Genomic DNA, 144179 nt, shown 5'->3' with positions numbered 1-144179 from the left:
AGCCAGTCCAGTCCTTCCCTCAGCCAAGTTTCTGTAATGGCTGTGACATTCCAGTCCCATATATGCCCAGAGTTCAGCAGCTTTATCTGCAAGTATCTTGCACTGAAATAATTGCAGTTTAATACTTCAAAGTTTTGTTGTTCTCTGACTTGCTCTGGTCTGCATTTTCTAATAGGTGTTCTCTCTCAAAAAGTATAAAATGGTTGGATGGTAGCACCTCAGTTCAGGATTCCAACCTTGGTTACACTTTTCCAAAACACCTTTAATGTTCTAAGATCTGAATGCCACTTTTTTTTCCCTTCAGGTTATCCCCTTCAACAGTACCCAAGACAGAATATCTGTTTGAGACAAATAGCCACAGGAGACTTCTGGACTACCTTCTTACTTTTCTTGACAGTAACCCATATGACTGATCCTGCTGTGTAACCACCTCTAAATCTACAAATCATTACATTGTTTCCTGTATGCCCTCAGTGACACTAAGCCTAAAAAGCAGCTCTGAACAGAATCTTAGATGTCAAGGAACATCTCTGGGACACACGCACCCATCAGTTCCACTGCCCTGTGGCCAACCACTTCAACTCATCCTCCCACTGCCTGAAGGACATGCAAGCCCTGGGCCGCCTCCATTGCCAAATCAAAGCCATCCATCAACTGGAGGAAGAACACCTCATCTTCCACCTTGGGACCCTACAACCACACAGCAGCAACATTGACTTCACCAGTTTCCAAATCTCCCCTCCCTCCAACTCATCCCAGATCTAACCCTCCAACTTAGCAACACCATCTTGACCTGACCCACCTGTCCATCTTCCCACCTATCCACTCCATCCCCCTACCAAATACCTCACAACTGCATCCACTTATCACCTTCCCACCAGCTCCACCCACCATTTATCTTTCAGCTCCCTTCCCCATCCACATTCTTGATGAAGGGTTTATGCCTGAAACGTCTACTCTCCTGCTCCTCAGATGCTGACTGACCCGCTGTGCCTTCTCCATCACCACACTTTTCGACAAATAAAAATATATAACCATAACGTGGTGATTGTTCACTGACATCGGAGGACAGACAGACATGAAATGTGCTGATCAAATGAAAGTTGGGAACTCTTACTCCTCTTCTTCTGGTCCATCATCCACCTGGAGAAAATATCGAAGATCACCTTGCAAGGACTTCGAGGAGCAGGTAGTTTGGTGAGTCAATTGTCTGAATTGTTGTGGCCAATGACCATGGAACAGCTACTCATGACATCAGAGAACCACTGTGCCCCTCACTTAGTTTACATTTCTTCCAAGAACACATTTTCAAACATTTACGGTGGTGTGGTGCCTGAAAGTTATTTTTTTTATTGCTGGTAAAATGATTGTTATTACTGCAACAGTTAGAAGGCCACATGTTACATAGGAAATACTAAATTTGGAATACTAAAAATCTTAGCTTGTTAGAAATTTTGTCCCCTCAAAGTTGCTTCAGGAAGTCTCATTCTTCATGGAAGTCACAATGTTTTGTGCTTTATTTTGCTGTGCATTTTTAAATGTGATACACGTTTTGTAAAATTTAGAAATTTCTATAAATTTAAGAGCATCGTACATGGTTTTCTGTCTGGACCTTGAAAGCTGGACGAGTCTATTGGCTGTTGACAAACTCGCAGGAGAAATAGATAAGCTTTTTTTGTTACGATTCTCCCAACATTCTTTGTCATCCCTACAGGCAACTGGCAAAAGCAATTTTACATCATATGGTTCTGAAGCTCATTCACAGCTAGGCGATTAGATTGAAAAGACAAAGATTTGAATATGCTAAATTGATGCACTCTCTAAAGAGATCAAAATGGTTAGATGCTAGCACCTCAGTTCAGGATTCCAATCTTGGTTATATTTCTCTGAAACACCTTTAATTTTCGAAGTTAAAAGCTACTGTAAAAGTGATTACAAGTGAACCAGTGGGATCAACAAACAGTTGAATTTATGAGTTTTAACTTGTCAAACCTATTTAGGAAAATACCCAAGTTGAGGACTGTTATCCTTACTGAAAGACAAAAATGTTCGTACAACAATGGCAAAGAGATTACATACTCAAAAACTGTTTTACCTGATTTTATACATATAAATTTGAAGGCATAATTATGCTTAACAGCAGTACATTTTGAAATATAAATATTCAAAAGTGTGCTGGGAAGTAAGAAAAGTGTAAAGTAGAAAATTTAAGAATTTTAAAACTTCATTTATAGGATAAATCATACATGTTAGCCAAAAATTTTCTTCACGTAATTTTGAACATTTTTGTGCAGCTGTTTGCCTGTGGCTGCAAAAACCTCCTGTGCCAGTTTACGTGTCTTCTCATTTTGAGACCACATCACTCGATAGACCGGAACAGTGTACTTTTGTTTTCCCTGTGAAGGCACAATGACAATTTTCAGTAGGATGGAAAGCACCAGTATTTCAAACATTTTGTAGCATAGGATTAACATTAGGTTTATAGACACCCTACTCGTGAAGGTTGATCACTTTATGACTTTTATGATCATTTAAAAAATAATTCTAGTAATTTAACAATTTTGTTTCTGATGAGCATGTTTGCACTAAACTCAATCAAAAATGACATGGAAAGCAGAAGAAACATTGCCCTATCATGATCAAATGTTTTTTTACATGCCACAATCTTGTTTGTGGCTTGTACCTCAGTTCCAGTTGTATGGTTATTTTTGGCAATGCAATGTCTTAGTTGCATTATTTTCCTCAACCACTTGAACCTTATTTTCTTCAGACAAACCATCTTTCTCGGTGATCCCAGTCTTTCTCCTCTCAAGAAAGGTGCTCTGCCCCCTCAATGTTTCCCCATGTTTCCCAAAACATACTCTCAATCCACCTCTTTGCCTGATCCCATTCTTCCACTTGCTCTTATTTATCTGATAAAATTTTCAATGCACTTTAAAATTACTAAATTTTTAAAATGAATGTATCCAACAGCATGTGTTTTTATAATTAATTAGATCTTTCACAAACGTAGTCAAGTATTTTTGTTGAACAGTATGTAAAGGGATTATGACCTATTCATTCAATGAACGTATTCATTCACATACCTGACTATGGAGGAAATTCTGGAGTTCATCAAATGCATCCTCATAGTTATTTTTTATAACAATCTGCACCCAGCGAAAACGCAGTTCAGCATTCTTGGCCTTGGATATTTTTGGATACATTTCAGCCAGCTTTGCAGTATTACCTACAAAAAAATCAGCTTTCAAATTTTGTTCCAGACATTATTATGACAAAATTAACGTTATCTACCATACTGTTTTTGCTGAACATGATTTTCTATTTGGTCATGACCACATTGGTTACATAATATGCATATCCATCTGATATTACTGAAGTGTACCTCCAAGAGAAGGAGCAAAACAAGTGAATGAAGTGTTAATAGGGGAATACTTAAGGACGAGAGATCATAATATTTTAAAATAGTTATGGAAAAGAATAGGCCTTTTATAAGGTTCTTCGTTGGAGTAAAGCAAATTTTGATGGTTATGAGACAGAAATTTTCAAAAGTTGACTAAAGTAGACTGTTCACAGGTAAAAAGATGACAGACAAGTGGGAGGCTTTCAAAAGTGTGATAACCAGAGTTCAGAGGCATTATGTTCCTATTAGAGTGAAGGATAAAGCTGTTATGAGTAGGGAACAGTAGATGAACAAAGATAGATCAAGATTAATACAGATATTATGGTCACGAATAAGGAATCATAGTAAATATAAACAACTGGGATCAAATGAGTCTCTTGAAGAGCATAAGGGTGTAAGAGCATTCTCAAAAGAAATCAGAAAAGCAAAAAGGGGATATGTGATAGCCTTGGCAGATAAGGATAATCCAAAGAGATTCTTCAAGTATATCAAGAGCAACTAGCCAATGAATAGGGCCCCTTCAATATCAAGGTTCTCCATGTGTTGAACCTCAGGAGGTGGGAGAGATATTAAATGTTATTTCACATCAGTTTTTTACTATGGAAAAAGAAATGCAGGCTAGAGTACGTGGGGAAATAAATATTAACATTTTGAAAACGGTTCACATTAGAAGAGGAAGTGCTGGAGGTCTGAGAAAACAAAGGTGGATAAATCTCCAGGACCTAATCTTATGGCATTCATCTACAAACTCCATCAACAAACACAACGACCTGGACCCAATATACCAACCACTACAGCGGACAGCTGAAACTGACAACCGGAAGCGGCAGGGACAGACCACTATAAACACCGGAGGAAACATCAAAGAAGCGCTTCGCAGGAGGCTCCCAAGCACTGATGATGTTGCCTAGCCAGGGGACGAAACGTTTGCAACAAAAACTTCCAGCTCGGCGAACAGAACCACAACAACGAGCACCCGAGCTACAAATCTTCGCACAAACTTTGAACCTAATCTTATGTATTCCAGAACATTGCACAAAGTTATGGAGGAAATTGCAAGGCCCTTGCAGAAATATTTGTATCATCGACAACCAGAGTTGAGATGCCAGAGGACTGGAGGCTGGCAAATTTAAGAAAGACTGTAAGGAGAAGCTTGGGAGCTACAAATGTTGAATCTGACATTGGTGATGGATAGGTTTTGCAGGCAATTCTGAAAGATAGGACTGACATGCATTTGAAGAGGCAAGGACTGATTGAGTATTGTCAGCATGGTTTTGCGCATAGGAAATTGTCTCTCTCAAACTTGATTGAATTTTCTGAGGAAGTAACCAAAAATATTGATGAGGGCAGAGCAGTAGACGTTTACACTGACTTAGTCTTTGACAAGGTTCTGCATGATTGACTATTAATAAAGTCAGATTGCATGGTGCTCAGGGAGAGAATGCCAATTGGATACAAAATTGGCTTGACAGTAGGAAACAGAGGGTGGTGGTAGGTTGCTTTTCACACTGGAGGTCTGTGATCAGCAGTGATCCACAGGGACCAGTATTGGGTCCACTTTTGTTTGTCATTTATATAAACAATTTGAATGAGAATTTAGGAGGCCTGGTTAATAAGTTTGCAAATAACACCTAAATTGTTGGTATAATGGACAGCGAAGGTTACCGAAGCTTACAAATAAATCTTATCAATTTGGTGAATGGGCTGAGTAGTGGCAGACGGAGTTTAATTTGGATAAATAAGAGGTATTGAATTTTGGTTAAACAAACAAGGGTCGGATTTATATACTTAATGGTAGGGTCGTGGATAGTGTTGTGGAACAGAGACCCCTAAGGGTTCAGGTACATAATTATTTGAAATTTGCATCACAGGTAGACACGGTGGTTAAGAAGTCATTTCGCATGTTTGTCCTCATTGCTCAGTCCTTTTGAGTGTAGAGGTTGGGGCTTCACATTAAGGTTGTACAGGACACTGGTGAGACCTCTCCTGGAGTACTGTTTGCAGTTCTGGTTGCCCTGTTATAGGAAAGATATTACTAAAGTGGAGAGGGTAAAGAGAAAATTTACCAGATTGAAGGGTTTGAGTTATAAAGAACAGGCTGGGACTTTGTTCACTGGAGTGTAAGAGGTTGAGAAATGACCTTATAAAGGTTGACAAAATCATAAGGGGTATGGATAAGGTGAATGACAATAGGCATTTTCCTAGGGTGGGGGGAGTTCAAAGCTAGGGGGAATATTTTTAAGGTGAGAGCAAAAAGATTTGGCAAGGACGAGGGACAACGGTTTTTACGCAGAGTGGTTTTGGGTGGAATGAACTGCCCGAGGAAGTGGTGAATGCAGGTACAGTCACAACATTTCAAAGACATTTAGATAAGTACATGAATAGGAAAGGTTGGAGGGATATGGGCCAAACACAGGCAGGTGGGACTAGTTGAGTTCGGGAACATGATCAGCATGGGCTGGTTGGAACAAAGGGTCTGTTTTCATGCTGCATGATCTCCGTGACTCTGGAGAACAGGCAGCATGGTAGCTCAGTAGTTAGCACTATTGCCTCTTAGCACCAGGAATCCAAGTTTGATTCCAGCCTCAAGTCTTTGGCTGTATGGAGTTTGCACATTCTCCCCATGTCTGTGTAGGTTTCCTGTGTTATCTGGTTTCCTCTCATTGTCCAAAGATATGCAGGTCAGGTGAATTAGCCATGCTAACTTTGCCATAGTGACCGGGGATGGATTAGCTATGGTAAAATATGGGGTTAGGGGGACTTGGATGTGGGAGTGGGGCTGGGTGGGATGTTCTTCGGAAGGTTGTGGTAGACTCAATGGGTCTTTTTCCACAGTAGGGAATCGAATAGCCAATGATGGCCTATTGTTGAAGGCAGGGGAAAGGGATAATCCAGGAAATTACATATCTGTAGCCTCACATCAGTGATAGGAAAATTATTGGAAAAGATTCTCAGGGACAAGATTGATACACATTTAAAAGTAAATGGACTCATTAGCAATAGACAGCATGATTTTGTGCTGCATAGGTTGTGTCTCACCAATTAGATCAAGTTTTTCTTTGAGGTAATGAGGATGATTGATGAGGGAAAAGCAGATGATGTTGTTTACATGGATTTCAGTAAAGCCTTTGACAAGGTCCTTCATGGCAGACTGGTACAAAAGGTGACTTCACATAGCATTAGGGGTGAGCTAGCAAGATGGATACAGAACTGGCTTAGTCATAGACAGAGGGTAGGAGTGGAAGAATGCTTTTCTGAATGGAGGGTTGTGACGAATGGTGTTCCACAGGGATCAGTGCTGGGACCTCTACTGTTCATAGTCTACATAAACAATTTGGAGGAAAAATGATTTGGTCTAATTAGTATGTTTGCAGACGATACAAAGATTGGTGGAATTGTGGATAGTGAGGATTGTCAGAGGATACAACACGATATAGATCATTTGGAGGCATGGGCAGAAAAAAGGTAGATGGTTTAATCTGGAAAAATGTGAGGAGATGCATTTAGGAAGGTTAAGTACGGTGGAAATTATGCAGTGAATGGCAGAACCCTTAGGAGTATTGATATGGAGAAGGATCTGGGTGTGCAGGTCCACAGATCACTGAAGGTGACAGAGCAAGTAGGTGAGGTAGTTAAGGAAAAGGCTTATGGCATGCATCATTGGTAGGGGAATTCAGGATAAGGATAGGCAAGTTATGCTGCAGCTTTAGGCTACACTTGGAATTTTGCGTACTGTTCCGGTCACCACACAACCAGAAGGATATGGATGCTTTGGACAGGGTACAGAAAAGGTTTACCAGAATATTGCTGAGCATGAGGGATTTTAGCTATAAAGAAAAGTTGGATAGATTGGGTTTGTTTTTTTTCTGGAATACTGGAGGTTGAGGGTTGACCTGATAGAAATTTAAAAGATTGTGAATGGCATGGATCGAGTGGAAAATATGAGGCATTTTCCTAAGGTACAGAGGTCGGGGGTGGGGGGGTGGTGTTTGAGAGATGTGCAAGGCAATGTTTTCATACAAAGGACGGGGAGTGCCTGGAACATACTGTCAGAGGTGGCAATGGAAGCAGATACAAGAGCAGCTTTCAAGAAGGACCTAGATGGATATATAAATAGGAAGGGAATAGAGGGATATGTATCCTATAAGTAAAGACAGTTTCAGTGTGGAAGGGAAAAATGTATCAGCGCAGATTTGGCGGGCTGAAGGGCCTGTTCCTGTGCTGTATTGTACTTTGTTCAAGCATATTAAGAGCATTGTCAAATGTTTATTCAGTCAACGCATGAACCATCCAGACCACAGGCTTAAACATCTGAAGTGGACTTGAATGCACAACCTGAGGTAACAGTCTACCATTGTGCTGAAGAGGGCATAACCACAGATCAATTTTGCCTTTAACCTTCACTATGAATTTATCCTTAGGTTTAGAACTTATGCAATGCTCAAGATCATACTTGCCTTTGCATTAAGAATGGTGTGGTTCGCTTACAGAAATTAGTATTTGCTAACTCAAGTAATAATTCTAAAAATTTGATCAGTCATGAACAGCAGAACAAGCTCGAGAGGTTGAATGATGTATCATTTTCAACTCAGAGATCAAATGTTTAATGGGCAGCTCAGTGGTTAACACTGGTTCGATTTCACCCTCAGGCGACTATGCGGAGTTTGCACATCATAGAATAGAATCCCTACAGAGTGGAAATAGGTCATTTGGCGCTGCAAGTCCACACTCACCCTCCGAAGAGTATCCAACCCAGACCCATTTGCTTATCTTATTACTCTAACTAAATGTACCTAGCCTACACATCCCTAAACACGAAGGGCAATTTAGCATAGCCAATTACCTAACCTGCACAATTTTGGACCATGGAAGAAAACTGGAGCATCCAGACAAAACTCATGCAGACACGGGGAGAATGTCCAAACTCCACACAGACAGTTGCCTGAAGCTGCAATCGAATCTGGGTCCCTGGTGCTGTGAGGCAGCAGTGCTAACCACTAAGCTGCCATGCTGCCCATTCTCCCCGTGGCTTTCTGCCAAGTGCTCCGGTTTTCTCCCACAGTCCAATCATATGCAAATTAGGTGGATTGGCCATGCTAAATTGACCAGTGTAGGTTAAGTGAATTAGCAAAGGGAAGGTTACAGATATAGGGTCAAGGTGGCAGCTCTGGGTAGGAATAATATTGCAAATCTCTCGTAGTTTGAATGTTTTAGTAATATAACTTCCAGATTGCAAGTTAAAATGGTCAGGAGAGAGAGGTATGAAATAGCAGTGGACTTTTTTGCTTTTTAAAGAACTGAGTATAAAACATCTGCTGTGTTTGCATGAAGTGCAGTTCAAAGATTGTGTTTAGGAGGTAAAGCTAAATTACTTTAAAAGCACTTAAGTGAACTCTGAGAAGTTGTAAAACTCACTTGCTTCATCAGATCAAAAGAAAATTGTAAATCCAAACAGCCCAGATCAGGATATGCCACATGGAGCCAGGTGAAAGGTAAGGAGATACTCTGATTTCAATCTATCTTGGTGCTTGCTGAGTGTACTTTGGTTGCAGTATGGACTGCAACTCGGAGTAATTAGTTAAAACATATGACAGACACACACACAACAGAGTAAAACATAAATTCATCACTGGAAAGCAAATGATTCTTAATCTTAGTTTGAATGTGGAGGGGAACAAAAGTTGGAAAAACTTAAAACATATCTTGCAGCACCTCGGTGCAGACAAAGCAACCAGATTAGCTTGGATTTGTAGGAAAAGTAACCAAGCAGAAAGGGACTTGACTATCCACAATCAGGAGAGAAGACGTGAAGATTTTATCTGAGAATAGCTGTCTTAGACATTCTCCATAAGACAGTGACATACTTAAGGGTGGTCCCTATAAAATTAAATATTTTTAATATTTACTTATTCAATAAGAGATTTCTGGGGAGGGCAGAATGTAAATTGACGTCCAATGAAATGTTGTGGTGTAATCGACTGAAGTCAGGATACTTGATTCCTTTTGAAAGATCACCAGCTGGATCGTAACACTTTAGGTGAGCACTGTGTTTAATTCATTGCTTAAACAAAATTATTCATACACAAATTTAAAGACTCAAAATATGTTCTTTCAGGAGTTTAATGGTAAAATGGCCCCAGTCTAAACGTCTGTTTATGGCTCATGTGTTGCTCTAAGTAACTAGGAAATTAAGCTTTGTTATGTGACAGATATAATCATGAAATATTACCTTGGGGTAAAGGTGATTTTTCCAAGAGTTTATCAAGGAAGTACACAATCTGGTAGGTTTTCCATGATGACATATCAATGGCTTTGATCGCATACATATTCAGATCTGCAGCTAGCCACAGAGTTGCTAAGTTTTCTGCAGGTTTCATCAGAGTATCACCAGATGAAAGGTCTGGTAGGTAAGGTGGCCACCCAGGAGTGTTCAACCAGCAGTCAAATTCAAACCCTAAAATCAAAAGAAAATAAGTCTGTTCAGCAGCCGATACAGAGAATATTCAATTCAAAGCAAACATTCCTAGCCCTTGTCTTAACCTTAAGTGCTTTGTGATTCTGTGGCCTTTTTGCGACTCAAATGCTAATTTTTGATATTCACAGAGACCTGGATGAGAAGGTACTTATTTTGATCCCTCAATTAAAATATTTTTAAGTAGAAATATATGGTGATATAATATCCTGGAACTTACACTCATTTGTGTTTTTTTTGATGAAATTGCTCAGCATTATCAGTGTAAAAAAAACATGAAATGTTTAAACTTGAACTCTCTTCAGTGCAACCCTGGTTTCTGCAAACATTATGGGCGGCACGGTGGCACAGTGGTTAGCACTGCTGCCTCACAGCGCCAGAGACCCGGGTTCGATTCCCGACTCAGGCGACTGACTGTGTGGAGTTTGCACGTTCTCCCCGTGTCTGCGTGGGTTTCCTCCGGGTGCTCCGGTTTCCTCCCACAATCCAAAAAAAAATGTGCGGGTCAGGTGAATTGGCCATGCTAAATTGCCCGTAGTGTTAGGTTAAAGGGGTAAATGTAGGGGTATGGGTGGGTTACGCTTCGGCAGGTTGGTGTGGACTTGTTGGGCCGAAGGGCTTGTTTCCACACTAAGTAATCTAATTTGCATTAGATGTAGGACACATTCTTAGGATGCGTTAATCAGTATTAGGCAATTTTCAGAAAAACACTTAAGACCAGTGAGTGTAAGATAATTTGGCTCTGACAATCAGTGATCACAGTAAAGTCCTAACAGGCTCCCTGTCCACAATCTTAATGCATTTACTGTAGTGCTGGTCTCATCAGCTAACACACAAAACAAATACATGAGCTCAGACAAATTGGGGGACTTTGTGCACAAACTGGGAAAGATGCTAATGCTTCAAACAGACTGATCTTTTCTCATATTTATAATGATATAACGAAACTTTCAAAGTACTGAACCATAAGCAAGATCTACATCAAAAACAAATTCCTGTAGTCACTCAGTTTGGTATAAAATTGCAAGCCAACTTATAGAGGAAAGAAAAATCACTGCTCACTGTATTTTGATTTTACATAAACCATTAAGGTAGTGAACTAGGTCATAGTTCCCCTGCCAATAGTAAGGCATTATAAAAAAAATGGTCTTTCACATAAGATGCCAAATTTACTCACCAAAGTAACAGTGAAATGGGCTGAACTATCTTTCATTTCCTCAAAAAGCCCTGAATTTGACAGATAAGATTCCCATCGGGGAAATGACCTTACTGTAGCTTAGATCAAATGTAAGCAAGAAATGGAGGTTACAGTATGTCCAAAGCCAGACTGAGAGTGACAGTTGTATAAACAGGTAAGGAGATTCCAAGTACATTGCATATGCCATGCAATAAACACCAATACAGACCAGTCATGGAAAACAGAAATGGTTGTTGATTTAAATGCATTTTCCAAGGTTCTCCAGATTATGAAAGGACTCAATCAGATGGAGTTACATTTGTAATTTTCCCAAAAAGAAGGGAGACACAAAGATGGAAGTTACAAGTCATTTAGTTTAACACCTGTTAATGGGAAAAGATGGGATCAATTAATCAGGAGGTTGTAGCAGGGTTATGGAAGAGCATAAAAGTAGGAAAGTTTTGCTATAGTTGTTCAGGGCAGTCCTGAGACCAAATTTAATGTGTTGTGTATAGTTATAGTTTCCTTCCTTGAGGAACAAGGAACTGCTTCAAATGCAATTATGGAGAATGTTTATTAGATTGAATCCTATGTTGAAGTGGTTATAAGGAAAGAATGTACAGGTTTAGCCAGTTTCCACTGGAGTTTAGAAGAATGAGAGGTGATCTTATTGAAACATGCCAGATCCTGTTGGGACTTGGCAGGCTGGAGGCTAAGAGGACTTTTCCCCTTGTGGGAGAGAATAGAACTTCTGAAGAGTTATTGTCTGTGGAATTCTCTTTTCCAGAAAGCAGTGGATACAGGGTCATTGAATATTCTTAATGTACAGTAAGACAGATTGTTGTTAGTAAGTGAGTCAAAAGGTATAATGGGTAAACAAACAAGTAGAGTTGAGGCTTCAATCATATCAGGCAAATCTCATTAAATAGTAGATGAGGCTTAAATGCTGAAGGCCTGCTCCTGCTCCTAATTTGTTTGTTTCTATCAACGTAAAGTGGGTGAGAGAAGACTGATAAGCAGCCTGTGTTGTCTTTTGCCCAACTCGGTGGTCTGTGGGCTACAAAGTTTCAGAACTGATTGATTGATTATTACTGATGCAGAACATTGCACCTGATACATTTGTAGATGATGCTGAGAATAAATATTGATGCTGGTTGCCATGGACAAAACCGGAGACTGGAGTCTTTGATGCAAAATGGCCTACCTAGTATTTTAATACTTATTAAATATAGAGGTCCCAAAGATGAATAAAATGCAACATGACTGCAATAAGTAGAAGACTTTATTGACGTTTGTTCTATCTTCAATTTCTATGTTTTTAACAAGCGGTGATGTGGAGTAGATTGCTTATGTACCTTGGAATTACCAATTATGATGAAATTAGGCAGCATCAGGAAAGCTTAAAATGAACCAACCTCAGATCTGAAGATATTAATACCTTAAATGCACTAAAATCTTATCAAGGATCCACTATTATAATAAGAAGTATCATACAGACATGTTGGAAAACCATAATAAACAGCTACCCCAAGCCATTAGTGACATGAAAAAGATAAATTCTGAATAACAGCACGACAATGCCAAAAGCATTCCTCCCTCAAATTAGGTGTAAATGTAATAAAAGAGCATTACCTGGTATTTTTTCGATATTCTTCTCCTTGAGCTCTGGGAAATAGCTTAAATAGAAATCCAAAGTATCCTCAGCTACAATACTTTGAAACTTAAATTTGTTCACATAAGCCTGCAACCAAACAAGAGAGTATTAAGGACATAAGAGTTTATTCAAGTGAAAACAAATGCCAAAAACCAAATAGCAAGCAGGGAGAACATAACTAATTTTAAGTTCCTCTCCAAGCCACATCTTTAGATCTATATTGTTCTTCCTTCACAACAAAATCCTGGAGCTCTCCATCCTAACAGCTGTGCACCTGCACCAGACAGACGTCAGCTTATCAAGGATGCATTCACCACAACCTACTTGATGGCAATTAGGGTTGGGCACCAAAACAGTCTTGGAAAGAATAAAAACTTTTATTTTTAAAAAAATTGCAGTCAGATACTGGACAAATATGAATCCCATGGTGAAGTGCTTGTGTCCAAGTTACTGGTTACATCATGTGTTTCTGATTCAAAAAACCTCAGCCAACTACATTTTGGCACATCTTTCTCATAGTAACTAATAGCTACAGAACTTAATCCACATTACTCTGCACATCTGACACCATAAATGAATACTTTGTCATATTTCCATTTGGCCTTGGAAGCAACTTACAAAGTATACTCAATAAAGGTACTTCCAGGTTTGGATAAATGGGAAACGTAGCAAAAGGGGGGGAAAAAGTTTTGTAAGGAGAGGTGAGTGAATTTACAGACCAGTAAGTCTCACGTCTGGATTCTGCAAGGTGTTAGAAAGGATTCTGAGAGATAGGATTTATGACCATCTGGAAGAGCATGGCTTGATTAAATGCAGTCAATACGGCTTTATGAGGGGCAGGTCATGCCTCACAAACCTTATCGAGTTCTTTGAGGATGTGACTAGAAATGTTGATGAGGGTCGAGCTGTGAATGTGGTGTATATAGACTTCAGTAAGGCATTTGAAAAGGTTCCCCATGGTCAGAAGGACTGGGATACAGGGGAACTTAGCTCTCTGGATACAGAATTGGCTGGCCAACAGAAGACAGCGAGTGGTAGTAGAAGGAAAATATTCTGCCTGGAAGTCAGTGGTGAGTGGTGTTCCACAGGGCTCTGTCCTTGGGCCTCTACTGTTTGTAATTTTTATTAATGACTTGGATGAGGGGATTGAAGGATGGGTCAGCAAGTTTGCAGACAACACAAAGGTTGGAGGTGTCATCGACGGTATAGAGGGCTGTTGTAGGCTGCAGCAGGACATTGACAGGATGCAGAGATGGGCTGAGAGGTGGCAGATGGAGTTCAACTTGGATAAATGCGAGATGATTCATTTTGGAAGGTCGAATTTGAAAGCTGAGTACAGGATTAAGGTTAGGATTCTTGGCAGTGTGGAGGAACAGAGGGATCTTGGTGTGCAAGTACATAGATCCTTTAAAATGGCCACCCAAGTGGACAGGGTTGTTAAGAAAGCATATGGTGTTTTGGCTTTCATTAACAGGGGGACTGAGTTTAAGAGTCATGAGATCTTGTTGAAGCTCTATAAAACTTTGGTTAGACCGCACTTGGAATACTGCGTCCAGTTCTGGTCGCCCTATTATAGGAAAGATGTGGATGCTTTGGAGAGGGTTCAGAGGAGGTTTACCAGGATGCTGCCTGGATTGGAGGGCTTATCTTATGAAGAGAGGTTGACTGAGCTCGGGCTTTTTTCATTGGAGAAAAGGAGGAGGAAAGGAGACCTAATTGAGGTATACAAGATAATGAGGGGCATAGATAGAGTCGATAGTCAGAGACTATTTCCCAGGGCAGAAATGGCTAACACGAGGGGTCATAGTTTTAAGCTGGTTGGAGGAAAGTATAGAGGGGATGTCAGAGGCGGGTTCTTTACACAGAGAGTTGAGAAAGCATGGAATGCGTTGCCAGCAGCAGTTGTGGAAGCAAGGTCATTGGGGACATTTAAGAGACTGCTGGACATGCATATGGTCACAGAAATTTGAGGGTGCATACATGAGGATCAATGGTCGGCACAACATCGTGGGCTGAAGGGCCTGTTCTGTGCTCTGCTGTTCTATGTTCTATGAATGACTAGTTAAAAAGGCAAAATACTGCAGTGTTTGGAAAAGAAAAATGCTGAAGAAACGCAGGTCTGGCCGCACCTATAGAGATGCAACATTGTCATTTAGAATTCCATGACTCTCAATGAATGACTTAATTTTGTGTTTGGTAGATGTTTGAGGGACAAATCCCTCCAAATAATGCCGCATTTTGTGCTCTTCTTTGAACAGTACAATGGGATTTAATGTCCACTTGAGTCACTAAACCAGACAGAATAAGACTTGATTGATTACTTCATCAAAAGGGTATCACCTGTAACAATTTACTAGTATATGTATCAGGAATGACTAACATTACCCTTAAATGTGTGATGTAACAGCATTCTACATACTATTCAATTATACGTTTTCACTGCAAGAGAAGATAGTTTTCCCTGTTGTACAATACTTTTCACATTTAAAACATATGAGATGAAGTTTCAGATAACTGGACTTTGTTACTACAAATCTGTCTATCCCTGACAGTAACATACACAAATTATTTGATATGTCAACTAAAGGCATTATTTTTTATCCCACAGATACATTTGTTACAAAGTTTGTGGAAGTCATAACGACTGGACTGGAGAAGCATTATGTTAATATGATAAACAATTCAGCAACAGAAGGAACTTTTTGTTTCCTATGTTCCAAGTATCAATTTGAAAGGACACAGTAAGTGATGCCAGGGGGCATTCTCCCAGTTTGCCAATCGGTACTGTAATTTGGATGGAGACATCCCAGGGACTTCCAGGGGCTGTTACAGGTAGCCATTTATATAAAAATACCAAAGCCTCCATCCCAGGTTTACTAACAACAAATGAATTAATGAAACTTCAAGTGAAAGCTGGTGTTACTGCTTATGACAAATTTTAATTAAACGGTTATATAATTTATGCTTTCAATTATAAAGAAGTGTTTACTATTTCTCAATCATGAGGTCAGGACATAATTCAATGGCTTTTCTCAAATCAAGTAAGTTATTTACATTACCTAAGAGTTTCTGTAAAATTACCCCTGCAGGTATAAGGTCAGATCCTGCTTTGTTGGAGTATAGAAGCAGTCTTTAGCACAGAGCACAAGCCAAACATCTACTTGAAAACCCAAAACAAAACTGATCAATGGAGGTTACCTTTTGCAATAAAAGTAGATAAAAAGAGTGTGTAAGCCAACATTTTAAGACTCTATGGCTTCAGCTAAGCTTGAGAAGAGTGAACGTAAAATAAATGAAGTTTTGGAGTACAGCCGGAACTTCATGCCCAAGTCCCATAAGGTTTATCTAAAATCGGCCAGTTTATCATAAAACTAAATAAATATCATTATTAGTGAAAGACTTAGTAAAGGGTTCTTACCCGAAGGAATGCATCAAATTTGTTCTGATCACCCACAAGATGAGCCAAATATGACACGAAACAATAGCCCTTCTCATACGGAGTTTCATTATATGTGTCATCAGGATCAATGCCTAAAATAAGTTACAATGAAATGAATTCAGCAGTTATGAATTAAACAACAAATTAATTTAATTACAATTAAAGAAAAATAAATTTCCTATACATCTGAGTGTGAAGAAATCTGCAAAATTTGGAAGCAAAGGTTAGGTGGACCATCTAAACTTACAAAGCACTGAATATCACTTCTTTCTCTAACATTACCAGAGTAATTGCAATTCAACAAGTTTGCCATTGTTTTTAAATACTTTGGCAGGCTCAAAAGTTTGCAAGGCCCTATATAAATCTATGTCTGCCTATTTTTCATTACCCACTAATGTCCCATTCTTCTTTACAGTATCAATTACTCAATAGTCTTGGCGCTTTAGTTTCAGATGAAAAAAAATGGGAAAATGGGATATAGCAGAATGCAACAAAATTGAGATGTGGGAGTTGCCACAATTGTAATGAACGTTAACAGTCTATCCCTGGAAATGGAGATAGAGAAGTCAAGGAAGGGAAGGCAAGACTCTCACGTGAGAGAAATAAAGAATGAAATTCAAAGCAAAATTGATAAAATGTTTCTAGATCTATACAAGAGCAGGAAGGGCGAATATACAGTCACTGATCTCTTGGAGTATATGGATTGACACCCAAGAGGAACTGGAAGCAGAGTTGTTCCACAAACCCCTTTGCACAAAGAAAGATAGGAGTGCCAAAAGGTCCATATGTGTACTAAGTCACACCTTTATTTGGAGAAAACGAGACAAATTAAAGAAGAAATTGTTCAAAGAAGAACAAGCTCAGCAATGCAGAGAAGGTTGAAGATGGATTGGGACTGTTCAGACTTCAATTTAAGAAACTGAAAGACAGCCTGCAGATTGTCCTGGTGAGGAATGGAGGGGTAGAGGGGTTGCACATCCATGGTGAAGAGGTGGTGCCTGGGGTCAGGAAACTGGAAACTGTGGAACTGATGTAAAGTATCAGAAGAATTAAATGGAAGTTAGAAGAGACTGAACAAAATGACATAAAAAACCTAGAATAGGAAGAGGTAAGTTCAGTGTTGCGGGAACAAGTTGAAACAGTGGGCACGCTAGGGCATTCTGTTGGTAGAAGTGGGCCAGAAGAGGCTGAGGGAACTGCAAGGTGGGAAGCTGTGCAGCAACGATCACTGAGGAGAAAAGTTCAGTGACAATCCTAGAAACAATGGCATAATGTTCAGTGGTGGGCTCATGGCCCAGGTGAGAGAAAGTGTTGGAGAGTTGATGCGTAACCTCTGCAAGTTACAGGTCAGTGCACCAAATGAGGGGTAGATCAGAAAGAATAGAATACAGCAAAGCTTGGGAGAAAGCTAGCTTAGAATAGATGAGGGAAGCAGAGAAATTGAGGTGAGCAAATCAATGTCTTCTATGTAAGAACTATACAAAATGTGAATCTAAACAAAGCAACAATTGCAAAATGTTTTCAACCATTCATTTCTATTCACTTCGTTGAAATATTCACTTGATTCTGGTGCACTAATAACCATAAAAATTATAGAGCAGGCTCTATTAATGAGAAAGATTTTTGAAATCAAGCCTCTATCAGGATTCACTCTAAGTGAATCTAAACAAAGCTTTTTTTTATTCATTAAATTCATGAAGGTTGATTCAGTTCTGCAGAGCAGTCTTTTGGGTCAAAAAGTTAATTCTATTTTACTTTCCATAAATGTTGCCAGACCAATGGAGTTGCTTTAGCACTTTGTTTTTGTGTAGATATAAAGGCTAAACTCTCACCTGGTTCAATTTTGACCTTCAGTTTGTTGAGTGGATGGTCCTCCCCTGTGTTATCCATATGTTGCCGAAGCAGGGCTCTCCCTGTAGCAGCCTCGAGACAAGTATATGCCGCACCTGAGAAATAAAATGTACAGATAGATTAACCTACTAACAATATCTGTAACATCATGCAACAGAGCTACGTGCAAATAAAATTGGATAGAATTGACAACAAACAATTCAGCAGTTTGTCAGGGGCTGGATTTAGGTTTAAAGAGCAAAACTAGGAAAAGACAACAATCTTTCAGAGATAACCAAACTTTCCCTCATACTCTCCTGGAGTGCCACAGGCAGTGACAATGAGAATGCTCATAACTAGTTAGACCCCACCTTTAACAGGATTAAAAACTAAAACCAATGACTCTGTTTTTAAAAAATCTCCCTTTTCTTTAGGCCCTTCCGCTTCATAAAAATACGAACAAAGATGCATGTATAATTTGTACACATGCTGTTTGATTAGACACCTTATGATCTGCTATACTTCATACAACTTCCCAAAATGAGATGTGATTAACTTCTAGTCAGTTCCTTACCATGAGTCTGTTCAACTTGACAACTCATCACATTGGAAAATCTCCATCATAAATGTTAGGAGAAGAAACAATTCCCTTCATTGGCTCCGTTAGAAAAAGTGTTTTAACCCCAAAATCATGAATAACACTAATAAAATTAGATGACACTTAAGCATTTACATTTTAAATCATATGAAATAAATAAATTTATTTTAAAAACTCTGAAAAAATGTACTAAGGTTCAATACCTCAATTGAGCAGTATACCCAAATGGCACGAAGATGAATAATAAGCATTATCACATTTTTAGAAATCACATTTGGAAGACTGAAATTCTAAATCACTAATGTACACTCTTAAAAGACATACCATAAAGTTCTGTTGAAATTCTCCGCTGAGCATACATTGTAAAGCCTTCATTAAGCCAGAAATCTCCCCAGTTGGCATTTGTTACAAGATTGCCAAACCAGCTGTGAGAAATCTCATGGATGATGACATCAGCCAATGAACGATCTCCAGCCAACAGACATGGAGTAACAAACGTAAGACAGGGATTCTCCATCCCACCAAATGGGAAAGACGGAGGCATGAAGAGAAGATCATACCTTAGAATATTACAAGAAACTTGGGGTTATTTATTTTAAACAGTTAAAACATCCCCCAAATGTATCCACACATGATTTTCTCACTATATCATGTCTCAATACTCATCTTCTCCTCACCAACAATGGCATACAACATGAATCGTAAATTAGTTCTGCAAATGAAAACTTGAGATGGTCACTATGGCTGGATGAAGAAATGGTTCTGTATCAGAATATGTAACCTATGGAAGAATTGATGAAATTAGGCAGGGACAGAGCTGTATTCTGAAGCTTACAATCAGTCTCAATGGGCACATCCTGTGATTTTCTCCATTAAGTTTCTTACCCTATACAATAGCTCAAATATGTTACAAAAATAAAATGTACAGGGATCTGCAAAAATCCAGTCTATTGCCAGTTGATAAATCAATTCAGTTACTCGAGTTTATTTTCCACAGTAGAATAAAAATAGAAGCTTGAAAAATATCAAATTCAGGCAGCATTGATGGAAAGAAAAAATAGATTCAACATTTCAGATTATTGACTTTTTATCAGAACTCATTAACACAGCTGAGTATTTTCATCATTTTATTTTTATTTCAGACTTTCAGCAACTCCAGAATTTATCTTTCACTTTCTGTACTGCAATCTGCAGTTTCATCTTGGCTTTCTGGAATCTATTCACGAATCTTGCTACTCCCTTGATTTCAAAAGAACAAAAAGAGATTTTTGAAAACCACACCTCAGTGGAGAGCAATTCCCAGAAGCTAGCTCCGTACAGCTGCAAAAACAAAAGAACTTGCGTAACAAACAGACAGTTCACTTTGTAACCTATCACTCTGAATCTGAGAAATGACGTGGCAATCTTTTGGACGTCCCTTTAAAAGACACTGCAGACACTCTGGTTCAAAGTTTTATCTTCTAGTAAATGTGTATGTATTTTAAATTTGGCTGCTAGGTTTTGTGCAGCTAAACAACATACAGGCTGAGAGCCATGAGCAATCAAATGGAATTTAGTTTGGGGCACAGAAACAAGTCATAAAACCACAGAATTTTATGGTGCAGAAGGTGGTGATTCAGCCCCTTGTATCTACACTGGCACTAAGTCCAAATGTTCAGAGAGCCAATCTATCTTTTTTCTGTAACTCTGCCCATTGTTTGTACTTAAATAATCATATAATGTCTTCTTGAACGTTGCAATCAATCCTGCCTCCTCCACACTTGTAGGTACTGCATTTTAAACCTTGGCTTATAACTATTGACTGTGAGAAAAAGCTTTTCCTCACCTTGCATATGCTTCTTTTGCAAAACACTTTAAAAGCATGTGATCTGATTCTCAATTTTACATGTCAGAAGTTTCTCCCTTTTTACTATGCCCTGACCTCTAATGATTTGGAAAAACTTCTATCAAATCTCCCCTCAGCCTTCTCCTTAGTCTCAACTTCTCGAATCTAACTTCATAATATATTATAGAAAGAAAACAATAATTTTTTTTGATCAGGAAAAGCATCTGCAGCTTAGCATGTTCTCAGGACTTCAGAAGCAAACAATAATAATGAATTACTTTTGAAACGGAAATATTGTAGCCAGGATACTAGGAAATTGCTTTTAATGTTTTCCAATTCATGCCATGGCATCTTTTACACCCACTTGCGTGAACAGATGGAACCTCTGCCTAATCGATGCAGAAAGATTGCAACTCTGTCATTGCAGCTATCCCAAAAGTACTCCAATGAAGGGACTGCCTAGATTGCAAGTTTGAATTCATAATGTGGATTTAAATTCAGAGAAGATTGCCACCAGCCGCAAAACAATAACTCGAAAACAATTTTAAGAACTTTGAAAATGAACTTTTTTTGAAAAATAAACCCAGGATCTAGTCAAAGAATATACTTATTATTGTAGATATTTCTCATTCCTTTAAAGTTTTCTTTCCAACACTGTTGTCCAATTCAATTGATCAATGTCAGTGATTGAAACCCTAACTATTAATTACATCATAAAAATGTCAAACTAGAATTTTATTTATAAATTACTAAATAGTTTGTAAATGACCAGATTATAATCGATATCAAGGGTGTAATGGAGACTGTCAACTACAATGAACATGTACATAGTGAACAGATAAGGACAGTAAATTAATGAAATGACCTTAGAAATAGCATGTGCATTGCCCCTATATTTCAGCTAATCAAACAAGTTGTTCTTCAGAATAGCAAAAGGTTAAATCATTGCTTAATGAACAATGTCACTGAAAACAGCAGACAATGGAGTTAAAACCTACAATCTAATCTGCAGGGGTTTATGATGGTCATAGTCCTCCTCAATGAAGCAAAGTCAGAAATTGCTGGCTGTTTCAGATCTCCAGAATTTGTAGTTCCGTTTTATTGGTTCTTCAATTAAATCTTTCTTTAGTACCCACTATTCTCGACTGTGCCATTAGGCACAGAGTTGAAGATTTTAAACACCGGGGCATCATGTCAAACACCGACAGCAATAGACACACTGATTTACTGATGTACATTGCAAAACTAATGTTATACAGATGAGAAAAAAAACTGTCCTACTGTTTTATGATTTATGCTTATTCAACCAAAGTTGAAGATTCAGTAAGAACCTTATGAAAAGATATTTAAAAACACAACAAATTCAGTCAGGTCGAGTTTAATAACATAATTGCGAAATAGGCATTTAAAAAATGCCAGTTAGGAGTGGTTCATATTAAAGCTGTACTATGAATGTTACAAAGCACATTAAGAAAAACTAATAAAGAAAATGAAAACAGTGGGAGAAGGCAGAGGTTCACATGTGAAAAACTTGAAAGGCAAGAGGAAGATGACAAGAGAGGGCATGCGAGAGTGTATGCAAAAGGCAAAAGAAGTATGAGAAAAATGATGCAATTAAACTTGCATGTCAAAGGTTTGATTCTCCAGTGTTGTAGACAGGAGTTAACATATATGCAATTGGAATTAGCAAATAGACATTAATTTAGAGAAAGCGAGTTTGCTTCTGCAAAGAGGAAATAATTCAGTTTGCTTCTTTCAGGCATTAGAAATTTCAATTAGAAAAGACATTTGTTATCAGCGTTTCAGTTAATTTATTGAGAATCTGTGACAAGCAATTTGCTTTTATGGAAAACACCATAATAAAATGTTTATGTTGGCAGATCCAACATTAAATATGTAATTTTAAGTTAAATGTAAAAGAATTAACAAAAGCAATGACAATGTGAAGCGGGGTTTGTGTGCAGGAACTGTGTGCTTACAAGAGTTTTTGAATAAAAGACAGCAGAAAGATTTACCTTTCCCATACATATGGCCCAAATAGCTTTTCACCAACTTTCAAGAAATCTTCAATCACACCATCATATTCTTCTTTAGCAGCTTCTAACAGACTGGGTTCAGTCCAGACACGACTCCTGTCCCAGAAATATGATTACTATCAATATTTTTAAACAGTAAGAATGAAACAATGAAATCTATGCACTTTAATCAACATAATTTCTCTACTGAGGTGACAGACATTCTCAGGAGGTAGAATTGTTTAGTTCACTGGAGGAAGCATAATGTCCAGAAAACAAATCTAGATCCTGTTACCACCTCTTATTATATATTGTGACTACAAGTTGACAGCATTCATTGAATGCTCAAATTTGTAGGTAAACACAAAAAAAGGGATCTCTTCTTCAGATGTAAACTGAAGACGACCATGAAAACGATTCAAATACGAAATAGATAAAGGACCATTCAGACCAATTTATAATTGTACCACGAATGCGATAAAATTTTATAAACAAAAGAGTAAAAGAGGTGAGAAAGATTGAACCAAAACACATATGGCAGTGTTTACAAGACTAGGTGCAAGGAGGTACAAGACCAGAAAGAAAGCAAACAAAAGAATTCAATAAAGACCACCTCCTTTGAGTTACAGTACGAATTCAATATGTGCACAATGTAGAACTGGGCAGACGAGTGTGGATTTGGAGGAGGAAAGGATGCTCATACATGGGGAAGAAAGGCAAGCAATCAGATCAAGCCCAGAGCTTTGCTTTTAGACACAAAAACACATCATGACCACATTAGGAAAACCGGTCTTCAGGCTATCTACAATGAAAAATACGGTCTGACTATTTTTTTGTTCAGAGAATGTGTACATTACTAGCTAGACCAACATTTGTTGTCCATTCCTAATTTCACTTGAGAAAGTGATGGGGAGTCAACTTCTTGAACTGCCAAAATCTTTATAGTGCCACAGTACTGTTTGGGACAGAGTTGCAGGGTTTTGAGTGGGTAAGCAACAATTTAGTTCTGAGTTAGGATGGTATATGGCTTGGAGGGATGATAATAATGTTTGAAGTTGATTCCATAAGTAAGAGGGCTGTAAATAACACCAAATCATATCTTAGTAAGAAACACAGCTTTGCATCAGGAAGCGAAGCAAACAAAATACATGAACATTGAAACATCACACTGATCCTGTGCTGAGAGCATTACAAAGTTATTTTAATACAAAACTAAATCTTGACTGCGCAAGTGAGTCAGCACTGAAACTGGAGATGGCAACATGTTGTTGCCAATGTTAATAACGTACGCTTAAAGAGGTGGAGTCATACAGCACCAATCCGACTCTTCAGTCCAACTTATCCATGCTGAGCAGGTTCCCAAACTAAACTAGTCCCATTTGTCTGCATTTGGCCCATATCCTTCTAAACCTTTCCTATTTATGTAACTGCCCAAACGTCTTTTAAATGTTATAACTGTACCTGTATCTAGCAACTTTGGAAAAATGATATGGTCCAATTCATAAAATCGTTTCTTTCATAGTGATTACAGGAAGTGTTGTCCATAAACAAATCAATTTGTTTTACTTACATTTGGTGGTGCTTTAGTAAAGGACCCTGGGATGAAGGGGCTGTCCTATGATGAGAAGCTGTGTAAATTAGATCAATATTCTCTAGAGTTGAGAAGAGTGAGAAGTGATCTCACTGAAAATGTACAATATACCGAAGGAGCTTGATGGGGTAGGTGCTGAAGGGGCAGTCTTAAAATAAGGGATTGATCATTTGGGACTAAGAAGAGAAATTACTTCACTCAAAAGGTTTGTGTATCTGTTGAATTCTGTATCTCAGAGGCTGGTGGATGCAGTATCACTGAATACATTTAAGACTGAGATAGACTGAGAGACAGTCTCAGGGAATCAAAAAGGTGAGGGGATCAGGTGGGGTTGAAACCTAAGATTAGCCATAATCATGTTAAATGCTGGAGCAGGTTGATCAGGCTGTGGACTATTCCTGTTTCAGTTTCTAGTGTTATGTTGTTATTCCACAAAATTCATTCATCCCCTGATATGCTCACAAGATCTGGCACATGGACAGGCCTTAAAATTGCTAAATGATCACCCATAAGTATTGAAATTTCACTCTATTGGATCCTTTCAGCTTACCACTGGAACATCTGGCACATCACTGGATCAAGTTAGTGAAAGATTCCCCATATCTACAAATACATATTTCCTATCTTCCTCATGAAAACTAGGAGAGGATGCCAAACATTGGACAAGTGTATGGCTCCTGCAAAGTGCAGAATCTCAGTAATGGCAAATACTTGACCACTGGCATAATAAAATCCTGCAACACGTAAAATTACAAGATTCACTAGACCAATGCAGATGTTGCACAATTACCAAGGTACATACAACATAGAATAATAAAGCGCAAAACAGGCCCTTTGGCCCTCGATGTTGCGCCGACCTGTGAACTAATCTAATCCCAACCCCCACACTATCTCATCATCATCCATATCTCATCCAAGGACTGTTTAAATGCCCCTAATGTGGATAAGTTAACTACATTGGCAGGCAGGGCATTCAAGCCCTTACCACTCAGAGTAAAGAACCTGGCTCTAACATCTGTCTTAAATCTACTAACCCGCAATTTGCAACTACGCCTCCTTGTACAATCTGACGTCATCATCCTAGGAAAAAAAGACTCTCAATGTCCACCCTATCTAATCCTCTGATCATCTTGTAGGTCTCTATTAAATCCCCTCTTAGCTTTCTTCTCTCCAATGAAACAGACCCAAGTGGCTCAGCCTTTCCTTATAAGGCCTTCGTTCCTGACCAGACAACATCCTGGTAAATCTCCTCTGCACCTTTTCCAATGCTTCCACATCCTTCCTGTAATAGGGCAACCAGAACTGTACACAATATTCCAAGTGAGCCCTGACTAGCGTTTTGTACAGTTGCAGCATGACATCATGATTCCGGAACTCAATTCCTCTACCAATAAAATCTAACACACCGAATGCCTTCTTAACAGCACCATCAACCTGGGTGGCAACTTTCAGGAATTTATGTACATGGACACCAAGATCCCTCTGCACATCCACACGACTAAGAATCTTTCCAACGACCCAGTATTCTGCCTTTCTGTTATTCTTTCCAAAGTGAATCACCTCACATTTATCTGCATTCAACTCCATTTGCCACCTTTCAGCCCAATTCTGCAGTTTACTAAGTCCCCTTGCAACATTCTTCCACACTGTCCACTACTCCACTGACTTTAGTGTCACCTGCAAACTTACTAACCCATCCACCTATGCCTGTGTCTAAGTCATTTATACAAATGACAAACATCAGAGGTCCCAAAACAGATCCTTGTGGCACACAACTAGTAAGTGGATTCCAGGCTGAATATTTTCCATCAACCACCACTTGCTGCCTTCTTTCAGAAAGCCAGTTTCTAATCCAAACTGCTAAATCACCCTCAATCCCATGCCTCAGTATTTTCTCCAATAGCCTACCATGTGGAATCTTACCAAAGGCTTTACTGAAGCCCCATGTATACCATGTTAACTGCCCTACCCTCATCCACATGCTTGGTCATCTTCTCAAAAAACTCAAATGAGGTTTGTGAGACACTACCTGCCCTTGATGAAACCAAGTTGACCATCTCCAATCAAATTGTTGCTCACTAGATTATAATAAATCCCATCTCTTATAATGCTTTCCTAAACTTTCCCTACAGACATAAGGTAGAATATTATGTATAAACTATAGTTCTTTATATTGACAACCCTCTTCTTACCACGCTGCTCCCTTAAATCCTCAGTCTTGTCACTTCAATCTATATTAATTCTTTCAGATTCCTGCCACTTGTAGATAACATTAATGCATCCCTTTTGACAATAGAAGCAATTATAATAAACCAAATGATATAACCATAAGTTCCACAGAAATTGACAGCAGTTTATCAATCTATTCAACATCCTTTTCTCATTGTACCCTTTTCTATTGCTGGCCTCTAATCAGAATGTAAAGATTGTTAAAAGTCTGATCTCATGCTCTAAAAGCCTGTTTTGTATGATATACAAATTCAACACTTCAGTGTTGAAATGGTGGCATCTCACTGTATTATGGGCATGGTGCTTGATTAAAACGGAACACACACTCCCATTTAAACAACCTTAATAGTCTTCCTTAGTCTAGAAGAGCACACCCAATGACCTGACATGAGACACTACATTCACTCAAATAACCAATTCTAAAAGGTGGAGGTTTCTCCTAAGCCCAAAGCAAAATAAAAATGCTGCATCCCTTTAAGAACTGCATTCCTCATTTCCCACATACCTGTTGCCATAGCAGTCAGTGCACATGCAAAATGTAGAAACAGAATATTTTAATTAAATGGTATTGCCAAATAACACCTGCAGTCCTATAATAAGCCTCATGTTTCATTACATTTGAATCCTTTTATAGAATCAGTGGGCCTCATCACATGACATAACAGGAAACAAATACAATCAGAATTCACTTTATTGGTCATAGGTACAAAAAAAGACGACTGGACTAAAGGAATACTGCAAGGAATTTTTTTTTGGACATAATTTTGAAAAACAAAAACTGCTTAGTCTTTTCGCATTCCTCATTGACAGTGAAAAGCTATGAATTTACCCCTTCATCATTATTAATTACTTCTTGTAATAAATGTGATATCCTGTTCAGCAAAAGGAAAAGAACTTTCATTTTGACACTGACAGAAATTAAGTTGTATGTTAACTGTTACATACTGGCAAAAAGAAAACAAAGTGATTTCTCTGCACTTTTAAACTCCATTGCGAGTGCTACAGAATCATACAATCCTGACAGTGCAGAAAGAGGCTATTCAGTCCATCGAGTCTGTACTAACCTTCCAAACAGCACCCCACGCAGATCCAACCGTCTCCATAACCCCGCATGGGATTTTTAAACCATGGCTAACCTACCTAACCAGCACACCCCTGAATATTTTAGGGCAATTTATTTTTAACATGGTCAATCCACCTATCCTGCACATCTTTGGCCTATGGAGCACCCAGAGGTCTCCATGCCAACATTTATCCAATGCTACAATTGAACCTGGTTGCCTGGCACTGTGAGGCAGCAGTACTAAACACTGTGCTACCGTGCCAAAGAGAAGTTTGAAAAGTTTTGGTGACAAGGAATCACTTTTGATGATCTGTCATGAAATGCACATTTCTGGGTCATTTCAAATGGGTGGAAATTTTTGACTTGAAGTTATTTGAAACTTTAGTTTCTGTTTACTTCCTATCTACTTTTGCAGACCATTCCATTTGGTCAAAATCAAAGTGATCCAGTATTTCAACATTCAACGAAGTCTATGCATGTAATACACAGGACAAAGTCATATTTACAATATAACATGGCTTGGCTAGATTATGTTCATGCATCAGTTAACATGACCCCACATGCCAGCAAACAAATGGCAATAAAGCAGAATAGTAACATTTGTTATGTCAGTAAAATGTTCAACTATTACAGATAAACATAGGAAACAGGTTTTTAAAGTTTTTTGTAGAAATGTTATGTTCTGTACTCATGTAGCTTTGAGCCAAGCTCCAGAAGTCTTCACTCCCATACAGTGAAACCAGCTTTCTCTCCTCGCTCCCGCACCCCCTTCTATCTCTGTTTCGTCTCCCTTGCCCCAACCCGCTTCCCCCAACTCACTTACTCATGCCCTCTGTACTCCCATCCACCTCACTCAACCACTCCTCCATCTTCCCCACTATCTGTATTTCTCTAGGTTGCTCAGATGTGGGAGAGCTGGACTAGGCAGAAGTGGCTGTCACTTGCTAAGAGCAAGTAGCATTGTGATTGGCTGCTTTTAAAACATCTTGTCAAATTTAACTGACTTGTTTGGAGTAAGCTGCTTATGACAAATCGGGCATCTTCTTGGATTTTCAACCAGGCTGGGCAAAAAAAAGTCCAACATTAACAATTCCAATTTCTTTTACCCAGATTGTGCAGAAACTCACAAGGTTGTCTGATGTCAGGAGCAACTTACTTGAAGTGACCATTAGTGAATCTAACAAGTCACTTCTTGCTTTAAACATTAAATTCAGAAACAAGAGTTCAAAAAGCAGATTTCTAATTTCTCAATGTTGGAATTCACCACTTGGTAAAAATGTCTCATCCTTGAAACTCTAGCCACTACAAAATAGCTAGACAGAGGATGAGCTCACCTTGGTCCAACATCAGCAGAGACAATGTCACCAACTGCTAAAGCAACAAGATATGAAGGAATTGGGTGTTGCATTTTGAAGTGGAATATGTTTTCCTCTTCATCGTGATCCCAGTTAGTTGCACTCATAACTGCTCTAAAGCCTTTAGGAACCTAAAAGATAAGTGACAGTGATATTAAACATTCACACATTGTCCAAGAGAAATATTTCTATTTCTTATCCAGAAATTACAAGACTAATAGATCATCAATTAGTCAGGCTAGATTCATCTCACTTTTGTTGTGAATAGAAGGTATACTTCAGTAACTGGGCACACTGCCAGGCCGTTGGCAATGTTAGAATGTTACACTTCAGCAAGGAAACAACCAACATGTGGAAAGACTAGAGCATGGGATCTGGCATTTGTTAATAGTGTCTGGCCTCAATGCTGGTGTTGTAGTTTTTTTTACTGCCTTATACAGAAAGCGAAATTATGATTTTTTTGGATATATAAATATTGAATTAATCAATCCAATAAATAATCAAGCTGAATTAGTGTGTGTGCGCATGTGTCTTCCGAGCTTTTGAAATGGCGTGAGCTGAATATTCAGTCTGTGAAGACAACTGCAATTCTATTTGGTTTTTAAATTCCTGGATTCCAAACTGCAGTGCAGGCACAATCATATAAATTTGTTCGGCCCTGACAACATCATTCATGCGCTCTTTATCTGGTTGAATGTACAAAAGTCTTTTTCATTCCAACGTCACTGTGTCACTCCATCAAATTTATATATTGTGTAGCAATTGATGTATCTGAATATTTAACTACTATAACTATGGTTGGTTTATCATTTCCCATGGTCATCAGCTTAAAATCTGCTATACACAGGAAATCTTAAAGCAGACATTTTGAGTAGATTCTACCCTTCGCTGTCACGAAGCTTGTTTCAATAAATGGTATGGAATGGACAGCAATCAGTAAATATTCCAAATCATGGCATCATTGAAAGAAAAAAGATTACACCAATAACATGTTCAATGTATCCCTCATATCAGCAGTTTCTCAGTGTTAAAACAGTGAATTAAAAAAGAAAAAAAAAATCAAAATTCCCAGTTGGAAACATGTAGTGGTTAGCACTGCTGCCTCACACTACCAGGGTCCCAGGTTCGATTCCAGCCTTGGGCAACTGTCCGTGTGGAGTTTGCACATTCTCCCAGTGTCTGCGTGGGTTTCCTCCGGGTGCTCCAGTTTCCTCCCACAGTCCAAAGATGTGCAGGTCAGATGAATTGGCCAGGCAAAACTGCCCGTAGTAGTAGGTGCATTAGTCAGAGGGAAATGAGACTGGATGGGTTACTCTTCAGAAGGTCGGTGTGGACTGGTTGGGCCGAAGGGCCTGTTTCCACACTGTAGGGTAATCTAATCTAAAAAAAAACTCCTTGAATCATTAATCACTTGTTTTAAGAGGTCAAATTGTATCACTCTAGAGTAAGATTACTCAATGTTTTCATTTTGAAATTCACACACAGGCCTTCAGAGTAATATCAAATTATTTGAGAATTCTGTCTGGGTATCTTTCTGCAGTTTTCAACCCTCTTTATCTGAGCTTAGTTAAATTTAGAGGAAAAGTTAATATGTAGGTCTTACCTTAATGGAGGCGGAATAAGAACTCTTAACTGCAGGGGTATCAAAACAAGGGAAGAAGGACCTGTTCAAGACAGCCTGGCCTTGAGTGAAGAGGTATGGCTTGACTTTTCCTGCTGTCTGTTCTGGGTCCAGCCAAACAACCTAACAAAAATAATGCAATAACAAGCTGTATTCATACAGAAACAGAGCATTTTACCTGCACAGCAGCAGAGTATGTGCTCTTCCTGGCTGGGGTATGGAAGAAGGGGAAAAAAGACCTATTCAGCACAGGAAAGCCAGACGTATATAGAAAAGCTTTCTCTTTGTTGGCAGTCTGTACTGGATGAAGCCAGGAAATCTGGAGTGGCAAAATGCAAAGAAATAAGTTAACTTGTAAATTAGAAAAATACTGCCAAAATACTGTGGAATATAGACTTCAGCTTTTAGCAATATTGTTCATGGCAATTTGAGTATAGCTATAGTTAAAACGACTGTATACTGGCTACATTTCAACAAGTATGTAAAGTACTTTGGGACAATCCAATTTGTGAAAGGTGTTGTCGAAATACAATTAGTCCTCTTCCTTTTTAAAATTTCCACTGCTTTTTTTACTAATTGGTTACATTTGGACCTACTGTAATGTAGGAATTTCCTACTCCAATCAACATCTGCCAAGTTTCAATAATCAACGATCAATCAATTGGTCACCAATAACACCCAGAGTGATCAATGTTAACTTCAAGGCTTGAACTATTAGAATACAACTATTCAAACTGGTCTTTTAAAAAAATGTCTTCAGTTCATCCCACTCACCTTCACTAATAAATAATGAGGGGTTGGTAAGCTCAGATGGCTAGATGGCAGAATAAAGCCAGTAGTGCGTGTTCAATCCCTGTACTGTCAGTTGTAGTTAACAGAGGGCTACTTCCTCACCTCAGCCAACATGTAGAGCAGTTACTCTCCAAGCTGTGCATAAGTTATATGTCTCTAATGAAGAGAGATGCCTATAGTCCTTTCAATAAGGCAATGTCATACCTTAAAAAAGTTCAGTTCCTCTTTAATTTCAGAAACAGCTGACAAAACAAAAATTCTTAACTATGATCATAATTGCCTTAGAAAAGCTGTCAGATCAGCAATGAGAAACTCTCCCCCCCCCCCCCCGCCCCCCCATTTAATAGTGTGATCAGTAACTGCATAAAAGTTTAACATCAAACCAGGAAAACCTGTTCTCTTGTGCCCTCTGCTAGCTTCTAAGCAGCTGCCAGTACAGAATAATGCAAAGATGCATATCTTATTGGCAGAAGTCAGAAATAGGAAGGGTGCGGAAACAATGTTGGTGCTGTACTACAGGCCTTCCAACAGTGAATGTGAGATAAAGGTGCAAGTATGTAAACAGATCATGGAAAGATGTAGGAGCAACAGGGTAGTAGTGATGGGAGATTTTAATTTTCCTAACATTGACTGGGATTCACTTAGTGTTAGAAGTCTAGATGGAGCAGAACTTATAACGAGCATCCAGGAAGGTTTTCTAGAGTAGTATGTAAATAGTTGAACTCAGGAAGAAGCCATACTGGACCTGGTGTTGGATAATGAGCCCAGTCAGGTGGTTGAAGTTTCAGTAGGGAATTACTTTGGGAATAGTGACATAATTCCATAAGTTTTAGAATACTCATGGACAAAGATGAGAGTGGTCCTAAAGGAAGAGTGCTAAATTGGGGAAGGCTAACTGTACCAAAATTTGACACGAGCTGGAGAATGTAGATTGGGAGCAGCTGTTTGAAGGTAAATCCACATTCGACATATGGGAGGCTTTTAAAGAGAGGTTGATTAGAGTCCAGAAGAGGTATGCTCCTGTGAAAATGAGGGATTGAAATGGCAAGGTTAGGGAACTGTGGATGGCAGGTGAAATTGAGGGACTGGCTAAGAGGAAAAAGGATGAGTGTATGAGGTCTAGGCTGAAGACAGACAAAGCTTTGGAAGAATATCGGGAATGTAGGACCAATCTGAAACGAGGAAGAAAGATGGCTAAAAGGGGTCACGAGATATCTTTAGCAAATAGGATTAAGGAAATTCCCAAAGCCTTTTTCTCACATATAAGGAGCAAGAAGGTAACGAGAGAAAGGGTTGCCCACTCAAGGACAGAGGAGGAAAGTTATGCGTGGAGTCAGAGAAAACGGGTGAGATTCTTAACAAGTACTTTGCATCAGTATTCACAGAGAGGGACAGAACGGATGTTGAGGTTAGGGATAGCAGTTTGATTACTCTAGGTCAAGTCGGCATAAGGACGGAGGAAGTGTTGTGTATTCTAAAAGGCATTAAGATAGGCAAGTCCCCAGGTCCGGATGGGATCTACCCAGGTTACTGAAGGAAGCGAGAGGAGAAATTAGCTGGGGCTTTAACATATAGCTTTGCAGCATCCTTGTACATGGGTGAGGTCCCGGAGGACTGGAGAATTGCTGATGTTGTCCCCTTGTTAAAGGAGGGTAGCAGGGATACTCCAAGTAATTATAGACCAGTGAGCCCAACAACAGTGATAGGGAAGCTGCTGGATAAGATACTGAGGGATTAGATCTACTCCCATTTGGAAGAAAACAGGCTTATCAGTAATGGGCAGCATGGTTTTGTACATGGAAGGTCATGTCTTACAAACCTAATAGCATTATTTGAGGAGGGGACAAAGTTGATTGATTGGGGAATGGCTGTAGATATCATATACATGGACTTTAGTAAGGCGTTTGATAAGTTTCCCCATGCTAGGCTGATGGAGAAGGTGAAGTTACATGGGGTCCAGGGTATTCTAGCTAGATGGATAGATGGGCAACAGGAGAGAGAGAGTAGTAGTGGAAGGGAGTTTCTCAAAATGGAGAGCTGTGACCAGTGGTGTTACTGCTATTTGTGATATATTATATATGATTTGGAGGAAGGTATCGGTTGATGATAATCAAGTTTGCAGATGACACCAAGATTGGCGGAGTAGCAAATAGTGAAGAGGACTGTCAGAGAATACAGTAGAGTATAAATAGATTGGAGAGATGGGCAGAGAAAAGGCAGATGGAGCTCAATCCGGGCAAATGCGAGGTGATGCATTTTGGAAAATCAAATTCAAGTGGGAAATATACAGTAAACAAAAAAATCCTGGGGAAAATGGATGTACAGAGAGATCTGGGCATTCAGGTCCATTGTTCCCTGAAGGTGGCAACGCAGGTCAGTAAAGTGGTCAAGAAGGCATACGCATGCTTTCCTTCACTGGATGGGGTATTGAGTACAAGAGTTGGCAGGTCATGTTACAGTTGGTTCAGCCGCATTTGGAATACTGTATACAGTTCTGGTCACCAAACTATCAAAAGGGTGTGGATGCTATGGAGAGGGTGCAGAGGAGGTTCACCAGGATGTTGTCTGGTATGGAGGACGTTAGCTATGAAGACAGATTGAATACATTAGAATTATTTTCATTAGAAAAATGGAGGTTGGGGGGGGGGACCTGATTGAGGTCTAGAAAATCATGAGGGGTATAGACAGGATGGATAGCAAGAAGCTTTTTCCCCCAGAGTGGGAGGGTTCAATTACGAGAGGTCACGAGTTCAAAGTGAGTGGGAAAAGTTTAGGGGAGATATTCGTGGAAAGTTCTTTATGCAGAAGGGGAGGAGGCCTGGAATGCATTGCCAGCAGAGGTGGGAGAAGCAGGAATGATAGCATCATTTAAGATGTATCTAGACAGATACATGAATGGGCAGGGAGCAGAGGGATACAGATCTTTAGAAAATAGGTGGCAGGCTGAGATAGAGGATCTGCATCGGCACAGACTTCGAGGGCCGAAGGGCATTTTCCTGTGCTGTAAGTTTCTTTGTTCTTTATATGCTAAATTAATTTGGCTGATTCTTACAAAACATCAGATTTCCATACTTACCTATATTCAGACATGAAAAGCTTAATAAAAAGTCCCAAAGTTTTTGCCATTATGCTCCTAACATACAAATATTTAATAATTTCTGAAATTTCTCTCCCTGATATTATATTTAAAATAATTTGATTAATGCCCATAATAAAGTCACAACATAGAAATTCAGACAAACAATTTAACTTAGTAATCAATAGTGCAATTTCAGTACCAAAGTTTACTAAACTGGTTTCGAAGTTTACAGGGATAAGCAGCAAAAGAAGTGGGTGGCGCACATGTTCATGAAGTGCAGAAGTAAATATTGGAGAAGTGTAGTTGAACAGAAATTTGATATTTTCATTCACTACTTTTTAGGACTCTATGCAATCCTTCCTCCAGATCAACCTCTGTAGTGAAGCAGAGATCATGATAGAATAAAATTGCATTTGATCTGCGGAAGAGCAGATTTGTTGAATTGAGTGTTTCTTTTCTCATGCCATGTTTAAAGCTTTCATTTGTATCTGTATTTTCAACGCAAAACAATGTTTTTGGAACCATTTAGACTTCATACAACTATACGAAAATATGTTCATTTCAAACTTTTAACACAGTCACGGGGAAATTATCTTACTACATTTTTGACAACTATACAAGAAATTTAAAGGGAAAAATTACTCATTAGATAAATTTAACATAACAGGCATATTTCCTTTAAAATTAAAAAAACTACAATAATCAGAAAACATGCTGAGCTTTGTATCTGTGTTAGATGTTATAACAAATCTGATCTTAGATCCTGAGCTAGGCTTGGAAATATGAATTCTGAAAGTGGAATAAAAATTTTAATCTTTGAGAAGGATTGCAAAGATCCATTAAGTGATGTGGTTTCCGGACTCCAACCAAAGAATTTTTAAAATGAAACACATCAGTATCACATGCCGGGCACATGACAATAACAATTTTTAAAAACTGAAATTATCCAAACTACGATTACTCCAAATCAAAATAGTATTTGTTCAATTAATGCCACACAAAATAATTTTTAAAAACAGGCTTGATTTTCCAGGAATTACCATTATAGTCAGATTGCCACTCTACCCCTGTTATTTTAAGGCAAGAAAAGGTCTCTGCATTTCTAGTGACAGATTTTAATTGAATCCTATTGTGTCTCCATGGTGCAGGATAGTTGGCTTAGTAGTCACATCATTCTGATGCCACTCAGGGGACCCAAAAAGAATGATGTGTTCTGACAGCAATGCTTAAATTGAAAGTCTTACCAATCCAGTATGTAAAACAGCCAGTTCAAATTTGCAGTCATTGTCCTTTTTGCGTAAACTAGGCCAGTGGTTTGATAAGAATTGGTGAAAGAATCACTTGCTAACCATAATCTTAAATGTAATGTTGCAAACTCCTTGTTATGTACATTTCTAATTGCAAAATTAATCAGTGTTTTGCCAGGGCCATAATTCAGTCAACATTAAATATGGAAACATTCACCTGAAAGTTGTGGGGTTCAGTAGCTTACCCGCTGAATAAAACATTGCCACACCCTTAAGTATTTTTAATCAAACTACTCAGACATGCCAAGCGACATTTGCCCTTTCAGAATAAAGTTGACTCAGTGGCTCTTGTTAGAAACACATGTGTAGTCCAACAATACCCACGAGTCACCAAATAGCTGAGCTTTTCAGAATTTCCAGGCCCATCCATCTGTCCTGTTCAGTTTATTATCCTGCTTGAACTGGAATATCACCAAACTAGTGTACACTATTGCTGCCATCAGGACACTGCCCAACTCTAGGATGGCCAAAAGTTCAGACCTGACCAACAGTACTAGGCTTTTTCTCGTATTATTTCTTGGACCCTACAAAGAGCATTTTCAGAACCAAGTATCAGAGGCATTAATGTGTGTGTTTTGTTGCTCATTTGTGAGCAAATCAATTACATTTGATGAGTTACAGAATGACATCCGTTCGCACCCTTTTCTTTTCAGCAGCCTAGGTTACAAGGAAGAGAGAGGGGATAGAGGGAGAGAAAATAAAGCAAAGAAATTACTGATAAGCCAAGAAACAGTTAAATGCTAAATGGGTGCTAACAGGAAGTGAAATTAGTTGAAAGACAGTATCTGCTGACATTGGACCTGCGGTGCACCTGCCCATGGCTACAGTGACTTTCAACATCATTGAGTCATGCGCAATGTCTGCAGGTCACATGTGCAGAATGGAAGTGGAAGTGAAATGGGAATCAAATGGGGCTTAGCAGGGGTGGGAACAGAGAGAGAAAGAATAGGGGAAGGCAGAAAATGTAAAGTTTGTTCTCGTCATCCCCCCAATCCTAATGTCTTCCCCCTATCTTGATCTTTCCTACCCACCCGAATGGGGGATATTATGCATGTTTCCTGGTGAAAATATGAGTTGGCTGTGCTAAGAGCAAACTATACAGAACAGGACTTGGGGGCGGGTAATGAACACGGAGGAAGGTGTTCACATTGAAATTGTTAAACTCAACGATGAGTCCTGAAGGCTGTTAAGGTACCTAGGCAGAAGATACGATGCTCCTCTGGCTTGTGTTGAGCCTTGCTGTAGCAGGCCTGAGACAGAAATGTTGGTGAAGGAACACAGTGGTGTGTTGAAGTGGCAACTGGAAGCTCTTCCTCAACTCCCAAGACCTCCCCACACCCCCTTACTATACAATCACTGAAGGTGCAGTACTTGCCTGTTTACCTCCTCCCTTCTCATTATCGATGGCTCTAGACACACCTTCCAGGTGAAACAGTGATTTACCTGCACTTCACTCAATCAAGACTATTGTATTCACTCATAATATGGATTTCTATGATTGGGAGATGAAATGGTGAATGGATAACCACTTTGCAGAACTTCCAAGTGTGTCTACAAGAACGACCCCCAGCTTCCGGTTGCCTATCACTTCAACACACTGTGCTCCCAGGCCAACATTTCTGACTAGACCCTGCTGCAGTGCTCCAGCAAGGCCCAGAGCAAGCTGGAAGAACAGCATCACATTTTCCATCTTGGGACCTTCAAGTCTAAATATCCAGTTCGATAACATTATAGAGTCATAGAGATGTACAGCATGGAAACAGACCCTTCTTTATTATATCGTTACACACATCACAGGCCCTGTCATCACATGGGTTGCTTTCAGTTCAGCCAACCCACTGCCCCATACTTACGTTGTTTTCCTTCCTTGGCTTACTATCCATCCCTTTTGCTGTTCTCTTTCTTTCTGGGCTTCTATTTCCAACTATCCCATTCTCCACTCTCTTTCTCTCCATCCCCCTCCCCCTTCTGCAAATCTACCATTTTGTCCTAGCTATCAATTCTAAAGAAGGATCACTGCACCCAAAATATTAATGCTGTTTTCTCTCTCCAGATTTTGCTAAAGCTGCTGAGTTTCTCCAGCAGCTGTTACTGCTGCAGATTTCCAGGGTTTTGTTTTGACAGCTCAGTGCGATATTTGCGGACAGAACGTAGGTTTTCCGCAAAGTGGTCCCCAGTTTGCGTTTCGCCTCCCCAAAGTACAGCAGACCCCACACTGTAAGGTCGTGAGCAGCGAATAAGCAGATTGCAATGAATAAAAGTGCAGCCAAGAGAAAAGGGTGATCTGCACGTTAACTCCCTCTAACCGCCTTCAATGCTCAGAGTAATCATTGCCAACAAAATTAGTGATCATTGCTTCAATGCTAAGGAAAACATACCATTTATTTCCAACCTAAAAGGGAGCAGGAACTCACCCCGGGTCCATCGGTGGCCGTGTAGTCAATGACCACTTGTAGCTGGTCACCACTTTGGCACGGGCGGGGTAAGGCGAGCACCAGGGTGCAGCCATAGCTGGTGAAGGGTTGGACCTTGTGGCACACGGGCTGGAGCGGGCCTTCTGGGTCACCGCAGCGCACCGACACCGACTGCACACTGACACTGGAGTGAGAGTCCAGGCAGAGCTCCTGACCCCCGCCCTCAGGCCGGACACAGCTCAGATCCAACACCTCCCGACCCTGCAGCTGCCTCCGCTCGAAATCCACCTGCAGCTCCAAGTGGAAATGCCGGACACGAAAGTATCGATAGCTGGAGGATGTGGCTGTGTCCGAGCTCCGACCCAGCACCTTCTCAGTCGCCATGATGCTCTCTGTGGCGAGAAGTGGCGAAGGCGAAGGCGCATGCGCTGACAGCAGCGGCACGCCCCCTTCCAGCGTAGCCCCGCCCCTCTATAGGCTCCCTCCCTGTCACTCTGGTCCCTCAGTGCAGGCTGCCTCCCTCACTGCTCTCCTCAAAGTCACTCTGCCTCCTCTCAGTGCACTCTTCTTCCCTCTCTGTCACTCTGGTCCCTCAGTGCAGGCTGCCTCGCTCACTGCTCTCCTCCCCATCACTCTGCCTCCTCTCAGTGCAGGCTGCCTCCCTCACTGCTCACCTCCCCGTCACTCTGCCTCCTCTCAGTGCAGGCTGCCTCCCTCACTGCTCACCTCCCCGTCACTCTGGTCCCTCAGTGCAGGCTGCCTCCCTCACTGCTCTCCTCAAAGTCACTCTGCCTCCTCTCAGTGCACTCTTCTTCCCTCTCTGCCACTCTGGTCCCTCTCAGTGCAGGCTGCCTCGCTCACTGCTCTCCTCCCCATCACTCTGATCCATCTCAGTGCAGGCTGCCTCCCTCACTGCTCTCGCTCCCCATCACTCTGGTCCCTCTCGGTTTAGGCTGCCTCCCTCACTGCTCTCGCTCCCCATCACTCTGGTCCCTCTCGGTTTAGGCTGCCTCCCTCACTGCTCTCCTCCCTGTCACTCTGCCTCCTCTCAGTGCACTCTGCTTCCCTCCCTGTCACTCTGGTCCCTCTCAGTGCAGGCTGCCTCGCTCACTGCTCTCTGCCCTGTCACTCTGGTCCCTCTCAGTGCAGGCTGCCTCCCTCACTGCTCTCTGCCCTGTCACTCTGGTCCCTCTCAGTGCAGGCTGCCTCCCTCACTGCTCTCCTCCCTCTCACTCTGGTCCCTTTCTTGATGCTGCCTGCCCTCTTATTGCCCAACTCACCACATGGCACAGAGTGGGTCATTAGGTGAGTTGCTGGCAAGTTAGCAAGGGCTTTTTTCTGAGCACTCAACTAGGTTAAGTTTTTTTAAATTTAATTCAGTGACATCAGGCTCTTGTATGAATTTAACTTTAGAGATGAAACCACCAAAAGGGAAAAATCAGTTCTTCTGGGCCAATGAAAAACCAGTATCCTATGACATTTGGGGCCCGTTGATAACATTGATCCTGACATCAGTAATACTGGTGATTGTTCCAGTAATTAGTCTTTGAGCCAGTATTAGACATTGTGCCACTGATACTGCTCAAGGTCAAAACAGAAACAAAAATTGTTGGAGAATCTCAGCAGGCATGGCTGTGGAGAATACAGAGTTTCTGAGTTCTATTCTGAAGCAGCATGACTGGCCTCAAAATGTTAACTCTGTTTTCTCCACACAGGTGCTGCCAGACCTGTATTTCTCCAGCAATATGAGTTTTGTTTCAAATTTCTACCATTGCTTTATTATGCTAGTCAAGGAGCCTGTCATGGTGCACATGCTGGAAATGATCATTATGTTACCAGTCTGTATGCAGTAACTGTTACAGTCTCTGGTGCTAACCAGGGAGATTCCCCACGTTTGGCCAGTATCTAACAAACTAGATATAAAAGTCTGAATAGTGGCATTTTTGCTGCTGAGTGGACACAGGGCAACATCAATTGCAGCACTCAAAGAATTTAAAAATCATTCTAAAAAGAATGTAAATCAAATGCACAACCAATTTAAAAATAACAAATCACACTGTAAAAAGTATCGAAAGGAACTACAACAACTCCCACCCCAGCCCACCAAATAAACATGGCTTGCTAACTTGTCTTTCCTGGGTTCCTTCAAGTTCAATGTCTAAGGTATAACTGAAGTCCCAGGCTTGTTTCTTGCAGACTCCTTTGTCAGTCATCCATTTGGAGTATAGGTGGCGGCAAGTGAAGATGGGAAGAGGACAGAAATAATAAGTAGCAGTGCATGTAACAAAGTTAACTGTGGGACATTAGATATTAATCAATGATGCTGTCAAGAATGTGCAGGACAGCACAGAACTAAAAATTATAACTGTTTACAATACAGCTTACCTTTAACAGGTCTTAGCCTTAACAAGAGAAAATGCAGGCTTTGGTCAAGAGGACTGATGAGTGCACACTCTGTCATGGATTGATCTATAATGGAATATGGCTGAGTTCTGCACAGTAGCAGCCAGGGTCTCATCAAACATTGGGTTCGTCTTGGAGGCAAGAACATTTTTCTTTGGCACCACGTGATCTCCAGGCCATCCTGCAGTCAGACTTGTTGGGAAAAGGACATGTCAGTTTTCTGCCTCGGAAGTATGGAAATTATGCAAGAATGAATCTAGAGACTACATGAACATTGGCACCGGAAGGCCACAGAAAGAATCCTGTCTTCAATATCCCACCTATATCATACTGGAGGGGCATATCTCTGTTTATGTAATGCCTTAATTCTAAAATTCTCAACCTCATTTTCAAATTCATCTGTGTGTAATCTCTACTAGTTTCACATCTGTGATACTTGTGCTCTTTAAATTCTGATCTGTTGAACATCCCTGAGTTTGACTTTTGGAACATTGGTGGCCAATATTTCCTCTAAGCTGCAGTCACTCCAAAATTCCACACACGGTGATCGGCATTGTCATACTAGTTGTGACATTGACCTCTGAGGCCCACACAGCAGAAAAGAAAAATTATACAGAATGTCAACATTCAACTGCCTGAGCCGTACATTTAATTTTTCACCAGAATCTCTTTGCCCTTCTACCTAGCCTTTGTCCTTTAAGACACTCCTTAAAACACCTATTTCACCCATCTTTCGATTATCTGCTTTAATTTTGTTTTTCTTGTTTGTCTCGGTTTCATATCTTGCTTTCTAATGCCATTGTGAATGGGCTCAGGACATCAAGATGTTGTTATTATGTCAACTAGCTTATGCTAGCTCAGAATGCATTTGAAGTTGTTTCTAAGAGCTTTCTGTGATTGAACTGACCAGAGAGCAGTAATGTGACATGATTCATTAATGATGTCAGAGTAAAGGCATCCTTAGGTAGGACAATATTATTGGATTTTATGTACAGTTTAAAAGGGAGAAGATTGAGGCTTACACAATATTTTAAACAAAAAGATTGGCAACTATATAGGCATGAAAACTGAGCTACTTGAAGTGAATTGCTATAGTGAGCTGAGGGATGCATCAACAGATGTAATGGTAGACATTTAAGGGGATACTTCAAGATACCCTGAATACATATATTCCTACTATAAAGAAAGGTTCTGAAGGGGGGATCTATCATCTATGGTTAACTAAAGTAGTTACGGAAAGCATCAAATTTAAGACAAAAGCATAGATCTGGAAATGAGTGGCAGGTAAGATGATTTGTCAGAATTTATAGTGTGACAGAGAATAACTAAAGGAATGAATTAATCAGAAGGAAGAAATCAGAATTGCAGAGGAATCTATATAGGAAGATAATAATGGATAGCAAAGGCTTCTACAAGTATTTAGAAAACAAAACAGAAATTAAAGATTCTGAGTCATCTACAATATGAGAATTGAGAGTAGTCAATAAAACTAGATTGATAAGGGAATGATGGATCAAATGAATATTTTGCTTTTGTTTTCACTATTGAGAATACCCAAAACATTCAAGTAATATCTATAAATCAAAAGGTGGAAGGGAGAGTAGAACTTAGTGAAATTACAATTATAAGGGAAATGGTACTAATAAAACTGATGAAGCTGCAAGCTGATAAATCCAAGCAGTGTGATCTTGAACAAATTGCATTGTTAATAGTCTGGAATCATTTGTGGATTGAGAATTGAGAGAACCCAACAGAATCCCAAGGGATCTTTAGAAGTAACCAGTTGAATAAAATGTTAGTAAAAGCAAAATATAACAGATGCTGGACATCTGAAATAAGAGAAAATGTTGGAGAAATGCATCAGGTCAGGTAGCATTTGTAGAGAGAGAAAAATAGATTAATGACAGACATGACACTCCTTTAGAACTGTTCAACAGTTCCTGGATTTGCTGATGCATCTGTTCCTCCTCAATTTCTCTGTGCATTTATTGCACGATGATTGCAATGATTGTAATCCTGCTGTGCTTAGGTCCAATAGTCACAGTTCCAGTATCAGAACAGATTCTTCTTAATGTGAGCAGTCAGCACTCGCATCACACACAAATGATAATTTAGCATCGTTCTCTCCACAGTGGGGTATGGAGGACTCTGACATGGAAGGCCATGTAATATCTTTACATGGATCTTTGGCACAGGGACCTTACTCTGATATATGCATTGCAAGCTACGAGTGGAAGATTATAAATGCAGGAGGATTACTGAAACTTCTCCCCGCCCCCCTCTACTCCATCCCCAGCACAGACTCCCTCCAACATCTTCAAAGAAAGCATTGTTGCATGTCAGTGCATGATGGAAAATACTTACAGTTCAAGGAGAGAGGAAATCAGCTCTTCAGCCTATGAGATCTTGGATTGCCATTTTGAATTGTGGCCCGCAGGTGACACTGTTAAGGTCATCTGTAATTACTTCTGCTTCACAACGCTATATCTATAATAATTTAGATTAGATTCCCTACAGTGTGGAAACAGGCCCTTCAGCCCAACTTCCCTCTGACTAATGCACTTTAACTCAATGGGCAATTTAGAAAGACCAATTCACCTGACCTGCACATCTTTGTTTTGTGGGAGGAAACCCAGGCAGATACAAGGAGAATGTGCAAACTCCACACAGACAGTTACCAGAGGCTGGAATCAAACCTGGGACCTTGGTGCTGTGAGGCAACAGTGCTAACCACTGAGCCACCATGATATTGTCATGATTGCTTGTGACCAGGATTTGTGTCTCACAATTGGTCAGTGCATGGGTTTCACATGCAGCATATTATGATTGCAGATGACTTTAACTTGTACAGTGTAAGTCCCTGATTGATGCAATTTCCCCTTGAAAGGCCTTACATCAATAGAGCTCTCATATTCAGACAGGAAAAAAAAACTTACTTCCCTCTCTCCACATGTGGTCACAACCATTTTCTATTTCTAGTGTATAATTGTGAATCAGTTGAGCATGGAAGCCAATACATGTCACATTTCACAGAGTGAGTTAGAGGCCCAGATGGTGATCTAGATGACAAACCCCGTCTCTACCAAACATTTCATGTTCCTTTGTTCTTTGCACACCTTGTTGAACCCAACAGTTCTGAGCTTCTACATTTTTGACTCAGGTCTTTCATTTATGTTTTCATCTCTCAACATTACTCCCTAAGCCTGGTGGGCGGCACGGTGGCACAGTGGTTAGCACTGCTGCCTCACAGCGCCAGAGACCCCGCCTCAGGCGACTGACTGTGTGGAGTTTGCACATTCTCCCCGTGTCTGCGTGGGTTTCCTCCGGGTGCTCTGGTTTCCTCCCACAGTCCAAAAATGTGCAGGTTAGGTGAATTGGCCATGCTAAATTGCCCGTAGTGTTAGGTGCAGGGGTAAATGTAGGGGAGTGGGTCTGGGTGGGTGCGCTTCGGCGGGTCGGTGTGGACTTGTTGGGCCGAAGGGCCTGTTTCCACACGGTAAGTAATCTAATCTAATCTAAAAGCCTCAGCCCTACCACGTAGCCATACCAACTATCTTGAAGCCCCCTGTGGCTCCTTCCCCTGTTGAGACCAGGGTAATGGTGAATCCACCCACCTGCAGTAACCCATGCCCTTCAATGCACGACCATCTCTGATCCTTATGTTGATTTGCCCTTGTCACAATTATTGCTCCCCTTTGTATCCCAGCATTTTGTATCCAATACATACAATTGAATTCCCTTACTTCCCCACTATTGCCTTAAATAACCTACCTTGACTTTTAATAAGCAGACCCTGAGGATTGACTATAACCTAAACCCCCTGACTAACTTGGAACAATTGTCCTCACTGATGCGTGACTGGATGCCTGACTGAGATCTGTACAGCTCCTCAACTTACAGATTGCTAATGCCCAGACTAGCTGTACTAGCCTGCAGGACTGATTCTAGCCCATCCCTACGCCCCTCACAAAAGATTACAAGATACATTGCTGAGCCTGACTCCCTCAACTGTGATGGCACCCTGACAGACAACAGTTATCGTTCATTTGACTGGGCCTACTCTTCTTAGACTTTGAAATATGGCCATTTAATTGAAGCGCATTTTGTGTTTATCATGTAAGATGCTGATGTCACATTGACATAGCACAGTGTCTTATACCTACAAGTCCCCCACCTTGACTGATTACTGCTGACAGTTTTTAGATCAGAGTGGTGCTGGAAAAGCACAGCAGGTTAGGCAGCATCCGAGGAGGATTTTCTTACTCCTCGGATGCTGTGCTTTTCCAGCACCACTCTGATCTAGACTCTGCAGCATCACTTTTGCCTAGTTGATTACTGCTGACAACCATGACAAGCTGCCTTTCTTTATATCTGCATTAAATGGCAAGTCAAGACCTTTAGGTTCTGAATGAGCCTGCAAAGTGCAAAAAGGCAAGGCAAGGAAGAAATGCTGAGGGCATCCAAGTAGGTGTAAATTGAGCAAATGCTAAGACAGCAAGTAAAGATCCTTGAGGTGCACCCTACTACAATGCATGAGGACCTATACTCAAGGCAGCCTGGATCAGCATTGCAATGGTAAGGTGTGATGTGCTTCAAAATGCAACAATGAAGTGGACTTTTATTCCAGATGAGTTGAAGATAGTCTATGGACATGGTGTGACCGTGGAGTGCACCCTGAGATGCTGGAGACTGCTGGCCAAAGTGGAGGTACAAAGTAGCAAGGGGTGAGCTAAAGCCACCAGTGAACTGCACTACCTTTTATGTGGGGAACTGTCGCCATCTAGCTTCTCTCCAAGGAATGAAAGATTAGTAAACAATATATAAATGAGGCAGGATTAAGCACTAAGATGTAAATGCTTACAAATAGGCTTCTCACCACCCACTAGCGAGATTCTTATTTTCCCATCCTAACTCAGCATGTCAATTTGAGAATCTAATTGTTCCATTCTTGGTATATTTTTCAAACTGACTTGTCATTTCCCATATTGTTCAGGACCTGGAAAATACAGTCTATTTCCTTGAGTGGGGAGTCCAGAACTAGGGGGAGCTCTTTTAAATTTAGGGGTTATCCTTTTAGGGCAGAGATGAGGAAAATTCTTTTTCTGTACAACTTAGGAACACTCTGCCTCAGCAGAGAAGAGGCAGGGTCATTAATTACTTTTAAGACAGAGGTAGGTTGATTCTCTTGCCTAAGATGAATTGCAGATATCAACACTGGATGAAAATATGGAATTCAAAACATTAAGACATTGGCCATGATCTTATTGAATGCTGGAACAGGCTTAAGGGGACGAATAATCCATCTCTATTCCTAGTTCTTATGTTCTTATTTGAATTTTCATCATTTTCTAGATGTTTTTAGATCAATCTTCCCTCATTCTATTTGCATCAAAACAATGTCAATTTTCCTTAATGGGGTGGGTGCTTGGGTTTGAATCCCATCGTGGCAGATGATGGAATTTGAATTCGATTTTTTTAAAAATCTGGAATTAAGAATCTACTGATGACCACAAACCCTCTCGCCATTTATCAGAAAAACCCATCTGGCTCACTAATGTCCTTCGGCGAAGGAAAGCTTACGTGTGACTCCAGACCCACAGCAAATGATTTCAACTGCCCTTTGAAATAACTATGTAAGCCATTTGGTTCAAGGACACCTAGGACAGACAATAAATAATGGCCAGCCAGCAATGCCAACATCCCATGAGTGAATTTTAAAAAAATTTGGGAATTGATAAGCCCATTTGCAGGGAGATTTGCACAGCTTTTGACACCAATTTTACACCCCGCCTTAAGAACATTCCAAAGAGATCATTCCCCTTATAACACTGATTCTTTATTTTAGCTCTCCTAACAAATCCGTCCTTTGCATGGCATCTCCTATGCAAGTGCAGGAGATGCAACACCAGCACTTTTACTGCCTTCTTTCTGCTGTGTGACTTGCTCACCCCACTGAAAGAGAGGTTATTTGTACTTTTTATAATTTGCTAATGATGCAGCCTCCTCCTCCACTGCAGAGACCAAATAGTGATTGGGTGACTGCTTTGGAAAACACCTCTGTTCCAGCAAGAAGTGTGGCCCTGAGCTTCCACTCACCTGTCATTTTAATTCTCTTCCTCATTCTCACTGACCTTGACATCTTAGACTGTTCTAACAAAGTTCAGCTGAAGCTTGAGAAACAGCATGTCATCTTTTGATTCTGGATGACTGGAAAATGCATAATCAAAATTGAGTTCAGCAAATTGAGATCGTTCCTTGCCCCAGATTTTTCAGATGGATAAAATAGTGATAATTTTGCTACTCCCCATTTTCACCCCATCATGGCTTGCCTTTTGTTTTTCTGTTCCTATTTTTATTAATTTTGTATTGGACTAACCCCCATTTAATCTCTTTTGTCTTTCACACTATCATAGACCTTCCCCCTTGCTGTTTTTAGGAGTTCGTGATCGCAGTTATGCATTCAATGATTTATTGCAATTTTCTGATACTTTGAACTTGCTAAGAAGCAGTTGTTTAGATGAGATGCATTAATTAGTTGGATAATGTAAGTGAAATAGCTTCAGGGAAGGCCAGTATCCTGTCACTAAGTCACCTTTTATTTACATGGACTCTGACCAGCCAGCTCAGAACCAGTCCCTATAGTGAGGAAAATCCCAGAGACGCCTGTTTATTTTTTATTTTATTAAACAATACAGTTTCCAAAACTGTTAACATTAACAGCTGTATACAGAGAAACAGCAATTTTACAAGGGAGAGGAGCAAAGCCAGGCCCCAAACTCTGCTGTGCAACTAGTCTTCAGGGAAATGAGGACAAACCTCAAATCCCACTTTGTCATCACAGAACAGTAACAGTAACAAATATTTACAAGACAGTCCAATTAGGTACAAACACTGCATAGAATACAGACACACCAGCAACCCACCCATCCCTCCCACCTTCCGGCCACTTGAAGGCAGCCCGCTCCTACGCCCCTTCTGGTTCTCAGTCCACACCATGCCCCTTCCGGCTCCCACCTTACGTCCACCTGTAGATCAGCATGTCCTACTTCCCCAAACCCCCATGCCAACAGTGATCAGAATGGCCTACCTACCTTCCGGCCACTCTAGGACAGCGCGCCCCGACACCTGCCTGGGGTGACAGTGCTGAGGATGGCCTACCCGCCTTCTGGCTCTTGGCCACCCTGATGCGCCATCCAGCTTGTGGACTGCCCTGACACCTTCCTGCCACCTCTGGGACAGCACGTCTCCTTTCCTGGGATGACAGTACACAGGGAAGCCCACAAGCCTTCAGGATCTCAGCCTGCCCTTACGCACCTTCTGATTACCCCTTCTCAGGATGACAATGCTCAGAAAGGCCTACCCACCTTCTGGTGCCGGGTCGCAGGGTGACAGCTTTTGGGATGACCTATTAGTCTCCCAGCTCTCAGTAACATCTGCCAGACCCAGGGACAGTGCAGGTGATAACCTAACAAGCAACAAGTTAGTCAATTACCAACAAACAGTCCTTTCTAGTACACAGAATCCATTACCATAAATAGTTCTCTTTAAAATGCAGAGTCCATTCCCAGGTACAGAGTCCACTCCAGTATGCAGGAAGCATTTCAGAGACAGAGTCCACAACCAAAGGCAGAGTCTACTCCGGAAGGCAGCAAACACACAGCCTACAACCCACACAGGTGTCAAGTCTCCATAGAGGCCTGGTTTATCTACAGAACCAGGCCCACTAACAAGAACACAGTACATTGTGAAGGTGCAAGGGTTGAGTTCACTCTTGAACTCAAGGACACAGCAAATGCTCACATCCCAGCACACAAATTTTCAGTGTTTACAGAGGTCTAGTCCACTGACAAGGGTCAGACCTACTCACAGCAACAGCTCCTCTGGAAAGATGCATTTTCTCACAAGGGCTCAGTTCAAACACCAAAAAAAGTGAAAACACATTCAAAAATCAAAGAAAGCGAGAATGCAAAGGCCAAGCCCTGGCACAAAAATCAACATTGTCCTTTTCTCAAAGTGAAAGAGAAAAGAGTAACACACAGGCTGTAACCAGCTAGTGAAACAACAATCCCCTAATGAGAACTGGGTTACACATGAAACACATTGCTAGACTGCCTGATTTACAGTCAATCAGTCCTCGATCAAAAAGGAATACCAGGTAACAAAGTTGTCTTTGTAAACCAGCCAGTTTAGGATTCAGGTTCTCCCAAAAAAAAGCAGAAACCAACAGCAGCAGTAGACACTGACTGTGGCCAGCCAACTCAGAACCAGTCCCTATAGTGAGGAGAATCCCTAAGACTCCTTTTTTATATTAAACAGTACAAAATACAGTTCTCAATAAACAGAAAATGGCAGTTCACAAAAAAAACCATTTTATACAGGGGAAAGCGCAGCAAAGCCATATCCTAAACCTCACCGTTCAACCCGTTTTCAGGGAGATGAAGACAAACCTCAAATCCCACTTTCATTCATCAAAGATAACAGTAACAAGCACAGACAAGACAGTGCAATCAAGTGAGAAACAGTGCATAGAGCACAGACCCAATATAGCTATAAAAGATACCTGACACCCATCCGCACCACATACTGATCAGACCATCCTTGGCTAGCCTTCCTGCAGGACAGTCAGTCATCGGCCTTCTGGTCTCTGGCCGCCCTGTGTACTGACCGACTCTCCCCTAGCCTGCTTTCCTCCAGGCTGGTTGTCAACCACCGAGCTCCCAGTTGCCCTGTCTACTGACTGGACTACCCCGGGCCATTTCCTACGAGCTGGTTGTTGGCCTTCTGGTCTCCGGCAGCCCTGCGTACTGACTGACCTCCAGAGCCTGCTTTCCTCTGGGACAGACATCAACCACCTGCTCCTGGTCATTCCGCGTTGTAACCAAACCAGCCCCGATCTGCTTTCCTACAGTCGAGCTGTCAGCCTTCCAGCACCTGGCCGCCCTGCGTACTGATTGACTCCTTCCTATGGCCAGCATTGCTACGGACTGGCCATCGGCTGTCCGGGTCCCAGCCTCCCTATGTACTGACCGGTCCTCCCCCAGTCGGCCGTCCTATGTGCTGTCGTCAGCCATCTGGCTCAGCCTCCCCATGTACTGACCGGTCTGCTCTATACCGGCTTTCCTGAGAGGATGCTATCAGTTGCTTGGCCCTGCCCACCCTGCGTACTGACAGGCTCCTCCCAGCCCACCTTCATCCAGGTCAGTCATCAACCTTCCAGCCCTCAGCCAGCCTGCGTACTGGTTGCCCCTCCCTTGACCAGATTTCCAGTGGACACGCTGTCAGCTGCCTAGCCCCCAGCCAGCCTGCGTACCAACAGTCCCACCCCAGCCCATTTTCCCCAGGGCCGATCTTTGACACTCCAGCTCCCAGCCACCCACGTAGTGACTAGCCCACTCTGGCCCACTCAAACACATTTAATTACAAACCCACATGCAGTAACAATTCACAAAATCCTCAATACAGTTTCTAGTACAAAGACAGAGTCTACACCCGAAGGCAGAGTCCACGCCTAAACTCCAGGAATTAGGAAATGCTAACCTGCCAGTGCGCACGCACACACATACATGTTCAGTCTCCACAGAGGTGAGGAAGTTAAAATGTCACAGAGGGGTCAATTCCAATCTTTGCTTCTCTTTCAGGGCACATTGGAGACTTTAGGGTTAAAAATCCCACTGACAAAAAAAATTATTGCAACAGCAACTGAAAGCTGTACTCTTTCAATCCACACATATAGATTCCCCCATTCCACGCAAGTAAGCCTAGACAAGACCTTTGTCCTTTCCAGACAGGACTAATAGCCCCAACCCAGTTAACTGCCTCCCCCTCCCATTGTCTTACTTCCCCTCCATATTAGCAAAGGTATGCAAGTCCCCATTCACTTCCCCTCCTTATTAATACAGGTGTGTGAATCCCCCCCCAGTTATCTCACCTCCATATTAGCAGAGGTATGAGAGTTCCCCATTTGTAGCAGACAAAACCTTTCTGCCTTAATTCCTTTCCATTAACACATAATCATGGAAGATATGATAATCAATTTCGATAGTCCATCCACACATTATTACAGGACATTGACATTCATCATGTTTTGTAAAATCATAATTGACTAATTTAAGTTAGGTAATGTCAATCATCCATGTGACTGAGAAGTGTTTGTTCAATTCCTATAAAATATTATATCTCTGGGTGTAAGGCAGAGATTCGTGAAGAAGAGTTGCTGCAAGTAGGCACTCGGCTACTTTAGTGACACTTTGACTTTCTCACCGGCTGTCTGATAATAAAGCTACTGCTGTTGAACAGAAAACTTGTGTCATCCCGATTTGTGGAACTAAGCAGACATCAACATCTGGTGCTGTGACTCAGATCTCAACAAAAGGAATATCTCATGGGGCTGCGTAAGTGGCATGAAAATCTGAAATGGGCAGAACCGAGCGGTAAGTGTGCCCCGGAGTGTTTTAACCCAGACTGCTCCTTGTGTTCTGCCAGAGGGTCTGTCCATCGCCCCGTGGATCCCATATCTTGACAAGGTCACGCAAGGCACCCGGACTCAGCTTGTAAGGTCAGAAAGTTGTCCAGTTGCTCTAAACATCACTGCGGGGTGACATTGGCTACTCTATATTGTGCGAATTCTGGCCTGGGAGCTGCCTCATTGAATATGGCAGTGGAAATTAATTTATAGGAAAAAAAGAGAGCAGGCTCGATACATTTCTCATCCTGCAGTATGAATACGGCCAGTGGAAATTGTTCATAATTGAGCAGGAAAGTAAAATGGGACAATCACTTGATGTAGCCAGGAAGGGGAGCACCCCCACCACCTTCCCCCCCCCCCCACACACAACACCCCCCTTTCAAAGCATGTGCGAATACTTACCTGAGCAGGAAAAAGAGATCTGATAATTAAGTGCAGCACTAAACAAATGACTAGGGCACAAGATTTGGCCTCTGGGGGGATCTTGGGACGTGGGTGCCTGTGAGCAAGCGGTGAACCTGATCTGGAAGAGAAACTGTGGGAAAAGGTGAAAATCCATTATTAAGGAATGGAAGGAGAGGGCTGATAGCAAATGGCAAGACACCTTGCTAGCCAGCTGGAGAAATAATGCCAGCGACAGGGAGATGGAAGTATTAACAGCAGATGGGACTCTGAAGGGCTGGGAAGAGCTAAAGGCAGAATGTGAATGGGTGGATGGTAGGTGAAAAAGAGAACAGGATAAACAGTGCAAAGAGGCTAAAGCTAGGGAGATAAATTAGAGGGGTTACAGCAGCAGCATTGCAAGGAAAATAAAAGCACTTCTCGGGATCCCTTTGCTGTATGAATTTGTCACCAGAAGAAGCAACTAAATGGCAGGGGCAGATGGGTGAGAATAATGGAAAGGGCCCAGTACTCACCTACGAGGAATTAAATGACAGATTCAAAGATGACTCTCAAGTGAATCAAATTGTTCAGTCGTTAGAACGCGCCCTGCAACAGCCTGTTAACATTAGCAAGGTCCTAGACTGCAAACCCAAGGTGGGACAGTCCAGGGAGACTTCTGGAGAGATTTGTTGCCTGCTTTGGGACCTTTGCTGCGGATCAAGGTTTTAACTCTGGGAAGGACTCACCATTGTTTAACTCAATTATTCTACAATGTGTCCCCCTCAAGCCTTGCTGACATGATACACACAAACAATGTGGACTGGTCTGAAAACACCATGTCCCAGATGAGAAGAGCCTCCATGTATTACTAGGAAGGTGAGAATGACCCCAAACCATGCTCCAAATCTTAATGAAAAACAGAGTTCATTCAGCTACTATCCCGCATCCCCCCCCCCCCCCACCCCAAACCCACCCCTCCCCCGAGCACTGTGCACCCTCGCTGGAGTCAGGATACCCCCTGGGCACAGACTTTTCCCCAGATGCTGGTCCAAAGAAATCCACCAAACCACCTCTCCCCACGGGAACCCTGGAGGGGGGCATGGGGGATGGGGCCAATTCCCAGTCAGGCAGCCAGCCAGTGTTCCAACTGTGGGAGGCCCCGTCACTGGAAGGCTGAATGCCCCCTTCGCCCAGCACCTGACTATCCAGGCCCGGACCTGCCACCCCGAACTTGTTTTGCCTCTAACAATCCATTCGCCTGATTTTCAAACAGTAATGTCCCAGTTGTCAGCACGTCCCCTCAGCAGGAACCTCACATCTCCTTGCAGATAGCTGGAAAGTCAATCCCATTTATGGGAGATAATGGAGCAACTAACTCCACCCTCGATCAGGAAATTGTGAGGAGTAAGGGATTCCAGCTATCAGGTGACACCGTGGCACTCGTTGGGTTTGAAGGGACCAGCAGGATATTCCCTAAAACTGTTCCGCTGGAAGCTGAGTTCTGTGGGTGAGTCTGTTCTATTTCCTTCACAGTGACAGCCAGGACCGGATGGAGCCTGGTCTGCTTTATCCCCAAGGAGTCGAGATCACCTATACAGATGAAGGCATTTCGGTGGGACTGCACGGCCAGGCCCAGTTTCCTCAGTTTATGGCCTCCCAGTGGTGGGGACTCAGCATTAAACAGTCTGCCTTCACATTGCCACTCCCGAATCTGGACCCCAATGTGACGGTTTGCTATGACTCTATGGGATGCTCCACAGACCATGGCCAGTACTACACACCATTTGTATGTATGGAATTCATTGAGGTTGAAGGTAAGGAAGGCTCTGCTTATCTTGTTCTGATCCCACATTACCTATGGTGGCAAACAGGGTTGGTAGTCCCACACATCACCTGAAACGTCAGCTCACGGTTTAAACCCAAACATGTGGGCCACCTTGCTTACACCCTCTTGCAACTCGCTTCCAACACCAGGGGACTGTGGCAACACTTCACAGAGGGCCGTTTGAAATACTGAGAATCCTCACAGCAGAAGGTCAGCATCCTGACCCGCCATGCATCCTCTGTGAACCCAAATAGGGCCTTTGAACCCCAGCTGTGGGCTGCCCCCAACTATGAAGTCGACTGCACACTTTGCCTAAAGGCAAACCAGAACCTACCTTCAATACCACAGTAACCCCTCCAACCAGAGGCAGAACCGGGAATCCAGACCTCTTTTCGGACACAAGGTATCTTGGTCAGGTGCAAGTCACCTTGCAACACCCCAACCTTCCCAGTACCCAGGCTGACAGGACTGGAGGCTGGTGCAGGATCTGAGGAAGATCAATGAGATTGTGGCGCTATTACACCCCCTCGTCCCAAACCCAGCTACCATATTAAGCTGCATACCTGCTTTATATCTTTACCATTATTGATCTACAGCATGCCTTCTTTTCCGTCTTGCTACACCCGGACTCAATAATTCATTTGCCTTTGCCTACAGTGGCCAGCAATATACTTGGACCAGCCTGCACCAGGGATTTGTCCACTCACCGATCCTATTCTCACAAACCCTCCATAATCAATCACGGACCCTGAAACTCCCATACGGATTGTCCAACATGTAGATGACTTGCTTGGCGCCAGTAATAGCCTGCGAGACGGATATTACAGTATTACTGAACTTTTTACTCTCCCTTGGGTGTGTGGTTCCGCCCCACAATGTCAAGCGCTGTCAAAAGTGGGTGAAAGTTTTGGGGCTTCTCTCCGCAGGGAAATGAAAATTGACGGAAGAATGCATTCCGCCCAATGCAGAAACCCCGCCACCTACTACCCCATAACAAATGTGGACCTTCCTTGGACCTTTCAATTTCTGTAGGCAATGGATTCTGAATGTCGCCCTGCACACTCGCCTACTGACTCCGCTGGCATCAACCAATGCTCCCCTCAACTTCACTCTAACAACTAAGCAGCTGATGGCATTCACCAAACTGAAAAACCGCCTTCTACAAGCCCCAGCCCTCGGCCAACCCCTGTACGACTGAACGTTCCAACTATATGTTACCATTAAAGATGGATGTGCCACAGCTGTCCTCACCCAAACTCACGGAGACAGGAAATGGCCGGTGTCATACTGTTCAACCCAGTAGCAGCTGGCTTCCCACCCTGCTCACAGGCACTCCCTCCTATACATGTCCTCGTATTAGTCACCTCAAACACCACTCTACACCAGCCAGTGGTGGCTCTAACCACACACTCCGTTGTTGACCTTCTCATCTCCCGGCAGACTCAACAATTAACACAGGCACGGGCCAGAACAAATACAAAGCAGCCCTACTCAACAACCCGCTACTGACCTCTCATTGCACCATCCTGAATCTGACCACCTTCCTGATGGAACCCCCACAGCCGAACATGATTGCCTGCTCTGGAATCACCTTTCCACCTCTGCTCGCGGTGATTTAGCTGACTTACCCTTACACATAGACTTCACCTTCGATGTGGATGGCAGCTCCTACATTTCACCTGCTGGTCAGCAATGCTCTGGATATGCCATTGCTACTGATGATGAGGGATTGAATGCGCGGGCTTCAAAACCCCACTATCAGTACAAAAAGCTGAATGTTCACCCTCACGCGGGCTTGTACCCTGGCTGAGGGCAGTTTGGCCAATATTTTCACAGACTCTCGCTATGCTTTTAGCGTTGCACACGACTACCATGCCCAATGGGAACATAGGGGATTTTTAATCTCTACAGGGCAACCCATTAATAATGCTGTTTTTGTATATAATCTCTTACAGGCCTTCCAGCCCACACCAGTGCAACTGATAGGGTCTCTAAGGGCAATGTGCAGGTAGATGCTGCCACCAAACAGTCAGCATTACACCCCCCTTTCCTAGTTCCCTTGGGCTTGCAGCAATATCTGGTCACAAAAAGTATCAGAACGGGTATGCCAGACCTGGGTGAGATACTTAACTTACAGGGGGATGCCCCTGCAGAGGAACACAGACTGTGGTCACAGATGGGGTGCACCATAGATGCCCATACAAACCAAGGATGACCCCTGTGAAACAGATCTGTGTTCCCTCTTTACTTTTACCTATGTTACTAGACTATGTACATAACTGTACCCACCAAGGCAAGGAGGGAATGGTTAACACTTTGTTACAAACCTGGTGGCACCCCAACTTCCAGAAGGCAGCTGAGAAACGAGCATGAGCATGCCTAATCTGTCAAAAAAAACAAATGTTGGAAAAGGGTTGCCTTGCAGTTTGGGAACTACCCCCTTACCTGGTTGGCCTTTTAATTGTTTACAACTGTATTTTGTAGAACTACCCAAAGTACAGTGTTATAAGTACTGCTTGGTAATACATGTCTTCAGCAGATGGATTTGAGGCAATCCCAACAACTGACAACACAGCTGCAACAGTAGTAAAAATACTGCTGAAGGAAACAATTCCCCACTATGGACTCCGGAGACTGCTAGCTCAGATAATGGGCCACACTTTGTGGCCAAAATTAACCAGGAAATTTGCAGGCGGCTGGAGTGGTAGAATGGGCAAATGGCACTCTAAAAAACAACTAGCAAAGTTAAAACAGCAAACAGGCCTAAATTGGTTGAAGGAACTCCCCCTAGCCCTATTCCACATTAGGGTTGCCCCTTCTAGTAAGACTGGTCTGTCCCCTGCTGAGATAATTTACAGGAAATCCATGGGGACCTGGGATAGTCCGACCACCCCCTCCTCCTCCTCTCCCCCCCCCCCCCACAACCCGTCCCCCCCTCGTCTCCCTGAGAAATTTGATATAAGCACACTGGGAGAGGAGGTGGAGTATACCTACAGGTACTAACCAAAACTCTCCAAAGCTTGCATTCACAGATACGCCAGGCTTACCAAGAAAGCAACGATCTGTCTGAAGGGGAATACCCGCTGCTGAGCCAAGGGGACTTCATCCTGATAAAGGACTGGGAATGAAGAAAGCTGGGACCATGATGGAAAGGACCGTTCCAGGTTCTACGAGCCACTCCCATGGCTGTGAAAGTACAAGGCCATCCCTGGTGAATACACAGAACCGACTGCAAAAGAGTCAGTGTGGAAGCAGACAACCACTAAGGACAACGTTTTCCATACTTGTGACTTTGTTGACTTTGGGAGATAGGCCCTTGAGAAAGGGTAGATCCCAAATTGACACCCCTCAGCATAATACTTTTTTGCACCTAGCTGACCAGACAGCCTGCGTAACAGAGAGATACCCACTGCTGGGTATGTGCCCACATGCCACCCCACTCAGTGGGAGGAATCCCTTTGTGGCCCATGCCTTTTCGTGGCAGGAGCTGGTCAAATGGCTACTGCATAGAGGCCCTTCCGGTGATCTTGTTAACACTGAGGACGCACGAGAGTGGCGGGCAGCAGGGTATAACCTGACCTCATTCAGGGGCTGATATCACCCCAGTTATAACCAATCACATAAGCCCCCCTTCCTTTTAGTTCTCAATAATACCATGGACTACCACCATTTGCTTCAGGCGGGAAGGGAAGGACACCAAATGCATTATGTGGGAATGGGTGAGAGCGTATCTACCATTCCTTGGGTCAAACCCATTCAGAACTTAACAGAATACGGGTACTTTATATTCGATTGGTCCACTGTCCTCAACAGAACCTCAGGCCACCTCTGGAATAACCCTGCTCCCAGACAGTGGTGGGGGGATTGGCATTGTTTCCACCCCGACAGCTTACAATGGTACATACTTCATTTGCGGGTTGAAAGCCTACCCCTGGCTTCCCTCAGTTTGGGAGGGGCATGCTATATGGAGTATGTCGACCCCGCATTTGGGTCCTGGGCAACTTGCCATCACCCCTGAGATCCAGGAGGTCACTTGCTGGGTTCCTCACCTGGGTGGGAATGTTCTCTCCCCAACAGGAATCTATTTACAATTCCAAGAATTTAGCCAGCTCAAGACCATATGGGAGAGGTTGCAAATGATACGGCTAATGCTCTAACTGAGATTAACACAGAACTACTCACAGTTAGGGCTGTGGCCCTCCAAAACGGTTTTCCACTTCCTGCTAGTCAAGGAGGGCAGTACCTGTGCCACGGTGGGTGCAGAATGTTGCACCTACATCCCCGATGAGTTCACCAACATCACTGAGCTCTCTAAACACATCACACGGGGAACCCAGACTCTCCAAACTATTGATGGGGGGTTTAGCGATGGTATGGGAGGGTGGTCACTAGGGGGCATTCTTGGAGAACTGGGAGGCCTGCTGGTGCATATCAGAATCACCAGACTAATTGTCATCTCCTGCATTTTAGTATTCCAGTGCTCATGGCTACTGCTGTCCGAATGCTTCCATGACAAGCTCTGAAGGGGAGTCCTGGTTGATTATCAAATGATCAAAAGGAGGGAATGAGGAAGTTAAAATGTCACAGAAGGGTCAGTTCCATGCTTTGCTTCTCTTTCAGGGCACATTGGGGACTTTAGGGTTAAAAATCCCACTACCATAAAAATTTACTGCAACAGCAACTGAAAGCCTGTACTCTTTCAATCCACACGTGTGGATTTCCCAATTCCATGCAAATAAGCCTAGACAAGACCTTTGGCTTTTCCAGAATCTAGATTAGAGTGGTGCTGGAAAAGCACAGCAGGTCAGGCAACATCCGAGGAGCAGGAAAATCGACATTTTGGGCAAAAGCCCTTCATCAGGAATCCTGAGGAGCAGGAAATTCGACATTTTGTCCTTTCCAGACAGGACTAATAGCCCTGGCCCCAACCCGGTTAACTGCCTCCCCCTCCCATTGTCTTACTTCCCCTCCATATTTAGCATAAGTATGCGAGTCCCCATTCACTTCCCCTCCATGTTAACACAGGTGTGCGAATTCCCCCAGTTACCTCATCTCCATATTAGCATAGGCATGAGAGTTCCCCATTTGTAGCAGACATAACCTTTCTGCCTTAATTCCTTTCCATTAATACATAATCATGGAAGATACGATAATCGGTTTCTATAGTCCATTCACACATTATTATAGGACATTGACATTCATCAGGTTTTGTAAAATCATAATTGCTTACTTTAAGTTATGTGATGTCAGTCATCAATGTGATTGAGACGTCTTTGTTCAATTCCTATAAAATATACTGTCTCTGGGTGTAAGGCAGAGATTCGTGAAGAAGAGTTGCTGCAAGTAGGCACTCGGCTACTTTAGTGATGCTTTGAATCTCTCGCCAGCTGTCTGATAATAAAACTACTGCTGTTGAACAGAAAACTTGTGTCATCCCGATTTGTGGAAAAAAGCAGACATCAACAGAGGTCCAAGGAGAACCAGGCTCATTCTTAGGAACACAGTACATTGTGAAGCTGCAGTTAACTCACAGGGGTTTAGACCATTCCAGATCGCAGAGTCCACTCTACAATGCAGAGTTCACTCCAGGATGCAGCAAGTGCTCACCTCCATTCCCACACACAGGTGTTCAGTCTTTGCAGAGGCCTAGTCCCAGGGTCAGGCCTACCCACAGGATTAGCTCATCTGGAAAGTTGCATTTTCTCACAAGGGCTCAGTCCAAGCACCAAAAAAACAAAGAAAGCTAAGAGTCTAAGGGCAAAGCCTTGCCACAAAATCAACATTGTCCTCTTCTCAAAGAGAAAAGAGTAACACACAGGCTGTAACCAGCCAATGAAACAACAATCCCCCAATGAGAACTGGGTTACACATTAACTGTATAGGTCAGGCAGTTTAAAAAAAACAGTCCTCAATAAAAAGGAATACCAGTTAAATAATTCAGCCAGTTCAGGAATCAGGACTCCCGCCACCCCCTCCCCCCCTCCCCCCCACCCCCCAAATAAAAGCAGAAACCAGTGACAGCAGTAACACACTGACTGTGACCCAGCCAGCTCACAGCCAGTCCCTTTAGTGAGGAGAATATACATATATATCAGTCAGGGTTAACAGCCCCAATCAGGAAACTCATACTCAGTGAGATCCACTTGGCCAAATATGTTCCTATCACTACAGAAAGTATACAACTGTTCACTGATACTTATTTGTCTCTGGTTGTTGGCACCGAATGTTTCAGTCTTATTAAAGTTGTGGGGACAGCATCCTGCTCTATAGCTAAGGTGTTAGGGAACTTTTCCCTGGGTCATCCTCTTCTCCTTTGGTCTGTCTTCCATCTGGCTGGTGAGGACTGCTCAATGAAGACTGCTGCCTATAAGACCAGCTTGATGAAATCTGCTCTCTGGGACAAATTTCCCTTTGCCCCAGGTCTACTGTCTTCTTGGTCCCTGTGTGGCACCTTCACTGTGGATTTTAACTAGCTCGAGTGCAATTACTCCAGTATGGAATCTGGCTGATTAACATTCTTGCCCCAGCACATCTTTTCCAATTTGAATTTGGCTTCTCTAACTTCCTTGGCACCAACACAATTATTCCAGCATGGAATTGGCCTATCCTTTGTGGGTTTCCCCGGCACCTCCTGACCTGAGCACTCCTCTCTAAACCTGGCACCTATTGTTATATCAAATTTCTAGGAGCAAGTTATTTCTTCTGTGTCAATCAGTTGCCTGACGCTTTTTGGCCAAAGGGCAGCCAGTCATGACATCAGATGATTATTATCTGAGGCTATGTTCCCTAATCTTTCTAAGCTTGTTTTCAAAAACAACATTCTGATAATAGTGTGCTTTTGGCACCAGATGAATTGTTGATGTTCATTTTGGGCATTGTGACCTCTCTGTTTTTCGTCATTCTTCCCTTTGCTTTCACATGATAGAATTTTGAAAAGTTATTTATCACTGTAATAGCTTTTAAATGAAATCTCATTCTACATAGTAAATATTATGAAAATTCAGTTTTAAGTTTTGCCAATATTCAACACTCTTAAGGTATTTCTCCCTGCTTTCCCTACTTCTGAATTTACTTAAAACCTGACATGTCTAACTTTTTCCAGCTCAAAGTCTCGTCACCCTACCATGTTAATTCTGATTCTCTCTCCACAGATGCTGCTTGACAAGATCAGCTGAGCAAATCCTTAATTTTTGTTTTTATTTCAATTGGAAGAAGTATTGAATATAGGTGGTGTTATTGAACATAGGAGGACAAATATTTCAATTAAATGATTTCTCACTTGAAGCAGTGACCAAGTGTCTACACAGTTAAAACTTCACAAGCATTATCAGTTACTGCAGAAAATCTTTAAACAATATTTTATGAATGGTAAACCAACCATTTGGTTTTAGGAACTAGGCACTTAAGACATTAAAGACTGAATTATAACTGGAAAAAAATGATCTAAATGTCTAACGGACAGCGCGCATTCATCACAGCTGATGAATAAAAAAGGAACTGTTGCTGCAGAACATACAAATGCAATACTTCTTTTGGAATAATTTTCTGACATTTCATAATGCTCAGTGATGCTGAAGAAATTATTTCCCAGAATGATCAGATAAAGCTATTATGAGACAATAGGTAAAACTGTGCTAAATTCTTTATCAATGTTAAGGTGAAAGTACAAGTTGAAAGGACAAGTACAAGGTGCTTTGAGCAATGACAGAAGCTGTTCTAAATCATTTTTCCTTCTAGCTGAATGGAAAAGATCTTCCATTCTCTCCTTAGGCAGTCCCTCAGAATCAATGATGACTTTGTCCCCCTCCACAGTTCAAAAGGTGCTGAGATTTTTAATAATGCCAATGCTTAACTGCAGAGTCTGCCATCTACGGGGTGGTTGGTGCTTGCAGGGGGGTGTAGATGGGTTATTGTGAAGTTTGACCGCTCCCTTTCAAAGCTTCAACTTCATCCCTGCATATTCCCAGCAAAGTCACTTGATGACATGGTTGCCTTCCTGGATGAGCTTCCTTGAGTTTGGTCAGACACAGGCCAGAGATCACACCGCATGAGTCAACAGGGAGATTTGAGCTCTTCAGGGTTGCTCTGAGGACATTCCTAACACATTTCTGCTATTGTCATATAAATCTCCAGCTATGACTAAGTTTTAAGCAGAGCATTTGCTTCAGGAGTCTGTTGTAAGGCATACAAATGACATGTCATGCCCAGTGGAAGTGTTTTTGAGTGATTTACATGAGAGATAAACTCAAAGTACATTTTTCTTTGGCAACAAAATGGAAACAGAGGATTGCTGAGCTGAGCAGCTGAATACTACTCCTGTTTATCCTAAATCTAAAGATTATGGAAAAGGAGCAGGGATCTGTCTTGTATACATCTTCAATTTATTATGGATGATATTAAAATGTACAACCATTTTAAGATCATTGAGCCATTGTCATTGTCAATATTCAATATAGATTTGGAAGATTTGTGTTTTTTAAATTTATTTGACAGCCAATATTAATATCATGTTTATCAAGATTTACTTAGTCATTATCTGCCTTTTTGGAGTACCTTTCAGCTGTGCTTATTCATTTTACATCTCTATGCATCTAGCGTATTCTATAGACATTAATTAATTTGGTTTCTTCCACCATGGGTTGGACTTTGTTCATACAATGGTGGCTCAAATGACAGGATTCTATGGTCATCTCACAACTAGTGACTTGAATTCAGGGATTCTATCTATACAAGGGATGAACACCTGCCTCTAGGAACCATTGACCAATTGGAAGGCTGGCAAGAGGGGTGACCACAATTGAGATTGCTTACAGCTTGGAGGAGTAGCACAGATACTGCGATTTGAACACTGGCAGCGGGGTCAGGGGCACTGTCACGTAGGACCTGAGGAGGAGAAGATGGGAGATTGAAGAGGGCAAAGGTTATAACTGCTCAGGTGGCAATGCCTTCGAGTTCACAGGGAGGCTACCAGGGGTTCATCCGGCAATCTCTCCAGCCAGTTGAGACCCTTTGGCTATGGTAAAATGTCAATAGCAACTGGAAGATGCCCTTATTTGGCTCCATGTGACATAAGTGGCCTTTGGGCAGGAGGCTATCCTATATCTTCACTGTGATTGCCATGGCTGTGGGAAGCTAACAGCACACACTTTCCTGCCTTTCCTTCCAGATTGTTTGGGCCCTATTTCCCTCCTCACATAGAGTCATAGAGTCATAGAAATGTACAGCACGGACACAGACCCTTCGGTCCAACCTGTCCATGCCGACCAGATATCCCAACCCAATCTAGTCTCATCTGCCAGCATGTGGCCCACATACCCCCAAACCCTTCCTATTCGTATACCCATCCAAATGCTTTTCAAATGTTGCAATTGTACCAGCCTCCACCATTTCCTCTGGCAGCTCATCCCATACACGTACCACCCTCTGCGTGAAAAAGTTGCCCCTTAGGTCTTTTTTATATCTTCCCCCTCGCACCTTAAACCTATGCCCTCTAGTTCTGGTCTCCCCCACCCCAGGGAAAAGACTTTGTCTGTTTACCCTATCCATGCCCCTCATAATTTTGTAAATCTCTATAAGGTCACCCCTCTGCCTCTGACACTCCAGGAAATACAGCACCAGCCTATTCAGCCTCTCCCTATAGCTCAAATCCTCCAATCCTGGCAACACCCTTTTAAATCCTTTCTGAACCCTTTCAAGTTTCACAACATCTTTCTGATAGGAAGGAGACAAGAATTGCACACAAGATTCCAACAGTAGGCTAACCAATGTCCTGTACAGCTGCAACATGACTCTCAACTCCTGTATTCAATACTCTGACCGATAAAGGAAAGCATACTAAACACCTTCTTCACTATCCTATCTACCTGCGACTCCACTTTCAAGGAGCTATGAACCTGCACTCCAAGGTCACTTTGTTCAGCAACACTCCCTAGGACCTTACCATTAAGTGTATAAGTCCTGCTAAGATTTGCTTTCCCAAAATGCAGCACCTCGCATTTATCTGAATTAAACTCCATCTACCACTTCTCAGCCCATTGGCCCATCTGGTCAAGATTGTAATCTGAGGTAACCTTCTTCACTGTCCACTACACCTCCAATTTTGGTGTCATCTGCAAACTTACTAACTATACCTCTTATGCTCACATCTAAATCATTTATATAAATGACGAAAATAGTGGACCCAGCACCGATCCTTGTGGCACTCCACTGGTCACAGGCCTCCAGTCTGAAAAACAACCCTCCACCACCACCCTCTGTCTTCTACCTTTGAGCGAGTTCTGTATCCAAACGGCTAGTTATCCCTGTATTCCATGAGATCTAACCTTGCTAACCAATCTCCCATGCCTCCCAGCCTTCAGCTGCAGGGTCCTTAAAAATCATTCCCATTGTTGTAAGATTCTAAAAGATACACTCATAAGTAGATAGCAAAAACACAAAGTGCTTGGAGAAACTCAACAAATCGGACCGCATCTGTGGAGAAAGAAATACGTGGTTAATGTTTCAAGTCCACTATCCCTTCTTCAGAACTGATGGCATCAAGGAAAAAGTAGTAATTAGCTTGATGACAGAGTATGTGCGGGAAAAGAGTGAGTGGTTAGATGAAGACTGAGGTCAGACTGAGAGAAACAGACAAAGGGATTGTTATTGTAAACCAGGGGAAAAGAAAAGCTAGATAGGTGATAAAGGGGACTATGAGAGGGATGAGAATGGGTTAGCTGTGAAAAGGGTATTGGGGTGGTAAAAGACATGGAAGGAAGTGTTCATGTTCTACAATTATTGAACTTGATATTGAGTCCTGAGGCTGCAGGGTCCCCAAATGGAAAATGAGATGCTGTTCTTCTAGCTTGTGCTGAGCTTTGAGTGGAGATTGTGCATTTTTGATTATTAAATAGGCTAATTTGCTTTACTATACATTCCATTTCATAATAGAGGCAGCAACAAATTACTTTATTTGCATTGTGATGAAGGTACGTGTTATAATATTATTATTTGGAAACTTGGGTTTTAAACTAGAGGATGCAGAGAGTGGTACGTGTACGGAATGAGCTGCCAGAGGAAATGGTGGAGGCTAGTACAATTATAGGATTTAAACGGATGGGTATATGAATAGGAAGGGTTTGGAGGGATATGGCGGGACTAGATTGTGTTGGGATATCTGTTCAGCATGAACGAGTTGGACCGAAGGATCTGTTTCAGTGCTGTACATCACTATGAATCTATGACTCTAAATGATGCATAGCTTTAAGGTTTTTAATTTGTATTTCTATATAGCATGCATTATGAAGGGTAAAGTGAAGTTATAGTTTTAGTTTTGGGTTGTGTGAGTGTCTCAGCATTGTTTGAAGATTTGTTTACATGAATCTAAATGAGGTCTTTAAAACCATTGAGATAAATGTTTCCGTGCAAGAGGCACAAAGACTAAGAGCAAAAACAAACTTCTCAAAAGTGGCCTACATATCAGGGAGACAGAAATGGAGAAACATCCAGAAAACCAGGTAATGTGTACGTTCAATCAGAGTGAAAAAATGCCATAGCTTAGCAGTCTACAAAAGGTCAGAATTGGAGAAAAAGTCTTGAGTGGCTTAAGAGAAAAATATCCAGACATAGGAAACTGCTGGAAGCTATGGTGTATGTTCAAAATCAATGTGTTTGCTATAAAAGTGTTCAAAAGAGTTAAAAAGAATGCTTTAGAAACCAATTCCAGCCATGCCAATTGAACAAGGAATTTTACATTGGAGAGAGTGTTGATTTGCTGAAGTTTTTGAGTTGAATTAAGGTTATTGTTGAGATGTGTTGTAATATATCTGAAGAAACTAATTAAAAAATCTACATCATGCACTTATTAAGAGTCACAGAATCATTGAGATGTATAGCACAGAGACTCATCCATGCTAACCAGATACCCTAACCTCACCTTGTCCCAGTTGCCAGCACTTGGCCCATATCCCTCAAAACCTTTCCTATTTATGTACCCATCTAGATGCCTCTTTTAAATGTTGTAATTGTATAAGTCTCTACTATTTCTTCTGGCAGCTCCACCATCTCCTCTGGCAGCTCATTCCATACATGCACCACCCTCTGTGTGGAAAAGTTGCCCCTTAGACCCCTTTTAAATTTTTCCCTTCTCAACCTAAACCTATGCCCTCTAGTTCTGGATTCCCCTAACCCAGGGAAAAGACCTTATCCACATGCCCTATCCATGCCCCTCACAATTTTAAATATCTTTATAAGGTGACACCTCAGCCTCTGACACTCCAGCCCCAGCCTACTCAACTTCTCCCTATAGCTCAAATCCTCCAACCCTGGCAACATCCTTTTAAATCCTTTCTGAACCCTTTCAAGTTTCACAACATCTTTCCAATAGGAAGGAGACCAGAATTGCACGCAATATTCCAACAATGGCCTAACCAATGTCCTGTTCAGTTGAAACATGACCTCTCAACTCCTGTAATCAATACTCTGATCAGTAAAGGTAAGCATACCAAGCACCTTCTTCACTATCCTGTCTACCTGCAACTCCACTTTCAAGGAGCTATGAACCTGCACTCCAAGGTCTCTTTGTTCAGCAACACTCCCGAGGACCTTACCATTAAGTGTATAAGTCCTGCTAAGATTTGCTTTCCCAAAATGCAGCACCTCACATTTATCTGAATTAAACTCCATCTGCCACTTTTCAATCCATTGGCCCATCTGAACAATGTCCCATGTAGTCTGAGGTAATCTTCTTTGCTGTCCACTAGACCTCCAATTTTCATGCCATCTGCAAAATGCATCTTACTATACCTCTTATGTTCACATTCAAATCATTTATATAAATGGTGAGAAGCAGTGGACCTAGCACTGATCCTTGTGGCATACTACTGGTCACAGGCCTCCAGTTTGAAAAGCAATCCTCGACCACCACCCTCTGTCTTCTACCTTCCAAAAGTTCTGTATCCAAATGGCTAGTTCTCCCTGTATTCCATATAATCTAACCTTGCTAACAAGTCTACCATGAGGAACCTTGTCGAACAACTTACTGAAAACTATATAGATCACATCCACCACTCTGCCCTCATCAATCCTCCTCGTTACCTCTTCAAAAAACTCAATCAAGTTTATGAGACGTAATTTACCATGCACAAAGCCATGCTGACTACCCCTAATCAGTCTTTGCCTATCCAAATACATGCAAATCCTGTCCTTCAGCAACTTGCCCTTACTTGGTCTGCATTTATTAAGCAAGCGCTCTTGTGGTGGACTAGTAAAATCCATATCTCTGAACCAGAGGTTCTAGGTTATGTGTGTCAAAACAGGTTAATTATAATAACTAAATCAAAGGTATCACATAAATATCTGTCAAGTTTGTATAGTGGTCGTGTCCCTGGGTTAGAGGACCTAAGTTTAAGTCTTGCCAGCTTCAGAAGTGTATCATAACTGGCTGTTTAAAAATGTCTACAATAAGACATATTGATATTGTTTGATAATGAAGCATGTTTAGTGAAAAGCCAATGGTAAAAGATCTTTGACACCAGATAGTTCAGCTTTGCTGCAAATGAATACAAAGACCAACATGCATACATGCAACTACTTTCACAGATTACTTGATATCCTTTAGGTGCTGGTGCAAAACAGAATTGAGTGCTACAAACATTGGCCTTCAAAACCAATCAACCATGAATGCTACAAACATTGATTTTCCTGTCATTTTATAAATTTCAGGCATCTGTGAATAATCACACGTTATATTTAACTGTATCTTATAAAAAGCTACGAATGTGAATGGATAAAGTGAACAAAAAAGAAAAATAGCCAAAAGAAGTAGGGGAAATAATGACTACAGGAACAGGAAGGCATAGAGATTATCATAGAGGGAAGAATACAGCATGATTCTACAGGACTGAATACTGAGTGAAAGTGAAAAACTTTAGAGAATTTTAGAGAATTACAGCACAGAAGGAGACCATTTTGTCTATCCAAGCTAATACCACTTTGCAGTCTTGTTGCACAACACTTACCAAAAAAACAAAGAACTACGGATGCTGGAAGTCAGAAACAAATGTCTGAAGAAGGACACTGGACCCAAAACCTTAATTCTACTTTCTTCACAGAGGCTGCCTGACCTGCTGAATTTTTCCAGCAATTTCTGATTTTGCATAGTGCTTTAATACTTTTTCAGTGCGATGAGAGTTTCTGGTATTACCAGCCTATCTGGTAGTGAATTCCAGATTTCCTGGGTGAAAGCACACACTCACCTCTCCATTAATCCTTCCACCAATTATTTGTATTCCATGCCCTCTGGTTATTTTCTTTCCTTTATTCTTTCCTGGGTGTCACTAATTGAGCCAGTAATTGTTGCCCATCCTAAATTGCCCTTGAACTGAAAGGCTTGTTAGGCTATTTCAATGGGTGGTTCAGAGTCATCCTCATTGTTGTGGAGCTGAGTCACACAAAAGTCAGACAAGGTAAAGGCAACAGATTTCCTTCCCTAGAGAACATTGGTGCTAGATTAGATTCCCTACAGTGTGGAAACAGGCCCTTCGGCCCAACAAGTCCACACCGACCTCCGAAGAGCAGCCCACCCAGACTCATTCCCCTACATTTACCCCTGACTAATGCACCTAACACTATGGGCAATTTAGCATGACCAATTCACCTAACCTGCATATCTTTGGACTGTAGGAGGAAATCAGCGCACCCGGAGGAAACCTATGCAGACAAGGGGAGAATGTGCAAACTCCACACAGGCAGTTGCCCAAGACAGGAATTGAACCCAGGTCCCTGGCACTGTGAGGCAGCAGTGCTAACCACTGAGCCACCATGCCGCCACGGATATGGCCTGGCTACATGCTCCATCACTTTGATGAAGTTTAATGAAGGTAATAAAACATGAAACAGTCCTCCAGACTTCATCCCTGAATACACTCCTATGAACAATCTATGCCAACTCATATCACCTCACACTCCCACTTATTTTCCAGAGCCCCTGTGTTTTCTGTGTAAACCTATGCCCTTGTACTCACCTTCCATGGATCCTCACACTTTCCATACCCTATGCCTCTTTGCCCACCGTACATCCTTTCAGCTCCCTGCCAAATTGGTACAAGCTTGTGAAAACCCCTAACTCCTGCACAATCATTTGTCCTTATCCCTACCATGTCAATTTAACCAATATTCATCATGGGCAGATCTAAAGAACTTTATTTAATCCCAGTGTAGATCCTATGCCATCAATGTAGTTGATTACCACATTGTTTTAACAGCTAAGGAACACACCACCGAGATAATGAAAAGGTGTGAAATCAGACATTCAGCACTAATCCTGTAATGATATACCTCAAGATTATTTCAACAGACAGAGTGAAATATCAAGCCCTGATTTGTTTAGACACTGCATAAAGTTCTCCTCCCATAGCCAAAATATTTAAAGGGCAGTTTTAAAGGTCTTGACAGCACTTTTTTACAGCTCTCTGTTGACAACTCCTTGATAATTTCAATTAGTGTAAGCATATTTCATGTACATTAATGTCTACTTATAACAACTATAAAGGACAACCTACCCCTTCCAAAGTCCAGCTTCCACCCCCACCAAAATATTAATTACTTTATTTGTATTGTGATGAAGGTTAGTGTTATAATATTATTATTTGGAAACTTTGCTTTTTAAACTAGAAAAATGATACATAGCTTTAAGTTTTTTGTAAGTTATATTTCTTCATTGTGTGCATTATGAATACTAGAGTGAAGTTATAGTTTCAATTTTGAGTTCTGTGAGTACTTCAGTATTGTTTGAAGGTTAATTTACATTAATCTAAATGAGATCTTTAAAGCCATTGAAGTGAATGTTTCAGGGCAACAGGATCAAAAGCTAACCCCAAAGGTGTTCTGGGACCATAGCCTAAAGTGTTACATGTCTCCGAACAAGGTACCCTGTCACTTCAAAGAATTTCACTTAGACCTTCTGCTATTGGGTATAAAGTGCACAGGTTGTCTTTGGAACTCTTTAAAAACAGATCTGCTTGAGATGGTTGCAGTTTGACATGTGTAATTTCTTTCTCAAATCACAAATATGCCAGTTGGAACACACATCCATTCCCCTTCTTTTGAAATGGTAGATATCATGTTTGAGGGCAGGACAGGCCTCTACATGATGCTCCAGTACAAATCTATGGAGAACACCATTTGGCACATTCTACCAGTGACTGTTCTCTTAATTGCTACTCTCTGCCTTCTCCATCCAGAACAACTACCTACCAATGTCACAAGGTGACTTTCAATTCTTTCCTGCTCCTACATCCCAATTTTGCTATTCTATAGAATCTCATACAAAGATATTTCCTTATGTCTTGCTTTATTTTTCTTGGACCCCACTCCTTAGACATACAAGTAACATTGTTCAGTTTATAAGGCAAACATAACATGTACAACTAAGGTAATATCAGATAGCCATAGTTGTAGAGTCATATAGCACAGAAACAGACCCTTCGGTCCAACCAGTCCATGCCGAACAGAATCCTAAACTAAACTAATCCCACCTGCCTGCTCTTAGACCAAATCCCTCAAAACCTTTCCTATTTGCATACCTATCTAAATGTCTTTTAAACATTGTAATTGTATCTACATCCATATCTAAGTTCATTCCATATGCGAGCCACACTCTGTGTAAAAAATATTTGCCCCCATGTATTTTTTAAATCTTTAGTGACAAACATGTTAAACTGTTATTTAATAAAAAGGTCAATTCAACACACCAAATTTACAGACTCTACTGGAAAATAAAACTGTATTTGAATAATCAGTATTCCCATATTAAAAGTAATGACATACAGTGTATTGATGTTATAATAATTTGTCAGAGAATTTTACTTGTATATTAAAAGAAATATATTTATTATAGCCAACTGAACCACAATTCACAAGAAATAATTTCCATATTTTAAAATATTTTTATACAAATATTTTGTATTTTGCTAACATTTAGGATAAATTTGAAATTGTTGATGTTGCATCTGCAGTACATTATTAAAATCAATTTGAAAAAGATAATTAAAAATGTCATTTATACACTGATGTCAAATACTTTTTTGCATTGGAGCCTGCATCTCAGCAGCATGTGACCGTTTTAGGGAAAGCTTAAAAATCTGAAATACTACCCATAGAAAATTTTCAGTAAGCTTACAAAAGCCTGTTTATTCTATTTGAAGTTCAAAATGATGACAAAATATTTTTCCTTACCACTTATTTCAAGACAGTGAGCTCGATCGCTGTTAACGCAGCCCACAACTTAAAGTGTCAGTTTAAGTTGTTTCTTGATCTTTCACAAAATGGTGATGTTTTAATTGTTTTCACAATAAAGGCCATTTTACTCTGGCAGTAAAGCACTGCCTGGACTTGAACAATTTCTTTTCCCTGCCAGTAAGAACCACCAAAATATAAATATTTAACCTATAACTCTAAAACTGGACATGGGAAACTTGCATCAATGTATAAAATTTGACACACATGGAGAACGATTGATATCTGTACTGATTTTCTTTCTTTAAGCAGTTGTGAAAATAAGGTGATGTTTGTCAGCCAATCGCTAATTTTAATTTTTTTATGGAAAGGATTCCATAATAGCATACTAGGTTATATGAAAGCATTAGATTCAGTGCAAATTTAGTTGGTCTTAACTGAGATAACACAAGTGGTCTTCACATCCTCAAATTGGATGAAAACCATCAATGTTCTTGACCACCAGTGGGATCCACTTGAAAGTAGTCTTTATTTGAAGATGGGATAGGACAATCAGCAATGGTAAATATTTCCAATAAAAACTGTTTATCAGACATTTTGATGTGGTTGGAGGGGACTGCAGTGACCTGTGAAGCCATATTCCATCAGGAGTCTTCACTTTGAGAAAGAAGATATGAGATGAGAAAATCAAAAGCATAGTGAAGATTATCTCAGATAGAATTCCGTGTTAAGTGGAAACTGTAGTCCTGTACTCCAAGCAGACATACAAAAATGATTTCAGCTGCTACTACTTGGACTCCATTTCCCAACTGAATGAACTTTACATTCATTCTCTACAAAAGACAAATGTCACCCGAAATGACAATGCCATTTGTTGACTGTCATCAGTAATGGAAATCAACATCCTGGAGGTTACCATTGACTAGAAACTGAATTGGACTAGCTATTTACTGTTGCTACAAGAGCGGTACAGAGACCAGGAATACTTCAGTGAGTACCTCATCTTCTAACTCTGAAAGCCTGCCTACCAACTACAATGCACAAGTCAAGAGAGATGGAATGCACGACACATGCCTGGATGAGTGCAGTTCCAACAATATTAACGAAGCTACACAACATTCAGGGCAACACAGCCTGCCTGTTTGATTGGCACCATATCCTCAAACATCCACTCCCTCAACCACTTCAGTAACAGCAGTGTTTTTCTTTTACAGGATGCACTGCAGAAATTCATCAGGGATCCTTAAACAGCACTTTCCAAACCCATGATCACTTCCAGCTAAAAGAGCAAGGGCAGCAGATATATGGGAACATCACCACCTGCAAGTTCACCTATAAGCCACTGACTAACTTGATGTCCAACCTGATATCGCTATTCCTCCAGTATCGCTGGGTCAAAATCCTAGAACCACCTCCCTAACAGCATTATGGATCTATTTACATTACATGGACTGTAGCAGTTCAAAAAGCAGCTTACTACAATATTCTCAAGGGCAGTAGGAATGGGTAATAATTGCTGGCCCAGCCAGTATTCCATGAGAGAGCAAAAAAAAAGGCAAGATAGAGAAAGGAATTGCAGATTTGTTATAGCACAAATGCAGCCATTTGGCCTGTCAAATCTGTGCTACCTCTCTGAAGCAACAAATCACTTAGTGCCACTTACTGCCACCACCAAAGTTTGGTTCGGACCAATTTTAAATTGGCATCTAGGCCAGTCCATTTGTAATTGTAGAATGCTTTGTGAAATTATGGTAAGTAGCAAATTATTATTTTTCCGGTCATAAATCAATAAATTGTCATCTTGTTTAAATCCTTCCATGATGTCACTCTTCCCTATCTTTGAAACCTTCTCTTTCCCCAAATTCTCAGACTTCTGTCTCTGTCCAATTCCATTCCCACTCACCACTCATTTACTTACCATGGGGAGCTGTGCTTTCAACTGTCTACACCATATTATCTGCTGGGAGCACAGGACTAGAGTCCTTACTTAAACAGAATTTTAGCTGAGATAAACTTTGCTATACTTATGATTTTCTCTTCTCATAGCTTCTTTCTTGAAGTGAGAACTTCTGATGGAATATACATTCCTAAACCTACCTTTTTCATTTCTCTAAGCTAAATTCTGTTCATAACTTATTACTTTAACAAAACATTTGACCACTCTCCTAACAGTTGCATCATCAACTTGATGATTCCCATTTTCTTGACTATCCCTCTATGGGACTTGACTGTTCTATTTCAGTTCATTTTTACATTAATTACTGTCAAAATAATGGAACAGTCAATCTGTCTCTTAACTTCAAGAACAGATTTTGTCAAGAATGGTGAAAAAACTGGAAAGAAGGGAGGCTGTGAGGTTAATAGCAATTCTCAGTAGAAAACATTTTTTTTTGGTGGTATCTTAATGCAATGCAGAAGACTCAGGTTCCTGAATACTATTTCAGGACTGGTACATCAATTTATACTGAAATAGAAATGTTTAGCATTGTAGATACACTAGTATTTTATTCATCAGTTTACTACTATTAAATCTGTGTTTCACACTCTGTGAAATGCATCACTGCGTTTAATATATTTGGCTCTTTATCCTTATTATGAATAGTTGCTTTACGAAAATACTGTGTCATTGATTAGCCTTTATAACTTTGTAAATAAAGTTTTAAAAACAGGAAATATAAATAAGAATAATTGTTAAGAAGCATCAATAAGTACTGAGTCTGAATTACAAAACATGTGCAGGTGTACATTAGGTGCCACTTGCTGAATATATCAGAGCTCTGTACAATATAGTTAGCACCATGAATACAGAAGGATTAACATTGACAGTCCAGTGGATGGGCAATTGAGTTCATTCAAACAAAAATGATATTAACATTTTGAGTAAATCTCGGTTGTGATCTTTGCATTATTCCAGAAAGCCAAAATGTAAGTCTTATAGGTCATGTGTAAGTATTGCAAGTTTGGATGGATTTGCTGTATGGTATTTCTTCGCCAAGGTGAATGATTGTTCCTGTAACTGTTATCGACAAATTGGCTCATTTAGATGATCAGGAATTTCAACTCGCAGTAGTTAGTCTTTAAAACTGGCTTGCAACTTCCGATTCTTCTGACATGTACCATTGGTTTTGTGGATATTCTTTCATCCAGCGTGGTATGTGCCTCTGTTGAATCTAGAACAAAATGATCAGTGCGTTACATCTCATGTAGAATGCACACTCCCTTGTAAAGAAATTAGTGATTTTGATTGTAGTTAGTGATGGGGTAATCAAAAGGAAGGGTGGTGGGTGGTGAGCGAGGAGTTATGCATTTTTAAGTTAGAGACTTTATCAAAATTTTTGTAACGACAGTCAAATTCCGCATTCGAGAAAATTGTTTTAATTAGATAATAATCTTTTAAAGAAAAATGCAGTGGCACCAAAGGAACTAAGATCAAAAGGTTGAAAGAAGTGTTAGATTTTCACTTAAGTCATGTTAGCATTTGTGAAGCCCCTTTACAAAATGAAGTAAATTAAGTGTCTATTTATCTCAGACATGTGAACAAGATATGTAAAATAAGGGAAAATATTAATCAGAAAAAGATAGGAATATGGCATAGGTCAAATAAAGTGGTTTTTTTTAAGGATTTTGAAAGCAGCTGCTGATGGACCTATGGAGAAAGTTTAGGATAGTGGGTTGTAGTTCTTAAAGAACAATAATTGAAATTGGACTTGGGAATAAGGAGTAATCTACTCCCAATGAAGCAGCATTGCAGAAACATATACCTAGAGAGCAGATCACCAAGGCAAATAGTAGATGAATTTAAAAGTTAAAGGAGAATGGGTGGCACGGTGGCACAGTGGTTAGTATTGCTGACTCACAGCACCAGAGACCCGGGTTCAATTCCCGCCTCAGGTGACTCTGTGTGTGGAGTTTGCACACTCTCCCGTGTCTGCTTGGGTTTCCTCCGGGTGCTCCGGTTTCCTCCAAAAATGTGTAGTTAAGCTGAATTGGCCATGCTAAATTGCCCGTAGTGTTAGGTGAATGGATAAATATGGGGGAATGGGTCCGAGTGGGTTGCGCTTCGGTGAGTCGGTGTGGACTTGTTGGGCCGAATGGCCTGTTTCCACACTGTAAGTAATTAAATCTAAAGATGAGAAGATTGAATGGAAAATAAACCAAGATTGAGAAACAGAATGGTCTTATTAGATGCATGTCTGAATAGTATGGACTTACAAAGCAAAGATCAGCTTAGATGACCCTGGAAGTGAAATGCAACCTTTGAACATTTTAGAAATTGGTATGTATACTTAACTCCTTATTATACATAGTTCCTTCATATATCTGGAATAAAAACACACCATTTTGTACCTTAGCAGAATGACTTTTAGTCATACTATCATCTAATAATTTTATTGCCAAAATTTTTTTATTCTTTTGTAGGAATCTTTCTTTTCTCTTCCTGAAGATGTTACCCCTTGCTTCAGGATGGTTTCACTTCAACCCAGCAGCCCAATTCTCATATAATCATCTGTCTACTATGCGTTGGCAGACCAAACATTATTTGCTCTTACCTCCACACAAATGTGTGTTTGGATGGACAGAAATCATGAGTTGAGTCCCTAGCGGATTCTCACTCACAACTGTAGCTGTTTAGCTGGTATCTCAGCAATCTGTCCGCAGGCAAAAGTGACCCTAATGCCATGATTTCTATTATGGGTAAGGCAAGGAAGCCGACTCTTGAATTCACCCCAGTTGACTCCAGTCATTCAACCAGTTGAGCTAACTGGTCCCCCAAGGGGTCTGAGTTTCTGTGGCCATATGAGCCAACACATGCATGGTGTAGTGTAAACTATGGCTTATATTGGAAGGGGCTCCAATTTTCTTCCTATCTCTTTAGTGACCAAGAATCTCTCCTGCTTTTACCAGCTGCCTTTGGTCTTTCTGGAATGATTTACGAATGATACGTGATCTGGTTTGGAATACATTATCAAGTTGTGGAGTGGGACTTGAGTTCAGAACTTCAAACTGGGAAATAGGGGCACTATTCACAACATGACTAGACCTCCTTCCTCCTGACAACATTTCTTATGACTTTTGTCAAAACTTGTTTGTTTTTTCATTCATGTTTTGACAACTGCAGATGAATTTATATAACTGGATACGGGCTTGATACGCAGGCTAGAAATTTTGATATTTGGATTACTTTTTTATGCATCATGGAATGATCTGCTCACACCTTGATGCTGAAGAAGGTGCAATGTAATTAGAAAGCCGTAGGAATCCATCAAGACTGCATTTAGATCACTTTTAATTTCAATGGGACTGGGTTCTGTTCTAACTTGCTTTGTGTGCCACTGGTTTAGGCTGCGAAGTAACACTGCAATGTTTAAGCATGCAATAAAACCGACATCAGTTGAGAAGGGATGACAGTCTTATCTGATATTAACTTGCCTGAACACAGATTTTCTACTTTGAACTGCATTTAATTTGGAAACTGTAAAACCAAGCAAAATTCTAAAAGTAAACTGTATGTACACAATGAATACTTATTTAAACTTAGATACACAGTATAACTTTAATTATTAACTTGTTTGCACCTAATCACATTTGGTATTGTTTACGCTCACCTCAGGCTTTTGGATCGACACATTAAATTTGTACTTCATCTTTCTTCCCTCTGAGCAAAATTATTTTCTGATTTGATGACAAGATGAATTATTACTACGCCAAGTAGCAGTAACTTACATCCACAGACCAGAAAGACAGATAAAGAATGTGGATCTGTAGGCTCTTTGTTAAAGACAATCTAAATACTCAGCAATTGCAAGAAAAATGAAGATTGCAACAAAGATGAAATACTCGACTCGTTTCTCAAAGAACGCAATAATTGCTTTTTGTTTTAAGGATTTCAGGGTATTTTGGCTGATGAAATGGGTGTGTTTTAATAAACATTCATTGCATGCTTATTATTAGTCTTGTTTTAGTTATTCTTTTAGCACATTAAAATTTGCATTATGCCTTGTTATGGCATAGGTTGTTTATGAGGTTTGAGCATATTTATCTCATTAGAGACAGATTAAAGTTCTTTGAACAAGGTTCCACTGAGGCTCCATTGTTATAGCACACCAACAGTGAAGCTGGATTCGGTTGCAATAATGCTTTGCAGTTTACTACCAAATGACAATGACAACGTCAATGGGCTGACCATTTGGATGTGAAGGTAGTTTCACCTTGTGTGGTATCACAGACCTGTTTGGCTCAATCTTAAAATGGATCTTAAAAAATTAGATTGCAAAGCACCAGTTTCACTATCCCAATAGTCAACATATCTTCATACTTGAGGGTTCAAGTTTTATCTTGGAGACAGTAAGGAGAAAGGCATCAACATCTCGGCTTTTCTTGTCTCCTTTCAGTTACAATGAAGTTCAAGCGCAGGTTAAATTTGTCAGCACTGTGTTAAAAATGTACCAGCCTGAATGACATCTGAAGGGTAGATCTGGGTCAAGGGCCACTTTGTTCCAAATAACACTGCAAACCAATGCCCTAAACAAGTAGGGCAGTCGTAATTAGCTATGCAACAGGAAATATACCCCTGCTATCTGATGGTCAGTCCTATAGTTTTGTTGATTAAACTAATAATAATACACCTTGTACACTTTAAAGATTTGTTATCTTGTTTTGATCATAAAGGGAAGGATTTTATACTCTACATTAGGAAAACAGACATATTTATGCAGTCTAGACGAGAACACTGAAAATACTGCCACAGCTAGTGGTAATCCCATGCATTGAATTGCTGTTCCTCAGTCTCTCATCGTGTGATTTGATTTTTTTAAACTGCTCATCTACCAAAACCTAACTTTTAGTTTAAACATGTGCAGACCTGTGATTTTTTCAAAGCTATTTCTGAAGCCTTCAATATTAACCTATTAAATACACTTCCAAATGACCTCTTTAGTAGGACATTAACAGTTTAAAAGCTATAATGGTTCTCTAAGATAAAATACAAAATAAAAGGGACATTTTTTGTGCTGTATGTACTTTCTCCTGAGTATTCCAGGACATTCTCTTGTACCCTGAAGAAGAGTACATCTTTTCTTCATTGGGGATGGTGGGAGTGGGACAGAAGGAGAAGGTTAAAGAGAAAGCTTTATTTTATACATTGGTGTTGTCAAAGATATTTGGTAGAAGACTTTAAATTGATGGTGGCTGAATATTGCTTAATACAAACCAAAAGATTCTATATAATGTTGTAACATCATAAATGTGATAATCTCAACTATAATATAATGCAGGTTTCAGTAAACTGCAAATCAGGGTGATACAAAGATAGTTGTTTAATGAATATTGCCCTCTTGAATTTCTTTTGATCCTTTTTGATTCCCTTTTTTTCCTGTGACTATTTAACCAGTTACATGGCTAACTCTTTATGGTTTCAATGCCTTGACTACCTCAAGTATTTTCAAATGTTTATGCCTTTTTCATGAATCATGAACAAAAAGCAATTAAGAACATTGATTCTTTTAAGAGCATTAAGGTCAAGTGGAGATAGACAGGCAATCCCAGTATTTTGTTAAGTTGGAGTACATCCTATTTAGAATTGCTGTAATTTGCTCATTGGTTGGCAGACTGTGTACTGATAAATCATCGTCTTATGCATGAAACAAGTTTTCTTGAGCAGATATTACTTTTTCAGGCTTAGGTTTGTTTAAGATTGCACTGGAGCAAGAAGATTCTTATAATTGATTTAGCATGTGGAACCAGGTGAAGAAACAAAGCTAAGCAAATCCTGGTGTGGGGACAGGAAGGGTGAGAGTACTAGAATGGGTAGGCAATGGGGGGAAATGGGAATGTGAGGGCGGAAATACCTTGGGGTAGGTCTCTAATTTGTCCAGGAGCTCTTTTTGGAGGTACACCCCAACTTTCATTTGCCAAGCTACAAGCCTGAGCAGGAAAAGCTGCTGGGTTCCATATTTGGTACTGGACTCTGCCCATGGTGGATAAAATCATAGTGGTGGGAGGAGAAGGTCTTTCATTGGCCAATATTTGGATGGACTCAGTTGGCTAAAGGGAGGCAAAGTTCTGAACACCTACTTGACACAGGTAAAATTATATTAGAAGCATATAGGAGAATCTGGAGAAATGGTGCCCAATTCTATTCCCACATTTTATTCTTATCTCATGAGTTTTTTTGTGAATCTTGCAGAGTGCAAATTGGCTGCTACATTATCCTAAAATAATAGTGATCACACTTCAGAAATATTTTGCTGTTAGCGAATTGCTTTGGGACATTTGGAGATTATGAAGGCTCAGTATTAGTTTGCTCATTTTATTGTATAAAGCTCCGCATAGGGAATCACTAAATTTTATAAAATTTGTTCATCTTTCTGAAGAGAAAGAATAAATAGAAGGATAAACATCTACATAAATATTAGTGAACCATAAGGGACTTTTCTGTAAGTATAGAATCTGTGATATAAATTTTCATACTTTGTATTGGAAAATTCTAATTTTGTAATAATAAGCAGGGATTGGATTGTTAAGCATTATTGAAAGTCCCAATCCTCTTTTTAGTCTTGGTTCTTTAACCTCATTGCTTTTTTTCTGCACCAGTCTTACTGTTTACCCGTTTGCTTTCTTTCCCATCCCTGTATCCAAGTGCTGGACCATGAACTTGCATTAGATTGGTTCACACTTCTGAGTAAAGAACCATAGTGGTCTGCCCTGGCCTCCTGCAAGATGGCTGACTAGGACACTCTCCTACTCTTATCACCTGCCCTCGGGCATATTGGAATAATTTACCGGCTGACAATTAACCTGTATGGCCACGTTGCAGGCAAACTTTCCAAGGCTAAAAGTTCTGGAAGCTTCTCACCCAGTGGTAGGAAGCTTCCACTGCACTAAAGCATTTCCTTCTTGCATTTTAAGAAAAGAATAATGAACTAGAGGGGATGTGATTGTGTAATGGCAATGTCACTGGCCTAGTTATCTATAGCCCCAGGCTGATGTTCTGGGCATATAGGTTCAAATTGTACAATAGCAGGTAATGAAATTTGATTTCAATAAAAATTTGGGAAGAAAAACCAAGCTAGCCTAATGATGACCATGACCCATCCGGTTCATTATCATACTTTTCAGAAATGAAGCTGCCACCCTTAGCTGGTCTGGCTTGAATGTGATCCACAGTCATGTGAGTGACTATTAATTGCACTCTGAGCAATAATAGATGACCTATAGTATTATATGCTAGCTATCTCAGAAGCATTTTTTTTAGATTCACAGCCATCGAAATAGGTCACTGAGTATTTTCTAGAATGTTATACCTCTGCCAAGAAATGCCACCACCTACAAAAAACTCCAAATCAGATCTATGTATTTATAGCTCCATGCAGTCCATGATAGGTGTGAAACACTTATTTGATATGGACAAAATTTCAATATAGAGTCATAGAGATGTACAGCATGGAAACAGACACTTCAGTCCAATTCGATCATGCTGATCAGATATCACCTACCAGCATCTGGCTCATATCCCTCCAAACTCTTCCTATTCATATACCCATCCAAATGCCTTTCAAATGTTGCAATTGTATCAGTTTCCACCACTTCCTTTGGCAGCTCATTCCATACACATACCACCCTCTGTGTGAAAAAGTTGCCCCTTTGGTCTCTTGTATATCTTTCCCCTCTCACCCTAAACCTATGCCGTCTAGTTCTGGATTCCCCAAACCCAGGAAAAAGACTTTGTCTATTTATCCTATCCATGCCTCTCATAATTTTGTAAACCTCTAAAAGGTCACCCTTCAGCCTCTGACATTCCTGAGAAAACAGCCCCAGCCTGTTCAGTCGCTCCCTATAGCTCAGATCCTCCAACCCTGGCAACATCCTTGTAAATCTTTTCTGAAACCTTTCAAGTTTCACAACATCTTTCCAATACGAAGGAGACCAGAATTGCATGCAATATTCCAACAGTGGCCTAACCAATGACCTGTACAGCTGCAACATGACCTCCCACCTCCTGTACTCAATACTCTGATCAATAAAGGAAAGCATACCAAACGCCATCTTCACTATCCTATCTACCTGCGACTCCACTTTCAAGGAGCTATAAACCTGCACTCCAAGGTCTCTTTGTTCAACAACACTCCCTAGGACCTTACCATTAAGTGTATAAGTCCTGCTAAGATTTGCTTTCCCAAAATGCAGCACCTTGCACTTATCTGAATTGAACTCCATCTGCCACTTCTCAGCCCATTGACCCATCTGATCAAGATCTTGTTGTAATGTGAGGTAACCCTCTTCACTGTCCACTACACCTCCAATTTTGGTGTCATCTGCAAACTTACTAACTGCACCTCTTATGCTCGCATCCAAATCATTTATATAAATGATAAAAAGTAAAGGACCCAGCACTGATCCTTGTTGCACTCCACTGGTCACAGGCCTCCAGTCTGAAAAACAACCCTCCACCACTACCCTCTGTCTTCTACCTTCTGTTTTGTAGGCACTCATAATTTCAATGTATTTACATTATGATCAGTTCTGTTCATTTCTTTCAGTTCATTTCGCTGATCCACACTGACCAATAAAAGCTATCCTGTCATCCTTGACCAGGTCTCACCTGAATAGGGTGTGCTGGCCGATACATATAATGCTCTCGACCTCTGCTCTGTGAACGTGGACCTCGAAAGGCGCCTTGTCTGTCCAGCGAGCGAGGACGCCCATTCCTCTGCCTAGTGCGCTCATGCCATGACTGTAGCTCCTCTGACACAACCTCCCTCAGCAAGCCCCTGTTGGGGTATTCCTTTAGTGAAGGAGTCCTTACAATCCTGCAGTGTGATGGAGTAATTCGCTGCACGGTCGGTGAATTTTTCTCATCAATGTATTGGCACTCTCTGTAAAGTGGAGTATTTGAGTATTGCACAGTGGAATATTGTCGATTTGGATCCTTTTCCCACATTTGATTCATTGCATTTCCTTCTGTGCGTTCAACTGCTCGATAGTGGGAGAATGACTGGCTTGGATTACAATGATAATATCCACTACCGTGTAACATAGGTATTTCCAGGTTTACAGGCGAGTTATAGACTTGCCAATGCCTTGCTGCTGCTGCATTATATTCATGAGGTGTTGGAATATATGTTGGAGTTGACGTTCCAGAGCTATTGGATTCTGAGCTGGCATACCCACTCAAAGGATATGGCATTAAATGTAAATGATCACTGTTTTTCATTCCAGTAGCATGAAAATCGGGTATAATAACTGCATAATTTGATGATCTTCTTTGGGGAACCATGCTGCGCCCTCTTTGATCAGGAGGTGCTGGGAAACGGCTCACATCTAAATATCTGTTTGGCAGCAAGAAAAGTAAAGTAACTTAGATATATTAACCTTACATTGACCTTAATTATATATGCAAGCTATTTATCCATCTTTTATCCATAACAAAAAATATAAAACAATTGATTAAAGATTAAATACTCTTTTGGAGTAAATTGTTAACTCAAGTCTATTTCAAGTGGTTGTATCCCAAGGCTACAGATCTATTGCATATTCCAGAAAGTATTTATAACTCATAATCATGGTTCAACCTTTACTCAAATTACAAGACCATTTTTTATGTTTAAATGTAAGGAAACTTGGAACTGCATGATTTTGAGTTCTACATGTTTCAGGTGCCATGAATCATTTCTCCAACTAAGTAAAATTTCTGAGTGAAAGTCTTGTACAAATTCTCATTGACTCTCAAATTTAATCAACAAGACTCCAAATCATTTATCTGACCCTGTCATTCAATTCCATTTGGTCTTTTTGTGAAGCTCATTCTTGGTTGAGAAAGAACAAGAATTCTTTGTTTCAAATTTGAGAGTCTTCCTTATATGAATTTCTGAATTTAATTTTTGACACGACATCCCTAACCAATAAACCTCAATAGTTCAATCTAAGTGTACCAGAAAGGTCAGTACTCCAAGTGTTGACTCAATCTGAAATCCTGAAGAAATAAGGTTATTTTAATAATTGAAGGAGGCACTGAAACCCTGATGAAGGACATGCCCGAAACGTCAATTCTCCTGCTCCTGGGATGCTGCCTGACCAGCTGTGCTTTTCCAGCACCACACTCACAACTCACACTCTCTAACATCTGTAGTCCTCATTTTCTCCTAGGCACTAAAATAGCATGACAAAGAAGCTTAAAGAGTCACCCAGTACAAATCAGACAAGGGGCCCTGTTGAACCAATTGAGGAAGCCTGAGGCGTTTAAAGGATAAAGTGATGAATTGCTCTGTTTTCGTTTTTGCAGAAAAATAATTTCACATTGGTATTGTAGAGTAAGCAACCCTTTTTGAATTGATTGTGTTTTCACAGAGAAATCTCTGGAACCTGTCTGGACCTCACTGCTCTAGATGGGTATGGTTTGCATTGTGTTTAAAATGAGGTAATGGCAGAATATTCTGGTAGCCCAGAAAAGCCTCAACACTTCTCCAAAAACTGTCGACAGGTGGAACAGCCCGTAGTGTTAGGTAAGGGGTAAATGTAGGGGTATGGGTGGGTTGCGCTTCGGTGGGTCGGTGTGGACTTGTTGGGCCGAAGGGCCTGTTTCCACACTGTAATGTAATCTAATCTAAAAGATGTGTTTGCCGGCACAGAGTTCAATTTGGGTCAGAGTATAAACGGGTTAAAAACCCATGGTCCCTTTCCTCAGAGAGTAATCCAACTCCGGGAATTGTATCTCCTATCTTGTTAGCTATTATTCTTCAGCACAGTGTCATGATACAAAATATTTCTCACCTAATACCTCCTAATAGGCACTGCCCACCACACTACAGCAAACACTCCATAAATTTTATAGACACATTTTTAAATGAAAGATTTATTTAAAAATTCTAATAAATGATTTAGCAGCTATAGGAACAATGTGCTGACTCCTATCAAATAGTTCAGATGCTTTTCTCATGGTTCGCTGTTATCCTCGATTTGACCAAGTTTCGCTGATTGTGTTATTCTCACAGTGCTAATGCAGCAAGAGAACTGTAAAACTGAAACGTTACAACATTTTATCCCCTAGCAAGTGCAAATTTTACATGTACGTTAAAGATTTGTGCCTGTTGCTCTACACTGGGGAAGAATCATGATCAACAAGCACAAAGTACAAAAGGTACAACGCTGCAACAATACCAACTGGGTAATGCATTAACTTTGCTCAATACAACAAACGTATCCATGTACAATCACATCGCCACCTAGATATCAAGTGGAACTGATTGTAACTGGGAAAGTTCTGCAAAAGGGCTACAGGACCTAAAACATTGACTCTGTTTCCTCTCCATAGATGCTGTTAGACCTATTGCAATCTCTGTTTTTGACTCTAACTGCACTGTTGACCAAATACATTTTGAACCTCTAGACTGAAGAATGTGGTTGAAATTTCATTTGTTTGAGACATTTTGGTTTTAGCGAACAGAGGGGAAAGACTTGCATTTATGTAGCATCATGCATAACCTCAGAATAGCCCAAAATGCATTACAAACTTTAAACTACTACTTCTTTACAGTAGCCACTAAAAATGTAGGGTTTATACTTGTTAATTTGCACACTGTAAATTCCCACATGTGACAATGTGACAATGGCCAGTTAAGTTTATTTAAGTGATGTTGATTCAGAGATAAGTATTTACCAGGATACTGGGGGATAACTCCCCTATTCTACTTCCACCTAGTTACATGGGATGTTTTTCTCCAATCGAGAAAGCTGGAAGTAATTTGGTTTTATGTTCCATTTGAAAGTTTATATTTTTGATATTATATCACTCCCACAGCATCGTATTGGTATCAGCTCAGATTTTTGTGCTCAAATCTCAAGAGTAGAACTTAAATCCACAAGCTTCTCACTCAGAGAAAAAGAGGGTTATCAACTGAGTCACAGCTGATTCTATTTGAGTGTAAGTTAACGCTTGATGCATGCATTTTCAAATAATCCTCTAATTTATGGGTGGTGTTGATTGATCTATTGGTTTCTTTGAAGTTCTTCTGTATGTGAGTCTTTTGTTGTGGTGTAACATGGATGTTTGATCTGGGTAGTTTGATATGACTTGTATACGGTAATGTGTTGGTATTTATGGCTCATTCAAATTTCACATATAAGCATTTAGAACATTGATAAGGTCTGTAAGAGCATACAACCGTAAAACATGCAGCAGAAATTAGGCCATTTGTTCCATCGAGTCTGCTCCACCATTCAATCATGGCTGATAGGTTTTTCAACCCCATTTTCCTGCTTTCTCCCCATAACCTTTGATCCCCTTGACAATTAAGAACTTATCTACCTCTGTTTTAAATATACTCAATGACCTGGCCTTCATAGCCTTCTGTAGTAATAAATTCCACAGATTCACCATGTCATTGGGTTAGTCATCCAGAGCTTCAGACTAATGCTCCGAGGTCACTGGTTTGAATCCTACTGATTAAGCAGGAGGAGGAACTCTACAAATATCCACAAATGGGAGGAGAATCAGCACATTAGTGCAAAAGTCAGGGCTGAAATATGTGCATCTACCTTTACTCAGAAGTCCTAAATTGATGATCCATCTCAGCCTCTGGTTGAGGTCCCCAACATCACAGCTACCACTCTTTAGCCAATCTGATTCTCTCCACATGATATCAAGAAATAACTGGAAGTACTAAATCCAGAAAAGGCTGTGGATACTTAAACATTCTGGCAACAGTATTGAAGACCTGTGCTCCAGAGCTATCTCCATCCAAGCCAAACTATTCTACATCTTTCCCTTCAGCATAGGCAGTCGTGTGTAACATCTGCAAGACACAGAGCAACAACTCACCAAAGCAGCTTCAATAGTACCTTCTAGACTTACAACCTCTGTCATCTAGATGGACAAGCATCGCGGATGCAAAGGAACAACTGCAAGTTTCCCTCCAAGCCACACACCATCTTCACTTAGTACTGTATTGCCATTCCTTCACTGTTGTGATGTCAAAATCCTGGAATTCCCTTCTAACAGGGCTGTTAACACACCTAGACCTCAAGACTTGCAGTAGTTCAGCACAAAGCTCACCATTGTCTTCTCAAGAGCAATTAGAGATTGTCATTAAATTCTGTTGTCACCAGAGACACCCACATCCTAGATACAAAATAACTGACATTAACAGAACTTCAAAATACCCTTAATTGGCAATATATAGAAGATTTGCTAACAATCCATTTAGATTTTACCTCTCAGATAAGTTATATGGCTCCTATTCAAGAGTTTTATGATATACCAGCATCTAGCATTGAGTTAGAACCGGTTCTTGATTCCAGATCAATTATATAGTATTTATTTTATTCCTTCCTACCTTGCTGTTTGATGGTGGAGGCGCCCTCGTAGTTCAGGGGTTGATGGTGCACTTATTGAATTTTGATTTGGAAATAGATTGTTCCTCATTTCAAAATGTTGCAAAGACATGATATCACCTGATCCAGAATCCAATGGAGTCACTGCTGGACTGCTGAAAAATTTAAAGGAACAAAATTGACTGCTAATGTATAAGTATCCCTTAAAAATATAACATGAATTGCTCCTCAGTCATCAGGTCAGCAGAAAACAAAATGGAAACAAAGGGGAAGAAATGAGAGTGCTGCATGCTACAGTGTTCCAGTGAATCACAGCGCAAACTTCAGGAACAACATCTTATTTTCACACTAGGCATTTTACAGCCTTCTGTATGTAATGTTGAGTCCAACACCTTTAAACTGTGAACCTTTCTTCTTTCTCTTTTAGCTTGTGATCATGTCCTTCTCTCCCCCCGCCCCCCCGCCCATCCCACTTGCAGTCCTTTCAAGTCTGGCAGGAGACACACCATTGTTCTGCCATTCTCACATTCCGATCCCTTAATCTGATCTATCAACATCTTTTCTTCACTGACACCCTATACCCATTATCCCCAGCCATCACTACCATTCCCCCCCTCAATTATAGCATAAACGCTGTCCCCTCCACACTTTAGTTCTGATGAATAGTCATCTAGACTTGAAACATTAGCTTGTTCTCCCTCTCCATGGATGCTATCTGACCCCCTGCATTTGTTGTTTTCAGTGCAGTTTCCAGCATCTGCAGTAATTTGTTCCTACTGTAGTTTGATTGTTGGAAGCCAATCATTTCAACCCACAAATTGGTGCAGGAGTTCCTCAGGGAGATACTTGAGGCCCAATCATTTTCAATTGCTTCTTTGATGACCATTCCTCCATGCTGGTTGGAAAAAAAAATCATCTTTATACCAATGGTATTGGCATTAGGATTGAATGCCATTTTAATTCCAATATCCAGTTCATTATCCACAAAAATGTTATATATATTGTGACTTACAGACTCTGTCAGAATACTTGATTATGTGACAAAACGGAGAAGCTTGCAAAACTGGCTCAGATCTATAGAGAAATTAGGATAGAAACTAACAATCCATGCCTGTTTCTATTTTGGGTAATCCAGTATCAAGCGCATTTGATGTGGTTACAGTATATAGTCAGGACTGGATTTCTGATTACCATGGTGTGGTTCTAGTTGATGTATCAAAGGACATTAACACACGTGGATTCTTGATACCAATAAAAAATGGAAAGGACGTCACAAGCATGAACAGCAGTTGCTATATGAAATAAAAAACTTCAGATTATACCACTCAGAGCATCAGTAAATTCAAGGGCCCCATTTAGACTCAGAGACTCAAAGACATTTACTACACAGAAGTCCAGTCGGCCCATCATATTCATTCCAGTCAACAAAGATCTGACTACACTAATCACATTTTGCAGCTATTGGCCCAAAGTGCCAGTGGTTATGACAACTCAAGCAATTATCTAAATACTGCGTATATGTTATAGGAATGTTTGACTTAACCAGCCTTTCAGACAGTGATTTAGAGTTTCCCAACATCCCCTGAGTGATTTCTCCTCTTGACTTTGTACCTTTTACCTTAAATCTGTGACCTGGTTATTGATCTCTCAACTAACTTTCCAATCCATCTCTCAGGTCCCTTCTAAACCTTTGCTGCTCCAATGCAAAAAACAACCACCATTCCAATAGCTTAGACCCTCCAAATCCGGTAGCATCCTGATAAAACTCCTTTGCACCCTCTCTAGTGGAATCACATTTTCCTATAATTTGGTGACCAGAACTTCATGCAGTATCTAATAAGTGGTCTAACAGCATTTATACAGTTCAAGCATAGCCACCTTTGCTGTTATATTCTATGCCTCAGCTAAGAAAGGTAAGTATCCCATATGCTTTCTTAACCACCTTATCTATCTCTCCTACTACCTTCAGTGCTCTGTACAGCAAAGTCTCTCTGGTCTTCAGTACTTCCAAGGGTCCCACCGTTCATTGTGTAAACCATTACCTTGTTAGGCCTAGACAAGTACATGACTTCACACTTTTCTGGTTTGAATTTGCCACTGCTCTGCCAACCTGGCAGACTGTTGTTAATGTCCTGAAGTTTACTGTTATCCTCCTCACTATTTACCACTGTGCTAATTTTCATGACACCTGAAAAGTTTTCCATCATACCCTCTTCATTTAACTTCAAATCATTAATGTGCATTGCAAACAGCAAGGGTCTAGCGCTAAGCATTGCAGATCTCCACTGAAAACACACTTCCACCCATGGAAACATCCTTCGACCATCATCATCTGCTCCTTCACCAATTTTGGATCCAACATGGCAGGCAGAGTTCAGAGGGGTGAGGACTTGAATGCAGGAACAAGACGTCTTACTATGTCTCACAGCTAGCATACAATATCCCTTTAAGAAATATGCTCATTACACTATATCATCATTGTTTCCTGGCACTTTTTCCGATGGAATAAAGGTCCAGTTTCTGTTTTACTGGAGTAACTTGCAGCATGACACAATTAGGGAGGCATGCAGTAGTATGAACTGCCCAGTATTAGCCCAGATATGGCTGTGCCTAAGATGATTATATATGTAGAGACCAGGAGCTATAATAAAAGTCTAATGCATCTTTCAGTAATACATTACCCATGTTTCATTTTTATGTTCCAGGAACTAACATTAGCAGTGAGTCATCAGATACTAATACTCCGCTGAAAGTATAAAATCAGTATTGCATCTATGATAGATCATGCAGATCAGATTCACAGCGTCATGATGGGGTTCACAGTTCTGTTGTTACAATTGGACCTCTTATATTTGAGAGATAGTAGCAATAAGGAGAAGGAAAGGCACAGATCTACAGTCAGCAGCAGTATCACAGCACCATCGGTTTATATGATACTGCTGTGAGTTTTCACAAGGAAGAAAGACTTATTATCACTGATCAAAAGACCAAAGTAAGTTTGTGACAGAAAAATAGAATAGGGAATTAAATTAGGCATTGTGGAAACTCTGTCTCAGGAGGAAGCAATGAAGTATTAAAAAGGCTGCTAGAACATTTAAACCTTTTATTCTATGAAGCAAAAGGAAGCAACAAACCAAGTCATGGCAGCGTGGGAACGACGAGACAGTTTGCAATAGAACAAAACTGAGAACAAGTGCTGAAGCATGTTACAGACTGTCAATAAGGATGTTGTGATGGTATTCACTACAGCTAGGAGAGGTCTGTAATTTTAAAAAGAACCACTGGCTGTCATTATGTCAAAATTTGTGTGTGCTATATGTGTCTTACTTCTTTAGTTTCAGTAAATTAGTTTGTTCACTTGGAATTTTAGCCGAGTTGACTCAAGGATTTCTATAGACCTAACGGTGGCTGGGATGCCTGATGCCCTAACTGTCCACTCCCAATATGGAGGACATTGTCAGCTTCTAGAGTAGACTGCAGAGACATTAAGGACAGTTAACCTCGAAATGTTTTGTTCTGAAGGGCACAAAATATCAGCAGGGGGATGATATTTGTTGAATGCTAAATTAGTCACAGCAGGAGCGCTACTCCTGCTTTCATGTCAGTATCCTGGCCCACTCCTCATTTGCCTCCATAGCCTCACTCCTTTTGATGGCATTCCAAGGCACAGGAGCTGCAACATGTCATTTTCCCACCTCTGTTCTCACTGTTCAAGTGGCCTCCACACTCCTTCTAGGTGAAACAGTGACTCACTGGTATTCCTTTCAATTTATTGCATTGTAGTTACTGCTACACTGAGGAGACCAAGACAAATTGTGTGACAGTCCATTCATTCTGCAAACGTAAACCCTGATCACCCGTCAATTTAAATAAAATCCAAATTGTACCTTGACTTGCTACTCAAAGAGGAGCTTCTTTTCACTTTCTCATATGGTTCATCCAGATTAGACTCCATCCATGCTGTGTCTGTGACTGGTGATTTGTCATAATCACTCCATTGATACAAGACAGGATTAATCCCTTCCAGAGTTTGAGGTGGGGTCGGCCTATTGGGCTGCAGAGGAGGCAGCGGAGATTGGTTCCTTTGCATCCCATGCTCAGATGTCAATAATTCTCTTGACGAATTTTGGCTACAATGATGTCCCATCTCTGTGAAAAGCAAAAAAAATAACATGGGTCAAAAAAGAATCAACTAGACAAAAGTGAGGACTGCAGATGCTGGAAATCAGAGTCTAGATTAGAGTGGTGCTGGAAAAGCACAGCAGGTCAGGCAGCATCCGAGGAGCAGGAAAATCGACGTTTCGGGCAAAAGCCCATCATCAGGAATGAAGGCAGGGAGCCTTAGGGGTGCCCTCCCACTTATCTCTCCACCCCAGGGGCTGCCTGCCTTCATTCCTGATGAAGGGCTTTTGCCCGAAACGTCGATTTTCCTGCTCCTTGGATGCTGCCTGACCTGCTGTGCTTTTCCAGCACCACTCTAATCTAGACTCAAACAAAATCAGTCAGGTCCTTAATAGCACCTTTTCATTTTGGCAAAAGTGAAACATGAAATCATTTTCCACTTGTGACCTAAGAAACTATGGAGTCTTTTGGCCCAGCATGTTCACTGCTTTAGAACCCTGGTGTAGCTCACTTTAGAAAGTCCAATACGAAACAAATAGCGACTTGTTACGAAAAATGTATTATTAGCTTTATGGTAACAGTGCTTTACAGAATAGTTAAACAGAAAATCTTTCTTTTATGCAGTGTTGATAGTTGATGATAATGTAAACATTTAATATGTGCTCTGATTAACAAAAATTCTGCATTGCAAACTAGCTCTCTGACTTCTTGCTCAAAGCTGCTTACATTGTCTGCCTTCTCCTGCAAAATGAAAAGTTGTAATAAAGGCAGATTGAGGGCCTTAAGTGCTGGTTAATTGTCACTCAAGGGCTTCTATAGGCCTAAGGGTGGTTGGGATGTCTGATGCTTTACCTGTTCACTCCCAATAAAGAGGATAAATTTGGAGGTGAGCAGCAAGGTGCCAGGCTGACCACCTCCTTTATTTGTGACCTTCTTCCCCTTTCCAATACGCTGGCAGGAGGCAGTAAAGTTCAGCCTTTTAATTCTGTTTCTTTCCCACAGATACTGCCCACTGTTTGTGATTTTTATAAATGACCTGGAGGAGGGGCTAGAAGATTGGGTGAGCAAGTTTGCGGATGATACAAAAGTCGGTGGAATTGTTGACAGTGAGGAAGGATGTGTCAGGATACAGCGGGATATAGATAAGCTGCAGAGCTGGGCAGAAAGGTGGCAAATAGAGTTCAATGTAGGTAAGTGTGAGGTGATTCACTTTGGTAAGAGTAACAAAAAGATGGGGTACTGGGCTAATGGTCGGATACTTGGTAGTGTGGATGAGCAGAGGGATCTTGGTGTCCATGTACACAGATCTCTGAAAGTTGCCACCCAGGTAAATAGTGCGGTGAAGAAGGCATATGGCGTACTGGTTTTTATTGGTAGAGGAATTGAGTTCCGGAGTCCTGAGGTCATGTTGCAGTTGTATAAGACTCTGGTGCGGCTGCATCTGGAGTATTGTGTGCAGTTTTGGTCGCCATACTATAGGAAGGATGTGGAGGCACTGGAACGGGTGCAGAGGAGGTTTACCAGGATGTTGCCTGGTATGGTAGGAAGATCGTATGAGAAAAGGCTGAGGCACTTGGGGCTGTTTTCATTGGAGAAAAGAAGGTTTAGGGGTGACTTGATAGAGATGTACAAGATGATTAGGGGTTTAGATAGGGTTGACCATGAGAACCTTTTTCCACGTATGGAGTCAGCTATTACGAGGGGGCATAGCTTTAAATTAAGGGGTGGCAGGTATAGGACAGATGTTAGGGTAGATTCTTTACTCAGCGAGTCGTGAGTTCATGGAATGCCCTACCATAGCAGTGGTGGACTCTCCCTCTTTATGGGCATTTAAACGGGCAGTGGATAGGCATATGGAGGATAGTGGGCTAGTGTAGGTTAGGTGGGCTTGGATCGGCGCAACATCGAGGGCCAAAGGGCCTGTACTGCGCTGTATTTTTTTTCTATGTTTTCTTTTTCTATGCCCTGCCCCGTGGAGTATTTCCAGCATTTGCTGTTTGGGTTTGGTTTGACTTTAAACAGGAGCAAACATCACAAAAAGATACCTTTAAGATGGATGTATTTCTCATAAGATTGTTATGATTGCAGTAATACAGAGTTAATATGTTGCATCAACCTTTCAGGTGTAAAACAGGCAGTAAAATGACAAACGTATCAGAAAAGTGGCATTCCAGGAGCTAATACATTTGGCAAAGCCTTTTTTTAGGAAATTATCCGTTTGAAATGTGGTTCCTGAACATGTTTCAGGAGTTGTTCACCAAATTTGTTTAAAGTCATCAGTCAGAATGCTTCTCCTTCTTCCACATTAATATTGTGCTGCAGGTGAGTCCATTCCTCAACCACACCCAACAGCCCTTCCTTTCCATGGCATCTTTCTGTGTAAGCAAATTACTTGCATTTTTTCTAATTGAGGCTACTGTAGTCACTGCTCACTATGCAGTCTCCTCTGTAATAGGGAGACCAAACACAAACTGAGTGACTGCTTTACAGTCACCCCTTCATTCCTCAAGCATGATCCTAGTCCCCTTGCCCCCCCATCCTTTCAAATTTCTTCCTTACTCCCATTCTGAGCACTCAGTCATTACCCCAACAGCAGCATTCCAAAGAAACGCAAGGAACACCTCATCTTTTGATTCGCTACTTTACTGCCATCTGGACTCAGCAATGAGCTCAGCAATTTTAGATTATAACATCTCTCCATATTTTGCTTCCTTTCTCTTTTCAGTGTTGGGTTTCCTTCCTTTTTTTAACTCTTTTTATTGCCTTTGAATGACCGGCTTCATGACTCTGCCATTCACATGACTTGTAGATGCATCTTTTCTTTGTCATTTCCTTTGACCTTGCAACAACAACTCTTTTGTCAGTTAATGTCACCTTTTCACAGACCTTCCCTTTTGTCCTTAATCCCACCCGTTCACATTCACTAGTTTAAAACTGTTGCATGACTAACTTATTTTCCATATTTGATGAAAGGCCATCAACCTGGTAACTCTCTTCCAAAACACTGCCAGGCAATCTGAGTATTTCCAGCTTTGTTTATTTCTATTTGGATTGTGAGCTGCTGTTGGCCTTTACTTGCCATCTTCCTGTTTGTCCCATTCCTCCATCCTTGGGCTTTCCTGCAGACTAAACTGAAACTTGAAAGATCTGAGCTGACAAATATAAGCCCAGGGAAACCTTAGAAGCACAAGCAAAGCCTATTTGAATCTGCAGCATGTAAAGAATGTCCAAAACAGCTAAAAAAGCAAACAAAATTAACCTTCCTCAATTTAATTTTATTCATTCACAGGATGTGGATGTCATAGGTTAGCCCAGCATTTATTGCCTGTCCCTAATTGTTAAGAGTCAATCACATCACTGTGGATCTGAAATCACATGTAGGCCAGACCAGGTAAGGATGGCATTTTCCTTCCTTAAAGGACATTAGTGAACCAGCTGGTTTTCCCCCACAATCGATAGTGGTTACCATCAGACTATTAATTTCACATTTTTTAAATTGAATTCGAATTCCACCATCCACCATGATGGGATTTAAAACCAGGTCCCCAGAACATTACCTTGTCTCTGGATTGATAGTCTAGCACCACAAGGTCGTCACCTTCCATGAATCACTATTCAGATCGACAGACCACAATTCAGTCTGTGGTATATAAATCTTATTGATCGAGGAGATGAGACTGAACATTCAGGATATAAAATTTTACATCACAATGCACATAATGATTGATAGCCACCAGTAGCCCATTTGACACCCCATCTGATTTTTGATTTCCAATAATCCCTTGCACAACCCAATACCAACTACAACTTTTGCAATTCACAAAGTGAGACTTACCATCTTCTAGAGAACTGTCATCAGAAGCAATCAATTCTAAAACAAAGAGTGTTGTGAGAATTAGATTTTAATACACCCAAATCAATTGTTTATCCTTTATATTTCCATTCAAATAGATCTAGCAGCTCAGGTCCAGGCACAAAAGAGGTACCCAGGGCCATCAATGGTAGCAAAATGATATTTAACCACAATCTATAATATCATGAACCAGTACAAACCTCACTCTACCATTGTTATCAAGTCAGGGGATCAACCAAGGTTCAACGAAGAGTGCAGAAGGACATGCCAGGAGTACAGCCAGGCATAGCTAAGAGTGAGGTGTCATCTGCTGAAACTACATTACAGGATTATTTGCATGTCAAACAGCATAATCAGCAAGTGATAGACAGAGCTAAATGGTTCCACAATCAATAGTTTAGATCTAAGCTTTGCAATCCTGTCACATCCTGTTGTGAGCTGAAAATGTGTTGCTGGAAAAGCGCAGCAGCTCAGGCAGCATCCAAGGAACAGGAGACTCGACGTTTTGGGCATAAGCCCTTCTTCAGGAAGCCCTTCCTGAAGAAGGGCTTATGCCCGAAACGTCGATTCTCCTGTTCCTTGGATGCTTCCTGACCTGCTGCGCTTTTCCAGCAACACATTTTCAACTCTGATCTCCAGCATCTGCAGTCCTCACTTTCTCCTCTTACATCCTGTTGTGAGTAGTGAATAGTGACAATTAAACAACTCACTGGAGAAGGAGCAAACATCAAGATTCTTAATGACATGAGGAGCCAATCTCATCAGCGCAAAAGATAAGATTGAAGCATTTGCAACAATCTTCTGCAAGAAGTGCTGAGTGTATGATCCATCTCAGCCTTCTCCTAAGATCCCCAGTATCACAGGTGTCAGACTTCAGGTAATTTGATTCACTTCATGTGCTATCAAGATATAGCTGACGGAGCTGAATGCTTTAGAGGTTATGGGCCCTGACAACATTGCAGCACTAGTACTAAACATGTCAAGAGCATGCAATGCCTCTAGCCAAGCCGTTCCAGGAGAACTATAATATTAGCATCTACCTACCAATGTGGAAAATTGCCCAAGTATCTCCAGCCCCAAAAACAGTGTGACAAGACCAATCCAACCAATTACTATTCTGTCACTCTATTGCTGATCATCAGTAAGATGATGGAAAGTGTCATCTGCAGTGATATCAGTCACTACCTACTTAACAATAGCTCACTGACACTCAACTTAGATTCCCCCAGGGGCACTTAGCTCCTGACCTCAATACAACCTTAGTTCAAACATGGAAATAAAGAGCTGAATTTCAGAGGGGAGGTGAATAAGGGAATATTTGACTGAGTGTGGCATGAAGGAGCCCTACCAAAACTGGAGTCAATGGGAATCAGTGAGGAAACTCTCCACAGCTGGCACAAAGGAAGATCGTTGTGGTTGTTGGAAGTCAGTCAACATCATTCTACTTTTCATCTATCATAAAATTGGAAAGTTTGCTGATGACTGCATGTTACTCTACATTCAGACGGCACGGTGCCTCAGTGGCTCGCACTGCTGCCTCACAGCACCAGGGTCCCAGGTTTGATTCCTGCCTTGGGCGGCTGTCTGTGTGGAGTTTGCACATTCTCCCCTTTTCTGCGTGGGTTTCCTCCAGGTGCTCCGGTTTCCTCCCATAGTCCAAAGTATACAGGTCAGGTGAATTGGCCATGCTAAATTGCCCACAGTGTTAGGTGCATTAGTCAGAGGAAAATGGGCCTGGGTGGGTTACTCTTCGGAGGGTCGGTGTGGACTTGTTGGGCCGAAAGGCCTGTTTCCACACTTTAGAGAATCTAATCTAATTTATTTGAAACTCTACAAATGTAGAAGCAGTCAACGTCCAAATGAAGTAATGATGTGGAGGTGCTGCTGCTGTTGGACTGGGGTGTACAAGTTAAAAATTACACAACATCTATTAGACTATGACCTAGTGTTGTATGATTTTTAACACACAAAACAAGACCTAGACAATATCTAGGTTTGGGCTGACAAATGGCAAGTAACATTCCTGCCACAGGTCATCTCTAACAGGAGAGAATCTCACCATTACCTCTTGATAGCCAATGGCTTTACCACTGCTGAATGATCTGGGGGTTATCATGAACTAGAAACTGAACAGGATGGTCCATGTAAATACAATGGCTAGAAGAGCAGATTAGATTAGATTACTTACAGTGTGGAAACAGGCCCTTCAGTCCAACAAGTCCACACCGACCTGCCGAAGCACAACCCACCCAGACCCATTCCCCTACATTTACCCCTTCACCTACGGGCAATTTAGCATAGCCAATTCACCTAATCTGCACAATTTTGGACTGTGGGAGGAAACCGGAGCACCCGGAGGAAACCCATGCAGACACGGGGAGAATGTGCAAACTCGACACAGTCAGTCGCCTGAGGCGGGAATTGAACCCGGGTCTCTGGCGCTGTGAGGCAGCAGTGCTAACCACTGCGCCACCGTGTCGCCCAAAATTAGAGACTAAGAATCCTGCAGCAAGTAACTCACCTTCTGATTCCCCAAAGCCTGTTCGCAATCTACAAGGCATAAGTCAAGGATGTGATGCAATACTCCCCAGTTAACTGGTTGATTGCAGCTCCAACAACACGCAAGAAATTTGATATTATCCAGGACAAAGTAGCCCACTTGATTGACATCACATTTGGGAATATTTATTCCCTTCACCACTGATGCTCCGTAGCAGTAACCTCCTTTTATATTCTTCACAGAGTTAGGTAATTTGTATGAATTGCTGCTAGTGATGCCTCACTTATTGGATATATGATCAGACACAGTGCTTACAATACTTATGTATCTAAATATATAATAAGATTTCAACACTATGTTGTGCATCATATAAGCATTACTAATGACTATTTGAACAGCAAACATAAAATAACTAAAAACATTTTAAAATATCAAAATGTAGGCTATAAAGTAATGCAAAATACAAAGTAATTCTGTATTTTGCGAGCACATTGGTTGATCAGTCTTAAAGCAAAAAGTTTGATCATTGATATTGGCTATGTCTTGTGACTTCTGCCTGTAAAACTGAACGTGATTAAAAAACTTTAGCTAATTTTTTTAAACAAAAAATGTCCAGCATTCAGTGATAATCCAGCAATGGTAAGGAACCCATTTGTTGAATTGAAAGTCCAATACTGCAAATGGCTCAAATATGGAATAGAAAGTGAAATTGCTGCACAAACCCAGCAAGCCTGGCAGCATCTGTAATGAGAAAAACGTTGAAGAAGATTTGACATATCTTCCTGAATTGGATCAATACATGTTTCTTTCTCCATAAATGCTGTCAGACTTGCTGAGTTTTTCTAGAGCTTTCCGTTCTTATAACCTAAGTAATTACAGTACCTGATAATAAATTGCTTATCTGTTATTAATTAATTAAATCATTAATTATGATTAATTCTGGGTTAATTATTTTTGTCACAGCTATCTCATACTAACACTGAGTTTGATAAGTATAGTTATTTTAATGAGGTAGCATAGGGATTCTAAAGCTCCCTGAATCAAATTCCAATGTAAGTTCAATATCTCCAAAGGAGAAATTGAAACCAACTTGAGTTCTAAAAACTGCAGGAAAAATTAATAGTAAATTTTTCTTCACTATAGTCAAACAAAATATAAGGTATGTACAGATTCCAGAGACTCCAATTTTTGACACTTGAACTTGAGTATTCACATGTTAATGGGTAATATGCATTTGAGTATTGTCTTTATTGGCAAAATTCCATTTTTACTGGTAGCTGCATGTTTTTTGGTTATGCCTTGCCTGTTACCACAAATCAACTCCTGTTACCAGTGCCTGAGGAAACAAAGCTGTTCTATTCCTATAAGGAAAAACACTTCATAATAATCTTGTGATGACATGTAATATTGCATATTATACTGGAGGCAAGTTAAAAGTGTCACATACCTTCGGTTGTAGTACATGGCTGCAGTGTTTGTCTACCAGCCATTTCTTGACGTTCATTTATAGCTTTTTTGATATCATTTAGTTTCTTTTGTTCTTTTACACAGTCATGTTTCCTTTGTTTTCTTATATGCCTGCTTAGATTTGTTTCTTGTGATAGTCGCTTGGCTGCCTCCACAAACTGTAACTGCAAGGCAAAGTCCCTCTCCAGAGAGGCAAGTTCGGAGTCCTGGACAACAGATTTAAAGCAAACGACATATTAGTCTTTCTTACTTCTATATCCATGTCATTAAATATTGAAAATCTGGGGATCTGCTTGAATTTCCTTCAGTTGTGCTGAATGCTCTGTTTTTTAAAATAATCTAAATAATTCACCCAAATGCCATGGCGGTTGATAAAAAAGTTTAGTTAACAACTTAGTTTTAGAAGATCCAAGATTGATAAGGATTCATTGGAAAATTATAGGATTAGGTATAACACATATCATTACATAACTGGGGTCTTCTAACATTATTTTCAAACCAATTGCTTTATACAGTCACAAACTTAAATTATGTTAGAAACACATGTATTGGCAAATTTTAGGCATTTTTGTTGTTGAGATTATGGTTTAACCGGCTAATCAGTAACTTAACTCTAAAAGAATATTTCAGGCAGAAATTAGATTTTGTTGCAACATTTTACAACAAGCACAATGAGAACCAATTTTATGGAAGAATATCCTGTGCATCAAGTACCATCTGACCCAGTTAAGAGTTCAATCTATGTGTTCTTCATTTGACGTTGTTTTGGTCTTTATGGGAATACGTTATGGTTTGAAAATAGTTCAAGAACATTTCAATCTAAAGATTTTTTTTTAAGTTAAACAGTATTGTTCTAATTTGGCGTTTGGATTTGAATGGCATTTTTATTGTTTCATGCTTTTTTTCATTCATTTAGAAGGTCCAGGATTTTGATCCAGTGACACTGAAAGAACGGAGACATATTTCCAAGTCAGAATGGTGAGAGATTTGAAGGGGAATTTGCAGCTGGTGGTGTTCCCATGTATGTACTGCTGTTGTCCTTCTAGATGGAAGTGGCTGTTGATTTGAAATGTGTTATCAAAGGTGCCTTGATGAATCTCTGCGGTGCACCTTGTAGATGGTATACACTGCTGCTTCTGAGTGTTGGTAGTGGAGAGAACGTATGTTTGTAGACATGGTGCCAAGCAAGATGGTTGTTTTGTCTTGGTTAACATTAAGCTTCTTGTGTGTTGTTGGAGCTGCACTCATCCAGACAAGTGGGGAGTATTCCATCACATTCTTGACTTATACATTGTCAACTTGGGAGGTCAGGAGGTGAATTACTTGCTATAGGATTCTTAGCCTCTGATTGCTCCTGTAGCCACTGTAGTTGTATGGCTAGTCCAGTTCAATTTCTGGGCAATGGTAACCCCCAGGACAGTGAGGGATTCAATACTGGTTATGCCACTGAAGGGATGACAGTTAGATGGTCTCATCTCAGAGATGGTCATTGCCTGACTTTGTTTTGTGTGAATATTACTTGCCACTTATCAGTCCAAGCCTTGATATTGTCCAAGTCTTGCTGCACTTGGACATGGTCAGTTTTGGTATCTGAGGAATCAAAAATGAATGTTGAGCATTGTGCACAACCAGTGAACATCCCCACTTCTGACCTTAAGATGGAGGGAAGGTCATTGATGAAGTAGCTGAAGATGTTTAGGGCTAGGAAACTACCCTAAGGAACTCCTCCAGAGAGGTAATGGCTCTGATATAACTGACCTCCAACCATCATGCCTATCCTTCTTTCTGGCAGGTATGACTCTAATCAGCAGAGAGAGTTTTCCTCCAAATGCCCATTAACTCATTTTTTTTCTAGAGATCCTTAATGTCACACTGATCAAATAAGCCTTCATGTCAAATGCAGTTCCTCTCACCCCACTTCTGGAATTCAGCTCTTTTGTCCATGTTTGAAATAAGACTGTATTGAGGTCTAGAACTGACTGGCTTGGGCAGAAACCAAACCGAACACCAATGAGGTGGTTTTTGCTAATCAAATGCTGCTTGAAAGCACTGTGGATGATACCTTCCATCATTTCACTAATAATCAATTTAGATTGAAGGGATGGTAACTGGCTAAATTGGATGTGTTCTGTGCTTTATGTACGGAATACACCTGGGCAATTTTCCGCAATGTCAGACAGATGCCAGTGTTGTAGCTGTACTGGAACAGTTGTCTAGGAATGTGGCAAGGTCTGGAGCACATGTCTTCAGTGATATTGCTGGAATGTTGTTAGGAACAATAGCCTTCGCAGTATCCAGTGCCTTCAGCCATGTTTTGATATCAAATATAGTGAACTCAGTTGGCTTAAGACTGGCACCTGTGATGTTGTGGTTCTCAATGAGCAATTCAGAGGGTTTATCCATGAAGTACTCTTGCTGAGCATGATTGTGAATTCTTCTGTCTTATCTCTTGCAGTGATGTAATGGGCTTCTCCATCATTGAGAGTGGGGATATTTGTGGAGCCTGCTCCTCCTCCAGTGAATTGTTTAACTGACCACCATCATTCATAAATGGATGTGGCAGGATTGCAAAGCTTAAATCTAATCCATTGTTGTGAAACCACTTAGTCCTGTCTATCACTTGCTGCTTATGCTGTTTTGCATGTAAATATTTCTGTAATGTAGCTTCATGACATTTACGCCTCATTTTCAGAAATGCCTGGTTCTGCTCCTGGCATACTCTTTTGCACTCTTCACTGAAGTAGGGTTGACTCCCTGGCTTAATGGTAATGTTAGGGTGAGGATCCAGATTGTGTTGGACTATGATTCAGCTGCTGCTGTTGGCCCACTGTTCCTCTTGGAAGTCCAGTCTTGAGTAATTAAGTCTTTTCAACGTTTATCCATTTAGCACAAAATAACAAAATGGCAACTGGTCAGGAAGTTAAAAATATTGATCTAGCAGACCCAATGCTTTTATATAGACCAGTGATGATTCATAATTAACTTTAGCATTTGTATTAAAATCCTGAAGAATGTAAGAATTTGTTTCAACCTTTGTTGACAATTGGCTTTCACAAGAAGACAATTGTTTGATGCGGTGAAATTCTGCTAGATGTTAAATGTTAATGTAAGCTGATAAATTCTGCTAGATGTTAAATGTTAATGTAAGCTGAGCTATAATCAAACATAGTAAACTACCTCTCCTTTAGCTGTAATTGTCTTCTCATCCAACTCAAAGGCTGTTCCTATACGGCGGCGGACTGTGGGTGGCTTTTCCCCTTCTGCTAATGGGTACTCTTTTGGCAAATATCCTGTCAACTCCTAAAGATGAAATACGTTGAAATAAAGATAGTTGAATTTGCAAAGTTAATAAAGATTTCTGAGCTACCTAATTAAGTAATAAATATATAATTTAAAAATTCCTCAATCAAATCATTTAATGAAACATGTTCTTGATACAAGATAATAACACACAAAATTCATTATTACAAATTGTCATTAATCAAAAGTAACATTCATGCCATATTAAATGCCAGGCAATGCCAAGTCCAACAAGAGAAAATCCAACCATCTCCCTTTGACAGTTGACATTCAATGGTGTTACCATTGCTGAACCCTCTTCCATCAACATCCCAGTAGTCACCCTTGGCCAGAAATCCAACAGGTCAGCCTCACAAATGCAATGCCTGCAAGAGTACTTCACAAGCTTGGAATCCTACTGCAAGCAACTCACCACCTGACTGCCCAAAGACTGCCCATTACTTAGAAGGCAATTGCAGGAGTGTGTTGGAAAACTCCTCAAATTTCTAGGCTGAGTGCAACTCTACAAAAGCTCAAATAGCTCCACATGATGGAGGATATTGTTATCTATTTGATTGGTACCCCATCCAGCACCTTAAAGTTCACTTGTTCTGCCACTGATTGCAATAGTATGTACCCTCTATATATGCATTGTTGCAGCTTCCAAAATCGCTTGATCAACCATTTAGAAAAACAAGGGTTTACTGCCATCTGCAATTTACTCTCCAAATTATAAACATCCATAACCTAGAAACACAACAGCAAAATAAAAGAAATCCCCCTCCAAATTGTGGGCGGCACGGTGGCACAGTGGTTAGCACTGCTGCCTCACAGCGCCTGAGACCCGGGTTCAATTCCCGCCTCAGGCGACTGACTGTGTGGAGTTTGCACGTTCTCCCCGTGTCTGCGTGGGTTTCCTCCGGGTGCTCCGGTTTCCTCCCACAGTCCAAAAGATGTGCAGGGTCAGGTGAATTGGCCATGCTAAATTGCCCGTAGTGTTAGGTAAGGGGTAAATGTAGGGGTATGGGTGGGTTTCGCTTCGGCGGGTCGGTGTGGATTTGTTGGGCCGAAGGGCCTGTTTCCACACTGTAATGTAATCTAATCTAATCTAAAATTGCCCACAGTTAAAGAACATGGCTCATCTCCACATTCTCAAGACAATTAGGAATGAATAGTAAAATTGGCCTTGACAATGATATCCAGATCCCATGAAAAATAAGAATGTACCATATCTGGAACTGTAATGACAAAGCATTGAAATCAGTAAAACACAAACATTTTCAAATGCTGGTACTCACAGATTCACGTAAACACAGCTTCTTCAGTTCATCCAAATAAAGTTCAAGTGTTTCTTCCAGCATTTGCTTACGTGAGATGAGAGACTGATATTTATCTTTCGTTGGTGACTGAGGGCTGTCAGATCCTGTGAATAGAACAACAGTAATGAACTAAGGGTATTACTGCATAAGTAATCTTGAAAGCTTCTTAATGCAGCACATTATTTTTGTCAATTCGAAACATCTGATATTTTTTCTCATCAACTTTTTTCTCCTCTCTCCATCCTGGCCATAGGTTTAGTTGTCCTTTCTTTCCCATCTCAAGCTCCTGATCCTCTCAATTTTGTCCTCAGCCAATCAGTGATGGACCCTTCTGTCTACCTACTCTCCTGCCATTGTACAAGTTTGAATCAGCCTTAATTAAGTCCACATCTTCCTTCTGATTACTCTCAAAAAATTCAAAAGTGCACATTGATGTCTTCACCTGCACTGCCCAATCGACTCTCAATGACATCCTCACTTAATATTGCCAGTAGTGCTAAACTCAGCAAAAAACATTTCTGTCTCTCTCACTCATTCAGTCACTACCGGTAGAGCCAATGCACCTATATTCACTGTCAGCAATTCCCTCCAGAGTGTTAATGCACTAGGTGTTTTTGTCAGGAGCAGTGAGGAGAGAGGAACGGGGGTTGCCAGGAGGTAGGTTTCCCACTTAAAAGGGGCTTACCTTGAGAGTCAGGCCTTCATTTTTTGGGAGCAGTGAGGAGGGAGGAGTGGGAGCTGCCAGGAAGTGAAATGAGTGCACACTGAGCAGGAGTGGACATGGGACTGCTGAGTAAGTGAAGTAATATATTTGGGTGGTTGCGTTACACAAAATACTACTTAGGTAGTGTCTCCCACTCAGCCTCCTCCTCTAACCAAAAAGAGGGTTCTGTGCACTGAATTGGTAAGGCAACTAGTTTTTTTTTTATTCTTTATTTTTCTTAGTGTCTCTTTGGGAATTTGAAATATTGGAATGGCAGTTAGGGCAATTGAATGTTCCTCCTGCAGAATGTGGGAAGTAAGGGTCACTACTAGTGTCCCTGCTGGCTTCATCTGCAGGAAGTGCACCCAACCCCCAGCTCCTTGAAAACCGCATTAGGGAAGTGGAGCTAGAGCTGAATGAACTTCAGATCATTCGGGCAGCAGAGTGGGTTATTGAGAGGAGTTACAGGGAGGTCGTTACACCTCAGATACAAGAAAAAGGCAGGTGGGTTACAGTTAGGGGACAGAGAGGAAACCAGCAGACAGAGCAGGGATCCCCAGTGGTCATTCCCCTCAAAAACCAGTATACCATTTTGGATACTGTTGTGGGGGTGGTGGGGGGAGTTTACCTGGGGTAAGCCATGGGGTACAGTGGCACAGAGTCTGTCCCTGTTCCTCAGAAGGGAAGGGAAGAGAGGAGCAGAGCATTAGTCACTGGGGACTCCATAGTTAGGGGACTATGGAATAGGAGGTTCTGTAGGAATGAGTGAGACTCACAGGTTAGCGTGTTGCCTCCCAGGTGCCAAGGTTCAGATGTCTTGGATCATGTATTCGGGATCCTTGAGGGCAAGGGGGAGCAGCCCCAATTTGTGGTCCACGTAGGCACTAACGACATAGGTAGGAAAAGTGGATTTAAGGCAGAAAATCAGGGCACTAGGGTGGAAGCTTGGAGCTAGAACAAACAGAGTTGTTATCTTTGGCTTGTTGCCTGTGCCACATGCTAGCGAGGCAAGAAACAGGGAGAGAGAGGAGTTGAACATGTGGCCACAGGATGGTGCAGGAGGGAGGGTTTCGGATACCTGGATAATTGGGGCTCATTCTGGGGCAGGTGGGACCTCTACAAACTGGGTAGTCAACACCTGAACCAGAGGGGTACCAATATCCTGCAGGGGAAATTTATGAATGCTCTTTGGGAGGGTTTAAACTAATTCAGAAGAGGGATGGGAACCTAAATTGTTGTTCCAGTGTCCAGGAGGTTGAGAGTACTGAGGTCAGAAAAAGATATTAAGGTCGCAGGAGTGTTCTGGAAGCAGGAAGGTGGATTGAATGGGTTAGTACCTGGGATTGCAATATTGTGACCGTTTTGGAGACATGGATTGAGCAGGGACAGGATTGGTTGTCGCTGGTTCCGGGATTTAGATGTTTCAGTAGAACAGAGAAGATGGTAAAAGAGGGGAAGGTGTGGCATTGTTGGTTAAGGACAGTATTACGGTGGCAGAAAGGACATTTGAGGACTCGTCGAATGAGGTTAGAAACAGGAAAGGAGAGGTGACCCTGTTGGGAGTTTTCTCTAGGCCTTCGAATAGTTCCAGAGATGTAAAGGAAAGGTTTGCAAAGATGATTCTGGATAGGAGCGAGAGTAACAGGGTAGTTGTTATGGGGGTCTTTAACTTTCCAAATATTGATTGGAAATAATATAGTTCGAGTTCTTTAGGTAGGTCAGTTTTTGTCCAATGTGTGCAGGAAGTTTGCCTAACACAGAATGTAGACAGGCCAATAAGGGGCGAGGCCACAATGGGTTTGGTACTGGGTTATAAACCCGCCAGGTGTTCGATTTGGAGGTAGGTGAACACTTTGGTGATAGTGACCATAACTCGGTTATGTTTACGTTAGCAATGGAAAGGGCTAGGTATTTACCACAGGAGAGTTATAACTGGGGGAAAGGCAATTTTTTTTTATTCCCTACAGCGTGGAAACAGGCCATTTGGCCCAACAAGTCAACCCCGACCCTCCGGAGAGTAACCCACCCAGACCCATTCCCATTCTGACTAATGCATCTAACACTGTAGGCAATTTAGCATGGCCAATTCACCTGACCTACACATCTTTGGACTGTGGGAGGAAACCGGAGCACCCAGAGGAAACCCACACAGACATGGGGGCAATGTATAAACTCCACACAGACAGTCGCCCAAGGCTGGATTTGAACCTGGTACCCTGGTGCTGTGAGGCAGCAGTGCTAACCACTGAGCCGCCATGCTGCCCCATTTATGATGCAATCAGGCAAATTTTAGGATGCATAAGATGGGGAAGGAAACTGCAGGGGATGGGCACAATTGAAATGTGGAGCTTATTCAAGGAACAGCTACTGCATGTCCTTGATAAGTATGTACCTGTCAGACAGGGAGGAAGTGATTGAGCGAGGGAGCTGTGCTTTAGTAAGGAAGTTGAATCTCTTGTCAAGAGGAAGAAGAAGACTTATGTCAGCATGAGACATGAAGTCTCAGTGAGGCCGCTTGAGAGTTACAGGTTAGCCAGGAAAGATCTAAAGAGAGAGCTAAGAAAAGCCAGGAGGGGACATGAGAAGTCGTTGGCAGATAGATCAAGGAAAACCCTAAAGCTTTATGTAGGTACATCAGGAATAAAAGAATGATTAGAGTTAGATTAGGGCAAATCAAATACAGTAGTAGGAAGTTGTGCCTGGAGTCCAAGGAGATAGTAGAAGAGCTAAATGAATATTTTTTGTTGGTATTCACAGTGGGAAAAGACAATGTTGTCGAGAAGAGTGAGGTAAAGGCTATTGGACTAGATGGGATTGAGGTTCACAAGTAGGAGGTGTTAGCAATTCTAGAAAGTGTGAAAATAGATAAGTCCCCTGGGCTGGATGGGATTTATTTTAGGATTCTCTGGGAAGCCAGGGAGGAGGTTGCAGAGCCTTTGGCTTTGATCTTTATTTCGTCATTGTCTACAGCAATGGTGCCAGAAGACTGGAGGATAGCAAATAGAGTCATAGAGATGTACAGCACGGAAACAGACCCTTCGATCCAACCCGTCCATGCCGACCAGATATCCCAACTCAATCTAGTCCCATCTGCTAACACCCGGCCCATATGCCTCCAAACCCTTCCTATTCATACACCCATCCAAAAGCCTCTTAAATGTTGCAGTTGTACCAGCCTCCACTACATCCTCTGGCAGCTCATTCCATATATGTACTACCCTCTGTGTGAAAACGTTGCCCCTTAGGTCTCTTTTATATCTTGCCCCTCTTACCCAAAACCTATGCTCTCTAGTTCTGGATTCCCCAAACCCAGGAAAAAGACTTTGTCTATTTATCCTATCTATGCCCCTCATAATATTGTAAACCTCTATAAGGTCACCCCTCAACCTCCGATTCTCCAGGGAAAACAGCCCCAGCCTGTTCAGTCTCTTCCTGTAGCTCAGATCCTCCAACCCTGGCAACATCCTTGTAAATCTTTTCTGAACCCTTTCAAGTTACACAACATCTTTCTGATAGGAAGGAGACCAGAATTGCATGCAATATTCCAACAGTGGCCTAACCAATGTCCTGTACAGCCGCAACATGACTTCCCAACTCTAGTACTCAATACTCCAACCAATAAAGGAAAGCATATCAAACGCCTTCTTCACTATCCTATCTACCTGCGACTCCACTTTCAAGGAGCTATGAACCTGCACTCTAAGGTCTCTTTGTTCAGCAACACTCTCTAGGACCTTACCATTAAGTGCATAAGTCCTGCTAAGATTTGCTTTCCCAAAATGCAGCACCTCGCATTTATCTGAATTAAACTCCATTTCCCACTTCTCAGCCCATTGGCCCATCTGGTCAAGATCCTGTTGTAATCTGAGGTAACCCTCTTTGTTGTCCACTACACCTCCAATTTTGGTGTCATCTGCAAACTTACTAACTGTACCTCTTATGCTCGCATCCAAATCATTTATGTAAATGACAAAAAGTAGCACCGATCCTTGTGGCACTCCACTGGTCACAGGCCTCCAGTCTAAAAAACAACGCTCCTCCACCACCCTCTGTCTTCTACCTTTGAACTAGTTCTGTATCCAAATGGCTAGTTCTCCCTGTATTCCATGAGATCTAACCTTGCTAATCAGTCTCCCATGGGGAACCTTGTTGAACGCCTTATTGAAGTCCATGTAGATCACATCTACTGCTCTGCCCTCATCAATCCTCTTTGTTACTTCTTCAAAAAACTCAATCAAGTTTATGAGACATGATTTCCCACGCACAAAGCCATGTTGACTATCCCGAATCAGTGCTTGCCTTTCCAAATACATATACATCCTGTCCCTCAGGATTCCCTCCAACAACTTGCCCACCACCGCGGTCAGGCTCACCGGTCTATAGTTCCCTGACTTGTCTTTACCACCCTTCTTAAACAGTGGCACCACGTTTGCCAACCTCCAGTCTTCCGGCACCTCACCTGTGATTATTGATGATACGAATATCTCAGCAAGAGGCAGAGGTTGTTCTCTTGTCAAGAAGAGGAATAGAGACAACCCAGGTAATTATAGACCAGTGAGCCTTACTTCAGTTGTGGGTAAAGTGTTGGAAAAGGCTATAAGAGATCAGATTTATAGAGAGTAATAAGTCGATTAGGGATAGTCAACACGGTTTTGTGAAGGGTAGGTTGTGCCTCACAAACCTTATTGAATTCTTTGAGAAGGTGACCAAACAGGTGGATGAGGGTAAAGCAGTTGATGTGGTGTATATGGATTTAAGTAACGTGTTTAACAAGATTCCCCATGGTAAGCTATTGCATAAAATACGAAGGCATGGGATTGAGGGTGATTTAGCGGTTTGGATCAGAAATTGGCTAGCTGAAAGAAGAGAGAGTGTGGTGGTTGATGGAAAATGTTCAACCTGGGTTCAGTTACTAGTGGTGTACTGCAAGGATCTGTTTTGGGTCCACTGCTGTTTGTCATTTATATAAATGACCTGGATGAGAGTGTAGAAAGATGGATTAGTAAATTTGCGGATGACACTAAGGTCGGTGGAGTTGTGGGCAGTGCCGAAGGATGTTGCAGGTTACAGAGTGACATAGATAAACTGCAGAGCTGGGCTGAGATGTGGCAAATGGAGTTTAATGTGGATAAGTGTGAGGCAATTCACTTTGGACAGGAGTAACAGTAATAAAGAGTACTGGGCTATTGGTGAGATTCTTGGTAGTGTAGATAAGCAGAGAGACCTCTGTGTCCATGTGCACAGATCCCTGGAAGTTGCCACCAAGGTTGATAGGGTTGTAAAGAAGGCATATGGTGTGTTAGCTTTTATTGGTCGAGGGATTGAGTTTCAGAGCCACAAGGTGTTGCAGCTATAAAACATCTGGTGCGGCCGCACTTGGAGTATTGCATACAGTCCTGGTCACCGCATTATAGGAAGGATATGGAAAGTATGGAAAGGGTTCAGAGGAGATTTACCGATGTTGTCTGGTATGGAGGGAATGTCTTATGAGGAAAGGCTGAAGGACTTGAGGCTGTTTTCATTCGGGAGAAGAAACTTGAGAGGTGACTTAATTGAGACATATAAGATAATAGAGAGTTTTTTAGGGTGGTCAGTGAGAGCCTTTCCCTCAGATGGTGATCGCTAGCATGAGGCGACATAGCTTTAAATTGAGGAGTGATAGATATAGGACAGATGTCAGTGGTAGTTTCTTTACTCAGAGAGTAGAAGGGGCATGGAATGCCCTGCCTGCAACAGTAGTGGACATGCCAACTTTAAGAACATTTAAATGGTCATTGTATAAACATATGGATGGAAATGGAATAGTGTAGTCATGATTTGGAGATGCTGGTGTTGGCCTGGAGTGTACAAAGTTAAAAAACACAAAACATGAGGTTATAGTCCAACAGGCTTATTTAGAAGCAGTGGCATTCAGAGTGCTGCTCCTTCATCAGGCAAATTTACTAAACCATCCTTCTATGCCCTCATCCAGGTCATTTATAAAATGGCAAACAGCAGTGGACCCAAAATTAGATTAGATTACATTACTGTGTGGAAACAGGCCCTTCGGCCCAACAAGTCCACACCGACCCGCCGAAGCGTAACCCACCCAGACCCCTACATTTACCCCTTACCTAACACTACGGGCAATTTAGCACGGCCAATTCACCTGACCTGCACATCTTTGGACTGTGGGAGGAAACCGGAGCACCCGGAGGAAACCCACGCAGACACGGGGAGAACGTGCAAACTCCACACAGTCAGTCGCCTGAGGCAGGAATTGAACCCGGGTCTCTGGCGCTGTGAGACAGCAGTGCTAACCACTGTGCCACCGTGCCGCCCACAAAACCAAAATAGATCCTTGCAGCACACCACTAGTAAATGAACTCCAGGATGAACATTTCCCATCAACCACCACCCTCTGTTTTCAACTACCTGATGAAGGAGCAGTGCTCCGAAAGCTCGTGCTTCGAAATAAATCTGTTGGACTTTGTATGATTTTTCACAGAATAGTGTAGGATAGATAGGCTTCAGATTGCTTCCACAGGTTGGTGTAACCTCGAGGGCAGAAGGACCTGTACTGCGCTGTAATGTTCTATGTTTGTCATCCATTCTCTTGTTCTGGATGATTTTGTTGATTGTTCAAACATTGGGTGAAACTTTGCCTCTTGCTGAAGATTCAGCACTTATCCGTCTTTTCTCACAATTACCATGGTAACAGCATTGCATGCTTGTGTGAGTTTCATCAACAACACATAATTTTCTGTCTTCATCTGCTTCTTTGATGCTTTTTCCTCCTTCAACAAACCCACGTTATGCCACCTCTCTCATTTCCTATTTAAAATCTTCATTCCCTTAGCCCCCTAAGTTCAGTGAGGTTCTGGCTATGCTTTTAGTTATTCCTTCTAGTATTGCATTCTTTTGTTGGGCAATAATCCATTTGATTACACATTTGTGAAGCAGGCAAGGATTTGTTTTCTTTACAAAAGGTGCCAGTGTTGTTGAATGTGAATTGTTGGAAGGATTAGCCATCTGTCCTATATAAAACAAAAGCATCTACCATTGAGATAGACTTTATATAATCCCTCTTAACAAACAAATCTAACATTTCAAAACTATTTGTAAAATATCTAAATATTTTCTTAAACATTCTACTTCACATAAAATGTGTGTAGATTTTGAAGTTTCAAACAAATTCCTTAATGTCTCCCCAGTTATTGAAGATTCAGATTCAAGTTTAGTTTCAAGCTTGGATCCATAATCTCAGCCAAGTAAATATTGGTGGGTAAATTAACTTGCTATGGTGCCCATAGGTTAGGGAGTTGCACAATTAGTCAGGGCAAATTATTGCTGCTCTATGGTATTTTAAGGAAAACGCCTATTGATTAAAGGCAAGATCCAGCTTGTTTATGATACTTCCCACAGTTAGATGGCTTTGCTGACACATATTGTCTACTTTCTACTGAATTCCAGCTTACAGAAGTTGCAACTCTGCGACTTCTATCCTATCCTGTACTAAATTCTACTCATTCAGTTTTCCCAGTTCTTTGATTTCTATCTAATGCTCACTTAATTTTGAAGTTCTTAGCCTCTGTTAAATGTCTATCCACTGCCATATTTCACCCTATTTCTGCAATGCTTTCCAGAATGTCTCAGCTCAAACCTAGCTCTAAATGTCTATGGGCTTCCTTACCTTAACGCAACTTTCAGAAATCATTAACCTGTAATTTGGAACTTGCCTCTCAAAATGTTGACATGCAATGTTTCTCCTGGCTTCAGAAGCATGTTCCAAACCTACTTCACTAAAGGCTACCCTCAAAAAACACTGATTCCTACATTGTGACTAATGTCGCTCCATTGTGAAGTGTGTTGTGAAGGCACTTTACAAATGTATTATTCTCATGCTTATGTTTGAGGTATAGCAATGCAGTCAGTTAGCTGAGTTGGCTTGATGATTGGATTGTGACACACAATGATACCAATAGTATGGGTTCAATTCCATGAGTTACCATGAAGGTCCTGTCTTCTCAACTGAAGTTGAGGCATGGAGAGTCTCACATCAAACTATCACTGGCTGTCTTTCTCTAATGAGAGAGTAGGACTATGGGGATTTTACCTTACATTAAAGCAATATATTCATAAGCTGCAATGTCCATTAAATCATATCACAGTGTAACATACTGCCTTCAGGAGAGGAGAGGAAAATATTCAGAAATAATTTAATGTTCAGCCAGATTACTGACAAAGGTAGTAGTAACATCCGGTGGTGTAATGAATTCTGTTGTGATTCATAGTCATGTTGCCTATCCCATATGTCTGTACATTTCTCAATGTCATGTCTGAGCAATACTTTTGCACCTCCCTTTTATTGTCTCTGGTTAATAATTAACACCGCAGCTGGAAAACTGATCCCTTTTAATGACATCACAGCCACCACAATATTTATCTGTTTGTTCATGGCTGCTACAAAGTGACTCAAGAGCAGACTTAAGATCCAAAAGCTGGGTTGGGCTCAGGGATCAGGAAGTTCCCCTTTCTTTCTTCTGCAAAGAAACAGTAGAATTTTAGAACAAATCAATTCGTTATTAAAAGTTTTCTTTGGGCTTATTAAATGAATCATGTTAGAAAGGAAATTGTGTTTAAGCATTTGTTCCTAATAGACCATAATAGAGGACTGTGAGGATTTTTAATAACTCTCTATTGAAAATAACTGGTTAAATTGTAAAGTGGGACAAGCTGGATTATTCAAGTCATAGTTTGTGATCACACTACAAAGGTCACCATCAGCACAGAAAATGCTTTGAACTGTGCTTAATATAGATGATATTGCCACTGATGCAATGGCATTATTCAATTCAATAAATACATCCCTGATTTTTAAAACAAAAATACTATTTCAACGTAGCAGGTATTACCATTGTTCAGTAAGAATTGTTTTTGGTGGTCATGATGAAAGGGTGCATTCATTCATCATTGTAAAATGTTTCCCCTTTGTTTGGATTATTCTGATTCACTGACAGCCATTTGACATACTCCAGTCATCAATAGTCGCTATCTTCTACTAATAATTAACATAATTCATTCACGGAAATAGTTATGAATTAGCAGCAAACTTTTATTGTTTCTAGCTTCACAAAAACAAAGTTAAAAGTAGAAGATCCAAAAGTCTGCAATTGACTCTGATACATGGAAAAAGCAGTCAATTTCTAATAATGTGTATAGTTTGCCAAAGTAAATTTATTTTTAGAAGACCTTTCACTAACAAAGTCAAAAGAATCTATTTCTTTCCAATTAATTTTTAATTTTACTCCTTCGTGCTCATACCCCATCACCACACCCTCCAAAAAAATGTATTCCCTTAGTGACAACAGGGTCATGTTTTATAACCTCTGCTTATTGGGATCATGGTACTGGCAGACAGATAATGGCACCATTCCCATTCCGAGCACACCGTTTGCCGTCTTCACTTGGGACTTTCCATGGATTAAATTAGGATCCTATTTTTAAGGTTCAAAAGAAGGATGCTACACCACTGTTGCACTGCCATTGACACAGGCAAGGAGTGACCTAACTATTGCTCTTTAAAGCAAACAGGGGATGCAAATATTTCTCATAGAATCACAAAGGAATTTTGGTACAGAAAGAGGCCATTTAACCTGCCATGTCTGCATTTTAAATGAGCATCATTTTAAATGTGAACTGCCAATTTCCTGTTTATTCTCCATAATTCTAATTCTATTGCTATAGTGGGGGTGGTTAGCTGGTTTGCAATGCAGAGTGCTGCCGAGAGTGTAGGTTCAATTCCTGTGCCAGCTGAAGTTATTATGTAGGACTCTCCTTCTTAACCTCTCCCCTTGCTTGAGGTGTGGTGACCTCAGGTTAAATCAGCACCAGTTATCTCTCTTTAATGATAGAACCATCCTCTAGATCAGTAGGAACATTGTGAGTCTACCTTTACTTATATTTCCCATTACCTCCTAAGGCTTTGTTAATTTGACTGCTTCTATCCCTCTACAGTTTAGAAGAATGAGAGGTGATCTTTCATTGAAATCTACAAGTTTCTAAAAGTGCACGGAATAATTTCCTCCAACTCAGCAATCTAAAACACAGGATCACAGTCTTGAAATGAGAGGCTTATCAGTTCAGACTGAAATAAGGAGAAATTTCTTCACCAGAAGGAATTTTGACTGAATCTTTAGAGTTCTCTAACCCAGAGGGTTGTGAATTTTCCATCTCAGTTTTAAATATATTCAGTTATAGTTCTCAGAGGATCAAAGGATATATAGAGTTGGCATTAAAGTGGAGTTGAGACAGAAGATCAGACCTGATTGCACTAATGGTGGAGCAGACCGGGAGCTGTACGGTCTACTCATGTTCCTATTTCTTAAGATACTTACAAAATAATTCTGTACCACTTCTGAAGAGAAAATGATGAACTTCCCACCATTCATATTAGTTCAGACTTGGCAGATAAAATGCTAATGAAGGCCAGGCTTCTAAAGAGGTAAGGGTTCATGCCAAGCACGCCAAGAAGTTGGCACAATCCCACTGATTCCTTCATATTTACAAGTTAAAAGCAAATCCAAGACTATTAAATTATGCTGCACAAATATTTGTTCACAAGTGATTAATATTTTCATATGAATATTTTTCATCTCCATTTTATTATTTGACATTACTATTTGAACTGGGTTAACACCTAGGTTAAGATAGTAGATATTTAACCATTCTTACGGCGATACACTGCTGCTAAATAAGAGACAAAGTGTAATTTCAAGATCTGAATGAAGGCTTGTGGCTTACAATGTGAAAGCAATTATTATGCAGTCTGAATTCCAGTTAGTGTAAATCTTCACATATTTCCCTGACTTTTCAAATCATCTACAAGTCACAGCAGAGTACTGAAGTAATCAAATCTCTGTCGGTTGAGGAAGTGAGAGTTCATGCTGGTTTTCAAATTATGTATGATTGTAACAGCAAAGACAGGTTGTGACTTGTTTTGTCAAAAATGTTAAAATGACTGGAAATTTGCTAAATGACAAATGGATTGTTTAATGAAAGATAGTGTGGCACTTAACATGTGAAAATTAATATGTGACTCAGATGCACTGGAATATACTGACTATACTACGGAAAAACACAAGAAATGAAGAGGCTTAAATTTAAAAATAAGTTAAATAATTTTTTAACGAAGTGTTTGTTCCTATTATTATTCTATCCACCTCAGGTTGTGTTACTGCAACAAAATGCTGCAGAAATGTGGCTCAACATACACTAAAAATACTAATCTGAAAGCTAACTTTGCTTTGTGTTAACTTTGCTCATTATGTGTCCCTTTCTTCTTCCTTAGCTCTTTGCCTGAAAGCAGTCTAACTCACAGAACCATGACAAGTCAGACAAGACCCAGCCAAAATGGGAACTGAACCCTGCATGTTAGCAACAATTTGATCCACATCAGTTGACTGATCCCTGAAGGAATCCAAGTTGCTCTGGCTACAGGTGCTTATAAATGCATTTGTAGTCCAGGTCTAAGAATAATGACAGCAGAGTATTCAAACTTCTTTCCATCACAAGATGAACCAGGTATCTCTCCTGCTTTTAGCACCTGCAACAAGCACATGTTGGAAGGATTTGTTTGACCATGTCATGAACAAAATGTCTACGAATATCAAGCCCTGTAGTGGGATCTGAGCTTAAAGCATCTGGCTTAGAGACAGGAGTACTAACTGTTGCATCACATGACTTCCATAATAGATTTTTTTTACACTTTAATAATGGAAATTTTAATAGACTACCTGTCTAAAAGTGTCACCTCGTATAAATTCACTGTTTAAATGATTTTATAACAACATAAGAATATAAAACTTTTATTTTAATGTATTCTGCCAAACAGCAGGATTTACACAAATTATGTAAATTGAAGCTAAAGTATAAATTGGATACTCTTTGATATTGAAACTTCCTCCCTTTAGCCTAGGACAGGCCAGGAGTCACACGTGAGGATTTTTTTTTCTCTGGTTTAGCTGTGCACTGCACAATGCCACAAATTATCCTGTTCTTTTCAATACAACTGAGCACAGACAGGGTAGGCACTCCTGGGTTTAGTACCAAAGAATATTTCAGGGCAGAAATTACCACCCTATATTCTCTAAACCATGCCAGAAACGCTAAAACACTGCAGATAGTGAGGGTGTCAGAATAAAAATAGAACATAAACTATGATTGGGTGGGAAAGGGTAAAATTAAAGAGAGTTATGAGGAGGACTTTGCAAGCAGGAAGTGAAAATGAGCAGCCGTAACGGCTTTACTATGGATAATGTTAGAAAAAGACAAAATGGATTGGTAATCATATTGCTACATTAAAAAACTTGTACTTACTCATGTATATTTCTGTAGTTTTAAAGTTGTTTGATTTGCTTGGGTCCATAACAGGGTAAGGCTCAAAATATTTTCTCTGATGGTTTTTCCAATGACGCTCTACAACTTCAATTTTTTCAAATCATAGAATCCCTCCAGTGTGGAAACAGGCTATTTGGCCCATCAAGTCCACACCAACCCTCTGAAGAGCATCGCACACAGATCCGACCTGCCCTTACCCTATCCCTGTAATCTCACATTCCCATGGCTAGCCCACCTAACCTGCACATCCCTAGAGACTATGGACATATCTTTGTACTGTGGGATTATACTGGACCACCTGGAGGATACCAACACAGGCATGGGAGAATGTGTAAATTCCACACAGTCACCCGAGGGTGGAATTGAACCCAGATTCCTCTCTCTGTGAGGCAGCAGTGCTAACCTCTGAACCACTACGCCACCAAACAAATTAGCAAATGCAAAATTTTTTAAAACCTTCATCAAGCTGTCTATTAATATTCTTTAAATGTCTCTTGGTGAAATAATACAGTTTTGCAGTACCTTTCTTGATAACTGAATTTTAATAATTAATTTGTATGTTATTGTAATTCATATGAGGTACTACTTGCTTATATTCGTTAGTCTCAGCCATTTCCTTGTTCATATAAGCTTATAGCACAGGAACCATCCATTCAGCCTGTTTTGCCTATGCTAGCTCTTTGAAAGAGCTGTTCAATTTAATTCCCTTTGTTAAACATTTTTCCCATTTGCCTCCATCACATGTTCAGCTAATACATTCCAGAGCTTAGCAACCGTGTGTGTGAAAAACCTTCTCTTCTCACAATGAATGTAGTCAGGTTACTTAGGAACTAGTTACCATTAACAATTCCATGCCAATTGTCCCATTAACCAATGCCTTGCCAAGTGAGAATTAATTTTGGCCTTGTAGTTGTACTCTGTCTCTAGTAGCTTTCATGCCATTAATATTTGATTGTTTATTCTGTAGAATTCAGGTATATCCCTCTGCCCTTTGTTTCCAATAACTGTTTTTTTTGTATTTGCAATCCTCCAGTCCTCTATCACAACTCCTATATCCAAGAAGGATTGAAAGTTCAGGCCTTCTGTTATCCCCATCATTACTTTGTTGGCGAACCAAGAATACACCCCTTTTGCTCTGGGTCATTTGTTAATTTTGAGTGATGCCAACCTATTTGTCACTTCCTTTCTACTTTCATCTGATCCAAATGGCTTCATTTTTCTTTTGAGACTAAGTATCATGGGCCTGAAAAGTGGGAGGGGCATTTGCTCAGGAGCATATGGGGTTTTCTCGCACAGTCTAGTTCTTCTCAGCCATTACCATACATGAACATGATACTTTTGTAGGCTGGAAGTTCTAAATCCTTCTGAGTTTCATATTTAAAGGACCTGGACAGCATTTCGTTCTCTGCAATCCAGGAATATCACTCAAACTCTATTCAAAACCCTCACCTAATATTGGAGATGTCAGTTACCAGACAAAATGTGACAACTCTTGAAAAGTTCTCCTGACAGCTGTCTAGGAGTGAAGGAAAGTCATTTTCCTTATGGATGTTAACAAAAGGCCAATCCCCCCAACTAACAAGGGCAGTCTGGATAGAGATGGCTCAGGGGTAGGAGGGGGATCAACACCTGGGTGGCCAAAAGAATGTGAGTCCAGTTTCATAAGATAATGAACGACCTGTTGTGCTTTGTGAGGGTGTGTACCAATGCTTTATGCTCCTATGTGTATGAGTTAGCACTGCTAGGTTACCACTGCACAAGACTGCAACACAGGAGTGTCCTTGTTTCTAGTCTGGCCTGTGTGAGATCCTATCTCAAAATCACTGAAATTTGTTTTCTTTCAGATTTTATTGACACTTCAGATTTTTTGAAAATCATTTCCTTTAACTACCTTAAACCTACTTACTTTATGATGACTACTACCCAGTCGTTCACCCATTGAAGCACATCTATACCTTATTCCCTAGAACTAGATCCAGCATTACTTTGTCCCTTGTTGAACTTGAACCATACGGATTAGGAAAATACACCTACACAAATTTTAAGAAACCTTTACCTTCCTTGCACTTTGTTGATGAAGAAATCAGTTTAATACTTTATATATTCATTGTCTAACAAACATAAACCGTGATTGAGATGTAAAAATGGCCCACTCACCATTGAGAGCTGTTTATCTTCTGCTAATGGTTTCAACGTGATTTCTAAATTCTCCAACCCCAATAATTAATGCTTGATTTTGTGTATTAAAAAATAAGACTTGCCATAATCTAATTGATGTTGGAGAAAGTTATTAATTCAACAATGTCCTGCTCAAATCTGGAGAACAAAATGTCTTTTTTTTTAACCTAAAGCTGGAGGAGTGATTCTCACTATTGCCAAATATGTCATCTTCAATCCACACTAATCTGAAAGGTTGCAGCTACACATTCATAGTGCCCTCCAACTTACCCTATTATCATGACAAATGTGATACAGACACAGTATAATCACTGTTGCTAATGTCCTTGATTGAAATGAATTAGGGTTGCACTCATTCTGATAAATTTTAAAATATGCTTTTTTTTGAACAAAACAAACCCTTTGAAGAATTTGATTTAGTCATGAAATCTTTCTTCAACTTAAATGCTTTCAATATAGATACATTGTTATTCTAGAATGACATGCTTCGCTGAAAAGGATCAGTTATAAGGGTATTGAAATTATGCTGTGGGATACGATGGAATGAATGATCAATCCTTTGAAATTCATTTCTCTACCACTTTGGCAGAGTAGTCTCATCTGAAGCAGTTTAGACCTGCACGAAAATCGTGAAGAGTGGAAATTCAACTGACCATGTCAAACATTTGTATCACAGTTGATGTAAAATTGGATGTAGAGCATGTCCATACATGCAATGGCAAAGCTGTTAATTAACATTTTATTAATGAAGAACAGTTGCTTAATGAGCCTCTTTACACAGGCGTTGCTTTTCGTATTACATTCTTTAATGCTTGCTTGAAAAGAATGATTGTTTAAAGAGAAAGCTTGCCTTCTTCTGTGATCTTAACACAACTAAGCTCTTTTATGGCACTCAGATAACAAGAGAATCTTTTTAAAAGTGTCCACAATTACACTGCTCAAAAGGATTAAAAACATTACTCAACGTTTTAGCTTCAAAGAACCAGAGGTCAAAGTGTCTTGCTTTTGATTCTTATATAATTTTCTCTGTGTGATGTATCTTTAATTGCCATTTTCAAATTCTCTTAAAATCCACTGACCAGGTTCACAATTCTCATTTGATATTTGTGTGATAAAGGTCAAAAAATGCAACCAAATCTCTATTAAGGAGAGATATGAGAGGATTTTTCAGGAGCTCCCATGGTAAAGTGCAAGTTGTGTAATAGAAGTAATGTAATGCAACATGAATTGTTATGTATGTGGTTAGCACAGTAAATGCTGTTGTTAGCAAATTATAATTTACATAATTCCAATCAATCTAACCCTAAAGTATGTATAAGTGTAAAATATATCATTTCAGATCTGAAGCAATCATAAATTTAGAATCTGCAGCTTTCAATATAATCTTGTTACCTAATGTATCTGCACAAATTGTTCCTACTTCACAAATGGTTTGAGACATTATCTATGCTAAATCAACCTCAAGAGTGAAATTGCCTTCCCCTCTCTATCTGAAACGGAAGATAATCAAAGCTGGCCTGATCTCAAATAACTTTAAAACATGTTACATCACCTTGCTTTTGCTAGTACCTCCAAGCTACAGCATCAATGGCAACATTTGTCAATATCCAGGAAGTGAACTTTGGGCACCTTACAATGTTTAAAACCAAATTTTTATGGCTACTGTTACAGCCTTCCCAAAACTCAGTCTTTCATCATTGGTACTTTGCCATCTGGGTTAGATGGCATCTCATATGCAAAGTCAAGGAGGCTATTTGTAGGGAGCCAATCGCATTATGATGCTGCTTTCAAAATCATTAAAATTGATTTTAAAACATTTAAAACTGAATCCAAGGAAGAGAATTAATTTAACTTGGTAGTTGTATGAAGAAGTAACTGAGGTAGACAAAAAACTCCTGAAGTCTTCGGTTTAACAAGAATATTATTTTAGAACGATGTTCAATATTGAATACAGAAGTTTTAAAAACTGAAATGATGCATAAATGTAAGGAAAATTAAGTTGCCAAACAACCCAATGAGTTCAAGTAGGCAATAGCAATAATAAGGAAATGGGTTGATCCAATCAAGAATAAATAAAAATATTATTTTAAAAAATACATTACCTGACTGCAGAATTACTCCACTATCAGAATCACTGGCTTCATCTTTGTTTTCCATTGTCAGTGAAAGATTATATTTTCTAGTCTTCCTTTGGTCCAGAAATAATTAACTCCCAAGAAGGCTGAAAGTATTCACCTGATAATTACATAATGAAACAGATTGAAGGCACATTGATACGTTTTAATTGTTTAACAAAATACACAAAGATCAGAGAGTTTAAAAAAATTTCAGAGATTACTTTTCCTGTTTTTAAACTATAGATTTTGACCCTGTTGACTCAACGAATAATGTTAGCAATTGTTCAAAAATAAAATCAGAGGTCAGTAATTTGTCCTGGATGTGTTTTATCTTGTTCCTATATGAGGGATTATTTAAAGCTCCAGAAGCGGCAGTGAAACTAAGCACGCAAATGTCTACCTTGGTGCAGATCAGAAATATAGGAGTGCTCTCTAAAGAGCACTGTAATCACACCAGGTATGTTTTCTGTTGCTATCTTTTACTGTGTCTGGCAGTACTTGGTAGAAAATAAAACAATAAGCCAAGCAGCATGTGCTCAAGCAGGCGCCTAATGCCTGTTTATAATAAAGCAACTAACATGTATATGGGATGTGCTTTGGTTCATATTTACCAAATGAACAAACTGTAAAACAATTCCTCTTGATTTTACTTAATACAGGCCAGTTTTTAAATAACTGAGCATCCTGTTGATATCGAATTGTAATTAGAGGTAATTTGCAGTCATGTCTCTTTTGTTTCTACAATGTTCTGTACTAAATTATATTTCTCACCCTTACTGTTCTCCTAATATATATTTTTACTAATTTCTGTTCACATTAAAGTTCGCTATATGAAAATCTTTTGAGACATCTTATATATTTAAATAATAACCAGAATCTGGCCGCTAAGATTTGTTATTAGTTGGAAATGGCTTTGATTGAATGCCTTCTTTATTCCTGAAATCCTGAATTAAAATAGCAAAGTAAAAGGGAAAATCAACATTGGACTGTCCTCTCATTAAACAGAGTTGACTGGTGGTGATTTAACCTGAGGGGCACCATGCCTTAAATAAGACCATAAGACATAGGAGCGGAAGTAAGGCCATTCGGCCCATCGAGTCCACTCCGCCATTCAATCATGGCTGATGGGCATTTCAACTCCACTTACCCGCATTCTCCCCGTAGCCCTTAATTCCTTGTGACATCAAATGAGTGGTGTTCTGATGGTGGAAACATCATGGTAGTCTTGGCTGGTGTGAATACTGAACCCACACTGTTGGCATCACTCACTAGCCAACTGAGCAAACTGACGTCCATTTAAATACCACTCTTGATACTAATGTTCAAAGAACAGTGGAATGAGCCAAGTATGAAATAAAGGAAGTGAATTGCGAAGAACAGTGGGAAGGAAGCAAAGTAAGAGATAAGTTCCATAGAGCTGAATGTTACTATATTTCAGCAAGGTGCAATTTTCATTGAATATATGAAAGGTTTCTCTCCTTTAGAATTAGCAAGTTTTCAAATTTGACTCATTAACTACCAACTAAACCCTTATGGTGCCCCTCTCATCTGATGCCAGCCCAATTCTCCTACTCGCCATAGGTGGATGTATTTACTACCACTTGGACAACCCTGGATGTACTGGCATATGAAGGTACCAGATTTAAAATTCTGTTTTGTGCCCAGTCCAGGGCTGGCAGTCCAGTACAGGCCTGTCATTCACCTGGGCACAGCAGGGAAGAGGAAATTGGCACCCCACTTTGTGTATAGGGACCTGAAGCTCTACTAGTTATACAGAGAAGAGATATCATCTTCACAGAGGACTACCAGAGGAGGACAATCACCAGACTCTGCCAGCTTAGTTCAACTTCACCTCCCAGGTCTGCGCATTCTGCATCACCTGAAGAAACACCCAGCACAGCAGGAAGAAGGTGAATTACCTCCTCTGCTCTCCAACATTTGCTGTCAGATAGCTGACACTCACTCGATCTCTGCTACCTCTTACCAAAGCTCATGCTCTATCACTCTTACAATCATATGGAATATCTTCACTCATGCCTTTTACCAGCTTGAGCCTCCAACACTATTAATATACTTCTTCAATTCCTGACGTCCTGGCCGGTAAAGACCAGGACTGAGGATGCTGAAGTGAGAAGCATTGTTCGTTGCTGTTAATATGCTTAAAATTAACATGCTATAACTCCTACCCATTATGACATTCTACTCAGCACCAGTGGCAAGGCAACAATGACGCAAGGAACCCTGAGCTCTCTCCAGGTGTCCCTTCCTCACACGGAGACGGAGAAGGCCCTCCCCCTAGGCTAGAGGAGAAATGACAGACATACCTGCTAGACTGTAAGGCAGGTTCCTTTCACCTAGCTGTAGAATTCAGAACTGCATCAAATGGAGGGAAAGCAAGAAGGCGGCTTAAGAGGGCATATAGCCAGCATGGGTGACACGTTGCTGAGAATACATTATCACATTGGTTTTCATTTGCTTTTCAGTATTAAATCTCATTTTATCATTTGATAAAATCACGGCTTATCTGCTGTGGGCCTCAGTTTCTCTCTCTCACCAGGTCCTCATAACGGTCACCTCCTTGATGTTACAAAAATCGACCTTTCTCTTGTTTAGACACTTTTAGTCATCTAGGCTCCACAATACTCTCAGGTAGAGATTTCCAGACATTAACCACTTTCTGGGAGAAGTAATTCCTTTGTAACTTAATTGGGTAAATTGCAGGTCACTGCTATTTTAGCAACTATGCTTCTTCTTTCTAAATAGGCAAACATTTAGGCTTTAGTGGGATTGAGCTGTTATCTCATCTGATATGGTCAGGAGAGCTTGGGGGCAAGGATTTGGACTGTGTACAGTAAGCTACTACCTAAGGTTCACAAAGCATGTGATTCTGGCAGATGTGTTTCAGCTTGTGTTTATGTAATGCTGTTCCCCTTCGAATGACCTCACATTGTTCAAATTACAGACCCCTCCCTCACTTAATGAAACATTTACTCCATCCACCCTTGGTGTTATTGCAGCCATTTTCATCTTCATTGAGCATATGTGATTTACAGCATGACAAAAGATAACAGCGAGTCCCAGAATCTGTATGTCAGTCTCGGTGAACCCCACCCCCGCTGACGTACACCTCTCCTTCCTGAAAGCCTTCCTTGCCAACCCCATAGTTTTTGTACTTTCCCTAGACCCCACCCAGTCTCCATCTATTCAACGTACAGATCTGTTAGTGCACTGTACCCCTGTGGAAGCCAGGCTGGTTGCTTACTGTTGATGATCCATCCCCCCCATGCTCCCTCTCCCAAACTCTTATCACCTCCCCCACCACTTAGATGTAGTGTTACCCTGCTTTTAGTATTTTAATCACCCCTGCACCCAGCATTCTGACTCCAATTCTCATGATTAAGTTCTCCAGCCTCCCTCCCATGGAAGTAGCCGCTGATCTATCCCTGCTGACTGTCAGGGGTCAGATCCCCAGGACTAACCATGGCTGAACCATCTTGAGTGGCTTAGCTGCACAGCCCCAAATGCTCGGTGACCAATCCCCTGTCTGAAATCTGTACAGCTCCCTGATCCTGTCTTCCCGTGACTACCCAGACTGATTAACTGGATTCAAAGGGGTGACCATGGCCTACACCCTGGACTGGTGAGGCATGCATCCCCCAATTGAATTACCCAACCATCTGCCTGACGGTGCCCAAATCTAATTCATGATGCTGCCCTTGACTTAGTGCTGACTGAGTAGTGTCTCCCTGGAATTGACAGAGGACTACTCACTCCCTTATGACTTTGAGACATGGCCATTTGCTTGCTGCACATGCAGTGTGTTTGCTGCGTATACCCCAGCTGGCATATGGTGCGAATGTGAGATTAATGTAATACAGTGCTCTGCAGTTCAACAGCATATTCACTCCTCTAACTGATGAATGCTGATGAGCATGACAAGCTGCCTGGCTCTGTGCTGCACTAAACGACAAGGCAAAACAGTTGTGTCAGCCTTTAAAGTGCAGTTGAGGGGATGAAGCACTAAAATACAAGGCAAGGCATGGATGCTATGGGCATCCGGGTAGGGAGTGAAGACTAAGAGAGCAATTGAGCAGCCCTGACATGCTGCCTGGTCCAATCCAGGAGTTGGTTGCCTGAGTATATGTGCAAAGTGTCCCTGCAAGAGCCTTTCAATCACCTCAAAGTGCAGAGGCATACAGTGAGTGCGCCATGGTGATGTGAAGAGGCTGTTACATCTTTGGTAAGAGTGCACATGAACATGGGGAGCCACGGTCCATGGAGCATACCCTGGTATGTTGGAGTTGGGCATCAAAGGTGGAGGTCTGATAGAACACGCAATGAGCTGGAGTTGCCAATTACAGTGTACTCATTTCAACTTTCATTGGTAATTCTCAGCATCTAGTTTCCACCTGTCAGGTGACAGAGTGGGAAGGTTTACATTAATGAGCCGAGATTAAATAACAATAAGGGTGATAATGAGTGATAATCCCTGTTAATAGACCTCTCACTGTCACTAGTGAGAATGTTATTTCCACATCCAGACTTTAGTTGTTTAAAAGACATTTGGAGAAGTACATGAATAAGAAAGTTTAAAATCACACAATACCAGGCTATAGTCCAACAGGTTTATTTGGAAGCACTCACTTTCGGAGCGCTGCTCCTTCATCAGGTGGTTGTGGAATATAAGATCATAGCTCTGAAAGCTTGAGCTTCCAAATAAACCTGTTGGACTATAACCTGGTGTTGTGTGATTTTTAACTTTGTACACCCCAGTCCAACACCAGCATCTCCAAATCATGAACAAGAAATGGGCCAAGTGCAGGCAGGTGGGAGTAGTTTAGTTTGGAATTATGGTCAGCATGGACCAGTTGGACTGAAGGGTCTGATTCCATGTTGTATGATATTATGACTCTGTAACTCTATAAAATGTGACTTGTTCCTCTTGACATCAAGAAAGGCCTTGTTCAATACCGCACACAGTTCTCCCCAATTTCTAGTCAGAGGTCACAGCAGTCAAGGCCTGGAAAATTTCAGCCTTTGAAAGTTTGTGAAGGCAAGTCAAAGCAATTATTGAAATAGGTTCTAGAACTTCTGGGGGGGCTAAGTAAGGAATACTCTAAAATCAATAATTATAGAAGGTGCAAATTGAAAATTATGACCAGCAAGGATTTTCCAAATTGGCCTTGATGTATCACAAGCAGATACGGCTCATATTAAAAGAAATGAAAATGTAAAAACATAACTGATTACAACATTATTGCCTCAACAATCATCTGAGTCATTTTATAATCCTTCTTAGCAAACTTACATCCATAATATTAAAACTATAACATGACCATTTTCTCAACTAATTCAGGCCAAATTCTTGCATAAGCCTGCATCTGTGATGGGGATAGGGAGATGAACATTGCAACACACAGCTTAAATATTAGAAGACATATAAGCCATTCATTATATACTCATTTATTGAATTTACTTACTTAGAAATAAGACCACAATCTTAACCTTCCTAGTCTGTGCGAACTAGAAGGAGTGTGCCCCAGAAATTATTTCAGTTACATCCTCACAACAAATTTACTGATGGGTACGAGAGCAAAGTTGTATGCAGATCTTGAGTTAAAAAATGTTCAAATGAATGGTATAGTGTTGTCAATAGACACATTCCATCACATTTAAACTAGTTTGACTGAAATGTCTAAGGTAACAGCTATTTTTATTTTTGGAAATAATTATTGTACAACAATGAGTCAATCTAGGCAAATGATATTGTTACTGCAGAAAATTATCCTACAGCATGTAGCACATTCCAATACATGCAATAGAACATAATTAGGTTACTTCTTTTATCTTTTATGATGTATCCATTCTGTCCCATCTTATCTGTATGTGCTCTTGTTTTTCACCCTCTTGTGATTTATTTGGAAATTGTTGTTCTACAATACATAATGTTTATGATGATTGCATTTATATAAAAGAATGACATTTTGTTGCCAAGTTAGTGATTTTTTTTGGATAACATAATGTTATAATGGGATAAAATATAACGAAAAAGCTTAAATAGTCTCTTGTGATGTGACATCCAATGACACCATAGAGTGGAGTGGGGCCTGAATTTTAACATAAATCGGCTATTGCCAATTTTGACAAGATTCATGGAGGGTTTTTCTCTGTGGACCCGAGAGAAATTTCTCACACCATTTTCCAAAATACATCGCATTAGCTGTGCACCCTGCAAGCATTCTGCTTGGACCATGTTCTCTCTCGGCAGAATTGGAAGTACGTGCCTTTGCTGGGACTTTCCTGGAGTCCCAGTGCCATTGTCAGGACCTTCCAGGATTTCCAGCGCTGATGCCACATTTAAAATGTAGTTACTTCCCATCTGAACAACTGGCCCAGAGATTGCTGTCACTCAATTTATCGACAATGACCAGGAGGCCCAAGTGGATGGAATGTTGCCAAGGAGGCCTATCCTTTCTCCTCAGGACCAGCAAACGAGACCATATTCATGCCACGGACACTGCCAATCTGGTCAGTGTGGTATCAATGTCCACATGGATGCTTTACAATGAACTTCCCTTCTTCACATGGGTAAGTGCCACCTCACAATCACTGTCTCTCTGCTATGGCACCTGCGTCCCACCAAGACTCATGATCTACCACTGTTACTTTTCCATGCAACATCTTCCTCCATTCGGTTGCCAGCCCAAATCCCCGGGCTACTAATTTTGCATGCCTACTCTGCACTGCCTACCCATTAACTCGGGACATCTCAACACCTTTCCCCTACCTGCACCAACTCTAACAGCAACGACAACAACATTAATCTCACTCAATCTCTCCCCTTCCCCTATTCCAGGACAAAAAAAGCCCACAATAGAAAAGGGAGAAACCAAGACCGAGAGTGGATTGTCTGACAGTTGTGTCCTCATTTCATACAAGGAGAGGACCCTTACCCTGGCTGGTGATGCCAAAGCCTCTATCCCAGCAAGCAAACGAGAATCATTGTCTAGTCCTGTACTGTAATCTAGCATTGTGAATGAACAGTCAACATGACTAAACACCCACTCAGTTTTCACAATTCATTGTCTCTTTTGACTCCTATAGGCACAGGTGGAATCTATAGAGTCAATGCTGTCAAGTGGGACCTCCAGCATACATCTCCTCCTCCATCTGTGAGGAATGAGCCATAGATCTCTTAGGGGGTACACTAGCAAGGCTGTATTTTGCATCTTCAGCCAGCTCACAGATTGATCCCTCAGTGGGCATGTTCACTAGCTTAGAATTGGGAGCACATCATTACATCATCATGACACAAAGCCAACCCAATTACACTGCAGTTCTGTACTTGAAGTAAGCATGCAGGTGCAGCAGGTAGTGAAGATGGCTAATAGCATGCTGGCCTTCATAACAATTGGGATTGAGTATAGAAGCAAAGATGTTCTTCTGCAGCTGTACAGGGCCCTGGTGAGACCACACCTGGAGTACTGTGTGCAGTTCTGGTCTCCAAATTTGAGGAAAGACATTCTGGCTATTGAGGGAGTGCAGCATAGGTTCATGAGGTCAATTCCTGGAATGGCGGAATTACCTTACACTGAAAGACTGGAGCGACTGGGCTTGTATACCCTTGAGTTTAGAAGACTGAGAGGGGATATGATTGAGACATATAAGATTATTAAAGGATTGGACACTCTGGAGGCAGGAAACATGTTTCCGCTGATGGGTGAGTGCCGAACCAGAGGACACAGCTTAAAAATATGGGGTAGACCATTTAGGACAGAGATGAGGAGAAACTTCTTCACCCAGAGAGTGGTGGCTGTGTGGAATGCTCTGCCCCAGAGGGCAGTGGAGGCCCAGTCTCTGGATTCATTTAAGAAAGAGTTGGATAGAGCTCACAAGGATTGTGGAATCAAGGGATATGGAGATAAGGCAGGAACAGGATACTGATTAAGGATGATCAGCCATGATCATATTGAATGGTAGTGCAGGCTCGAAGGGCAGAATGGCCTACTCCTGCATCTATTGTCTACTGTCTATTGTCTATTCATTTTGGAGCACACAGGCATCTCATTCTAACATTCTAATGGTGCTGCCAGGACACTGCATGCAGAAAACCATACCTAGCTCATGGCCTGGGACCAGGTCACCTCTGAGGTGTCCTTTCTAATACTCACTCACTGTGTGCCTATTTGGATGCTCATAGCATCCCTGCCTTGTCTGTTTGCATTTTGCTACAATGTATTGTGGCCTGGAAAGATTCAATCCAGTTGTCAAAGTAGCAACTAACATCCAAAGCCCCGTTGACTGCACACAATGCAGAATCTGCTCAGTTTACAGCTTGACAACCATTCTTTTGTGACACTAATGATAAGAATAGTTACCCTTTGTGCCTTGGAGTTGCAGCTAAAATGACATTCACTCATACAGCTGGTGATAAAAAGTGAGGATATATTTAGAATTGTGAAAACATATTTGCAATTACGTTTCACTGATGTGTTGTCAGAAGGTCTTCTTCATCCCCTTCCTCCCATTACCCCTCAATGCAGTCTCCAGTTCCATAGCTGGGGTCAAGGGAGGCTGTCTTACAGTAACTTTGGAGTTTTGTTTGGGCAACCCCAGGATAGTTTGTGTCCGGAGGGCCCAGAGGTGCTGAGTGTGTCCTGTCCAGACACTAGTTGGTTTGACTTCCATAGAGCTGAGGGTGGCAGACAGAGTTGAGATGGAAGGCCTAGCCACTTCTGGGGTGCCCTGAGAAGAGGCTTCTGGGAGCCTGTCCATGGGCTACTCCTCTGAGTGTATGCCTATTGGCACCACCCTGTGTCCTTGTGAGCAAGGGCACCAGGAATGAGATCAAGTTCTTTAGAGCCCTATCAATTTGGAGTTAATGCTGAGCACCAGTGGCTGAAATTATGGTGTGCAAGTCTGTGCATATATGGAGTGTGCTGGACTTGCATTTCCACGCAACCGCCAACCTATCCATGGAGACAACAGACATTCACAAGCCAGAAATATGTTCAGATATTTCCAAGTTGCTACATGAGCCCACAAAAAGAGCACAATTGAGTCCCCAAATAAATTTCCTCTACCTGAACACAATTAAAGATTTAGTTACTAAATAATTAATAGTTGGAGACTTGTTTGAATATTTTATTCACAAGTTGATGACCTAGGCATTGATAACTCCCTCAGGATCGCATTGGAGTGTCGGCCTTAATTTTATACTCATTCTTTGGAATGAGACTTGAAACCCACAACCTTCTGATTTAATTAAAAATCACACAACACCAGGCACTAAGTCAACAGGTTTAATTGGAAGCACACTAGCTTTCGGAGTCCAACACCGGCATCTCCAAATCATTCTGATTTAATGCAACCGAGCCACCATCAAGTCAAGTCCCTTTCTTTTTCAAGTTATATAAATATGAATTTAAAACTAAATTCTTAAAAAGACAATGGTTAAACAGCTTGAGAAAAGACAGGCAGGGACATACAGAATTCAGGACGTCAACAGAAATACTGATGCCTCACTCAATGACAATCCAACTCTGTATCACTTCCTTATCACTGAAGACCAGCAGACAAATGAGGTATCAGACAGTTATTCATGGAAACCAAAGCAATTCTTCACATTACACACAAAAGAAAAACCACTTGGAATGAATCATAACAATTGCAATTCACTTGAAGCTTCAAGTAATGTTTAAACCCAAAGTTATAACTGAGAGGAGCTTGTGAGAGCCCAGTGATTAAAATGGTGTCTTTAACCTCATTCACAATTTTTAAAATATAAAGTAGCTTTTCTAAGTGATTTATTCACTAATTCAGCTCAACATCCTTACTCAGCATGACCATTATGGTTCTAATCCAAACATATGGTAAATACTTTTGTTTTACAGGTATTAAACCAACTTATCACTTGCTCCTCAAGCCACTCATAAATTGCACAATACTGAGCCATATAAATTGCTGGTGCACCAAAGGCAAAACAACCGACTCTCCTGAAGTACAGACCTTTCTAGATTGACTCATATGACTGATCAAATTTGGAATTCAGATTCATGCAGTATTCCACATAATTTGGAGTATACATGTTTGTTGTTCAAACCATCAACATTTCTCATGTTTCATGAAAAGCAAAAGAAAATACCCTGCAGGTGTTCAAGATGTGAAACAAAAGCAGAAAATATTGAAAATATCAGCAGGCCAATCAGCACCTGCAGAGCTGCTGACTGATCTTTTCATTTTATTTGGGTTTGAAATTATGTCATGTGTTTAGTGCTGAGAATTAATAACATTGTGATTCTTGCATTCGATGACCTAAACCCAACTTCAAAAAGAGAAGGGCAGTTGGAGTGATGAAAGTTCACCGCAACTAAGATGTTCCAGAGTTTAGACTATTCTGTTGCTTTCAGGCAATTCAAAACAACCCAGATCACACAACACTTAACAACATTTGAAATTTCAAGCAAGCAGATCTCCAGAAGGTTTACACGAAATTACATTCAGGTATTCAATTATAAACGAACGACATATTGAGCAGGAATATACAGGTGGGCAGGCAGATCACTGTCCCCCAAACACGCCATTGTGGAAGAAAGATTGGTTTCACATCTATTGGAAGTCTACCCCAAAGCACTGCGGGTTGTCTAAATTGGCTAGTTGCTCTGTTTCTGCCCCTCACTCAGGGTGAAGTCCTGTTCTCAGGAGCTGCCAGTCAATCAGATTAATTGACAACTCCATCACTCCTGGCCGCACCACAGCTCAGTAATTGCATTGTAGGGACTGTACAAAAAGGCCTGAGGAGGAACATGGCTCCCACACAAAGGTAAACATCAGGGATTTTATGGTGGGGAGGGACTCTATGGACCATAGAGGTGGTTTTGGGGCCTGGTTCTTTTGGAAAAGAAGTGTGGAATTGGGGCGGCATGGTGGCTCAGTGGTTAGCCAGGTTCGATTCTAGCCTCAGGCGACTGTCTATGTGGAGTTTGCACGTCCTCCCCATGTCTGCGTGGGTTTCCTCCCACAGTCCAAAGATGTGCAGGTCAAGTGAATTGGCCACACTAAATTTCCCATAGTATTAGGTGCATTAGTCAGAGGGAAATGGATCTGGTGGGTTACTCTCTGGAGGGTTGGTGTGGACTTGTTGGGCCAAATGGCCTGTTTCCACACTGTAGGGAATCTAATCTAATTAAAGGTGGATTAATCTCCTAGGTAGGGTATCCTGCTGCTTGCAAGGCATCTTTTGAAGGAGATTACCCCTATTCTTCCTGCTTTTGTTCATGTTGGCATTTAAAGACGAGCTGGTTTCTATTGAGTACCCATGCCAGTCAACTTTCTGCATGAACAGCATGTTATAAAGATCATTTGAGCTTATAACAAATCCAAGTGACTCTTAAATATTTATTCACATGTGGTGGGTGAGCAGTCAATTCCAATGTCCATTCACTCTCCCTGTCTGAAGTGATTGCAAAGATGGCAAGTTAGGCATCTGCCGCATTTTACATGCCACCCCACAAAAACCATGCCAAATGGCTGCAAGTAATATCCAGCCTTTATTATCCAGCTAGGTAGCAAACCACTAAAAATACGTTTAGATGTTTATGTTGTTATATTGTTAAAAAGATGTTTAAGTAAATAATTAGATGCTGTTCATAAAGGACCATTGGCATCTCTCTCTTTTAAAGTGAGAGCACCAGTTTGTGTTACTACAGTTGAATAGGGAACATTCCACTCACTTTGTAATATTTGGGATATCTTGGATATCATCTCATACTATGACTGGCCTAAAAATGTTCAATGATGTTGGTCTGAAAAAAAAATCGTAAAATATGTTTGTATGACATGCTGTCAACTCTATCTATTGGATGTCACAATAGATGTCAAACTGTTGGTCTTGGGGAGAGGAGATTCTCATCCATAATAAGTTTGATCAGATTACATTAAGGTTGCAATATTTCTAGAATATTGATCCCAAAGGAATCAGCATTCCCCATTAAAATTACAGCTTAACGTTGCACATTCTCAAAGCAATATTCAGTTTAAACCCAAGTGTCACTAAGTTGTGATACGTTGACTATTAATATTTAATTCCATTGACTGATTAAATGTCTGGAACATTTGCTTCAACCAAAACAACTTTAAATCAGACAGACACTATGTTTACAATGTCTGCAGAGATCACTTGACCTGAGAGCTGGACCTCAAAAGGCATTTCAAAGTGGACATGGAATCAACATTGTTAAGGAATTGGTTTGCATTGAGATAGTTGAAACTGGCAATAAACAGTTGACATCTCTTTTACAGGAATGGTCTGAGCCAAAAGGAAGTTTACTGAAACTTATTGTGCAAATAATGGGTGATGAACATTCTGTTTGCAATGTTTCAATGATACTTTAATTGCTTTGACAATGGGCGATTGAAACTCCTTCACTAACATGGATCATGCCCTAAAGGATGGAATAACAAAGTCTCTCTTTCAAAATGTTTTTGAAGCTCATATCCTATTTCAATCTATTTGGAATACATGGCAGAGACAGAGAACTTTACAGTGCAAAGAATTTCAAGCCATACTGCCCAGTATGGAAATACAGGATAGCAATTGCGGTCTCCAGAAGAACTACCAGCGTACTTGGGCCCAAATCCAGTTGGAATTTCAAGACCACCAAAAGAAATCTTGGAACATGTAATTCTTTTTACTCATGGACTCTAATTTCTTGACATTTTCACCTCAATCTACCTTGTGACGTGTACTTTTTTTAAAAAAAGTTAACAGTCAGAACCGATCTCAGGTATAAGAGAAAGAAATTTATCAACTGCTCTGGACCTGGTCATGACACAAGTTACAAGGCTAATAGCAGCTTGAGAGTCAGATACACTATTTTAAAATACAAATGAGCAACACACACATAAAAAAAGAGTTAAAATATCCCACAGATAACCATAGAAGCAACAAACACAAAATAAATAAGACAGTGGAAATAGAAGTTTTTCGGACTTTTATAGTAATTAACTAAAATCCAAGAATTTCAAAAGCATCTATAGTATGGATACAGGCCCATTGGTTCAACAAGTCCACACCGACATTCCGAAGAGTAACCCACCAAGACCCATTTCCTACCCTATCTTTATCCCTGACGAATACACCTAACAACTTAGCATGATCAATTTACCTGACATGCACATCTTTGGATTGTGGGAGGAAACCGACGCAGATACGGGGAGAATGTGCAAACTCCACACAAACAGTCGCCTGAGGCTGGAATCAAACCCAGGTCCCTCATACTGTGAGGCACCATTGCTAACCACTAAGCCACCATGCCACCCCTAAATGACTTGTATTTTTTTCTAAATGAACTTCCAAGGGGACTTCCTTGCTTATATGTATAAAACTTCCTGAAAATGAGGCAACTCTGTAGATTTTAAGAATGTTGGATTTCCAGTCAGGATATCCAAGTTTGAATTTCTGTGATATTCAATGCAAAGACATGTCTGGAGTGCTTTAGTTGAGCATTTTCCTGCCATTACCATCAAGGAGTGGCCCTTACAACAACTGTAAAGCTAAGTTGAGTCACTCAACCCTCCAATGTAGAAACACGAACGCAAAGAAAACCCTGGAAGAACTTGTCACAACAGACTAAAGAATCTCAGAAAATATTATAATAAAGTTTCAAACAGTGGAGGCCTTTAATACCAAGTTCAGTCTTGGTCTCTCCTCTTTCCCTTTGGCATCATTTCCTACTTTGAGAATTTATCTTTTATCCACAATTCTAATTTCTAAATTCTCATTTTAAGGCCTTTATTCTGACTGACCACAGCACAAATTCAAATTCCTACCTGAGACATTGGGTGGAATCTAATTGTTCTCAACAGTGGCATGATTGGCATGGGAGGGCATTTAATGAGGTGGGATGGTGCCATTTTTGAACTCTTTTGCCTTCCTGCTTCCACCAGAATTATATAACAGACAGGAAGGTTCCACAAGCAACCTTCCCACACTTCTAACCCTAACCACACCGTTCACCAAGATCCTTAAGTAGCAAAGTAATAAACAATTAATTGTTGGATGCCACTGTAATTGATAGTAATCTATTAGCTCGCAGACTTGTCACCATGCAAAGCACATGGCAGCCAAAGCTATATGCCCACCTTGTTAACACCCATGGGTACATGGGAGAGGGAGCTGTTGGATCGTTGATCAAAGATGCTGAATATTTGATTGAGGAACTCAACTTTGGGAGAGGGGGCATGCTGAAATACACCACACTGGTCTCACAACCAAACCCCCTACATCTCCCACCCTCTTCCCCATCACATTAACATAAGAATGTAAGAAACAGGAGCAGGAGTAGGTCATCTGGCCCATCAAGCCTGCTCCGCTATTCAGTAAGATCATGGATGATCTTTTCATGGACTCAGCTCTACTTATCCGCATACTCACCCTAACCCTTAATGCCTCTATTGTTCAAAATTCTAACTATCTTTATGTTAAAATCATTCAATGGGGTAGCTTCAATTGCTTAACTGGACAGGAAATTCCCAGATTCACAAACTTCTGGGTTACTTACTTGTTTCCTCTGATTCCAAGGTCCTGAGACCTCAGTGCCTGTCCATCCAGCAGCATCCTCACCTCCCCAGTGGTGTGCTGAAAACAAGAGCTGCTGGCCAATGAGTAACCCCCATGATCTTGATTCCAGGGAAAAATGCTCTCCTGGTCTTGCCTCTGCCTGACTGGCTTGTGCTTTCCCGAAAAGGGTGCAGTATAGATCTGACACTGGCTCCCGAGCCAGCATGTCTCAGGTATCTGTCCATTTTCCTTTCTTGCTTTCCTTGATCTCTGTACTGGTCAAATCCTTATCCTCAACCATCTCCATCTCTCTGATAATCTCCCTTGTCTTCTGACATTGAATTCACTGCTTTTCTGAACTCACTAAAACTCTTCTTCTATCTAAGCTCTCTGATGCCTGTCATGTCACCATCTCAAAAGTTTCCATTTGCTATGATTCAATTGCTCCCATGGACATGATCACTCACAAAGGCCATTTGTAATTATATTCCCATTTAACTCATTATCACATATTTCTCACTCCTTAAAATTCCCACTCATTCTGTATTTGTGTTCAGAAAATAAAACTCTCCTGATTTAATTACAACAATAATTTCAAATTATATCCTTGATTTTTGACCCTCCATTCATCGTAATAAATCTGGAGGCATCAAGGTGACAATTATTCCTTGTTGCAAGCTATGCCCACTGCGCCCCAACAAAATCATCATTCTCTCCAATACTGGTAATTCCATCTGATGTTGTTTCAGCTTTCAATCCTTCAAATTCAACAGGTACAAACTTGGCATCCACCACAAGATCTTCCTGGGGCATATCAAACATTATTTGAATTCATTCTTCTCTGTCAAAATCATTCACTAACAGAGTATCAGCCTGGAGGGCAAATATAATGCTTGACATTCTTTCAACAACTAACAGCATTTTCGAAAATCCCTCTCCTCTTTTCTTCTATTCTCAACTCCAACAAAAGTGCTGGCAATTCATGAACTTCTTTGCCATTCTTCTGCCTCTTCTCTCCCCACATCTTCCTTCATTTTAGACCCTTATCTTTCTGCAACTTCTCTTCCATCTCCACACATACACTCTCCTGACTTCCAATTTAATCACCTTGACTCCACTCCTATTCAACTGTTAACAATCTAAGCTTGTTTCCGGACCCCAAGGCGAATGAACAGTTTCTTTTCCTTATGTGTTGTTCGGTCCCTTAAAAAATTATTAACATAATCACCCCAATAAATCAACCCTTTTATCCACACAAGCTGCATACATTCTTTACATATTATTTTTTGACTCTGGCTGCAATGCATTCTTCATCTTTGCCCTTTTCAAACTCTCTGATGTGGATTATAGAAGTGAATGTATTCTTACCAAGTTTGTGGATGGCGCAAAAATAGGTGGGAAAGTGGGTGGTGAGGATCTCACAACACATCTACAGAGAGACATATATAGCTTAAGTGAGGGGCAAAACCTTTTCAGATGGAATTTATGTGGGAAAATATGAGGTTATGCACTTTGGCAGAAAGAATAGAAGAGCTGACTATTATTTAAATGGAGAACAACTGCAGAAAGCTGCAGTAACAGAGGGGTATGGGAGGAATATGGGAGTCCTTTTACATAAATCACAAAAAACTAAAATCCTAGTTCAGTTGTTAATAGGAATGGCAAATGGTCTATATTTCAAATAAATTGGAATGTAAAAATAAACTGTACAAGGCACTGATCAGACCACTCCTGGAATGCTGTAGGTAGTTTTGTTTTCCTTATCTAAAGAAAGATACACTGGCATGGAGACAGTCCAGAGAAGGTTAACTCGGTTCATGCTAGTATGGAGGGATTTTCTTATGAGGAGAGCTTGAATTGGAGTTCAGAAGAATGAGAGGCAATCTTTTCAAAACTTATGTGATTCTTGACTGGGCAGGGGGAATGCTTAACAGGGTAGATGCTTCGAGGTTGTTTCTCCGTACAGGAGTGTCTCAGACCATACAGCATAATATGGCAGGAACAACGCACCCTATTAAGATAGAAATGCAGAGGATTTCTTTCTCTTGAAAGGTAGTCAATCATTGGAATTCTTTACTGCAGGAGCTATGGAGGCTGGGCTGTTAAGTATATTGATGACTGAAATTTCTAATCAGTAAAGAATGAAGGGTTATGGGAATAAGGCAGGAAACTGGAATGAAGGATTACCTCTTCAATTCTGTTTTAATTGTGCACCTCAACATCTATCCTGTTAAGCACACACTGTAACCCCTGCACCCTTCCAAGAATCTTTTAAGTTTCAAAAAGATCATCTCTTATTCTTCTAAAGTCCAATGGGTAAAACCTAACCTACTCAATTTCTCCTCATAAGAAAATCCCTCCATACTAGCATTAAGCAAGTGAACATTCCCTGGACTACCACCTATATCAGTATATCTTTCTTTCGCTAAGGGGATCAATGCTGGTCACAGCATTCCGAGAGTGGTCTAATAAATGCTTGTACAGTTTATTTCTACATTATAATTCCTTTGAAATAAAGGCTATTATCCTTCCCTACGAACTGCTGAACTTGGATGCTAGCGTTTTGCAATTGATGATCTCATTGCATGGCAGAACAGTCTTGATGGGTCAAAAAACCTACTTCTGCTGCTATGTCTTATGGTCTTATAGTCACACCACTTCTAGCAAAAACTTATCTTCCTCACTGTACACCAAAAGTTTCCTTCAAGGACTTATTGTCAGTCCCTTTCTCTTACTTATGTTAATGCCATCCATTGGCAACATTATTCACAGATTTAAGGTCAACTTCCTTTTATGTTAATGGCATCCACTTCCACCTCTCTATATGCCTCTTGACGTTCCACTGTTTCTGTGCTGTCAAGAGGTTTTGGCTGGCATCCATTCTCAAACGAGTTTCAATTTGTTCCAGTTAAATGTTGGGAAAAGCAAAGTCATTATTTTAGGCCCCTATTACAATTACGTCTCGTGTATCCTCGATTTCATGTTCTATCCTGGTCTCTGTCTCAGGCTGAAACAGAATGTTTGCTAACTCAGTGTCTCAAGTGCTTCTAATCCTATACTGTATTCATCACAAAGACTGACTGCCACCTCCTCAACTACAAAGTCAACAATTTCGGTCCGTAAACATAATTAGCATATTAAAACAGCCCAGAGTTCACCCAAAATAGTAATTCCCATCCTTGTCATTACCAGCTCCAGACACTATTCTCCTGTCTAACCTTTCTTCCTTTACTTTGCTGAAAACAAACTTCTTCAGAATTCATCCAAACTTCTGGCACCCTCTTGCTAACCTATAAGTCCCACTTACCCCTCACCTCTGCCCTCGCTGACTTACATTGGTGCTTTGCCACCTCAAATATAAAAACTTGCCCATCTGCATCACTGTACCATAATCCAGCCTTACGATTCCCACCCCAAGCCTTATGTTTCTATAACTCTGAACTCTTGAACTTACCTGTTCCCTTTGTCTTATCACTGGGAGCTTTGCCAATTCAGCTACCTGAGCCGCATACACAAGTATGCTTTGTATTAAATCACTCTGCCACCCTTAAAGAGATTGCCCAAAACCTATGTCGTTAACCAAGATTTCAGTGGCTCATCCTAATATTTCAATGTTTCATGTAAACCAGGAGAAATTGTCTCTGATTATAAAAAGAAACAAGGATCAGAGGGCATGGATTTAAAGATATTTATAAAAGACAGTAGTTAGGGTTTGGAATGCATTGCAAGTAAGTGTGGTGGAAGTCTATTCAACTGAGGCATAATTTGACAGTTATTTAAAAAAACAAAATGCAAAAATATGGGGATAAAGCAGGAGATTGATAATCAAAAACAATGCTCATTTGAAGAGCTGTTGCGGGCATGCTGGGCATATTGGCATCCCTCTGTGCCACAAGACTTTTGTGATTCTATGATTCTTTGACTATTTGGAAAGCTCTGGACATATACAAGAAAATAAAGTTGTTGTTCTAAAGTTTTAACATAAATTATAGAACAGATACCATTCTAAACATGTCACAGCGTTAATGCATAAAGAATAGTGATCTACGGGTGCTCTATCAGCACTCAGATATCATGTGTGAGACTCATACCTTTATAACCCTTGTATTCATTCACAAGGCTTCCTAAGGTATCATATAGCAAAGTGCTGCCATGGAATTCCCCCTCCCCCACCAGTGGCCACCAAAAAAGAGCAAATAGACGTGATGACTTAGCACTTCTAATTCACATTGTGGCCTCTGTTTGCATATGCCTAACACAGAACTGATCCTTGCAAATTTTCTGCTTTCAAATACTGTTGCAGGAACAGCAAGAAATAAGTCATTACAGTGACAGTAGAGATGGCAGGAAATAATCATTTCACGGTTTGGCTGTGGTGGCGTAGGAAGCAGGCAATCTCAACAGCGAGACAGCCCTTGCCCACACAAAAAAAGATTGTTCCCTGAGATCTCGTGAATTTCAGAGATTGACCCTTGCTGTGGTTGTAACAAATTCCTGACTACACTTGGGCTTTTATAAAACAATATACATTATTTGATACATACATACCCAAGCTATTACGCCTGCTAAGTGCTTACAAATAACTAGCCATTAAAAAGGTAAGCGTCACCTATTGATCCCTGCTGTTTATTTTGTTAAGCAATTGCTAAAAATAGTAATTACCAGACATTAGCCACATTAATTAATTCTGTAATTTAGATGGCTGTGACTCCTGTCATTGTGGCTTCTAATTTATACTGATAATATGTCTCTGGCTTTACTTAAACAAATCAATTAGTGTTAGTTGCAAAATATAATGCCATTACCTTTTAAATAGCCCAGTTCTTAGCTGCTTCTTAGCTGTATGTTTGTCAGAGATTACAACATGGTCATTCCAAAGTATTCGTAAATGTGATTGTAACAGTATATTTACTCATTCACTTGAATCACTGTTTAGTCAGTAGCCAACTATTACTCAAAGAATCATCACATAGATGTCTAGGTTTGAGTTTCCATTTGAAAAACAGATTTTTAGGATGGTTCTCCCGACATCAAAACAATATTATAACAGTCTAAAACTTTCCATTGTCACAAAAAAAAGCACTTAACGCAACTTAAAATAATAAGTATTCTGGAAAAAGCATTTGTTTTAAAGTAGAAGTATATTGCATTCATCATCTTACAGAAAGAGAACCTAAATATTATATAATCTACCAAATTATATCATCCAATTTTTATCCTTTCCTTTCCTGAAAGCAATGACTCATTTCAGGCTGCAGTTCAATAAGAAATAGGGCAACACCTCAACAAAGAATGCACTACCTTGAGTTTGCCTGGACATTGCGTCCTGTCAGGTTAATTAGTCTTGGAGCTTTATCATTCAAGTGTGTTAATAGTTAAAACAGCATTTAGTCAAATACACATAACAAATAATTTAAAGTACAGAAGTAAAGTTAACACTCATAACTATATAAATTTCCAAAGGAATCCCAGATTCATTCCCTTCTTTTCAGATAACTTAAATTTTAATCATGAAAACAGACCTACCTAAAGTTCATTTGTTGTTTTGATACTGCATATCGTTTTCTTAAACAGGCTTTCTTGAATTTTTTGTTTCTCTCTCAATTTTTATCACTTTCCAAGATAAAATAAGTCATTCAAACATTCAAACGTTCATTTCACAGACAGAAAAAAACACATCTACCTTTAAAGATTGTCACTGCATTCAATTGTCTGTCATAAATCAGATTTATGATAACTTCAGAACTGTTCTGCTATTGTTTTAACACAGCCATGGTATATGCCAGGACCACCAACAACTGTCGACCTTATGAACTGCCTGTGCATTAAAATGTCTAAAGTTATTTTATCAGCTTCACTTTGAAGCAGTTATGTGAACTAGCAGAGACACAGTAAAACTACACCCAAAGGTGTGCCCGCTCTAGGAAGGCAAACAATCCCTAAGAAGCTGAAGTGAATATATGCTTGGAATCCAAATATGCTTACCTGATTAAGTCAGATGTGTCTTTAACACACGTCTAAATCGTCATAATTAAACTTTCCTTCAGGAGAAATTTAGAAGCTGTAACAAAAACTATTTTTGAAGAGCCGTTCTACAGTAATCTACAGCAAATAAACAGCTGAGTTGTTCAAATGCACTGTCTCCAGTGTGTACACTCCTGAAAATCACTAACCTGTTGCAACTTGAGTGGGAGGGAGGAGCAAAACGTAAAACCTTATCAGCACTAAATCATCCAACCGAAACAACAGGATTAAACAAACACCAATGGTAGAGGCAGCTAGCATTAGCAAAGAATCTCCTTCTATGCCTTCTTTCATTCGTTGTATTGATGAATAAAACACAGACCAACGAGACCATTGTTACATTATTTTTTTCAGATTGTTTCACTAATGTAAATTTAAGATGTAAAAAGTAATGCACTGAATTGGTCTGTACAAAGTGGTGTGTCATACATTCCAAACACTACATTAATTCTCTCCCACTCAAACTAGCACAAAGCAGTCTAACACAATTTCACAAAGTGACTGCTGTCAACTGTATTTTTTCATTCTTTCACAAGCTTCAGAGTATACTTAATGGGTAGTGTTTTCAGCTTTAAATGTGAATCTGCACAAATGGAAATCTGTCTTGCCATCAAAAACTACACTGTGGGCTTACATCTTTTCCCCAATTATCAACTGCCACTGGATTCAGTGAAAGACTCCCTTTGGTCTTCCTGAACCCTATTGGTATTCTAGTGTAAAGAGCTGCCCAAGACTGAATGGTGCAGACTAGCATATTCCAAGATCCAGGACCATGTACAAAGGGCCTAAAGCTTGGGCCAGTTGCAGCAAAGGTTCAGTGGAGATAGCAATTGTCTACAGCCCTCCTGTCAAGTGTATGAAATGTATGTCGTAAGTACAACCTGTACTCACATATCATAATGCTAGAAATTGAACTATATTGCATTTTATGTAATGGCAAATTTAAGTTGTTGTGTCACGTACTTTTAAAATTTTTGAGTTACTAATATTATTTGGAAAAACATATTGTCTCAGGCCCAAAAGCATACAGCTGGGAGGAAAAGGGCAAAGGTTGCAATTATGGCTTGAATTCCGACACTGAGTGAATTTTTTGTTGCATGAGTCATTGAAGGTCCCTGACCAGCACTGTGACATTACTGAAAAAACTGATAGGGTATAATGTCAGCACAATTAAATATTAATAAAGCAATAAAATTCTTAATCTATGCCAGGTCACATCCTGTTTAATTGTCTCAAGTCATAAAGGATATAGAAGCTTTGGAAAACATTTCAGGCAGAGTGATCACATTGGTTAGCAGCTCGCAGATTTAAGAACATGATTAGACTCAATCTATATGGATTCAAACTTGATAGATTAGGGAGGGGCAGGGATTTGAGTTAGGTAAACTTTGAACTAAGCTACATGCTGGGAATTACTTTTCTGAGGCTCATTGATCTCATGAATCATTGCTAGCATAGGCAATAATTTTTACTACGTGCATTAAAAATGGAGTTGGTTGTGTTCCTAAGAATGGTCTGCATAATGTATTTATAGTGAACAAGTAGATCACTGAAGGTTGTATCACTCATAATAATCAGCTCATGAAGCTTGCTTGATTGGCATTGAATGTCAGAAAATATTTTTCCAGAGTTCTTTCCGAACTTGGCAAAAATACTCTTGTCTTTGTTTCACCTTGCTCTGCAGATTGTATGACTGTCAGGTAAGGCAATGAAGGCAATTGTGTGTAGATATTCCATTGTAGGATCGATCATGCTCAGCTGGCCTTTATTTACCTATTATTACATGTTCAGCTGCCAACAAAAATTATTTCTAAATCCCAATATTGATCAGCAACTCTGTGAAACATACAAAGAAGGAAAATGGCAAGTAAAATAACTTTTGACATTACCATTGGCACTGTTTTCATCTGGTCACTTAGTGTTCTCATGTCAAATTTCTTTCTCCACTTTTTATTGTATCTTTCAAAAAAATGTTAAACTGAGATCTGTCTGCCCTCTCAGGTGCATATGACAGATTTCTTAGTATGCCTTCAAGCGAAAGGTCTCCCAGTTCCCTGCTAATATTTATCCCTTGACCACTACCACTGAAACAAATTAGTCAGAAATTTAATTTCATTGCTGAGTGCCAGACTTTTTGTTGAGTGCAACTTAGTTGCTGCATTTGTGTTCATAACAACAGGAACTGCATTCTAAAGTAGCTTATTGATAGTCAAAAGTTTTGGAGTATCCTGATAATGTGAAAGCCATGTTTCTGATGCTCTGTTGGTTGGAGTTCCACACTCCACCCTCCATAAATGTAAGGTCATCCAAAACTCTGCTGTCCATTTCTTGATTTACAGTAAGGTGCAATTTCCTGTCATCCTGTATTCATTGATCTACGCTGGGTCCTATTTAAACAAATTCCCATTCCTGTTTCTAAATCCACCTTCACACTCTTCCCTACCTTAGTACCTTCTGTCAAACTCACAACCCTCCAAGGTACAGCACTCATCAAATGCTGGATTTTTGTCCAGCCTCAGTTTTATTTCTTCACCATCGGTGGTTATGCCTTTGGTTGTGGATGCCCCATGCTCTGAGAATTCCCCCCCCCCCCCCCCCCCCTTATGTGTCTCCACCTTTTGGCGTCAACCTCTTTCAACAGATTCGCTGATCACAACAGGACTTAAAGCCTGTCTGTTTGACCAAGTCCTTTTTTATCCAGAAAGGCGACTGCACAAATTCAAATTCTTCTCCAGTTAAGTGGAACACCTTTGAGGACAGAGGAATCTCATGCCTTTTATGATGGAGCGAGGTTTGCTGCATGTTCAAGCCATACGAATATAAATAACAAACGAAATCAGAACAAGGTTGGAGCGCAAAACAGTCCAAAACAGCTCCAAACTGCTGACAATTTCTTGTTTTCCTGAAACGATGAGTTAAGATAAGTTATACTTTTTGGGACCATGAAAATATAATTAAACAATGAACATAAATTGGCTTCAAAAAGGCTTTCTTTCCTTTATTATACCATAGCATTTTATTGTTCTCTGTAGCCTTCACTAAGTAATTTTAGTGTTATATACCTTGTTTAGCCAAGAGTCATGTACTGGGTCCTTTTTTTTAATGCTGTATACCTGACCAGCAAGATCACTTGTTGAACATGCCAGATGGAATTTAAGATCTGATCAGGGAGGAAAGGTCCTAGTAACATTTTTAACCTGTTCTCAAATGCCTCTTTCACAAGGGGAAGGTGGGGAAGGATTGGGGACAGGGGCTGAGAGAATATAATGTTTTAAACACTATTCTCCTTTAGGTCCATTCTTGGTGAGAGTCCCTGCTGCTTCATCTCACAAACATTTGTCAGTGGGTGTGAATCCAAGTCTAATTTAGAGAGGGAGAAAACCAGGTGATTTGGAAGACCAGACATACCCCTAACCAATTTCCTTTGGATTATCTTCTCTTGGGACATACAGAGGTGCTCAGCCTCTCTACCTCCATCCTACCTGAAATTCCCATTCCCCAACAAAGCTGAGGAGGGCGAGCCTGCATCTGGATACTCTCAGCATATCTAGCCCTCGAGCCAACAATGTCCCGAGGATTATTCACTCAAACCTTCAAGTTTATCAGGCTCCAGTAACAGACAAGCTCCATCCAGTCCTGCTTCGCACCCTGGGACTACAACAAGGTGTCATAGAAAGTGAAATAAAAAGGAAGAATTCTGAGAGTGAAAAGTGGTATGGGGGTACCAGTGTAATTAGAATTTGATGTATATAAATACACTGACAGTTTAAATGATCATCCATCTGATCAACTGTTATTTTAACTGCTCCTGGAAGAATGAAGCTATCCCTCCTTAGCAGCTTATGACTTTTGAACTCTCTCTAAAGGAGTGCTCACTTTCCTCAACATTCATTGTGACATATTGTGTTATCATAGTTGAACATTGAAGCATCAGACACAATGAAGCCTTCAAATAGTTGTAATGTTAACTTACATGAAACACCAGGAAAAATAAAGAAAAATTCAAATGAAAAATGTGTTTTGTTTTTTGGAGTTGCATAAAGGAGTCATCCTTCCTAGTTGTAGAGGTTAGCCCTTGTCTCCTAGCAGGCATCCCTCTAGGGCATCTGACCTTTGAAATTAAGAAAGGATTTGACAGTTATCGAGGATATAGGCAGCATGACAGCTTTCAGGGCACTTGGTGCTGACCACTAACTA

At 40.7% G+C, this 144179-nt stretch overlaps 2 protein-coding genes and 1 long non-coding RNA gene across 6 annotated transcripts; all 3 read right to left on the bottom strand.

Annotated features, from left to right (window-relative positions):
- Positions 1-1495: 1495 nt before the first annotated feature.
- rnpep (arginyl aminopeptidase (aminopeptidase B)) lies at positions 1496-38273 on the bottom strand. Its single transcript, XM_043716769.2, has 11 exons — positions 37865-38273; positions 30255-30395; positions 28631-28782; positions 22414-22530; positions 18898-19133; positions 17978-18091; positions 16125-16237; positions 12685-12793; positions 9633-9857; positions 3087-3229; positions 1496-2396 (listed from the first exon to the last, which is right to left on the bottom strand). Exons 1-11 carry the CDS (start codon positions 38246-38248, stop codon positions 2250-2252), a joined length of 1881 nt encoding a protein of 626 aa, XP_043572704.2. The 5' UTR covers positions 38249-38273; the 3' UTR covers positions 1496-2249.
- Positions 38274-39989: 1716 nt separating this feature from the next.
- Positions 39990-49387, bottom strand: LOC148145125 (uncharacterized). The gene is made up of 3 exons (XR_015751000.1): positions 49295-49387; positions 40250-40459; positions 39990-40064 (listed from the first exon to the last, which is right to left on the bottom strand). It is a non-coding gene; the product is annotated as an uncharacterized LOC148145125 (long non-coding RNA).
- Positions 49388-69629: 20242 nt separating this feature from the next.
- On the bottom strand, positions 69630-140098 carry LOC122563206 (innate immunity activator protein-like). Of its 4 annotated transcripts, none has more exons than XM_043716764.2 (10): positions 139944-140098; positions 119384-119516; positions 102002-102126; positions 100602-100724; positions 97405-97630; positions 93440-93475; positions 89370-89631; positions 85485-85637; positions 80756-81482; positions 69630-73325 (listed from the first exon to the last, which is right to left on the bottom strand). In XM_043716764.2, the coding sequence occupies exons 2-10, from the start codon at positions 119436-119438 to the stop codon at positions 73233-73235; spliced, it is 1800 nt and encodes a 599-aa protein (XP_043572699.2). In that variant the 5' UTR covers positions 119439-119516; positions 139944-140098; the 3' UTR covers positions 69630-73232. The 4 variants fall into 4 exon arrangements, with proteins under 4 accessions (XP_043572699.2, XP_043572702.2, XP_087829734.1 ...); XM_043716767.2 differs by lacking the exon at positions 139944-140098 and adding an exon at positions 139642-139751; XM_087973608.1 differs by lacking the exon at positions 139944-140098 and adding an exon at positions 139485-139508.
- Between the last annotated feature and the right edge of the window lie 4081 nt (positions 140099-144179).

The sequence above is a fragment of the Chiloscyllium plagiosum genome, unplaced genomic scaffold (genome assembly GCF_037043375.1).
Source record: "Chiloscyllium plagiosum isolate Xiang-an unplaced genomic scaffold, Cpla_swu_hap1 HiC_scaffold_26, whole genome shotgun sequence".
NCBI lineage: Eukaryota > Metazoa > Chordata > Chondrichthyes > Orectolobiformes > Hemiscylliidae > Chiloscyllium > Chiloscyllium plagiosum.
The sequence above is the reverse complement of the archived record's forward strand: the minus strand, read 5'-3'. Positions and strand labels throughout refer to the sequence as shown.

Bases quoted from the DNA above. Each gene is read 5' to 3' on its own strand.
- rnpep (XM_043716769.2), bottom strand. From the start codon at position 38,248: ATGGCGACTGAGAAGGTGCTGGGTCGGAGCTCGGACACAGCCACATCC. The intron at 19,134-22,413 runs GTAAATCTTTCT...TAATATTCTAAG, and splicing joins GGGCCATATGTATGGGAAAG to GTATGATCTTCTCTTCATGC. The intron at 16,238-17,977 runs GTGAGAGTTTAG...AACTTATTTTAG, and splicing joins GAAGGTCAAAATTGAACCAG to GCATTGATCCTGATGACACA.
- LOC122563206 (XM_043716764.2), bottom strand. From the start codon at position 119,438: ATGGAAAACAAAGATGAAGCCAGTGATTCTGATAGTGGAGTAATTCTG. The intron at 102,127-119,383 runs GTAATGTATTTT...TTCTATTCACAG, and splicing joins TGGAGTAATTCTGCAGTCAG to GATCTGACAGCCCTCAGTCA. The intron at 85,638-89,369 runs GTACAATTTGGA...TAAATTTTTCAG, and splicing joins TCTTTGAGTAGCAAGTCAAG to CAGTCCAGCAGTGACTCCAT.